At 39.8% G+C, this 143,239-nt stretch overlaps 13 protein-coding genes across 16 annotated transcripts; 7 read left to right on the top strand and 6 right to left on the bottom strand.

Moving 5' to 3' along the window:
* Positions 1-815: 815 nt before the first annotated feature.
* Positions 816-2,438, bottom strand: LOC306746404 (serine/threonine-protein kinase pim-1-like; the record flags this gene model as incomplete). The annotated part of the gene is made up of 6 exons (XM_079229318.1): positions 816-907; positions 1,024-1,185; positions 1,283-1,463; positions 1,556-1,813; positions 1,906-2,090; positions 2,282-2,438. 6 exons carry the CDS (start codon positions 2,436-2,438, stop codon positions 816-818), a joined length of 1,035 nt encoding a protein of 344 aa, XP_079085444.1.
* A 17,038-nt stretch (positions 2,439-19,476) lies between these two features.
* LOC306746395 (antimicrobial peptide NK-lysin-like) lies at positions 19,477-20,401 on the top strand (the record flags this gene model as incomplete). Its single annotated transcript, XM_079229306.1, has 4 exons — positions 19,477-19,525; positions 19,608-19,687; positions 20,073-20,150; positions 20,243-20,401. 4 exons carry the CDS (start codon positions 19,477-19,479, stop codon positions 20,399-20,401), a joined length of 366 nt encoding a protein of 121 aa, XP_079085432.1.
* Positions 20,402-23,700: 3,299 nt separating this feature from the next.
* On the top strand, positions 23,701-24,629 carry LOC306746374 (antimicrobial peptide NK-lysin-like; the record flags this gene model as incomplete). Its single annotated transcript, XM_079229284.1, has 4 exons — positions 23,701-23,749; positions 23,832-23,911; positions 24,301-24,378; positions 24,471-24,629. 4 exons carry the CDS (start codon positions 23,701-23,703, stop codon positions 24,627-24,629), a joined length of 366 nt encoding a protein of 121 aa, XP_079085410.1.
* Positions 24,630-26,549: 1,920 nt separating this feature from the next.
* tonsl (tonsoku-like, DNA repair protein) lies at positions 26,550-38,794 on the bottom strand (the record flags this gene model as incomplete). The annotated part of the gene is made up of 28 exons (XM_079224392.1): positions 26,550-26,809; positions 27,800-27,933; positions 28,227-28,300; positions 28,442-28,617; positions 29,480-29,651; positions 30,250-30,557; positions 30,642-30,720; positions 30,808-30,964; positions 31,097-31,203; positions 31,604-31,797; positions 31,894-32,374; positions 32,909-33,198; positions 33,273-33,396; positions 34,207-34,370; positions 34,474-34,546; positions 34,660-34,749; positions 34,867-34,922; positions 35,029-35,227; positions 35,438-35,563; positions 36,052-36,204; positions 36,326-36,477; positions 36,571-36,685; positions 36,805-36,976; positions 37,125-37,254; positions 37,376-37,559; positions 37,741-37,883; positions 38,580-38,675; positions 38,770-38,794. 28 exons carry the CDS (start codon positions 38,792-38,794, stop codon positions 26,610-26,612), a joined length of 4,374 nt encoding a protein of 1,457 aa, XP_079080518.1. The 3' UTR covers positions 26,550-26,609.
* A 2,705-nt stretch (positions 38,795-41,499) lies between these two features.
* Positions 41,500-53,748, top strand: LOC306735988 (gamma-aminobutyric acid receptor subunit rho-1-like; the record flags this gene model as incomplete). The annotated part of the gene is made up of 10 exons (XM_079217566.1): positions 41,500-41,606; positions 47,099-47,149; positions 47,237-47,343; positions 48,126-48,193; positions 48,817-49,040; positions 49,766-49,848; positions 50,206-50,346; positions 50,804-50,956; positions 52,023-52,219; positions 53,446-53,748. The coding sequence occupies 10 exons, from the start codon at positions 41,500-41,502 to the stop codon at positions 53,746-53,748; spliced, it is 1,434 nt and encodes a 477-aa protein (XP_079073692.1).
* A 3,690-nt stretch (positions 53,749-57,438) lies between these two features.
* On the bottom strand, positions 57,439-60,663 carry LOC306740967 (peptidase M20 domain-containing protein 2-like; the record flags this gene model as incomplete). Its single annotated transcript, XM_079223215.1, has 7 exons — positions 57,439-57,578; positions 57,792-57,899; positions 58,087-58,213; positions 58,560-58,714; positions 59,011-59,153; positions 59,251-59,399; positions 60,259-60,663. 7 exons carry the CDS (start codon positions 60,661-60,663, stop codon positions 57,439-57,441), a joined length of 1,227 nt encoding a protein of 408 aa, XP_079079341.1.
* Positions 60,664-79,664: 19,001 nt separating this feature from the next.
* LOC306741126 (cannabinoid receptor type 1B-like) lies at positions 79,665-81,095 on the top strand (the record flags this gene model as incomplete). Its single annotated transcript, XM_079223379.1, has 1 exon — positions 79,665-81,095. One exon carries the CDS (start codon positions 79,665-79,667, stop codon positions 81,093-81,095), a length of 1,431 nt encoding a protein of 476 aa, XP_079079505.1.
* Positions 81,096-82,799: 1,704 nt separating this feature from the next.
* LOC306744335 (akirin-2-like) lies at positions 82,800-84,923 on the top strand. Its single transcript, XM_079226953.1, has 6 exons — positions 82,800-82,926; positions 83,270-83,443; positions 83,580-83,723; positions 83,839-83,988; positions 84,565-84,636; positions 84,784-84,923. The coding sequence occupies exons 2-6, from the start codon at positions 83,272-83,274 to the stop codon at positions 84,792-84,794; spliced, it is 549 nt and encodes a 182-aa protein (XP_079083079.1). The 5' UTR covers positions 82,800-82,926; positions 83,270-83,271; the 3' UTR covers positions 84,795-84,923.
* An 843-nt stretch (positions 84,924-85,766) lies between these two features.
* orc3 (origin recognition complex, subunit 3) lies at positions 85,767-92,203 on the bottom strand (the record flags this gene model as incomplete). Its single annotated transcript, XM_079226942.1, has 20 exons — positions 85,767-85,901; positions 86,036-86,115; positions 86,351-86,467; positions 86,548-86,689; positions 86,794-86,891; positions 87,008-87,102; positions 87,251-87,384; positions 87,797-87,876; positions 88,009-88,125; positions 88,234-88,297; positions 88,514-88,647; positions 88,769-88,882; positions 89,841-90,000; positions 90,295-90,428; positions 90,525-90,688; positions 90,821-90,925; positions 91,030-91,168; positions 91,793-91,890; positions 91,980-92,037; positions 92,180-92,203. The coding sequence occupies 20 exons, from the start codon at positions 92,201-92,203 to the stop codon at positions 85,796-85,798; spliced, it is 2,163 nt and encodes a 720-aa protein (XP_079083068.1). The 3' UTR covers positions 85,767-85,795.
* A 1,215-nt stretch (positions 92,204-93,418) lies between these two features.
* On the bottom strand, positions 93,419-104,943 carry znf292a (zinc finger protein 292a; the record flags this gene model as incomplete). Its single annotated transcript, XM_079218884.1, has 8 exons — positions 93,419-99,818; positions 99,967-100,108; positions 100,486-100,622; positions 100,714-100,916; positions 101,019-101,154; positions 101,469-101,547; positions 102,461-102,615; positions 104,794-104,943. The coding sequence occupies 8 exons, from the start codon at positions 104,941-104,943 to the stop codon at positions 93,687-93,689; spliced, it is 7,134 nt and encodes a 2,377-aa protein (XP_079075010.1). The 3' UTR covers positions 93,419-93,686.
* Positions 104,944-106,296: 1,353 nt separating this feature from the next.
* On the bottom strand, positions 106,297-107,742 carry cga (glycoprotein hormones, alpha polypeptide; the record flags this gene model as incomplete). Its single annotated transcript, XM_079230559.1, has 3 exons — positions 107,646-107,742; positions 107,260-107,450; positions 106,297-106,371 (listed from the first exon to the last, which is right to left on the bottom strand). The coding sequence occupies exons 1-3, from the start codon at positions 107,737-107,739 to the stop codon at positions 106,297-106,299; spliced, it is 360 nt and encodes a 119-aa protein (XP_079086685.1). The 5' UTR covers positions 107,740-107,742.
* A 5,084-nt stretch (positions 107,743-112,826) lies between these two features.
* LOC306746608 (heterogeneous nuclear ribonucleoprotein Q) lies at positions 112,827-121,570 on the top strand. Of its 3 annotated transcripts, none has more exons than XM_079229540.1 (13): positions 112,827-112,932; positions 114,065-114,141; positions 114,714-114,873; positions 115,837-115,955; positions 116,229-116,336; positions 116,842-116,955; positions 117,258-117,434; positions 117,564-117,699; positions 118,230-118,435; positions 118,574-118,723; positions 118,828-118,949; positions 119,066-119,391; positions 120,055-121,570. In XM_079229540.1, exons 3-13 carry the CDS (start codon positions 114,726-114,728, stop codon positions 120,078-120,080), a joined length of 1,632 nt encoding a protein of 543 aa, XP_079085666.1. In that variant the 5' UTR covers positions 112,827-112,932; positions 114,065-114,141; positions 114,714-114,725; the 3' UTR covers positions 120,081-121,570. The 3 variants fall into 3 exon arrangements, with proteins under 3 accessions (XP_079085666.1, XP_079085664.1, XP_079085665.1); XM_079229538.1 differs by having other exon boundaries at positions 120,052-121,570; XM_079229539.1 differs by lacking the exon at positions 114,065-114,141 and having other exon boundaries at positions 112,828-112,932; positions 120,052-121,570.
* A 1,586-nt stretch (positions 121,571-123,156) lies between these two features.
* On the top strand, positions 123,157-137,244 carry LOC306748280 (sorting nexin-14-like). Of its 2 annotated transcripts, XM_079231433.1 has the most exons (29): positions 123,157-123,273; positions 123,583-123,656; positions 124,108-124,186; positions 124,289-124,332; positions 124,432-124,519; positions 124,607-124,691; positions 124,774-124,930; positions 125,123-125,198; positions 125,434-125,478; positions 125,604-125,684; positions 126,289-126,403; positions 126,779-126,934; positions 127,045-127,169; positions 127,859-127,917; positions 128,458-128,484; positions 129,348-129,494; positions 130,183-130,315; positions 131,808-131,994; positions 132,364-132,447; positions 132,722-132,822; positions 133,268-133,379; positions 133,550-133,590; positions 133,792-133,911; positions 134,743-134,866; positions 135,257-135,421; positions 135,514-135,609; positions 135,735-135,826; positions 136,272-136,328; positions 137,137-137,244. In XM_079231433.1, exons 1-29 carry the CDS (start codon positions 123,166-123,168, stop codon positions 137,176-137,178), a joined length of 2,820 nt encoding a protein of 939 aa, XP_079087559.1. In that variant the 5' UTR covers positions 123,157-123,165; the 3' UTR covers positions 137,179-137,244. The 2 variants fall into 2 exon arrangements, with proteins under 2 accessions (XP_079087559.1, XP_079087560.1); XM_079231434.1 differs by lacking the exon at positions 129,348-129,494.
* The last annotated feature ends 5,995 nt before the right edge of the window (positions 137,245-143,239 follow it).

Genomic DNA, 143,239 nt, shown 5'->3' with positions numbered 1-143,239 from the left:
ATAATCAGAAATCCAATCAATTGAAGCAGTGAAAATAAATTGTGTGTGATTCTCTGTATTCTTATCACGAGTCCACCTTGATCATTTTCTACAATAATGATATGTATGGTGTACTAATAATACTGACATATAAGTATTAGTGCTTTCAACACATCCATAAGTTTCTTAAGCGCTAAGTAAACGTTACGAACAGCACTTCCTGCAGCAGCAGATAGTCTATGCATACAGTGAGACGGTTGATGCTGCTCAGCTTGCTGTGTAGTGTACAATGTATGGCTCGAGAAGCTCTCGTAAATAAATGATTCATTGTCAGCAGAATCGATAGTGCTTGTACAGGAAGTCATGATGATGTGAGAATGGATCTTGGCGATCTGGAAGAACTCTCTCCCTATAAAACTAATATCACTAATATCGCTCCTTCATCAATATATTACATTCATAACATATATCACCTATATATCATACATAACATATATTACATATGCTACATGTAATGGAAATTAATTAACCTTATCAATCTCCTTTAGAGAAAACAAATGCGATGTGAAACACTTAAATGTCTTTAAGCATTTATTAAACAGAAACTTGGAATAATTCAATTTTCATTTAATTTTTTTTTCATTTTTATTTTTTATTATTGAAATGTCCCCCCTGCTCCTCCTCGCAGTGTCCTCCTTCCCACCAGACAAGCCTTGATGCTTGTCTGGTGGATGCTGTTTGGCTGCGTCCCTGAGAGGCAAAAGTGAGAGCACAGATGTATGTGTGTGTAGCTATGTTGAAATGTAAATTTAGACGTGTGTGTGTGTGGTGTGATACTATCTCAGCCACAGGTGATTCCTCAGCTGCTGCAGGGTGAGACGCTGCTCCGGGTCCTTGTTCAAACACGACTTTAAGAAATTGTTGCAATCTGGAGAGAAAGAAGGAGAAGAAAGAGTGAGGATGACAGCTCCAGTGATCCATCACAACGCAAACTCAAATGAACAGATTTTTGTCTACCGACATGTTTGTGTATGTTTTTCTTACTTTCTGAATACCACCATTTGGTCCTCTGTTGCAGAAAGAACATGTCTGCTCTGAATGTCGGGTTTTGGAGCATGTCAAACAGGACCGCACCGATCTGGTACACCGTGCTGGGTCCGGCTCTGTATTCCCGCTGTTTGTGCCATTCTGGGGGGATGTGAGTACCTAAAATATACAAACATAATAAAAAGACAGTGAGGAGGAGGAGCTTGGTTTAATGGGTAAAGTTAGTGAAGAGCAGGCGTAAAACTGGACATCTTACCCATGAAGATTTGATATGTGTCTTCTTTCTTTGCGAAGCAGCTCAGGCCAAAGTCGGTGACACGAACTTGTATGCCATTTGTATGGTATTCAATAAGGACATTTTCCACCTTAATGTCCTGGTGGAAAATGTGTTTTTGCTGGAGGTCAATGGCTGCATCCATCAGCTGTCTCAGTATAATCTAACAAACAAAAACAGAGAGATGAGGGATCAGAGAGGAGAATGCTTGGACATGTTTTCATGCCTGTGACTGAGTTGACTGCAGCTGCTTACCTTCGCTTCCTTTTCTTCCAAGCAGCCTCCTTTGGCTGTAATGTAGAAGAGGAGGTCTACGGCCGGCCACGGTCTCTTCAGCACCAGGATCAGCTCCTGGTCCAGATCGTACCAGTCCAGCAGGTCAATGGGTGCTGAATGCCGCTCTGATTCAGCCGCCAGTTTCAGCATGACGGCGACCTCCATGGGGATCTGCTTCCCGTTATTGTCCTTGTGCATGAGGACAACTTTGTCTCTGGGGATATGCTTGATAGCAACCTAGGAGATACAAACAAGACTTTTTGGTTACAGTTCCTGACCATAATGTGTGTGTCTGCGTGTTTGTGCAAGAACATGTGAGTAAGACTTACAGTCAGATTATCCGTTTTGCGGTAGCCAGCAAACACGGATCCGAATCCTTCTGGGCCAAGTTCCTCCTGCTGCCGGTACTTGGCTTTAAACATGGCAGGTGGGTCCAATGCCCTCTTCTTTGTCGCAACTGGTCCGTTATTGGCAAAGGCCTTCCTCTTACCGCTTTTCTGAGTGTTTCTGCTTTCTACAGATGAGAGAAAAAAAAATCACAACATGAGTTTACTGAGTCACAACACGAACGTGGACAAAAGGTCTAAAACACAAGACGGGCCGGCATTCGATATCTCTTAAATAGCTCATCATTTATGGAAGAATAATAGTTTAGGCTAGTTGTTTTTTAACTTGCTCCAATTAAAATATGGGCATAAAGCTTACCAGTGTACCCGGAGGTGGACAGCAACTCATTGTCACAGGGGATGGAGTCCAGCCGCCAGTGCTTCTCCTGTGGGTTTTCATCTTCTGTTGCTTCTACGACTTCAAAGACAACGTCCTGCTCCACAGAATTAAAGACCTTTCCAAATGTGACGCCCATGATAACTGAAGACTGCTGAAGACCTTTCTAACAACTTCTGTGTCTGTTCCTCTAAGGTTGGAGTCTATATTAGTGAACTGGCCCCTGAGTGTTCTAAAGCTGTGGCTTTAATGAGGTGTTCCATTATGAGGTTCCGGAATATGCAAATTATGGTTTAGAGTAAATTGTGTATTTGTGTGTACAGTTTATTAGTAAAGATGGAGGTTATCCAGTGAATACATTCATACAGTGCATAAAGTACTATGTGTACAAACATACAATACTTGCATCAATTTGTAGATGTTGTGTGTCTGTTTGTAGTCATTTTGAGTCTCTTTGCAGCTTTTTTGCATCTGTTTGTGGTCACTTGCTGATCTATTTTTAGTAATTTAGTGTAGCTCCGTCTGGTTCAGAAAAGCTCTCCCAGTTGATATTAATGATGATGTTTAGTCCAGTACAGCAACAGCGTTTGTAGAATCTAACAGTTTCTGAGTGGACTTCTGTTGCACACGGTCACTATCAGGTCAACACGCTGTTGGCCACCTGATGCTTGTGTCTGTTCTTTCACACAGTTTTATTACCATAATATTATTATTATTATTGTATTTCATTTGAACATTTGTGTGAATTCTAGTTTTGTTTTTACAATGCTATATATATTTTTGAATAATCATTTTCAACTATATGCTCCTGGGAACTGAGGGAAAATAGTGTCTTCCAAATTCATATTTTTTGTGATTTCCTACCTATTTAGAGTTAAGGAAAACATCTTACAATTTTGACTTTTTGAAAATTATTTTAAGTTGTAATTTTACAGTATGTCCACTGTTTACTGTAGTGTCCACAGGACACTTTTCGTGTTAAAAGACAGCCAAATATAGAAGATAAAAAAACAAATTATGGTTATAGAGTAATATTAAACCAATAATACATTCAACTTGATTATAAAACAAAATAATTCTTCATCTTTGAATGAATGCTGCTAAATCTTCAAATACGTTGTTGTCAATGTACTTGTAAAAGTATTGAATTGGACTCCAGTCTGCAGGTTGTAGAGTCATTTTGACTGTGTAGAAGCCCAGGTAGCACAGGTGTGAATCTATTAAATGAAAGCTAATAACAGGAATAATAATTAAACCTCAGACAAATCTATTTGGATAAAATGCAGTCAGGTCGTAGTGCATCATTGGGATAAAACATCGGCCTACATGCTACTCCTGGCCCATAGAGGAGGACGACGATCCTGCTCATCCCTTTCTGTCTCTGAGTCTGTCTGCTCATCTGAGCCTCCTGTTTCTTCTTCTTCTTCTTCTTCTTCTTCTTCCTCACCATGCTAAAACTCATCCTCATCTCTCTCATCATCTGAAAGCTCCAAATCTGATTCTCCCTCAACTATCTAGTACAGCATCCTTTATGATTGAGTTCTGTCAATGTTGAGTCATTAAATACATTAATTTTGTCCTGGTGTCCACTATAATTGACATTCATAAAAGGACTATTATTTAAATAAACAAATAACTGAAATGCTTCAGAACTAAATATATCATTCCTGACAACACATATAAATATCAGAGTAAAAAAGACAATAATTTAGCAATATTTGACTTACCCTTTGACTTTCCATAAAATGTGCTGGCTGATCTTGTGTCGAAAGAAAGAGGAAGTTGTCATGATCCCACCCCCACCCATGTGGTATCAATGGAAAGCCCAGGATGTGCTCTTTAGAGTACAGCAGGAGTTGATAGGGTATCTCAAATGGGGAAATGGTGAGATGCAAAACCAAAGTGTCCACCACAGAGGACACAAATTAATGGGCTGGGTCTCAGGAGGAAATGTTTTATTACTACAATTGAAGACAAAAGTCTAACATTTTACTGTCATTTCTTTTAATATATATTATTGACATTATCATGAACAAAATATTGTTATTACTGTATAAAACAACATACAAATTAAATTAAATAAAGAGCGGCCAGATTTTGGTGCATATCGCTCGTTCTTGTGTGTCAAATCTCAATTTGTTTCAATATATCCTCCAGGAACATTGTTCTGTTTATGTAAAACATGGGTATGTATCTTATATGCAAGTGCCTTAAAAGGTGAATTTAAGAACTTATGTAAAATCGAGAAATATACCTCAGAATCTGAAGGGTTAACCTGTAAACACATTGTAATACATAATAGCTACCACTGGGAGCTGAAAAAGGGGAGATCAACCACAAAGAGACACAACACGACTATGAAGAGACACAAAGCAGCTAGAAAGCCACTCAAAATTACTACAGACACAAAATATTTACAAATTGATGCAAAAAAAGCTGCAATGAGACACAAAGACCCTCACAACAACTATGGAACGGGTTCAAAACAACCATAGAAATTGACTAAAAATATACAGTAAGTGACCACAAACGGATGCAAAATAGCTGCAAAGAGACTCAAAATGACGACAAACAGACACAAAACATCTACAAATTACTGCAAGTATTGTATGCTTTTACACGTAGTACTTTATGAATGTATGAATGTATTCAGTGGATAATCTCCATTGAAATGCGAAAAGGCGTTGCGAATATTTGCGTAGTTGAATTATTTCAACTCTGGTGAAGAATTCGCCCGACGCTGAGTTGCGAAAGCCAGAGTTGAGAAGCTCCGCCCGGCATCACCGCCGTCTTGCCGTTACTGAATCAAACTGCTGCTGGTCCGCTGAAGGAGCGCTCGATGCGGCTTCATTCAGATACTCGGCCTGGAGGAGTCAGACTTGTGTGCGACTACGGATAATATTATGAACCCAGACACGGGGGCGTTTGATGTTCCAACGTTTTTGGGACTTCCTCAACAAGTATAAAGCAGAACTAGTGGTTATTTCAATGGTGAATGGCGGAAATGGAAAATGTTTTCACAGAATAAAGCCACGGAGATAAGCCCTGCCCCCTTTCTGCAGCAAAGGGTTACGAAACAGCGAATTACAGGGCTCTCAAGTGTCACGCATTGAGCGTGACTGTCACGCATTTCGGTCTTAAGTCACGCCCTCCCGCCACACATCGTATTTCTCACGCTGAAAAAAAACTCTAGGCTATTTAATGTGCCGCAGCGCGCAAACATGACCTGGTCGCGCTGCCCTCACCATGGAGGAATCAAGCACGTCTCCCCCGAATCCCCAGCCAATCAATAAAAAGAGATGGGCGACACGAATAGCCAATCAGAAAAACGTATCTGTTGTATCTGGGTGAAATGTAATCTGTTCCTCTGTTTTATTACAGATCTCAAGCTCAAACAATGACTGTACGTGTCACATGATCTTCATCATCATGTGTTCAAGGCAGCAACGGGGAAGAATACCTCCTGTCTCCAACGGTGAGACTCTCTACAAATATGAATGTCTCCTCTTGAATATCTGCCCTATATTGACGTCACACGCTGCCACGGACTCTCCGCTGCCAGTAATCTCACTCGCTGTCTCTCCAACAACGTTAGCTAACGTGTTAGCAAGCTGACTAGCTTGCCATTCAAAACTGGTGGGAGGGAAATGAAGCCGCTGTAGACATCTTAACGCTGATTGGCCAAGACTCGACACGTCAAAGATCTTCTATTGCTAAGATGATCACAACCTCAGTTTTTTCCCGTGTCCCACTCCAATCTCAGAAACGGCGGCCAGTTGACCCCCCCCTCCAGCTAAACCAAGCTAATTGTGTGATATTCGTCAGTACAAGCGGCTGATTACCTGCTGTACATCTTTAACATTTAAACACTTGACTCTCTTCTTCTTTTAGCGACTTATCGCTTAAATCCAACATTTATTTTTACTTTGTTTGTTCTGCTAACGTTAGCTACTTTACTTTGCTTAGTTGCTAGCGAGGGCTTCATTCTCTCCCTTTCCTGCTCTCTTGACCAGCGTGTCACATGTTTAGATATTCCCCTGCCTGCTTTAATGATAGCAGTACATGTAATAGTTCATTTGCTAGGTTGGAGGCAGGTCTCCGTGGGTTAGATGCACGGCTTCGCACCATCAAAGCTCAGACTTTAGTTACATTAACCAGCCCAATCCCCATAGTCGGTGTGGAGCAATTTGATTTATCTCCTGCTAGCAATAGCTGTTACCCGGCAGCCTCCAAGCAGCTGGGACAGTGGGTGAATGGCCAGAGGAAGCAGAAGTCTAAGCAACCCACTGTGCGTAACCGGTTCTCCCCACTCAGAAACACCAGCTGAGGAACCAACTTTGGTTATCGGCAGCTCCATAGTCAGAAACGTGAAGATGACGAATCCAGGGACCACAGTCAAATGTATTTCTTGGAACAGGGCGGGAGACATCGAGTCCTATTTAAAACTGTTGGCTAAGGATAAATGTAAATACAGTAAGATTGTAATTCACATCGGCGGTAATGACTCCCGAATTCACCACTCGGAGGTCACTAAAATTAGTTAAAATTTAAAATTAAAATCGAGAAACAGACACGAGACAGGAGCTGGTCAATGAGAAAATAAGCTAATAGGGAGAACAAAATTATAATACATGTAGTGTATTTGTGAAAAACAATTACATTATAATATAGATATAACTTTTAATTATAGATTTTTTAAAATGATAAAATAGCTATAACTTTGTGATTCTGTTTAGGCCAGCAGAGAAGGCTTAGCAGGCCCTGACGGCCCGCCACTGCTCTTGACACGTCAAGAGGTTACGTGATACGTTATCCCAAAAATGAAACTTAAATATAATTTTCAACTCTGCCCGTGTTCTGGATTAAAATCAAGGCAGAATATCCTGAGATCGCCAAAAAAGCTCTCAACACCCTGCCTCCTTTTCCAACATCCTATGTGTCTTTGTGAAGCGGTTTTAAGTTAAGCAGTAGACTGGAATAAAGGTTTAAATTGGGGAATAGACTGGAATAAAGGTTTAAATTACGGAGTAGACTGAACTAAAGGTTTAAATTACGTAATAGACTGGAATAAAGGTTTTTAAGTTACAGAGTAGACTGGACATAAAGAACACACGTTGTCTCCCATCACCCCAAGATGGGACTGGCTTGTAGCAGAGAAACAAGCGTAGGGTTCCCACTAATTCGCCGTAATGGTGAGTTGTATTTGTATGCTCTTTAAGCCGGTCGTATAATTTTATTACGTCATATTTATCACCGACACTGTGAAGGCCGGTCTGTGAAAATATTGTCTTACACAAAACTGGTCTGTGGCATAAAAAAGGTTGGGGACCGCTGAGATAAAGGACTTGTCTCTGTACCTGTCTTGTTGGACCTTAGTGCTGCATTCGACACCATTTACCATGACATCCTATTACAGAGACAAGACCAGTCAATTGGTATTAAAGGTACCGCACTAAACTGGTTTAAGTCCTATTTATCAGATGATCTCAGTTTGTATATGTAAACGATGAAGCATCGATGACCGCCAACGTTAGTCCTAGAGTTCCACAAGGTTCTGTGCTTGGACCAATTTTATTCACCTTATACTGTATATGCTTCCTTTAGGCAATATTATTAGAAAACACTCCATAAACTTTCATTGTTATGCTGTAATACTCAAATATATCTGTCGCTCAAGCCAGATGAAACCAACCAGGTCGCTAAACTTCAAGCATGTCTTAAAGACATAAAAACATGGATGACCTGCAACTTCCTGATGTTAAACTTAGACAAAACTGAAGTTATTCTACTTGGCCCAGAACACCTCTGAAATCAATTATCTAATGATATAGTTTCTCTTGATGGCATTGCTCTGGCATCCAGCACCACCGTAAGGAATCTCAGAGTTATCTTTGATAAGGACTTGTCCTTTGGCTCCCACGTCAAACAAATCTCAAGGACTGCCTTTTTTCACCTACGTAACATTTAAAAAAAATCTGGCACATCTAGTCTCAAAGCGATGCAGAAAAATTGATTCACGCATTTGTTACTTCAAGACTGGATTACTGTAACTCCTTATTATACGGCTGCTCTAGTAAGTCTCTTGGGTTTCTCCAGTTGATCCAGAATGCTGCAGCTTGTGAACTAACGAGGACTAGGAAGAGAGATCACGTTACTCCTGTATTAGCTGCTCTGCACTGGCTCCCTGTAAGATCAAGAATCACATTTAAAATCCTTCTCGCCTACAAAGCCTTAATTGGTGATGCACCATCATATTTTAAAGGAGATTATAGTGCCATATTACCCCACTAGAGATCTGCGCTCACTGAATACAGGGCTACTTGTGGTTCCTAGTCTTAAAAAGTAGGATGGGAGTTCAATTTTGTTTTATTTTATTTTTTAGATTCATGTTTCCCATATTGCATCGGTGAAGCAGCTCAGAGCAATCTCGGTTACGTGAACTCAGAAGCCGTTCTCGCGTTACTCAATAAGGAGATTTTCCACCTTAATGTACCGTTGGAAAATGTGTTTCTGCTGGAGGTCAATTGCTGCATCCACCAGCTGAATTTAATTGAACGTGCTAATCTGTGATTGTCCAAAATACCTGAAGCCATTAGTATTATTTTTAATCCATTTTATTGAGGTTTTTACAGCAGAGTCCACTTTTATTTTATTTTTTAGGTTCCCGCCATCTGTGCCACTCTGGCGGGGATGTAATAGTTCAATAATACAATGAATCCTCATAACATCTACTTTCATAATGATTGAGCATGTGCATTTATTTTATTACCACATATTATTTCTTATTATATTCTTACTACTGGTTTTGAGTGTGTGTGTGTGTGTGTGTGTGTGTGTGTGTGTGTGTGTGTGTGTGTGTGTGTGTGTGTGTGTGTGTGTGTGTTATACATTAGATGTATTATTATCAGCCACACTGCTCTACAGTATGATCAGAAGCCACGTGTCTGTTGTTTAGGAAGTCTTGAGGCGACTTGAAGTCCAGCGTTTCTTGATGACTCTTCAGAGACGTGGACAGCAGGACGACTCTTCATGTGAAGAGAGCTGAGTACCTAAAACATACAAACATAATAAAAAGACAGACATGTTTGTGTATGTTTTTCTTACTTTCGGAATACCACCATTTGGTCCTCTGTTGCAGAAAGAACATGTCTGCTCTGAATGTCGGGTTTTGGAGCATGTCATACAGGACCGCACCGATCTGGTACACCGTGCTGGGTCCGGGTACAAACTGGGTGCTGGGTACCTAAAATATACAAACATAATAAAAAGACAGTGAGGAAGAGGAGCTTGGTTTAATGGGTAAAGTTAGTGAAGAGCAGGCGTAAAACTGGACATCTTACCCATGAAGATTTGTAAAGCGTCTTCTTCCTCGGCGAAGCAGCTCAGGCCAAAGTCGGTGACACGAACTCGTATGGCTTTCGTGTGGTACTCAAGAAGGATATTTTCTGCCTTAATGTCCTGTGGAAAATTAGTTTCTGCTGGAGGTCAATGGCTGCATCCAGCAGCTGTCTCAGTATAATCTAACAAACAAAAACAGAGAGATGAGGGATCAGAGAGGAGAATGCTTGGACATGTTTTCATGCATGTGACTGAGTTGACTGCAGCTGCTTACCGTCGCTTCCTTTTCTTCCAGGCAGCCTCCTTTGGCTGTAATGTAGAAGAGGAGGTCTACGGCCGGCCAGTCATGGACATAAAGCTTACCAGTGTCCCCTGAGGTGGACGGCAACTCATTGTCATGGGATGGAGTCCAATCGCCTGCGTTTCTCCTGTGGGTCCAATGTCCGCTTGTTTGCCTCAACTGGGTCAGTCATCTGCGATGGCCTTCCTCTTAGCACTTCTCTGAGCCGCCTCAGCTGTGTTTATGCTTTCTACAGATGAGAGAAAAAACCTTACAACATGAGTTTACGCAGTCCCTCAAACTAAAAGACAAGACGGGCCGTCATTCAATGTCTCTTAAATAGCTCGTCATTTATAGCAGAATAATAGTTTAAGCTAGTTGTTTTTTAACTTGCTCCAATTAAAATATGGACATAAAGCTTACCAGTGTCCCCTGAGGTGGACGGCAACTCATTGTCACAGGGGATTGTTAGATCATGTATAATATAATGTGAGTCCAATTAAAACATCTATCTATCTATATACATGCCTGCTGTAGATGCTAAATAATCATGTAGTCCTTGAATCCATCCAGCACGAGTACCTCATGTCCTCCTTCCTGTCAAAGAGACGTGAACTCAAATGAACAGATTTTTGTCTGCCGACATGTTTTTGGTTGTTTTTCTTACTTTCGGAAAACCACCATTTGGTCCTCTGCTGTAGAAAGAACATGTCCGCTCCGGTTTACCGTGCTCGGTACGGCTTTGTATTCATACCTGCAAACTTGCCACCTTTTGGCGAAATTCGCCGTTTTGAAATGAAAATATGTCATCCACGTGAATTGTGTAGATCCGAAGAGTGAGACAAAAAAAAAAAAAATTAAGTTGTGCGCAAATAGAAGATCTTTGACGTGTCGAGTCTTGGCCAATCAGCGTTAAGATGTCTACAGCGGCTTCATTTCCCTCCCACCAGTTTTTTAATGGCAAGCTAGTCAGCTTGCTTACACGTTAGCTAACGTTGTTGGAGAGACAGCGAGTGAGATTACTGGCAGCGGCGAGTCCGTGGCAGCGTGTGACGTCAGACAGGATAGCGGCGAGTCAGCGGCACTGGCGGTTCTACCTACCGACACCTGACTACATATAAGTTCTACCTACCGACACCTTACTACATATAAGTTCTACCTACTGACACCTCACTACATATAAGGAGAGGATAAATGGAGATTTTATCCAACTTGTATTTTAATTAAAAAACAAATGGCTGAAATGAGTTTCCTCCGTAGGGTGGCCGGGCTCCTGTTTATATTTAAGGGTTAAGATCTACGTGTAGAAAGTATATCCTCCAGTTAATTATAATATACATAGCTATGCTTATATATATATAGTGGTGTGCATGTTCAGGTTTACCTGGTGGAAACATTATTCAGTGTTCTAGACCAGGGATTCCCAAAGTGTGGTGCTCGCAAGGGGTGCGCGAGCTGCCTCTAGGGGGTGCGCGAGAGGAAAAATGAAATGGTGGTCTAATGGTGTAATAATTAATATTAAACATAATTTAAAAAAAAATAAGTAGGATTTTTTAATTATAAAAATTCCCTTTGTACGATTTACATTTAATTACAATTAAAAACGTACAATTTAATAAATAGATGCACTTCCGGTCCGGCCGCCAGACTGTCTTTTACGTACACACTAGCTAGCCTAGCTTGTGCGCCTAACGTCATTTCATTCATTCAGCAACATCCATGAAAATATGTTAAACTGGCTGAAATCGGGGAAGCTGTCAGGTGGGACATCTGAAGCTATCAGTAATAAAAGAGGAGAGGGACAGAGAGAGAGTGAGGAACCGGAGGTGAGAGAAATGGAGAGGTGCGTTGGGGAGAGACCGGGAGAAGAAATCGACCGGGAGTCGGAGAAAGAGCGAGAGCACAGAGGCCCATCGCGGAGTCAAGGTGAAAAAAGAGGAAACGAGAGTGAGCATCAGACTGGGAAAAAAAAGAGGAAATATGATGACAATTATCTAGGTCTGGGCTTCACTTGGATTGGCAATGCAGATTGCCCGAAGCCACAGTGCGTGTTGTGCAGTGAGGTTCTGGCTAACAGCTGTCTGAAGCCTCTTCTTTGCACTGCTACCTGAACACCAAGCATGCCAGTGCAAGTCTGAAGCCCCTTACATTTTTTAGATCAAAATTAGAAGAGTTACAAAACAGCCAAAAACAATTGCAGTCTCATTCATGTGTTGGGTCTACACCAGGGATTCCCAAAGTGTGGTGCGCGCACCCCTGGAGCCTCCTTTTTTTATTTATATCTGTTTCTGAGCCTATGTGCCACTCTTTGTTCTTTACGTGTCTTACTGTGTTTAAGTAAATAAATGTGAAATGCAATCTGCCTCTGAGCCTGTGCGTGTGTCCTCGCCATCCTTATTGCTCTTTAAAAGTGACGCCTTGTGTAACTGAAATTTATACAGCGGACTAAATCTTGTAACAAACGCCACGCGCAAGCAAACAGTTCTCGCATTGGTCCGATTTTATGCGGCTAAAAATAGGCTCTGTTGCGTTTTTTTTTTAAGGTGTGGAGGATTGGGGGTGCGTGAACACGGTCGGGATGTAGAAGGGGGTGCGTGGCCTAAAAAGTTTGGGAACCGCTGTTCTAGACTAACTGACGTCTCCTCAAAGTAAAGTGGTATAACAGTATGACATAATATGGTCAAATAAAAATTAAATAAAAAGGCTGATACATTATACATATTATGGCATATAAGTGTAATATTATGAAGTGAAATGTAGTAGTAGCAAAACAATATTCTGTATAGTACAGCAGTATTGCATATTGTAAGTATTAAGTCTACAAAATACATTATATATATATATATATATATATATATATATATATATATATATATATATATATGTATATACATATATATATATACACACGCGCAACCGTTCAAAAGTTTGGGGTCACTTAAAAATGTCCTTATTTTTCAAAGAAAAGCACTGTTTTTTTTTCAATGAAGATAACATTAAATTAATCAGAAATACACTATACATTGTTAATGTGGTAAATGACTATTCTAGGTGGAAACGTCTGGTTTTTAATGAAATATCTACATAGGTGTATAGAGGCCCATTTCCAGCAACTATCACTCAGTGTTCTAATGGGACATTGTCTTTGCTCATCGCATAGAAGACTAATGGATAATTAGAAAACCCTTGTGCAATTATGTTAGCACAGCTTAAACAGTTATGCTGGTGAGAAGCTATAAAATGGCCTTCCTTTGAGCTAGTTGAGTATCTGGAGCATCACATTTGTAGGTTCCATTAAACTCTCAAAATGGCCAGAAAAAGAGAACTTTCATGTGAAACTCGCAGGTCTGTTCTTGTTCTTAGAAATGAAGAATATTCCATGCAGGAAATTGCGAAGAAACTGAAAATTTGTTTGGGTGACCTCAAACTTTTGAACGGTAGTGTGTGTGTGTGTGTATGTATATATATATATATATATATATATATATATATATATATATATATATATATATATATACACACATATATATATATATATACATATATATATATATATATATATATATACATATATATATATATATATATATATATATATATATATGTATATATATATATATATATATATAGTACACTTGGGTGCATATATATACACTATATATATACACTATACCCAAGTGTACACTTGGGTATTGCCAAAAGAAGAAATAAAAGAAAAAAAGAAGAGAGAGAGAGAGAGAGATGTCACTCTTACCTGTCTTAAAAACTTGAGAGCCCTGCTAAAATATACAAACATAATTAAAAAGACAGTTAGGAGGAGGAGCTTTGTTTAATGGGTAAAGTTAGTGAATTATTATTTGGTGAATATTTCTTCTTTGATAATACTTTGAACAATGCTTAGGATTTGAGCTGCAGATATTTGCATCACTCTGCACATTCTCCTTAGAAGTGTCCTTCACAGTACATTTATCTAACCTTTTTCTATGCCTCGTCTCAGATGAGTTACCTTTGCACAAATCAAAGCAAATCTGCTTGTCTACATGTTCGACACAAACAACTGGCTCAAAATGATTATGTTCACAATGTTTCAAGTATATACCTTGATTAGAAAACATTGTACTCGTACTGAATTTGACCCATCTTCCGTCACTGAATGTATAAATGTCCACTCCAAGAGCATTTGCTGTCGCTTGGATTTCTACATTTGTGGCACAATTTCCAACCTTCTTCATCTTGGTCTTGTTAATGTAGTCTGACATTGAAGAATATCCCGTTCCCCTGACAGAGGATGGCAGAGGAACCTCAAGAGCAGGCAGTTCACCGTCAGAACTGCCATCGTCAAGAGCAGCTGCAGCATCAACATCACACTCTGTGATGGCCTTCACAGAAATGCTAGAAATGCTATACCACTCTGCTTCTGAAGACTCCTTCAGATTGTAGATGTGAAGCATCAAGTCACCAAGGGAACTGTTGAAGACAGCCACAGGTGTGCCAATATCTGATGCCAACCCAGATGCATCACGTGTCCCACAATCAACGAGCACTACAAGTTTCCCATGATTAATGACCGCAACTACTTGATGATGGATGTTCAACAAACACATGCCATCTGTCAATAAGCGTTCTTGCAGTATGTCCGACATCTCCGGCTCCTCTCGCAGGTCACTAAAATGTCTGGCCGTTGTTGGCTTACCAATCTTTACGTTCCAGTGCCTGCCAAACACACTGTGCTGTTTCATCAACGAAGACTTGCCTATGGCAACATTGCTTTCCTCTTTGACAAATGCATTCAAGTTGATCCCTTCTAAAAGAATGTCGTCAACATCTGACTTTTGCCATGTACACACTGGTGCGATTACATGCTTGATTGCAGCCACAACACTGCATGCAGTTGATGCATCCAAATTGGCCATGTTGGTACCTCTGTAATGAGAAAATATAGTTTGTATTTCATAAATAATAAATAACTTCCCTTTGATCATTACCAAGGTAAACTCTTTAGTAATTAAAGTTGTAAAATTAAAATTAATAAAGTGTGCAAGCCATTACCTTCCTGCCCTGCCCAACATGTGACCACTTGGAGTGGTCATATTCGAAAACTCACCAAATTTGGACGCTTGTCAGGCCTGGTGAAAACAGCCATCTGATAAAGCCGTAAAAAAACAAACAAATAAATGGCTCTTAGAAGTTGGACCGGCGACGCCCCCTCACCCTGAATGTTATTGACTTGAAAAAATTCACACATGTCCATCTCCACCTGCTTTACAAAAAAGCTTCTCAGACCCATATAGTCCGCCTATGAAAATGTTCCGCCATTTTTAATTTAGGTTAAGTTCTCCTACACGCTGATGTTTCATACCAAACTTGGTGTGCATCATGAGTGGAGCTGTATCATCAAGACTGGATTCAAAGTTCTTTGATATCTCATTGCGTTTAGGAGATATCAACCAATTAACCTCTTAGGGGCGTGTCTTGTTTTTAAACACTCATAACATTACAACTATTTGGACAAACGACTCCAAACTTGGTGTATATGTGCACATTGCATCCCCTAACTTGCAACAAATCAATCGTGCGATTTAAACACTAGGGGGCGCTACAGTAATTCGGGCAATTTGGGATTTTAACCCCAAATGCTTTCAACCGGTCTGATCAGTAAATCACATGGTACCTGTTATTGCTTAAATATAAGAGATATTTATACTTATATATTCATAGTTTTATATAGATATATTATTTATATATATTTAGAGGTATTTATACTTTTATTATACCAGCTCAATCAGCTCACACACACATCACTGAACTGTGAACGGCTGCTGCTGTGACTTCATGTCACGGCCATACTTTGGATATTGTAGCAATGCATAGTGCACTTTATACATATTTTTGGTCTCAGCTTCACGGAGAGAGACGTGACACATGTTGTCAAGCGTGTCGCCTAGCGCCGCAGGGCAGATGCGGGAACCAGTAAAGTGCTTGCAAAGCGCAATTTCCCGCGTCAGGCGCTCCACGAGGGAAAAAGATCGTCCGACCGGCGGGCGAACGTTCTCGGCTGGGCGAGCCGGCAACCCGCAGGCAACCACAAACGTGGCGGAGCGAGGGCCCGCTCACAGCTGCTAGTAGCTTTAATTAAGATTAAATCTTATCTGTATCGTTCCAATTTTAGTATATGTGCTATCAATCATCTCTGTATTGTTCCAATTTTGACATATGTGCTATCGAAATAACTCAACCATCCAATGTTCTTCTCATAATCATTTGATTCATCAATACAGTCATCATGGCTCTGTTGTTCCATCCAATAACATACAGCAGTAATTGTGTTCTAACGCCTGATGGAACCATGTGGCTCCATCTTAAAGGGGTCCACTTAAACCTGCTGTGATTTGAACATATGGTGACGCAGCCCAAGGTTGTAATCATCTGATTTTTATATGAACAATCCCATCTGGAATTAACCAAAAATAATACTAATCATAAAAACGATCCAGGTAGAATTTGATGATTACAGACAGACTCATTTTCCCGGGAGATGCAACCTCAGGCCGGCCCAGGTTTTAAGTTCTGGTCTTTGAAGTTTGATTTTTCATGTCTATGGTTACATTTTTGCAGTGTTGTAATATGTTCTGAAAACCAAAAATAAAACCAAAACACAATTTGTTTTCCATTAACCCAGTGTCTCACAAAATAGCAGGCAATGATCATTTCTAAATACTTGGAAAAGGTCTTGAACTCCACTGACAGCATTTCCTTTGTTATTGTGATCATGTCTGCTGATGCAGAACAAAGGAGTAGGTAAGTGGAGGTTGTAAAAGTGAGATCAGATACACGCTTTTCAGTCTCCTAATTTGCTTTTGTTCTTCTTTTGCGTACGCACAGCAGCTTTTTATTTTATATTCAGGTTAAGTTTTTCACTTTGCATCAAATATTTTACTCACGTGCTCTCTATTAAATGCAATACCTAAAAAACAACAAATGTAAAGTGTGGTTTGCCTTTATCACTTATCTTTATCCCAGGACACTTTATCATCTCACCATCTCACAGTTCAGTGCTTCTTGCTGATTAACCTCCTGATCAGACTGTCTGCGGCCTCTAGCACCACCTGTTGGTTCATTAGAGTAACGGCAACATCCGGTTACTGTCGAGCTTGTTGGTCAAGTGCAGCAGGCTCTGAACTAGTGAGACACAAATAAGTAACACTTGTGACTTTGGAAATTCCACTTCACTGACATTTGACAATTTAACACTTTAACCACACAAGCTGAAGTTGGAGGATACTTTATGCAAACTCTGTTTATTGTATGCACAGCTGCTACAGTACATTTGAAGTTAGTCATCTTTTTAACAAGAATATAAATCTCTTTAAAAAACAAAGTTAATACTTTAGCTGAGTATTTGGTACAACATGATCACATAGTGTTTGGCCATTCTTGTGATAATATTAGTGCTAATAGATTCGTTTGAGAAGCAAAGTATTAAGAGCCATAGAGACAGCTATGATGAAACAGAAAGCAGAGCTATTCTCCTGCTCTCTACAAATAAAAGCATTGTCATTTATCCTAATTTCTCTGAATACAATCGTTCAGCGGTTGTTGAGTTGTGGAAGTCTCTAGAGGTCCAAACTGAAGATGAGGATTTTCCATGCCATCTAAAATATGATGTGAGGAAACCACAGAACAGAGGAGGTGAGAAACGGTGTCTATTTAGACATGCCGTGTCAACATGATGCCATGTGGCTGACTCATTTCATTTCAATAAAAACAAGTAATTCTCATATAGTTCGAAGTAAAACATTTTACCTAAATATTTCTTTTATCAGTTATTACAGAATGGAGATTTCCCAGGTTCCTGTTTTCCCAGAAACAGGGATAACATCCTGCCCTCCATATAATCATACAATAGAAGAAGACATGGATGAAGTGAGTGTAGAAATTCAGCGTTGGTCCTGAATATACTGAGGAGAAAAGAAAAGAAAAACAACATAAAAATGTGCATCACACTCATATAAATATGTGCCTGCTACGATTATATACTACTATTACTTCAACAACTACTACGAGAGAATTTCAAGTTTTGATGACCAAATGAATGGAGCCACCATATTGATTGAAAGACCCACAAAAACTATAATGTTTATGTAAGCATGCTATTATAACTTTTTGATATATTAAAATGTGACAATTTTTGTAACAACTATACTATGAAATACTATTGTTTTTCTTATGGAATGCTGTATTATGACATTTTTCTGAATTTTCTTTATGACATACTATATACGTTGACATTTTATGATATTTTTGGCATGTATCCTAAAAGTTAAAAAATGTCAATTTTTATGGCAGAATTTGTTTTATTACACTTGCATAGCTATAACTTTATTTATGACCTTTTATGGCATACCATTATCACATTTTTTGGATACTATAGTATGACATTTTCCAGGACAACAGTGAATACTGTGACATTTGTAAGTTATTTGTGTTGAGTCTTTTATGTCATACTATACTACGAATCATTTAATGACATTTTTATGGCCCATACATTTTTTTATGAAATGTTTTTGCAGCATATTTTTGTGTGACATTCTTTTGCACACTATATTATGAAATGTTTATGCCATGCTATTCAAACCTTTTTTTGACGTATTAAAAACGATATTATTACAGTACTTATGACATACTATCCTATGATATACTTATGTCATTTTTATTACATACTTACTATACCTTACCTCAACATTTTAAAAACTATTTTTGACAAGATTTCTTTTTAATTATATTTGTTATCACAATATACTATATTATGAGATATGTATGGCAGTATCTTGACAATATTTTGCTACTGGTGTTTCTTTACTCTGAGCATCTTCTGCATGTCTTAGATCTCGTCTCGAAGGCGGCTGAGCTGCTTCTGATGAGCCTCTCCTCACCTTGATGGCCTTATCTCCACATAAAAGCACATCTTAACATCCAACACAACTGACAAGACAATAATGCACATTTAGCATTTACACTGGAAAGTGGAGAATTACATAATGTTCATGAATAAAATTACAACAATACGCAGGATTTGGACACATTTTGACACTCTCCCGTCTTGGGGGAAACACTTTGACAACTCAGATCCTCTGAAAGCCTCAATAGCAACATTTCGAGGGGTCTCTAAAATCACAAGACAATTATATTATCACTTGCAATTGTCCCTAAAATGTATTTTGAAAGGCATTAATGCCCAGCAGTTTTCATTATTCAAACAGCGAAACATTTATTCATAAATATGCGTTTTTATTTTTTTTTATCGTAAACAGTTCTTCTTGCCAAAGAGTGAGCGTATTGAATGGAAACAGGACTCTATATGAGTGGGTAGTGGTGTGAAGAAGGTTTTGTGTGATAGTGGTTTTAATAAAACCACGGTTTGTGACGAGCTGCTAGTTGTGGTTTGAATTTCCATCCGTGAAGGCTTGCAGGCGTGTTGTTCTGCAGCCCCGCACCTCTGTTGTATATAAAAGGTGTTATCACCAGACACACAATCAGAGATCACGGCTCATTGCCAGCAATGGAAACCTCTTCAGTCCTCCTTGTGTGCATTCTGGTGACATGTTCAGGTGAGCTGATGTATTTCTGAGTGTAACATAATGTTTATCATGGGAACTGTTCTTTCACATTGTTTGTTTTGTCTCTTCACAGTTTGGACAGTGAGAAGCTTCAGGGTCAACATTGATGATGAGAAGCAGGTGGAAGTGGAAATATCTGTGAATGCCGGCAAGGTAATGTGGCTGCTTTAAACACTGATAGTCTGCATTCTATTCAAATGTGTCAAATCTGATATGATCCACAATGCGTTCCTTGCCTATTTGCTATGTCTCTGTAGACTGTGTAACTGTACATTTGACCTTGAGACTGACACCAATCAAATGTAATTAAAGTATCAAAACTAAAATGACATGTTGGTCAGAAAATGGTCCTTTTGAATCATTATACATTCCATGATAGGATTGTTAATACTGATGCATCAGGGGATGCGTCCTTAATGAAACCATTTATTAGTTTTTATATTTACTGCTTATGTAACGCTTTTCCATCACAGACTATTATTTCTAGTTAGCATCCCTTTTGCTCACTATTTAAAGTTTGTGTCACTTTCATCTGCAGCTTCCAGGTCTGTGCTGGGCATGCAAGTGGACTTTAAAAAAGGTGAAGAAAGTCATCGGACCCAATGCCACTGCCGAGGTAAAGTACAGTCTAACGGTCTGACGGCTCAGGGAGCCGGATAGTTGCTGCATTGTGTTCTGAGCAATGGAGACGATCTTCTTCTCTCACAGAACCTGACATCGAAGCTGAAGTCCATCTGCAAAGAAATTGGCCTCCTAAAACGTCTGTGCACCAAATTTGTGATGATGCACCTCACAGAATTAGTTGAAGAGCTCACGACGACTGATGATGTGAGGACGATCTGTGTCAATACTGGAGCCTGCAAGTGAGTTACCAGCCCACCATTTTATTATCAACTAACAACATCATCTAAAATAGTGTATCTTCACAAAGCCCTTTCACAATAATCATTATTCTGCTATTACTACAACTCATAAATGCACTTTCTTACAACACAAACTCCACACTGGTGGAAAGTAAATATATACACTCTTTGTACATTTATTTTTTATTTATGCTACTTTATTCTTCTTCTCCAACACATTTCAGAGGAAAACGTTGTACTTTACCAAACTACATTTGTCTTGTAGATTAGATTAGCTCCACTTCGACCAACTACATTAAGCCACTTTTATATTAATACATCCAAAAGTCATAATAATACATTCTGCATGATGAGAACTTTTGATTGGTTGGCTGCCTAGATCAGAAAACATGTGATTCAAACCATTACTATTATTTTGTATCTGATGTGCTCTCTTTAGGCCAAAGGAGTCGTTGGACCTGCTCTTTTATCCAAGGGAAGAGGAGTCATCAGTTGAAATGAATGAATATATCTGATGTTGTATTCATGAACAATAATTAAGATGCACTTAATTAGTTTGACTGATACTTAGTGCATAGAGTATATGATTAAAACTCTCTTTCAGCTTTCCTTCTTACTACTTTGCAATGTCTGTAACATCTATTCCAATTTCTGTGCACAGACGATATCAATAAATGATTGCATTTCAAATTTTCAAGAGTATTCTTTGTTGTATCTGCACCCTGAACCCTTGTTAAAATATCATACCACCAATTTTGATCATTCACTGTCACTTCCGGTAAATGATTGCATGCATCCAAATGGTTTACTGAAAAAGTACTGGGCTTTGAAACTTCATCAAGTATGTATGTCTCAGTAAGCAAGCAATAATATGAATAGTCTGACACAACAAGGTTCTTGTTCTACAATTCTAACATTTATTTTGTGGTAAAGCTTCTCAGAAACCTTCAGTTTCTATACTTGAACAATACTTGAAAAACGATAGCAATGTCTTCAGCACTCGATTTTATCAGCAAACTCAAAAAGGGGACAGGTCCATTTAAACTGCACCTCATGGCATCCAGTTTGTGTGTGTAGCTTTTGAGGATGAACAGATAGCAAAAACATCAACCATTGCCTCACCTTCCTCTGAGAGTGTGTTGTTGGGTGCTGTTAATGCCTTGGTCTCACCACAGCAGTGAAAAGGAGAAATATGTTTTATTTGGTGTGAAATAGGTTATACAGGCCGGTACACATGTTAACATGGCTCATGCAGTATACATCTGTTGTCTTCTAAGATATGTTGCATAAGTGAACTGATGTACAAACAGTGAACCAAACTTTGTTTTTTAAGTGACCTTTGAACAACAGTCCCATCAGCCAAATGTCTTGAAGACAGAACTTTGCTATCACACCTTATTAGCCACACCCATCCCACAGGTTCAGTCTGGAAACGTTGCATCGGCCATGAGATGACACACTGAGCAGGGTTGTGTTTGAGGGCACAGCGGGTTTTATGTTCAATCTGTTTTCAGTATTGTCAAAGAAATGAGTTCAATGTGTTGCTGTTCAGGATTTATATGAACCAGACATAATCCCTTAACAGTGATGAAAAATGGCCCACTGAATGACAAAAGCATCATGTGTCACTTATTTTTTTTATTTTTTATATATCAAATCATACAATCCAGTATCCAGTGTGTGCATCACGACACAAACGCACTGCTGCGAACAAAACAAACTTAAGGCTTTCACAGATAAACATAAATAACAAGTACAAAATAGAAACTTACACAACCAACACACAGAATGTCCGTGGACGTCATGTCACTAGCAGTTTGCTCCTTTTGAAGATTTAATTAAGACATATTGATTGAAAGACCCACAAAAACTATAATGTTTATGTAAGCATGCTATTATAACTTTCTGATATATTAAAATGTGACAATTTTTGTAACAACTATACTATGAAATACTATTGTTTTTCTTATGGAATGCTGTATTATGATATTTTTCTGAATTTTCTTTATGACATACTATATACGTTGACATTTTATGATATTTTTGGCACGTATCCTAAAAGTTAAAAAATGTCAATTTTTATGGCAGAATTTGTTTTATTACACTTGCATAGCTATAACTTTATTTATGACCTTTTATGGCATACCATTATCACATTTTTTAGATACTATAGTATGACATTTTCCAGGACAACAGTGAATACTGTGACATTTGTAAGTTATTTGTGTTGAGTCTTTTATGTCATACTATACTACGAATCATTTAATGACATTTTTATGGCCCATACATTTTTTTATGAAATGTTTTTTTGCAGCATATTTTTGTGTGACATTCTTTTGCACACTATATTATGAAATGTTTATGCCATGCTATTCAAACCTTTTTTTGATGTATTAAAAACGATATTATTACAGTACTTATGACATACTATCCTATGATATACTTATGTCATTTTTATTACATACTTACTATACCTTACCTCAACATTTTAAAAACTATTTTTGACAAGATTTCTTTTTAATTATATTTGTTATCACAATATACTATATTATGAGATATGTATGGCAGTATCTTGACAATATTTTGCTACTGGTGTTTCTTTACTCTGAGCATCTTCTGCATGTCTTAGATCTCGTCTCGAAGGCGGCTGAGCTGCTTCTGATGAGCCTCTCCTCACCTTGATGGCCTTATCTCCACATAAAAGCACATCTTAACATCCAACACAACTGACAAGACAATAATGCACATTTAGCATTTACACTGGAAAGTGGAGAATTACATAATGTTCATGAATAAAATTACAACAATACGCAGGATTTGGACACATTTTGACACTCTCCCGTCTTGGGGGAAACACTTTGACAACTCAGATCCTCTGAAAGCCTCAATAGCAACATTTCGAGGGGTCTCTAAAATCACAAGACAATTATATTATCACTTGCAATTGTCCCTAAAATGTATTTTGAAAGGCATTAATGCCCAGCAGTTTTCATTATTCAAACAGCGAAACATTTATTCATAAATATGCGTTTTTATTTTTTTTTATCGTAAACAGTTCTTCCTGCCAAAGAGTGAGCGTAGTGAAGGGAAACAGGACTCTATATGAGTGGGTAGTGGTGTGAAGAAGGTTTTGTGTGATAGTGGTTTTAATAAAACCACGGTTTGTGACGAGCTGCTAGTTGTGGTTTGAATTTCCATCCGTGAAGGCTTGCAGGCGTGTTGTTCTGCAGCCCCGCACCTCTGTTGTATATAAAAGGTGTTATCACCAGACACACAATCAGAGATCACGGCTCATTGCCAGCAATGGAAACCTCTTCAGTCCTCCTTGTGTGCATTCTGGTGACATGTTCAGGTGAGCTGATGTATTTCTGAGTGTAACATAATGTTTATCATGGGAACTGTTCTTTCACATTGTTTGTTTTGTCTCTTCACAGTTTGGACAGTGAGAAGCTTCAGGGTCAACATTGATGATGAGAAGCAGGTGGAAGTGGAAATATCTGTGAATGCCGGCAAGGTAATGTGGCTGCTTTAAACACTGATAGTCTGCATTCTATTCAAATATGTCAAAATCTGATATGATCCACAATGCGTTCCTTGCCTATTTGCTATGTCTCTGTAGACTGTGTAACTGTACATTTGACCTTGAGACTGACACCAATCAAATGTAATTAAAGTATCAAAACTAAAATGACATGTTGGTCAGAAAATGGTCCTTTTGAATCATTATACATTCCATGATAGGATTGTTAATACTGATGCATCAGGGGATGCGTCCTTAATGAAACCATTTATTAGTTTTTATATTTACTGCTTATGTAACGCTTTTCCATCACAGACTATTATTTCTAGTTAGCATCCCTTTTGCTCACTATTTAAAGTTTGTTGTGTCACTTTCATCTGCAGCTTCCAGGTCTGTGCTGGGCATGCAAGTGGACTTTAAAAAAGGTGAAGAAAGTCATCGGACCCAATGCCACTGCCGAGGTAAAGTACAGTCTAACGGTCTGACGGCTCAGGGAGCCGGATAGTTGCTGCATTGTGTTCTGAGCAATGGAGACGATCTTCTTCTCTCACAGAACCTGACATCGAAGCTGAAGTCCATCTGCAAAGAAATTGGCCTCCTAAAACGTCTGTGCACCAAATTTGTGACGATGCACCTCACAGAATTAGTTGAAGAGCTCACGACGACTGATGATGTGAGGACGATCTGTGTCAATACTGGAGCCTGCAAGTGAGTTACCAGCCCACCATTTTATTATCAACTAACAACATCATCTAAAATAGTGTATCTTCACAAAGCCCTTTCACAATAATCATTATTCTGCTATTACTACAACTCATAAATGCACTTTCTTACAACACAAACTCCACACTGGTGGAAAGTAAATATATACACTCTTTGTACATTTATTTTTTATTTATGCTACTTTATTCTTCTTCTCCAACACATTTCAGAGGAAAACGTTGTACTTTACCAAACTACATTTGTCTTGTAGATTAGATTAGCTCCACTTCAACCAACTACATTAAGCCACTTTTATATTAATACATCCAAAAGTCATAATAATACATTCTGCATGATGAGAACTTTTGATTGGTTGGCTGCCTAGATCAGAAAACATGTGATTCAAACCATTACAATTATTTTGTATCTGATGTGCTCTCTTTAGGCCAAAGGAGTCGTTGGACCTGCTCTTTTATCCAAGGGAAGAGGAGTCATCAGTTGAAATGAATGAATATATCTGATGTTGCATTCATGAACAATAATTAAGATGCACTTAATTAGTTTGACTGATACTTAGTGCATAGAGTATATGATTAAAACTCTCTTTCAGCTTTCCTTCTTACTACTTTGCAATGTCTGTAACATCTATTCCAATTTCTGTGCACAGACAATATCAATAAATGATTGCATTTCAAATTTTCAAGAGTATTCTTTGTTGTATCTGCACCCTGAACCCTTGTTAAAATATCATACCACCAATTTTGATCATTCACTATCACTTCCGGTAAATGATTGCATGCATCCAAATGGTTTACTGAAAAAGTACTGAGCTTTGAAACTTCATCAAGTATGTATGTTTCAGTAAGCAAGCAATACTATGAATAGTCTGACACAACAAGGTTCTTGTTCTACAATTCTAACATTTATTTTGTGGTAAAGCTTCTCAGAAACCTTCAGTTTCTATACTTGAACAATACTTGAAAAACGATAGCAATGTCTTCAGCACTCGATTTTATCAGCAAACTCAAAAAGGGGACAGGTCCATTTAAACTGCACCTCATGGCATCCAGTTTGTGTGTGTAGCTTTTGAGGATGAACAGATAGCAAAAACCATCAACCATTGCCTCACCTTCCTCTGACAGTGTGTTGTTGGGTGCTGTTAATGCCTTGGTCTCACCACAGCAGTGAAAAGGAGAAATATGTTTTATTTGGTGTGAAATAGGTTATACAGGCCGGTACACATGTTAACATGGCTCATGCAGTATACATCTGTTGTCTTCTTCTAAGATATGTTGCATAAGTGAACTGATGTACAAACAGTGAACCAAACTTTGTTTTTTAAGTGACCTTTGAACAACAGTCCCATCAGCCAAATGTCTTGAAGACAGAACTTTGCTATCACACCTTATTAGCCACACCCATCCCACAGGTTCAGTCTGGAAACGTTGCATCGGCCATGAGATGACACACTGAGCAGGGTTGTGTTTGAGGGCACAGCGGGTTTTATGTTCAATCTGTTTTCAGTATTGTCAAAGAAATGAGTTCAATGTGTTGCTGTTCAGGATTTATATGAACCAGACATAATCCCTTAACAGTGATGAAAACTGGCCCACTGAACGACAAAAGCATCATGTGTCACTTATTTTTTTTATTTTTATATATCAAATCATACAATCCAGTATCCAGTGTGTGCATCACGACACAAACGCACTGCTGCGAACAAAACAAACTTAAGGCTTTCACAGATAAACATAAATAACAAGTACAAAATAGAAACTTACACAACCAACACACAGAATGTCCGTGGACGTCATGTCACTAGCAGTTTGCTCCTTTCGAAGATTTAGTGCGCAGCCTCAAGTGATCACTGCTAACTAAACAGACCCTCAAAGGAATAGCACCCTTGTTGTACAAGTTGTGTGTTCATGTTTTCAGATGGCAGTGATTAACGATCAGCCGTCGCCTCTGACACGTGTCCGTTTCCCCTTCATCACAAGGTGGCGGCAGCAGAGAGCAGACACTTACTGTGTCGGTCAATGAAGTGTCCGCGTGACCGACTGGTTTCCCAGCTCTGCTTCAAGGCCTGCCGGTCCAGCTTGTTGAGTCCCTGAGAGCAAAGACGGAGATCCTTGACCAGCTCTGACAAACCATCCAGACCGGCACTGTCCCAGGGGCCAGACACCTCACAACCTGTGGGCCGAGCAACAAGGAGCTTATATTAGCTCACCTATGCATTCAAATAATATTTGTAATACTACACACAGCCTCACAAGTATAAGATCAAATGTAAACTAACTGAACCAATGTCAGTTAAAGTCATAATTCCTATAGTCTCAGACAGTCCAAAAATACTAGTTAACATGAACTCTCTCCCAAATCCCCAAACTAAAGTACTAAACCTCACATTTGTGGTGTCTGCTACATGGACAATCTATTGGGAGAGATGATATACTGAGCACCAAATGCAATGTTCTGAGTATGTGAGTACATTTTCTGTTTCACAACTGAGAAAAATAGAATTACACTAATTTAGTAATAAAAAATAAAACCAACATTCTGTCTCCTATTCATTGTTTATGGAGCAGCAGCAGACTTTATACTTGATGATATCACAAGTATGAGATAGATATATACATACATACATACATACTTACTTACTTAGAAGGCATTACAATCTATTCAAATTTAATTAATTAGTTATTATTCTCTTTTATGAAAGAAAATGCAAAATCTTGACCATGAACTTTACACACTGGTTGTCATAAAACATTATATAAAAAGACAATAAAAAAGTTTTACTTTAGTTTTCCACAAAATGTAATTATACATGTATTTTTCAACCTTTGAACCTTCCAGTTTAAATATGTAGTGGCCATGTTAAGTCCCACAATGTACCAGGGTAGCACATCTTACTTTTAGGCCAATTATACCAATTTACTTTTGGAATAATAATAATAATAATAATAATAATAATGTGGCACAAAAAAATTGGTGCAAAAAAATGGATGTAAACAAAGTAGGTTTTAAATCTTCCCAAAAAAAAGAAATGGCTTTGTAAATGTGTTATGAGAAAGACAACACATTTTTAGGCCTCAAGGAAACACAAGATGTGTATTGATGTGAAACAGTAAGCACCAATCCTGTAGGTTATGACCAATACACACAAATACACTTTGGTACCTTGCAGGTTTAGAAGGGTCAGAGGTCGACAAGCCTCTCGGAGTGAGACCAGGATGTTGTGAAGTGTTGCTGAGGTAACAGCTGGATTTCCTGAAAGGTTCAGACTCACCAGAGTCGGACATGAAGGCAGGCACCTAAAAGGAGAACCAAAAAGTTTAACAGAGAAACTTATGATTGCATCCAGAGGCAAACAAAGGATGGCAGATCAAACCACAGAAATCCTAAATTAAAGATTGTTCACGGTGAAAAAGAGGACATGGCTTTGTGTTAATGCACGAGGCATGAAATGAATCCAATCATAATTCTGAACACATGTTCAGAGACGTTTGGCAGCATACTTCAAAGACATGATTACAATATAATTATGATGAAAATTATGCATATTCTCACAGAAAAATGACTCAGAGGCAGCAGCACATACACTCACCTGGCCAAAGTGGCTACACTGCTGTCTGTCAACCCGTTTGCTGCCAGACTCAGGTGGGTCAGTGAACACTCATCCTAGAACAAAGACCAATGCTTTTATTTGTTTGTAATGTCCTGGAGTTACACTTAGAGCTCTCAAGTGTTCCACACATGAATGATATCTGTATATTTAATAGTTTGTGTGCACAGTTCAGAACATGATTTTGGGGTATGTACCTGTGACAGGATTTTGGTGAGGTGTTCCAGCGCCGGGTAATCTGCTGGGCCCCTGCAGACAGCAGACAGGTCCAGGTGTGTGAGACAGCGAAGAGGCAGAGTCTTTAGCACCAGCTCAAAGCCAGTGGAGCCCAGTGCATTGTGGGATAGGCACACTGATTTCAGGTGGCCGGTTCCTGAAAGATCAAATTAATCTATTTATTTATATACTCATTGTAAAAAAAATTAAAACATTTTTTATTTCAAAGTGAAGGACATTGTATGTTGGTTTCTGATACATATTGGCTTGTACATGAATAATACTATAATATCAGACTTTTGTCATTTCTAGCGAATAAAAAAACATGACACTACTTCAAAAAAAGATTAGATTAAAAGAGGGCACTCTGCAGCTTTATTGATTCTGCTTATCACACACACTACAAGCACTCATTTGAAACCTATTGAAGCAAACACAACTTTATCCATCCCATTAACTAACCTAGTGTCTAACACATCAGTGGCATTTTAGTTGAGCTGAAGAAAACTCTGCCTCTTTCACACATAGTTCCCTGTAAATTACTGGTCACCGCTGGTGATTTCCACTATTCACACCTGCGTTACAACCAGGAACTTTTCCATCTTGCGATTTTTCACACATGCCGGAATAGATGCGGCAAGAGAGAGACCAGCAGACGGTGGTAATGCAACACTTATGGATACCAATCCCCATAAAACTCAATAGAAGAAGACTAGAAGAAGTCCGGATGCATTTGTACGTAATTTTCAGGAACATGACGGGCGAGGAGCAAGAAAGCATTGGCGTAAATGCTAAACCATCAAAAAGTCGCGGATTAATATACAATGGAGTCGGACTATGGGCTTATCCTTACAATGCTTCTTCTTTCATTCCCAAAACAGCTGTACCGACATTTTCCCTGAAATGTTCCCTGAATATTGATTCCTCTGCTTCCATTCACACATGGCGCCATTCAGGACATGTTCCTAAACATTTCATTGATAGGCTGCATGTCTGAAAAATAACTTTAAGACAGTCACCTGTCAGAGCGTTGGCGAGCAGCAGTCGATGCTGCTGTAGGAAGCGAGCGGTGAGACCACAAGCCTGCAGAGACAGCTTGGCTAACAGAGGGCAGCAGGACAGCAGACAGGACAGGGTCTCAGACACACCGTCACCCAACTGGTTCATGCTGAGGTCGAGCTCCTCCAGGCACTGAGAGAAGAAACAACCACAAAGCACTGTGCATAAGAGCAATTTCTCTATTAAATTAAATGTGTGTTAAACTGGTGGCCTGTCATTCTCAGAAGTGACGGTAAAATGTGCATAGTGTTTGAGATGTGTGATGATGTTTGTTTCGACACTGTGGTGGGGTTTGACACAGGAAGGGTTGCTAAAATCTGTTAACAGCAGCAAGCAAAACACCTTTTCTCACACACCCTCGTTGTTAGAATCTGAAAAGGAAAATGTAAAACCTTCTATGTGACTGAGGCATCGACTTCTAAGATAAGAAATATAATAGAGTAGCATTTCGTTTGTAGTATTGAATCCCACCGCAGCATGTTTTTTCCATTACTTTTAATAATTCACAGATCTCACTGTGAATACGTGGGATTTTTAAAAATAAAAATGCTCTAAAACAGAAACTATCTGCATAGCGAAGAGTAAAAAGAGTGGGCAACTAAGATACATTGTGATTTGAACGTGAGTGAACGCTTTAAAGTTACTATAATATTGATTATTTAATGAAATAAACTAACTACAATGTAAATGTTCTCCTCAAACACTGAAAAACTCCAGCCTGGCTCTTTACCGGAAACGCAGGATGACTCTGCCCCTTTAAAGCATGCATCGCCTTCTCCAGCCCTTCCCCTGTAATGCCATTAGCAGAAATGTCCAACAGCCGGAGCCGAGGCATGGTGACTGCCGTGGCGACCAGCTCGGGAAGAAGGTTGTCATGGAGACGGTTGCCGGAAATATGCAGCTCGGTGAGGCTGGCCTGCAGTTTTAGGGCACGGAGGAGCGGATTGAGGGAGGAGGCCGCCAAGCTGAGGCCGCAAACCGACACGGAGGAGCTCCCATCCTGCACCTCACACAGCCGGGTGACACGCTTGTTCTCATCTGCAGGGAAACAGACAGAAGCTCCAGGGTGGGTTCTCAAAATGTGTGTGTCTGCGTTTGTGGGCATTTGTGTTTGTTGCTCACCCACTGCCAGGCTGTGACAGGCTTTCTTATAGCGCTCAGGCAGAGGAGGAAGATCCCAGGAGCAAACCTCCGCCAGAACCTACAACAGCACAACACACCTGTATAATTCTATGGAAATAAGTAAAAGTAATATTACAAAGATTCTTTTCTTAAAGCCAGTCCTTACCTCTTCATTGGTGTGGAGGACAGTCAGCAGTAGGTCCTGCGGGGAGAGCAGAGCACCTTCCTTCTGCAGTGAGAGGTGAGGCAGAAGGCCACATTTCTGGTAATAACGCTGCGCGGCCTGCTCACACAGCCACGCCACAGTGCAGGAGTCCGCTTCACTGGAACACAGGGGAGTGAGGATATGGATGACAACAGGCAAAAACACAAGCATGGTCCTTAGAGTCGAAGCCCACGAAATACTTCACTGGTGTCGTTCATTCTTATCATTCAAAAGTTACATTTACACCAACCTTTGCGGAACTGGGATGAGGAAAACATCTTCCTGAACTCTGACCCTCATTCTGATCGGTGGAGGCAGTGATCTCGGCATGGGAGCAGCAACACATTGAGCTGGATGCTGAAATAAATGGACAAATAAAAAAATAAAAAACACATACACATTAGCAAAGCAGATTGGCTTCTTTAAAAGAGGAGCTCCAACAAATCTTGAAGTCAGATCAAAATCAAGATCTGCAAATGATGAAACTGTGACTCATGTCATGCAAAAGGTATGATGTAAAATACACAGTCAGTTTAGATGAAGATGACAGTGAAGATGAAGATATCCAAGCTGCGGCAGTGTCTCTACCTTCTTGATTATCTCTCTCATTCATCACTGTCTAAAGTTAATCAAGATAAAAGACAGATTCCTGACAGATTATGTTGCACGTATGGCTCCTTGTGATAAGTAGACAGTAGAAATGACTCCATCTCTAACTCATCCGAACACAGGGTATAATACAGAGATTCTTTCTAACCTGCATGAATATTTGTGGGTACGCTGGCGTTTCAGGTCTCATGTCCTCATCGTCTGTAACTGTGGGGCTGTGTGACCTGTTGACCTCTCGTCTGCCCAACCTGACCATCCCCGGCATCTGAGTCATTTTGACCTGGTGAGGCTTCAGTGAGCTGTTCTTTTTCAGAGGGAGACTCCTGCTGGAGGACGAAGGAACTGCAGAACACGAAAGAAAAGAGCATCATAATGACGGCAAAATAAGCAAAGAGATGTGGAGAAAATTAAAACGAGACAAATAAGTCAAGTCATTACTTCTGCAAGTGTCTGAGTTTAGGAGGCTGTGTTGGCCTCTTGCTGAGGACAAGGCAGTGTCCTCCCCTCTCATCCCACTCTGATCCACTCCAAGCCTCCTCTTCTTCTTTGGCTGGATTTCCCCCAAATCATCCTCCAGCCAGTCATCAGCCACATACTCCTCCTCGGGAACCAGGGCCGATTTGTTGGTGGATGAAACAGCTGGTGTGCTGGAAAACTGAGGCTGTGACAGACCCTGGAGAAGAGTTTTGGCGCTGCCTAAGCCTCGAATGGCACTGTGGTACTCCTCTCGTGCAAAGACAGATGGCGGGGGAGCCTCCCTGAGACTTTCTCGACCGGAGTTGGGGACCGGGTTGGTTTCCCTGTTTGCAGGGACTTCCTTTTGACTCGGGGCTGCTGGGAAACTGTGTCGAGGGCGGACGGCACGGAGAGGACTCACCCGGCAGTCGGAGTCGCTGTCTTCTGAGGAGCTGCTGTTGTTCTAAGGAAGACATGCAAACAAATCACATACAGTAATTGTAGATCTAAAGGTTTCTGACGGGGCAACCAAGGTAAGTTAAGACTTTTCTTCAGACCTTTCTGACATCACATAGTATGCTATTTAATACCCGTTTCACCATCCAAAGTATGAACGTATGATGGAAAACCAGGAGTGATGGCCTAAAGGGATTTATTACTACATCACATAATTATTTTCAGTACATATCATAATTCTTAATGTAATTAAAAATAAACAGCATACAAAAATGTTGGATAGATTATCAAAGAAAAAAATATTTAAGTTTTTGCTAAAATCGACACTTGCCCATTAATAGACAATGAGCCTCCTAGTTACTGTAGCTGGCAGTGGTGACATTTGCTTCAGGATTAAACAGCGTCCTGCACCCCAATCCACTGTTGCAACTTTTAGTTTAAAATGTGTATAAAGTCTCCCGACAGCTCCTAATCAGATACAACAACATCACAGTATTAAGTATTTGTATCTTCATATAAAGAGCCATTTGGCAGACGTTACCCCGTACAGGACAGCAGCCTCTGTTCCTCTGGCTTTGTGCCGCTGTGCTGAGCCGTTGCTCTTCCACCGTTTGGGGCTGGCAGGTGCTGCCCTCACCTCTGAGCTCCTGCTGGTCCGGGGTCTGTCTTGGCTGGAGGAGCAGCCCGCGTCAGAGGACAGCAGCGGCTCTGAGATCTCAGCATCAAACAGCTGGCTGTCCTGCAGTGCATCAAAAGACTTGGCTGGGGCCGAAGCAGCGGGTACTGTGTTAGACAGAGATAAGTGTGGGGGGGAGGAGGTGGAAACGGTGTCTGAAAGGACGTTTAAAAAAAAAAAAAAAAAAGGGCAAACCGAGGCTAAACTGCTGATGATGTAAAGGCCTCACCTCCCCCTGCAAGTGCCTTCCTGAGCAGTCTCTCTGTAGCGATGCACTCCTGCTTGGCGTCCTTGTCCAACTCTCTGCTGTACGTCCTCTGCCACTGCCGCAGGGTGTCCATGGCGGTGTTACCCTAACAGAGGAAGCATGAGACAGATGCACACATTAAGTAAGACCCATCGGAATATTGGTTGGTGGGACGCCAACAGCGGTATTAACGCAACACACAGGGGCGGAAACTATTTAGCCAGAGGGATCCCAAACAGGGGCTGCATGCACGTGCGACCTACCTGGCTACCAAAATAAAAAAAGAGCGGCTCGGATTACAACACACAGTAGGAGTGACTTCAGTCTCTGCTCAGGACGTCGTAGCTCCACTATAACTTTGCATTGCAAATAGCTGCTGCAATAATGATGTTATGAATGTTATATAGTGCTGCTGTGAAACTTATAACTAGATTATGGTTTCAGAAATCATGTCAAGGCCTCCATGACTGGAAATAAATAATAGGGGACATTTTTACTGTGGAGCAAATTACATTTAAACTAAGAGGGAATTAGATGGAAGATGGAATTAATGGTTTCATTATGAAAAACAAACACATACATGAACTTAAGTCATAATAATTACATCAATTACATAAGACATGTGTGTGTATTGGACTTTTTAACTACATGAAACACATTGTATTTGAGTGTCTCTCTGACTTTTTATACATTGCTCTGTGTTTTTAAGATTCATCAACTCAGCAACAGTGTAACTGATAATATTTTGCTACATTATTGCAGAAACCAGTTCCTCACTGTAAAGGCGGTCTAAGTAGTTTGCAACTGTCTTGTGATTATACAGTTTGTATATTACAGTTAAATAATCATTGGTAAATATTACTATTACAGAACCGGCTCCTGAAATTAACCAGAGGCTTAAATGCCACACACACACCTTAGAGTTGCGTTGGCTGACAGAAGCCCCTCGTTCCACCAAGAGTCTTGCGACTTTGAAATTGCCACAAGAGAGGGCGTCATGTAGAGGCGTCACTCCTTCACACGAGGGTCCGCCAGGATCATTAATGTTAGCGCCGTGCTCCAGAAGCACAGGTACAATGTCTGCATGAGAGAAAGAGGATGCAAAAGTTGCTCTTTTTGACACAAACACAGAAAACAACAACATTTAAACAAAGTTATATTAAGTTAATATGAAATCAGTTACCATAGTGGCCGTGGTTGCAGGCCTCATGAAGAGGAGTCCAGCCACAATAATCTCTTGGGTTCACTGGGTGACCCTGGCAGACGAGCAGAGCATCATTTGGTTATTATACAATCCAGGTTGTCTTTTTTTTTTTTTTTAAACTCTCTTTTTTCTTGAAACAAAAATGATAAATCTTGTTTTCCTCACCTGTTCCACCAGATACTGGACCTGCTTCAGGTTTCCGTCGATACAAGCTCTGTGCAGAGTCGTCTCGCCCTTCTCGTTCCTCTTGTTCCACTAAAGTAGTGAACAAGGATTCAGAAAGAGCAGAGGGTGAAACACTGAAGAGGGAGGACATAGAATACAAAGATGAGGCGATTGCTGGGGGAAATTACAACGGATCTAATCACTCACCCTTCCCGTCTTCCTCCTTCCTGATACCATCTTGTCATAACCTTCCAAATCATCATCTAGAAGCCACATGAAAAGTAATATGAGACGCATGTAAACAAACAGAACCATATCATAACTTTGGGAAACATTATAATTTGTCTAGGGGCAGAATGTCAGTTCTACCGGAGTCTGAGAGAACGACATCGCTGTCATCCAGAGGTTCACTGTTGTCCATCTCCTCCTCTTCATTGTCCTCCCCATCACTCCCATCTGGACTCCAGCCCTCAGCAGCACACAGCTCCTGCAGCCTCGCCTCAGTGTCATCAATCTTTGATGAGCCGTATCGTCTCTGCACGGCCAGCCAGAGCCTCAACGCGCGTTTCTGTTGGAGAGAAGCCAGTGTTTTTACACAGCATCTGCTTTTAGAACCTTTAGAAAGTATTACTCTTTTAATATAGCATATGGATTGGCAGCTATTTTGAAGGGTAACTATGGATAAAAACACATGAAAATGAATCCGCCTTTTAAATCCAGTTTGATCTTCTCTTATCCAATTCATCTTCCCAACTATCCGCTGCTCTTTTCCGCTCACCTGTAGTCTGGTCTGGCCAGACTTCTGAGCGCAGTGGAAGGCTGAACTGTAGCTGCCGTCTATTTCCTCAAAGGCCCAGCCGCTCTCCTCCTGAGCTGTTGCGATGTTCAGCCAGGTACTGCACTCCTGGTGGAGAAACAAACAAGTGATTAAACTACCGGGAAGATTTATTGTTAGAATATTATAAATTATGTGGACCGTTTAAATGACATGACTAATCAATAACTAAGCAGGTCACCTCCCAAAATCATAAAGGTAACTTCAGCTGTGATTGTTTTATGTACTTAAACAATATACTGTATATTATATATATGATTTATACATGATTAACCTCAGTCATGAAACCCAGATATCACAATGTCATATAAAACATCTGTAATTATGAATTATTTATGTATGCAATCTATTCATTATTATTACCCTTATTTCCCCTCTTTTGTTTTCTCTTTTTTCTTGGAGTGAGCACCATTTGATGTGTGTTGTTCTTTCTGTGTTGAATATCATGCGTACCAACCAAGACATACAACTGAAAAATTGACAAAGAATGTGTATAGTAAGAATAGTATTTCAGAAAACAAAGAGCCGTTGGGCGAAGACACATATAGCTCATATACCTCTGCAGAGCTGCCCTGCCGTAAACACAGCTCCTGTCTGTAGTGCTCCACTGCCTCGCTGTACTGCCTCAGGTCTGTGTGGGTCGCAGCCAGGGACACGTGGATGACAGCCAGCTCTCTTGCAGGCTTTCCCAACGCTTCAGCGCCCTTCAACTGCAACACATAGAAAACACTACTTAACAATATTCATCATATTATGTGAATAAACTTGAACGAAAAGAGGTTCAAATGCGGTGGTATTGGGTGCTAAAGAAAACATTAAAATGTTCTTTACCTGAGCTTGATATGCAACCAGAGCTTTGCTGTAACAGCCAACCTTACAGTAAAGGTCCCCCAGCTGCTCTGCCAGCCCCACGGCCTGATGGGAGTTAAGTTTTTGGCCCTGATCCTCCCCCAACTCTTCCTCCAGTTTACAACCCTGGTCCGCTATGAAATTTAAGCAAACCACGCACACAACTCAGTTATCTTTGTGAAAAACAAACAACGAGCCTGAGAGAATAAACAAACTTGTTCTTTTACCATATTTAAAAGCTTTCTTCACTGCTCGCCTGTCGAGCGGCTGCTGGGAACCCAGAAAGACGGCTTTCTTCAGAGATCGTCTAGCTGCTACAAAATCAGCCAGAGAGAGTTGCACCTGTGGATACATGTCATGGAGATGCACTAGTTACAACATGTACAGCCACAATAACAGAAAATGGGTACTTGGTTGAATGCAATTTGACTATTTTTGCTTTCTCAAGAATGGGTTTATACCTTGCCAATACAGTGAAAGCACTCGCTCTCACTGAACTTGTCTTTGATCTTCCTTGCGCACTCTTTGGCCTGTTCAAGGCAGCGCACAGCGTTAGACTGCTGACCGTTACGGAAGTAAATGTTGCCCAGGTTAAAGTTTGCACGGTAGAGATCCTCCAGCAGATTGCACTTCCTTTACAGGATAAGAATGTAGAAAGCAGAATTACCCATACTTTATAGTAATCTTCAAACACTCATTATAAATCTCAGTTGTAGACGGCAACTGAAGAGTATGAAAAAATGAAACTTTTTATTATTATTATAGTTTAGGAGGTTCTTACTCTGCAATAAAGACACTTCGTCTGATAAACTCGCTGCAACGTTTGTGCTCCCCGAGATGATCACAGACCAGACCAAGGTTGAGGAAGAGGCGTGCCTTCATCTCTCTAATCTCACGCTCTGGCACAGACCCTGGAAGAAAGATAAATATTGTAAAAAAAAAAAACATTACAAAAACTATGGGCAGTAGATCTTTAACAGTCTCCATAAAAACCCCTGAGGATATAAACGAGTACATAAAAACAGTGCAGACCTTCAAGACGGTCATCTACAATGGCCAGGCTCTTCCTGAAGGCATCCTCCGCTTGCTCCAAACTGTTCCTCGATTGGTCCGATTCATAACGGAAGAGGTAGGTTCGACCAATAGTGGCGAGCGCCCTTTGCTCCTCAGCGTGATCTCTGACGGAGCGAGCTAAATCCAGGTGACATCGCTGGTGCTGAAGAAGACAAATACATACGACCCCTTAAATGCTTTCATAAGGCCCATGGAGCGTTTTCATACGAGCCAGCATGTTGTCCGCTACGTTTGCATCACTATGGCACTGATAATAAAAGTTTTAAGAATTGGTTTAATGGTCACAAAAAGGCGTTCTGTATGAAGCAGACCAGGCTACTCACCTTCAAAGCAGCTTCAATGTTTCCCATCTCTGCGTAGCATTCTCCTATCTTACGATTGGCCACAGCTCGTCCAATCACATCGTTTAGCACCTCGGAGAAAGACAACTCCTGCTGGTGCTCCCTAATGGCAGCCTCATAGTCACCTGATATACACAACAAATAGAAGGGTGGATGAATGAGTAGATTAAAGAACAGGACAGTAATGTCGGAGTGCATTTTACATTACTGTTTTTATGTGGTTATGTGCATAGTGACAGAAAGAGTGTGTAACATACACACAACATGTGACAGAGACAACAGAAATTAGTATAAGACAACTGAACTAATTAAACTACTTTATTTCACACAAGGAGCAGTTTAACTAGCAACGGTCAGTCCATCTGTATTCATCACATGATGACTAACTTGGTATAATCAGCATTATTCAGACATTTCACTGCTATCAAGTCTGTTTGAAAACGTCTGATCTGTGTCCTTGTATGTCTGTATTGTATCATTCTGCCCTTATACATTATATTATATATATTATGTTATACATGATAAAAGACCATCAATTGAATCATCAATAAGCCTAACACCGCTTTCACTGTATATACTTCTAATTTACTGTATACACTGTGCATTTTCTTTATTAATACATTTTCTTAAATTAATATGTTCTGCTATTTGATTGTATTGTATATATTGAGTATTTCCCATACTAAATATTGTTATGTTTACTATGTATTGCTGCTGCCACAAACAAATGTCCCCTGTGGATGAATAAAGTATGTATGTTCCTTCTATTGTAATAAAGTTATCCATTCAACAGTAAATTCAATTTTGTGAATATTACGAACCACTTCTGGACAGCAGCTCTCCGAGCTGATTGCAGATGTTCGCTTCCTCCAGCAGATTGTTGCTGCTCTGCGCTTTGCTCTTCGCTTTCTGCAGCTCTGCAGAGTAATAACACGCATCAACAATGCGAACAATCAAAACAAACGTGCTAAAACAAGCGCCAATTGTTCAACTACGTTAATCAAAACTTACGTTTAATCTCCCGTGTGGAGCTCATCCTGACTCGGCTCTGATCAGTAAACGACGTGTTAGCGAACAACGCGTTTAGCTTAGCGAGCTGGACGACACCCAGCTGGCTGAACCTACACGAACTAACCAAACAACTTATTTTACTTCACTTTCACTTATTCCTTCATTTGCATGTCAGTGAATGTCCTCTCTGTGATTCACGTATCCGATCGTGTTTAACATCTCATCAAATAGCGCGACTTGGAGACACTTCAGTGAACATCCATTTGCTCCAGCTATCAGTCCTCCGTCAACTTCGCAAAGCCCCGCCAGTATTGCGCGAGCCAATGACTGAGCTGTGTTAACTGTGCCCCGATCACGGCCTCTCAGGCACACACCCCGCCTGGCTCAATAGGATTATAAAGTCGTGTGTTCTACACTGCCCTCAACCTCGATCATCACTATCATTTAACACTTACGGCATACGATTCGTTAACGATTCTGTGGATGGTGTACTGCAGACAGCTGAGTGTGCCTGTCTGTCTGACAGACATAATTCGGGGCATAAACATACTCCTACTATGAGTACCGTTCATTGGCTGACGCCAGAGATGTAGTTCTACATGGAAACAAAGAGAAGGGTATGTTCAAGAGAAACCTTCTTGTGGTTTGGTGTTAGTCAAAAAGGTTACCATATAAACCTGATGTTTCCTTTGCTGTAGCAAGGGAGAGTTCTGTTTATAGGTAATAGTAATTAGGATCCCATTCGAAGAAGAAATATTGAATTATTTAAATTGGGAGGAAAAGAATATATTGATTGAGGATAGGAAGTCAGATCATTTTGTATCCCTTAATTATTAGAACTTGATGGATATGTTGTCATGGCCAATGCAATTGGTTTATTTGATCTTATCACAGATATATTTGTATTGGTTTATATGAGGGCTTTATTGAAGTACAAAATACATTTTCCAAGCAGAATTAGCAATTAATAAATAGCCAAATTGATGGTTATGACGTTTCACTCTCTTCTTTTATGAAACATCATGAACGCCTGCTAGATATACAAGACAAACTGAAACTTCTGCACACCGTGTCTTCGCCAATACATGTTACTTACCATTGAATAAAAAAATGCTAATATTAAGTAAATATTAGTAATACTAATACTAATGTAATAGTGTGTTTTTTGCTGCCAATTAGTGGGAACAACATTCCCCCTGTAAAGCTGTGATGCTACATTAAAGCTGATTGTGGTACAAAAGACCTGTTTCAAAGAGGCCAATGCATCTTTTTTTCTTCTTCTCTCTTTACAAAATGTATATTGAAGTTACCCTTTAAAATCCAGTATCAGTCAGGCTCTCATAATTACTAAGTTAATGACTTAGTTAATTACTTAGTAAACACACAATCATATAGTGAGTTAATGCCGCAAGTTAATAATTAAGCTGTTAGACAGAAGTCTGTTGTATGTACTTGTGAAAATATTCTGGAGAGGTTTTATTTAATTACACACATATAACACCACTGTACAATAACAACAAAAGTCAGTGTTTAAATCATACATTGTTTGTTAGTGTGTGAATTTGGTCAGCAGGACTGCTGGAAAGAGGGATCCATCAAATTTGAAAAAACAAACAAGTCCTAACGTTACTTACACCAATTTTCAGATTGGTGTCCATGGAGCTAACCCAAATTCATGATCTTATAATCCAACTGTTCAGTCTGTTAAAAAAAAGAAGGCCACATGGCCGGTGACGCACTGAGACGTCTTTTGATTAGCTTATGCAGATGGGAAGCACGCCTTGACAGACAAATAGTAGTGCAGCCTCTAGTGCGTTGCTAAACTGGAAATGCACCCGTTATTTATCTGCTTCAGCTTGTTGAAGCAGGTTGATAGCTGTGTGATGATCAGTCTGTTGTAACCAAATGCATGTAGTCATGTATTTATGTGTCAATCATCTGACAAAACAGAGGAGCAAAGCTTTGTTTAAAATGATGAAATGTGCTTTAAAGACTTAATATCACATTATATATCCTCTAAATGATGTAGATTTGTTTGAAAAATTAAGTTGTCCTTTTTTTTCTGCTGGATTTACCAACACATCAACCTGTGTAATAATAATTTCTTTTGGAGCATCCAAAAATACTCTCAAATGTGAATCCCCTGTGAAAAAACAGCGGACAGACATGAAAAAAACTCCACATTCAGAACCCCCTACATTCACAGTCAAGGCAGAGATGTATTTTGACATGCCAGACACAAGACTCCTGCATCAGGAGGATCCGAGAAGCCGTTCACATCAGACACAGCGCTCCCTCTCAGCCTCCGTGAGTCTGCATCTCTAAACCGTTGACCTTACAAATGAATGCACCGCATCATTGTAAGAATTGGTGTTTCTGGGCGGTGCAAAGTAGAGAAGAGCACATCAGAGTGCAGGATATCTGAGCAGAGCAGAGCACAGAGAGGCAGGCACATCCGCCGCTGGAGGGATCAAATCTGTACCATCTGACGCTCAAGGATTTATGGGTTTAGTCAAAATTGCTTTTCCCACTGTGGAGATTAAGCACCGTAGGATGTTTTCCACTCAGGCCGTAGAATAGCTCAGTGTGGCTGCTGCTGCTGTTTTTCCTCCCTCTTATCGGCTCCGGCGCTGGAGAAGGGAATGTCTCAGCAAGGCAGAGTGCTCCGAACCCTTGAGGGGAGTAGATTCTGACTGACAGGAGAGGTCCGTCCTCTGGGGAATGTGAACCATGCAGGTGGATGCTGTCCTTGTTCTCTTCTGTGTTTGGCTCGCAGGTGCAGCTGGGAGGATTCCCCAGTCGAGGGGTCACAAGCTGGAGACCTACAAGCAGAGCAGGTAATGTCAAAGGAGTCACTGACACTGGAATGCCTTTTTTTATTGTCTCAACAGTATGTGTGTCAGTTTTTAAATGGGTGAATGTGTTGCACACGTTCTTTTGTTAAAGCTCTGCTCTCCATAAGGGCTTCGTTATGTTCTCAGAGATGTTTTTTGAGGTTTACACGATGTTGTCCAGTGTTTCCTGTGTCACCTGTGCTGATCCCTACCCCTCTGAAAACAGACTTATTCAGACGGCAGATTGGAGAGCGGAGAGAGAGGGAGACCTAAATCCCCACTTCTATTTATGCACTACTAGTGAATGTTGTGTTCTCTTGCCCCACAAATGCTGCAGGACAGTTATTGACTGTTTTCCCCACTGGCAGCAGTTGTAGCCAATGTCATTTCCAGGTGATTATTTAGGCTAATTGCTGCCTTGTTAATGCATCCTATTTGGATTAGATGTTTTAGTCGGCGACTGAACTAGATCTGGGAATCGTTAAAGCACATCAATCAATAAAGACATTATCGATTGATAACATTGGAAGGGATTTAAATAGAACGGTTTGTAGATGTTTGTTCATGAAAAGTTGCATCGCTGTTGTTAAGTGCAGCGAGCAGTATGTGAAGGGGCCGTCTGACATATCTCTGGTGGGTTTGCACTATAAACGAGCTATTGGCATATTAGTCTTCTTTAGTCACATTAGAAATGCTGATAACTTGATGCTGGTTATTTAAAATGGTTCATTATTTTCACGATTCAGTTAAATTTGGAGCACCTAATCAAGTATGATAAAATGATATGAAATGGGTATTTTGTGTATAAATGGGTATTTGGAAAGGTGACTACATAGCACAATTGTCAAAAAGAATTACTTCGGAATTATCATAATATTCAATACTGCTGTGTACAAAGAGATGCAAGCCTGAATTATTTTCACAATCGATGAATTTGCTGATTATGTTCCCCGATTAATCTTTTGGTTTATAAAATGTACGAACAAAAACATGCCCTTCGAATGTTTCCAGCACCAAAAGTGACATCTTGCAATGCCTTGTTTAGTCCAACCAGCAGTCCCAAACCCAAAGATATTCAGTGCACTATCATGTAAGACAAAGAAAACCAGCAAATATTCACATTTAAGAGGCTAGAAACAGATAACTGAATACAAAATTATGGATTATTAAAAAAGAAAATTCTGTCAATGGACTAATTATGTTAACTCTAATAATAATACATGTTTTATCACAGCTGGTAAGTGTAGGGAGCAATATGGAGGTGCAGCTTCACATACTTGCAGCGGAAGAAATCTGACTTTCACTCTACAAAACAAAATAAAGCATCTTAGTCTGAAGTACATTAGAAATGCAAATGTCATCATTTCAGTGAGTCAGCTACATTTGGAGCACAGTTTGAAGCATAAAAAACAGCTGTGAGGTAATCAAAAGATAAATGTTTACATGCACAACAAAATTGTCACATGGAAGTTAAATAACACCCTCAGATGGCTTTGAACACCTGTCAAGTGCTGTGAGCAGAAAAATAGCTCACTGAGGCTGCAACTATGATTATTGTCATTACCGATAAATATATATATTTTTGTTGTTAATAAAATGTCAAAAAACTTTGAAAATGTCCTTCATGTTTTGATAAAGCCCAAATTGATGTCTTCAAATGGCTTGTTTTATCCGAACAACCGCCCAGTGGTATTCAAAATACTGTCACAAAAAGAAAAGCAACACATTTTGACATTTGATCAGATGGAACCTGCAAATGTTTTCTGCCGTCCAAATATTTGCTGATTCATTTTGTCAATCTACTAATTGTTTAATCGACTAATCTTCTCAGCTGTAGTATGAAGTCAGTGCTTTTAGATGGCTTTAAAATGCTTGCATTTATCTGACATAAAGTATAAGCTGAAAAATGCAAATGATCCGTTAAAAAATCCCACAAATAACCAACACAGACTGGACTCTTTTCCACCATTTATTTCTACAAACTAAAATTGTCTCTTGTAGCAAAATCAGCAAATAGCTCAACTATATCCTGAGGTTCTCCAGTGAGACGTGATAAGATTTTCCCAAGCAGGGAAAGTACAGCGCTGTACACATCATGATGCAATCTGCGTTGAATAATTTGCATCCACTTAATATACTCAGCAAACCCTGTCAAATCATAATCCCTCTGCCTTTAGATACAGTATCACTTGTCATGCTGTAACTGTTGTTATTAATAGAACAGAGTAGACGTCAAACAGCAATCTGCTATTAAGATTCTCATCCATTTGAGTGAAATAATTGGGTTCGACGTTACACACTTGCGGGTTCTTCAGAGCGCTTGACAGGGCAGATCAGATTTTATTGAATATGTGTTAAAGAGTTCAAGCTGTCTTTTTAAATCCAAACAATCCTCATTTAAAGTGATCATCTCAGCCCTAAAGTGATTCAGATGATCATTAACTATAAGAGGAGCACAATCGTAATCATCTGTGGAAAATCTTCCAAAGACAGAAAGCACAAGTGGCTCAGAGCTGCATTGTAATCTCTGAACACCAGCGTTGCCTTGTTATCAAATCAGTTCTTCCCTCCAGCCAGTTAAGAGTCCTCCCACGTTATGTCTCTCTGCTGACACACAGTCTGAGAATACAAATCAAATCTAAATCTTTCATTCCTATTCCAGCAGGAGGAAGAGAAGAACTATCATATAGTGATGCAGAAGTCAAACATGTCCTCTCCCTGTTTCTCATCACACCCCTCCTCTTCTCTCTGAGTGTGAAATTGAGAAAGCGGCTGGACGCTGCTGGCGTGTGTAGTGGGAGTTTTCACTATATTACTTACAATTTCCTTTTTTTGCTGCCTTGTGAAGGAAGTGGAGAGGGGGATAAGTGGAGGATAGTCCCACACAAGAAAACATCTGAGGAGAAAACCCCCCATGAGGTTTAAAATATCCTTTTGAATGGTGGCTTGATGATTATTGAGACAGAAAAACACATTATGATGAGAAAAAAATGGTTTTTTTTGCTCATTTCCCTCTACTTTGTTCACACCTCCACATCTAAAGCGAGGGTTTCAGTGACTGAGTGCTAATTTTCCGAAATTTAAGCTTACTACACTGAGCCTTTTTGTGAGATACCGTTTGCATGTGTTTTTCGGCCTCACTACTTTTTACTTAATTTGTCAGGAGTGACTGTTGTGCAGATAACCCATGTTCAGCGGTTCAACTTTTACGTTTGTGCTCTTTACCAGTTAACTTTTCTTGGGATTTGTTAATGGTCTTATAATGGCATTCATTTCCTTGAACACCGAAATCGTACTTGTTGATTTTTCTTTTTCTTCTCTTTTCTAAATATATATTTTTTTGTAATACATAAATATATAACAATGAGACAAATGTTATATATGTATTTATCACAGACAAAAAACAATAACTAACAGTCAACTAACTACACAGCTAACGCTAAAGCAAGTGAGCCAAAACAAGCTAGCTGGTAAGTTAGCCACGACAAGCCTTTAACCAAAGATCAATTGAGATGAAAAAAAAATCCTGGTAATTTAATTTATGATCCCTCAGGAAACAACTAAATCCAGTCATAGAGAATAAAAAACGCAAAACTATCCTACTAGTTGTAACAAGCCCAATTTAGCAGAGTTGGCTACCAGTAGCTGTCTTAGCTTTCTGCCTATATGGAATCACGATTCATATGTAATTTTACCTTAATTTAATTCAAAACTACACAACGGACATGGCTATTATTAGTACTCACAGATGTAAATCTAGCAGTTTGAGGAAGACTCCTGATGACAGCCAATGCTCAAGCAGAGTATGTGCAGGTAGACAGGCAGGTAACATGGGCAATCAGATTGGACGGTTACAGTCCTGCAGTGACTACAGATTTGTTTTTGTCAGAGCATTTAATTTATTGATTGTTGTGGGTTTTTTTTGGGGAAATTCAACAGATATAACAAAAACATTTTTGAAGAAAAATAAGCAACCCCAACTGTAAGTGCAATTGGCAATGTCACAGTGGAGTTACAAGTCTTACATTCAAAAGCTCAAGTCATCTCAAGAATCTGCAAAGTAACTATTTAGTAACTTGTTAGATAGCTAATATTGGAGTAAAAAATAGTAGCATAAAATGGAAATACTCAAATACAGCACAAGTACCTCAAAATTGTACTTAACAGTGAGTTACTTTCCACCACCATGATTGTATCGAAATAAGTTGTTTTAAATACATAAAATGAAAACATTACACCCTTTTCATCTTTTATAGCATAGCCCAGGCCACCATATACTTTATTAATTCCCTTTTTCTCAACTTCAGTTTGTTCTGCCATGCTCTCTGCATACACTAATCATGTGTCCAGAGTGATCTAGAGCAATCTGACCCATCAACCTGGTGCAGCCTCTGCAGTGATATCGGCATGCAGGTCCTATAGCTGCAGAACAGGAACAGCGAGCAGACAGGCGGTCTGCTGTGTGGCGTAGGCAGGCAGGGATTGGAGAAGCATTTCTGCCAAAAGGATTAGGAACCAGCTGCTGGATGGACACGGGCGAGTAGCACCCATTGCACATCAGAGCTCAGCAGCTAGCCAGAGAAACCCTCTTCTTACCGTTTCATTTAGTAAATGTTTTCTTCTGCATTCATGGACACCATTCATCTCTCTCTCCCCCCTCTCTCTCTCTCGCTTCCTCTGTGGTATTTCCTTAATGCATGTATAGGGATAGGCATAGGGATTTGTCCCTGTCTGTCACAGCTTGCTCTACTCTAATAATCCATTTTAGGGTTTTAGGAAATCTTTTTTTTCCTCCTTCCCTCTCTGTTCGTGAACTGAAAAGGCTGCCTAAAAGACAAATATATAGAGGCAACCCTCTTGAAAAGTGACACCAGAGAGGAGCTGGCTTCCTCTAAATCAGATGTGATGAGAAAATGCTCTTTTGACCATGTTGTGATTTGTGGATGAAATGTGTGATGTGTCTGGATGTACACCTTCTTAGGAAGTGAGAAGCATCAAAACAAAGAAAAGGCCAAATTATGGTCCACTATGGTGCCTACTCTAAAACCATCTAATTTAAAGCTGCAGGTAATGATTGTAATTATTAATGGGTCTGCATATTACTTTCTCATTTAATTGATATACTCTTTAATTAATAGTTTTAAATCTACAGGTACAAGTATCATTTCTCATAAAACAACATTTAAGTTGATTGTTTTATTCCAACCAACAGTCCAAAGCCCAAAGATATTCGGCTAAGTATCACGTACGATAAAGAAAAGCATCTCTCCTTTTACTAAAACATTAGTAAAGTTATCATTTAATTATCAAAATAGCTGCATATTTAATTAATTGTTGGAGCTCTTCATATGTTACAATTGCAAATTAAAAACGTTGGAAATAAAGTAACAAAAAAAGGACAATGTCATTTGACTGCAAGCTCAACTATTTTGTATAATATTGCTGCCATGTGACAGATGTTCTTATTTGTTTTTTTACTGTTGTGAACTTATCAGGTCGCGGAGAGAGACCAGAATGGATGGAGGTGGAGGTCAAAAATCTGAAAAGTGAGTGGTTTTGATTCTTTGGCAAATTCATTTGGACTCACCTAGAGGCTCATTGTGACCACACGTCTTTCTTTTTGTGTGTTACAGCCCAATTTACAAACGAAGTCCAGACATGACAAAAACTCTGATGACAAAATCGGAGCAACTCCTGAGAATTGAAGACCATGATTTCACCATGAGGCCAGCATTCGGAGGTCAGAAAAAGAATCCTACTTCAGTGCTTTTAAACAAATAGGTTTTATTTGTAGCTCAGAAGTGTTGAGTGCATGCTAGACGCCGCATGCTCAGGAAAAGATGTATGCGGTGGCCATTGGTTAGGGCCAAAACAATTTACATAACTTGAGGTTTAATTCACTTCTTTTTTTATCATCATCACTGTGTATTAAAAATTATTTGATGTAAAAAAGGCACACATGCTTTTGTTTTTACTAGAAGATTGTAATGAAATATACATTACAAATTATTTTGTCATTTAAAAGACATGAGAGCTGTATTTAAGTAAAAAAATAATCAGTCATGACATGCTGTTTTTATCAGACCACGACTACTTTTAATCACCCGACAATCTGCTGCTGAAAACACACCGAGTGACCCTCACAGAATCGTGTCTCAGCTGGAAGTGGAAAAGAGAGCTAGTTTTCATCCATCGCTGCATCATCTTTGATCCATTATTGTGACCTAATTGTATTTGTGTAATATTGGTGGATGATGATGCGGAGTAGAAGAGCTGAAATAGGTCAAAAGTAGAATCTGAGCCAAACCGACACAGCAGTTGCTCTACATTTGCGTGAGTCATTGTTCTTTTTCGAAATGTGATTTTCAAAACAAAAGGTTAAAACAGGCTCTGTTGGTCACCTTGACTGTTTCACCCACTGTTACATCCAAAATCAGCTCAACAAGCTTCTGTGCAGCGACAAAACACTTTCTAATTTTATTTTATGCATTTTTGACATGAGTCGACATGATTTTATTTCAGGTCCTCCAATTCCCGTTGGAGTGGATGTTCAGGTTGAAAGTCTGGACACCATCTCCGAGGTGGATATGGTAAGTATAAAATAGCCTGTTTTTTAGAATGATGTAGTACAGATTACAATACAAAACACCATACTTATATTTTACTTTCATTTGAAGGCTAGAGTTAATAAGATTTTACTTGAAAAATATATGATAATAAAACACAATGGAATGTAAAAGATAAACCGGTGGTTAATATTGGCTTCCGGTTTTGGCGGTTTTTTGTAGAAAAACATTTTCTACAATTATTTATCACATTTAAGACAATTCCACTAAATGTCTCAGATGGTTTCAAATCATTCAATAGTTCACACAAAAAATAAAGATTAGAAAAAATTCTGAAAGAGGAAGACAAATGTGTCGACAAGAATTGTGTTTGTTCTTCTTTACCCTCTCATTAATCATCTCACGACCCCGTAGATTCAGCTTAAGCCCCTGTGGAGGGGCTCGATCCATAGCTTGGGAACCTAAACAACCTAACTGGATATAAAGTAGATAAACTAGCTCCTCGTCACATCCCCTAGTTTTACTTTCATACGTAGTGTATGCTGATAGTACTGCTGACAGTACTTGTCATGGAGTATTGTATATTGTTGTGTTAGTACTTTTACTGAAGTAAAGCATTTGAGCACCAGCTTCTTTGCCTCCTATAGGACTTTACCATGACACTGTACCTGCGCCACTACTGGAAGGACGAGCGTCTGTCTTTCCCGAGCACCAACAACCAGAGCATGACCTTTGACAGTCGCCTGGTGAAGAAGATTTGGGTTCCTGACATGTTCTTCGTCCACTCCAAGCGCTCTTTTATCCACGACACCACCACCGATAACGTCATGCTGAGGGTTTACCCTGACGGCAACGTCCTCTACAGCCTCAGGTAAACACATGGACAGGAGTCCTAACTTAGCCACGGAGGACTAAGTCCATCTCTCCATGGAGATCCAGATGCTTCCACGAGCAGTTTGTATATCTACAAAAATACATTTTAAAATAAAGATATTGGTCATTCATCAATAAAATATAAAACAGTGGTGAAGGTTTATTTTCATGTACTGCAAAAAAAATAAAAATAATCACGATAGAATTTGTTTTTACAAAAATATACAACAAAAAAAGATCACATAGCAGTAATTAGAAATGCTAAAGGTCCTTGATGATATACTTTGATGATTTTCACAGCAGGTGATGCATTTTGTGGAATAATAACATTTCTGTCTCATTTGCTAATTTGCAATCAGTGTAGCAAACAAATATGTGTCAAGTTATCAAAGAAGAATGTCAAATGCTGCGTGACTTTCGTCAATTTACTGCGGGGACTTGTGAACTGGTATTTAATCAGGCCATATATATATGTGTGTGTAGATGTTATATACAAAGAAAGTGAGGATTTCATGTGATGTGTGTGTGTGTGTACACACACTGCTGAAATATAATAGCCTACCAAAAAAATTCAAAACAATATATACGATAAAAAACAAATCTTTCGTTTTGGGTCGACTAACATAGCAGCCTATATACAGACAATTCTAAATGTACCATTGCTGTTACTTAAGGAAGTTTAATTACAGTGTTTGTTTTCCTTTGGGTCTGTCTTTCCTGCAGAGTCACTGTCACCGCCATGTGCAACATGGACCTCAGCCGCTTCCCTCTGGACACTCAAACCTGCTCGCTGGAAATCGAGAGCTGTAAGTGGAAATGAGAAAAAAGTATTCATGTTGGATTCCAACATCTTTGACCTCTCCTCTAGCGCCATCGACATGACAAGGTTTCACATACTGTATCTAGGCTACTGAGCACATACACACGTTTTTCCCATTTCCATTTTGTGGATAGTATATAAGCTTTTTTCTTGTGCTCCCTTTGTGCCAAAATGTCAAGTTTGCTCACCAGATATCTCATGAAATCTCAGATATCTCATGTCATAATATGCCAATAACTATTACCATTCAGTGGTGCTTGTAGTGAAATGTAGTCACACATTTTGTTCACATTAACATACTAAATCTGACAGATTTGCTTACTCTTACTTCTTTCCCCTGCAGATGCGTACACAGACGACGACCTGATGTTGTACTGGAAGAAAGGAAACGAATCCCTGAACACGGACGACAGAATATCTCTGTCCCAGTTCCTCATTCAGAAATTTCACACCACCACCAAGCTGGCGTTCTACAGCAGCACAGGTACTGTAATCCACAACACAAGCACTTCTTATACAGTCAATTGAACTGCTTATGCAAATGTGCATCATGCGTGGAAAATCTAGATCACAATTGAATTACAACTTCATTGAATATCATTTTATTTCACAAGCCCTTTCCTACTAAAGGATCAAGTCTTCCTTGAATGTCCTTTGAACGTCACACCAAAAATAATGTACTAATGTTTAATCCTCCCATCGAAATAACTGAATCAAACTACTGCCAACCACTTGTACTCTGCTGGAAAGCCACTGTGAGCCCTGCAGCATCCTATAACCACATGACACTTTCTAGCTCCCAAGAGCACCCTGAAGCACATAAAGGATTTTGAGTCTTATCTCTCACTGCCACAATAGCTGGGAACCTCGGCTTTGAGTGTTTGTACAGTGTATCGGCAGCTAACACACGACAATGTAATGGTGATATTTCTTCTTCCCAGGCTGGTACAATCGTTTGTACATCCACTTCACCCTGCGGCGCCACATCTTCTTCTTCCTGCTGCAGACCTACTTCCCTGCTACTCTGATGGTCATGCTGTCCTGGGTGTCCTTCTGGATTGACCGCCGGGCCGTCCCAGCCAGGGTGCCACTCGGTAGGATAGTTTCCTCTACATGGCACGGCCTTAGCAAAGAAACCTAGCTTTGCAAAAATATTATTTATTATAAGGAATGACAACTTGGTTCCCAACCTCTTAGTTAACACAACATTGGGGAAAGTCTCTACACTGATTTCTTGCCTAGAGTTAAATGAGAAGATCAACACCAGTCTCAACTCTACCGTAAAGGTACAGTAGCTTAGTTTAGCACGAAGACTGGAAATAGAAGGAAACAAGTAGTCTGGGTCTCTCCAAAGGGAACAAAACCAGCCTGTCAAGTGTAGTGTTATATCTAATTTTGCTGCCAGGCAATTGGATGAGATTCCAGGAAGTTACTAGTCCCGGGCAAAGACGGGCACAAAACCCGAAAAACCGCAAACTTGAGTTTTTTTTTTTACACTTAATCAAATGAGATATACTATTATAATTAGTGAGCTTTAGAAGTGCTGCAGGGATTTCTTTCCAGGAGGAAGTTAGCTTAATTTAGCTAAATACAGAAAGTAGTGGGAAACAGCTATCCTGTCTCACATACAACTACACTTTTAACATTTTGGTTTATGTAAGAATTAAACAATATATAACATTCACTGAATGATCTTTAAAATTGCTGGTAGGCTGATTTTGTACCTTTAGACAGAGCAGGGCTAGCTGTTTGCCCTTGTTTTCAGTCATTGGGCTAAGCTAAGCTAACTAGCTGCTGGCCGAGGCTTAATATCTAATTTGCAGACGTGAGAGTGGAATCAATCTTCACATGTAACTCTCAGCAAGAAAGCAAATTACAGTATTTCCCAAAATGTGAAAGTATCTCTTAAAACCGAAGCAAGTCAACTTGCAGCAACTTGTCACAGGTTTTCTGAGCTTTGAGTAGATTAAAGTAGCTGTGAGTGATTTTCCATTCCTAGTTGTATATTTAAAAATATTCTTATTGGACTGAGGAGTTAAATACTTTGTTATTTCCAGAGAATAAAATCTGAGAAATATGTTTCTTGTTTTGTCCACAAAATTATATTTAGCATTGGGTTTTAGCTTCACTAGCATGACTAAACTGTGTTTTTCACCCCAGGCATCACCACAGTGCTGACCATGTCCACCATCATTACCGGGGTCAACGCCTCCATGCCGCGGGTCTCCTACATCAAAGCAGTGGACATTTACCTCTGGGTCAGTTTTGTCTTTGTCTTCCTGTCGGTGATCGAGTACGCGGCAGTCAACTACCTCTCCACCGTACAGGAGAGGAAAGAGAGGAAACTGAGGGAGAGAGTAAGTGTTATTTAATGTGACTTCTCTTTGTGGTTGTTCTTCGCCTGCAGTTAAAAACACAGTTAACCTCGAAAATGTTGATTTACAACATTTGAATAACAGTAAAAACGGCTTTAGTCTTACCGAGTGATTAAATCACATTTCTTTCCATACAGGATGTAAATAATACATGTGTGATCTACTTATTCTCAATAAGCAATTAAACACTGTGATGTTTTTATACATTATTAATTACGACCGTTTGACTGTGAAACAAACATTTTCTTCGCCACATAGATGTGGATCTGTGCAAAAGACATCATGACTGTTACAGTTCTAAGTGGTTTAACCCTTTAACAACCGCCCCATGGCATATGTTTAAGGTTTGAGTTCTATATATCCCGCAATGCATTGTACATTTTTCTTGGAAGCGCAGCTCATTTTCAGTTTAACTCTTCTTTTTCTTCAGGATGTTTTTATTTTTAAATGTGACTACCCTGACCAGACAATAATTCTAAATGATCAATAAAATGTGTCCCACGGGTATAAACCGGGGTGGTAAAAGGTTAGAAGTGAAATAAAATTACCTTATACTCAAAATAAAAAATCTAATTTACAATGAAGCTCATATGATTTAAATCTCCCTATGGGATGATTTAAATTTCCTTAAACTGTTAACTGATAAAACACCCTGCAATCGCTGCATATAAGATTTTCTCATTAAAAGCAAGGAAGGAGACAGCTGAAGTGAAATGAACCAGACACATTAATAGCTCTCTCTAAGTCAACACAGGACAAGGCTGACCTGATTTTACATTAAAATATTCTACACATTAATATATTTCTAAACACCTAGAAACATGAATTAATACTTAATGCGCGTTTCCAATAAACAGATAAATATTTTTCTAAATTGGCTTACTTTTAACTGCTCTCGAGCCCATGGCAAATTATTTCTGGGACTACAGCTTGTGTACTATATTGCTATTCTTCATCTGCCAAATGTTGCAGCATATGGAGCCAAATTGCCCACGTACCCCGAGGACTATTTCTAGCACAAACATCCTTCCATAAATGTTGCATGCAGAAGTTATTTGAAGGCCCTGAGTGTGCATACAAATGCTACACATTTACTAAACTAATGTATTTATAATCGTGTTTTAATGTATCACTTTACAGAAAACAGCATTGACATTAAACAGATTACAAAGTGTAAAAATGACTTTGTTTCCTTTATGCCCTTCTAGCTGCCGTGCACATGCGGCATTGGCAACCCGGACGACATGATGATCGACCCCCAGATCACTGGCTACGGTTCCATGGATGTCAACACCACAGGGAATTATGGGATGCCAGAGAACGGCGGTCGCCAGGATCGAATGTGTGCCCAGGTTTCCCTGAATGACCCGCAGATCACAGGCCAGGTTAGGCCATCCAGAGGCTACGTGAACATCTGGATAGACACCCACGCCATAGACAAGTACTCAAGGGTTTTGTTTCCTGGAGCGTACATCCTCTTTAACATCATCTATTGGTCCATCTACTCGTAACCCGGAATGAAGAAACAGACTCCAGGAGCTTGGCTCATTTGTGGAAGAGCAGAAAGAAGAAAAAAAAACATTGCATATGATGCTTTTCAGACAGAACTGCTGTTAAGATGCATGGGGACCTCTGACAGATTGGTGACCATTGCCTTCTCGACCCGGCCACTTAAAACTGAAGTTTATAAATGAGCTACTGACTAACAGGACAATCTTTGTCGTCGCTGGTTTTGTCAATGGATCAAATCGATGTGGTTTCATGTTGTAACTATAATGCTGTTGATATAAAGATGTTTAGGCTGACTGCACAGAGACATATTAACTCATGTAACTTTGTGTGTCAGAGCCATTTCAGTTCCCGATGCAGTGAATCTTTGACCACATTTCAAAACCGAAAATGTGAACTGAAAACGGATTTCTGACATTGCCAGGGCATGGACAGATTCCTTCTTTGCATATGAGCTATACTTGACAATCAATGGCAAACTAAAAATACCTTAAGAAATAGTTTGGCTTATTTGTTTTCTAGTGGAAAGTTAGATTAGACATGGGAGTGGTATCAATCCTCTTATCTGACTCTTGGCTGAGAAAACCAATTTCATTATTCTTAAAGTTTGATTTTTCTTTTGTTAGAACGACTCAGTATGTATTACATTTTCTTGTGATCTTTGTATCAATGCGATTGTTTTGCTCTCAAGCTACTTACTGCGTTGCATTTGTGATTTGATAAAGTTCAGTAAAAACGCAAAATAATGCTGTCCATTAAAAACACAAATGTAAAAATATATGTTAAGTAAATCCCAAACACTGATTATGGTATACACTTAAAAAAAAAAAAAGTCCTTTTCTTCTTTTTTGATGAACTGAAACTCATCTCTGTTTAGTGTTGTGGGGCTTTGAGGTTCATGTGACCTGTTAGTTGCTAGTTTCATTGTCTTTTTCAGTTTAAAACAACTTTATACTTTGTTTGGCAAAAGATATATTAAAATATATTTTGGTGGTTTATAAAAATCTAATGAACGAACATACACGTTAAATGAATCTCTGGAACAAATGTTATATATGGGAAAATGTTTAATAAATGTTATGTTTTTCTGAAAATGTGAACATTATTTGAGCAGAGCTTCTGTGCTGAACAACACAATACTTAACATTTTAAATCTCCATGTAACACATTTAGGATGTACAAATATAAATGGATTGAGATGCATGGCTGAATATTGCTTTTTCTGAATATTGCTTCTGCAGACATCAATTAAAATCTGCTAAAACATTTTTCTGGTACGACCTCTGAAGTCTCGCTACCAAATTGTCATCCTATTTTCATGCTCTCTTATAAAGAATATTTAAACAGTGCTGCAGAATAGGATTTTACAGTTATTATGCATTGGATTGCCACCAGCTGCAGATCGCTCTCCTTTCTATAGAACAGGTTTCCGATTACTGATGAGCTTTCAGACCAAATCATATAAACTGCATATTTTGTAATACCATTAACTGCTCACACGTGTCGTAAAGGGATATATTAGGCCAATTTTCAGATTTCTCCAAGCCAAACGTGTGGATTATGTTGCAGAATGTTTCTTCCTTTTTTTCTTTAACTGTTCTGTGTATCAAAGTAACCCAAAGAGAAAGTTAACAATTCAAACGTTGTGCCTCGTCATCCCTCAAGAAAACTTGAACTAAGGCATTCCTTCAGATGAGAGACATGAAAAGGATAAAGCATAAAAAAAGATGCCCAGAACCTGATGTGACATCTCAAGGGAAGCCAAGGTTTTGAATCAACCCGTGTGCCGGTGAAGGCATGCCTGGAAATCTAAATGAATGAAAAGTCATGAGTGGAAATTACATATAATTATAAAGCAAGGAATCTCTGTCTGTCTTTGTCTACATGTATTTGGGTTAGTCCTTCGCATATCTCAAAAACTGCTCATCCAATCTACTTCACACTTGGTGGTTATATTGCTGGGGACCCAAGGGAGTGCTCGGACAAAATGTGGCACGACACGTTCAATATAATATACAATATAATAATATAATAAACACGTGCTCTGTAAAGCAGCGGGCGCAGGTTTCAGGGCTCTGCAGACTGAGTCGAGCATGTCGTCTGCAGCTGGCCTTTGTAGATAGCAGCTCTGCAGTTCACTTTTGCTGCTGGATGCTGAATATGTGTCATGGATGCAGGATAATTAAAGTTACAGCCATACTCCTCTTCACTTCCCTGGTGTCAACATGAACAGAAAGCCAACTGAAAGCAGAATTGAATCAGTGTGCATTCACCCGGGTTTCAATATGTTGAGTAAGTCACTAATGTTACTGCTAGAAAAATACCTCTGCTAATTAAATCCACACTCTACTTTAAAACTGCGGTGGTTATGTCATAGAAAGTGATTAATTCTGCTAAAATTACCTCTGCTAAGTGTGTTTCACCAAAGTTTCTGACCGTAAGAAACAGCGATTGGGTGTGTTTATCAAAGGTGGATTTAGGGATCTGCAGCCCAGGCAAACAGCTTTACTTTTCACCCGTTCTCTAACTGGGAATGTTGATACTGGCAGTGGTAGAAGTAGACCTACTCAAACAAATTAGAATTCTGAATTAAATCTATTAGATATTAATAGTAAATCTATTAATAATGCCTAGTAAATACCCTGCATTCAAATTTTTCCTTCAAGTGAAAGTGAGACCGTCTCAATTTTCTTCACTATGTTCAAGGTGGAGTTTTCAATTCTGATATGATGCACGATAGTTTAATTAATTATAATAATAAATCTGCAACATATATTTTAACATTTCTCTTTTAGTCAAGTGCAGTGCTAATGTTTTCCTATGAAGTAGAAGTACACAGTATGTATAGCTATACAGTTGAATTGCATATTTCTAAGCACTTTGGGGTACAATAGTTTAAAGTAGTGATACAATTCAATACTTTTCATATTTATCTAAATAATAATAATACTAATAATACTACTACTACTACTAATAATAATAATAATAATAATAATAGGTGGCACTTTGCCCTAAATGCTAACACATCTTAGTTTAGCGTGCCAACATGTGTTAATCAGTACTGAATGAGAACTACAGCTGATGATTATACGAATGTGATTATATTTGCAGATATTTTCGTTATAAACCGTAATAGACAAATTACAATTTTGACAGAAATCCATCCAAACATTGTTGGGAGATAAAAAACAAAACAAAGATGTCAACTTGATGGTGGCACTGGAGGAAAGGCCAGATTTCCTTATTAGCAAGAACGTGTACACAATTATCTTCAGTCATCCAGCTGATATTATATACATGTATATAATAAATATGTCAGTCTGGACCAAAGTGGACCAACCAAACAGCGGACTTCACCATCCTGAGTCACAGCTAAAAACTAGAAAAAAGGACAATTACAAGCTAACTTGCTTACATTTCTTGGTTTCACCTAAGCCGGAATGTTACCTTCTACTTAAAATTGTGGCATTAATCATTTACTTTATTATCATTTAAAAGTGCAACCGTAACTATTTGATAGTTGAACCTTGGAAACATAATGAAGGGGCTATTTGAGATACAAAAATATTGTACAGCAGACTCAGTCGTAGTTTTACGGTTCTGTCCTTTAACCCCAAGCATAAAATGTCGGATAATTATTATTAAAGTAATTGCATTTATGGAGCCGTCAAAGCTGTATTGCTGCCTTTGTGTTATTTCTCCTGTTTCAGTTTGGCCAGGCGGAAGTCCTCCCTCACTTGCCTCAGCAGAGCAGGGCAGCACACGACATCTACAGCTGTCATAGCCAGCGCTTTGGCTGTCCTCAGGGTGAACAACTGGGCCTCTTCAGCTCCTGGCACAGGGGAAAGAGCAGAGGAGGAAAATAAAGCATCTAAGCAAATAGAAACTTAACAGACAAACCAAGTGACCTGGAAAGATGATGACGACGACGATGATGATGATGATGATGATGATGATGATGATGTCTCAAATCGTCTGATCGTAGTACAATGCAATTTCATCACAAGAAACAACATCCGCTCCCAGTAGACACGTGCTGCGGTACCTGCTGCTTCGGTGTATTCCTCGGTGTGGTTAAGCGCGTCGGTGCAGATGTAGAAGAAAGGATGGATACCGGGGACTATGAATGATACGTTGCCAAAGTCTGTAGAACCTGCCAAATAATTATAAATACTCTGTGAGGACGATTCTTTGGTGATTAAGTGAACAACAATAAAGACTATCTCTGGAAATTGCTGTTCGGCTGTCATATTTATTCACATTTATCCTGCACAGAGCAGGTAAAGAAATATATTCTCAACTGTAAATAATGTCTGTTTCAGTCATTCTTTTTCACATACCAGAGAAGTCAGCGGACTGATCTTGAAACTGAATCCCTAAAGCTCTTCCATTATTTTCATACAGGTTTGCCAGTGTGGCATTAGGCAGAATGCTACAATAGCCATGGCTTGGGTAGATTATCTCCACCTGAAGGAAACACAAGTATGCAGTCATTCATAAAACGAAGGGTACAACAACCAAGATTACTATAATACATCAAGAGAATATGGAGCCCCATGCATGCTCTGTTATCTGAGTTTAACCAGCCCGAAGCAAGTGCAGACGTAGGAGAAAAGCAGCCTGAAGAAACGGTGAATTATGTTACAGTAGAACAACACTCATAATAGCATAATAACAGGGCTAGGATAAAAAAAGGGCAATGTTATATAACAGAAGAGTCAACGCCAGCGTTGCATTGCTCAGCTATATCTACATACACGGTTTGTTCTTACAGCGCTGCTAGAGGGAAGACAACATTTTTAGGTAATCTTACTTGGCAGCCAGTGGCAACAGCAGCTGCCCTAAAGCAAGCCTCCGCTTTAGCCTTCAGGTCACAGAGATCCTTAACCTGCGGCGTGCGCAGATAAAACTCTAACTCAGTGTAGGCAGGGATAATGTTGGGCTTCTCCCCTCCATGTTTGATGATACCTGTGTGTGGAAACAATAGAGGATGAGATGGTATACATCAATAACACTGAACTATTGCACATTTTTATCTAGGTTGGACTGTGTCATTTCTGATTATTGCATAATTGCATTCATTTTGACCTCTAAAAATGCACCTGAAGCGTCACATAACAACATTTTTCATCAGCAGATGGAGTTTTCCCGGCCATTAAGGACTTCTCATCCATGTCGGTTCAAGCAATAAATGAACTTTGAGGTGAGATTGTTTTGAAGGAACTTTGAGGCTCAGTCGATCACAGTATCTGCCTGTTCCTCACCATGAAGCCTCCACTCTGGCTTGAGTTGCTGTCTGAGTGCAGAGAGATTGTTGTAGGCCAGCACAGCAGCATCCAGGGCATTCACTCCCTCCCAAGGGTATGCGGAGGCATGAGACGCCTTCCCGTGGTACTTCACTGACACCCTGTGTAACATCAACATAGCGGCTTAAGGGTGATCTGCAATACGGAGAGGTCAAAGGGCAAGTTGTGAATGCATAAATGCTGTAAACAGGAACTTACTCATCGAGTGCGACACAGGGCAGGAATGACACGTCTTGTTGAGCTGGGTGAGCCATGAAGACGAGGTCGACGTCAGCGAAGGCTCCTGCCTCGATCAAGTCAATCTTTCCTCCTATAGCTTCCTCTGCAGGAGTTCCCAGAACTGTTATCTGGCATAAAAAGTGTTGAATTCAGTCATTTGACATCATCACCCCAGTTCATGTGTGTCAGTCAGCCTCACTGGACAAATAAGTCACAAATAAGGTGGAAGTTCACTCTTGACATGGAAACTGTGGTTTTAACTCAAGGTCCACTTACTAGCTGTCTGTCAAACAGGACCACATGTCCCCACCATACCTCAGCAATCTCCAGAACTGACTGAAAAACTTTATATGCCAAGTGTATGCGCATAAACAAGGAATATGACTCTGTTAAGCTGATTTATTTTTCCTGGAGCTTTCTACTGCATCTTGCAGTCTTCCTCAGTTGAAGGATTGTTGCTCAGTCATTCATAGAGATGGCTGAGGGATGGTAAACCCACGAATAGGAAAGAAAAAAACTTAACCTTGAAAGATTTGCCAAACAATCAGTAATGTGTTTGAAATGAAGAGTAATACACTCATATATAAATCACAGCAGTTGTTAACATGTCAGTGTGATTACTGGAAGTGCAAATGATGATTGTTTGTGGACTCACAGAATGTATATAGAGGGATGTCATTGGGATGGTGAAAAATATAAAAGATTAAAGAATAAACCAACAAATATATTATAAAAATATATCTTCCTATTTGAAAACAGGTCATCAGTGTAATACATATATGTAGGTGGAATAAAAACTATATTTTCGATTATTATATGGGCAATCAAATTTGCTCGGGGTTTCTGGCTGCCAGTAAACTTGTGGAAAAGTAAATCTTCAGAGCTGTTGACTGAAGAAGTTATGGAGATTTGAAGTCATAAAACAACATTGAGCTGTGAATGACTTGTGCCAGTGTGTTGTTGATGAACCTGCACCTCCCTGGTTACCTTCACTGGTTGAGGGAGTTCAGCCTGGACCTCTAAGGCAGCTTTCAGCCCCAGAGCTGCGGCTGCTCCCACCTCCGCTATCAGGTTGTGACCGCACGCGTGCCCGATACCCGGAAGTGCGTCGTACTCGCACAGGAAGGCCACGTTGAGCACCGGCGGCTCTCCGTCCCCGCCACCGGCCACCGGGCCCCAACTGGCCCGGAAGGCGGTCGGTAGTCTGTAGTGAGTTTCGACCGTCCATGCCTCGTCCTGAGAGAAGAAGCGGACCAGCCTGTCATGCGCTTGTGTCTCGTTTCCGGCGAGTTCAGGACGGCTCCATATGTCCCGACTTAAACCGTGCAGCTCGTCCTCGTGTCCGTCGATGCACCGCTGCAGCGCGTCTTTCATCCGCTGCGGCGTCCCCATGTCCGCTGCGCGTGCAGCGAGGCGGAGTGGGCCGCTCCAAAACTCGCAACCTGGCGTCACAAGTGACTCCGCGTTGGATGAATAATTGTTTTAGTTCACTCTGCCTGACACTCTGGTGTTGTGGGTGCAAAGATCGATTGGCTAATTAATCAGTTGTACTGGAGACATTTTGCACGGTCAGACCATCGAAGAGTGGGTGGAGCCTGAAGTAGTGTTACCCAAATGTGCGTTTGAAAGCGGTGTTATGTTGCAGCAGGTAAAGATGATGAGCTAATTTAGGTAGATATAGATAGAAAGAGCTTGTTTCTTTCTAAACGGAACACAACTTTTTGTTTTATTGACACAATATAAATATTAAAAATAACAAGATCACTGGGTACCACCCTTTTGACTTTAGTTTCGAACCCAAAGGAAATGTAAATATGACACCTATTTTACTGGGTCAAAATAATAATAATAATAATACAAATAATAATAATAATAATACATGTGGGTGTGATTGGTGATCTTGTGGTTTTTATGCTCATGGGAACTGGGTAAGTTTCACCCAGTACTGGGTCAGTACTAGATTTACCCAGAACTGCATACCACGAGTGACCCAGTATTTTTTACTATACCTTTCAATGCAGCTTAGAGCAAGATAATGGGAAAAACACTATACCATTAACTGAGAATAAGTGGATACATTTTACTGCACAATTTCAGCTTTGCTGCTAAGTAGCATAATCTCTAACAGTATATCATAATATATTAGTTTATATATTGTGTTAACAATCGTAGTATACAGATTAACTAATAGATATGTCACATAAATGTAGTGGAATAAAAAGTACAATATTTACCTCCAAGTTGTAGTGGGAAATTGTAGAAGCAGCTTAGTAACATCAAATGTAAATAATTCAGGTACACCTCAAACCCGTATTTAAGAACAGTACTTGAGTAAATATATACATGTTACATTACACCACTGCCTGTAATAAATCCTCCCTTCATGATTGTGATAGTCCAGTTTTTGTTGAAACTGTTTTATTTAACATATGCTAACTGTATTTTGGAGGCTGCAGTAAGATGTGCTGTTGAGCATAACCCGAGACAAACCAAAGCACATGTATTCAATGTTAGTCAAATTAAATTAGCCTTCTATCAGGCCTATGTGCTGTGCTGTATGCAATGACAGTGATAGTAGGCTGGGATTAAACTCCTCCCATCTGTCTGTTACCACACTAGAGGGACCCAGAGTTACACACTTTGGTATAGAAGGCTCCTTCTGCACATGGTTCTGCATTTAGTTAGCAGTGAAAATTCATCTATATTCTGCTGCGTTTCACATTTTCACCTTGAACATTTGAATGAATAGAAAAAGCAAGAAAATATTCTATTACTATTCTATTAATTCATTAATTTATGGCCTGTAGAAACTCAAATGTACATAATGCTGCCTTGCTGAATAGGAACTAACGGACAGCCTTGTAAATAAGGTCAATTAGCGCTGAATGAATAAAAACAAAGCTCCACAGCTGTCACACACCCAGTGTGTGTGTGTGTGTGTCTGAGTGTGTGAGAGAAAGAGCAGGTGTACTTGTATGTGTTCTCTGTCTGTATTGGAGTTGGAGGTTAATTGGGGGCGGTTGTCAGTCATAGGAGGAGACATGTTGAACAGCGCTGAGCATCTGACATCTGACATGGCCTGCCTGTCAGCTTACTCTACACCCTGCCGGTGATGCCGAGACTCTCCATTGTGTATCAATTAAGTGACATCGAAGGGAAGCATCCATGTGTCACTCCATTGTCTTCTTCAGGGATTGGCCCCATGTGGTTAATTTCACATGATTACACTTGTTTTTGAGCAGTGCTTCCACAAAACCTGAGGTCTTTTGCGTCAATGTTAATTTTAGACTACTTTAATTAATTGCAAGAAGATAGTTGTCTCAACTAGTGCATCCCATAGATTCTGATGATAAAATAGTTGCAGGAAGAAAGCCAACTGTCCTACAGTCAAAAGTAAAAGTGATCGCATCCACTGAGTAATGCAATAAATAAAACCTCATGACACTGAGTTCATGATACATGTCTAAACAAGCATTACATTTTTCATCCAGCATAGATATTTTGGGTTGAGCCACTAGGCATCACGCTCAGCGGCAGTGATGCATGAGTGATATATGCGTCACAACAGCAGGAAGGCTGGTTTGATAGCCTTCAATGGATGTGCTCCCGATGACACTACTCAGTCTTTGAAATGGGAGAGGAAACAAACAGACTTTTCTTTGGTGTGTTTGCGTGTCTGTGGCAACATCACAGAGTGTGGTCCACATATTAATGTATTTGTGCCTCTGCTTTAGCCTCAAAGTATGGAAGCAACAAAAAAGTTTGTCATGATTAAAATAGAAATGCATGGTAAGAAATCATTTTGCCTTTTTTTAATTATAATTATTATTTTGACAAAGAGACATGGGGTGACCATTTGTACAGCAACAGTTTCAACCTATTGATAGTCTGATATTAGCCATCATGGCATAACAACCCCCAATTCAATATTGTTGTTACAAGCTCATCTTTTCCCAACAGTCGTGTTACTGATACAACATTATTTACTGTATTTAAGAATTATTTCCAGTTCATCTGAGTTCCTTTTTCATGAAATAAATGTACCAGTTCCCCAAAATTGCGCTGTGGTGTGAAACCAGATAAAGATGGAACTAAACCTGTGAGCTTTAACTTGGTAGTACATTTGAAAACAAAGCCTTTTCTCCTTGCAACTCATCACTGGTTACGTTCTTTATCCCTACATGCCAGTAATCTACAACAAAAACAGGAAAGTCTGAAAAAATATACATCATTTTCACACGAGTTTGGAACCACCAAATGGACATGTACTTGTATAGCGCTTTTCTAGACTTCCGACCACTCAAAGCACTTTAACACTACATGACATCATTCACCCATGCAAGCTACCATGCAAGGTGCCACATCAGGATTATCAACCATTCATACACCGTAGGCGCAGCTACGGGAGCAATTTAGGGTTATTGACATGGGCTAGCGGAGCCGGGGATCGAACCACCGATCCTCTGATTGAAGGACGACCCTGCTCACCACTGAGCAACAGCCGCACCAAGTCATATACTGTACATGACAGCTTCCTATTCTGCAAACCATGTAATTCAGTACGTTTTAAAACGTACTGAATTACAAACTAGACATTTTGGTACACCATGAGCATTTACATTTTTTTAATGAAACCTTGTCATCTTTGTTCTTTTACGCATAAATCGGCTACCGTATCAGCCTCAACTATATGAGTTAATTTGATTTCCAACAGACAAATATGAACCCTGACAAGCCATTGATGAGCCTGATTTTAAACATGAGGTTCCAGCTGACTGAAGGAAACTGACAGCGTGTCAGTCGTGCTTGCTCTGTCCTGTCAGTATCACTACCTAACAAAATGCACCCCTAGTGTCCCCCAGAAATCCACCCTGCAACGTTCAATATCGCACAGCAAGCTGCTTGGTCGTTGGAAAATATCACCCGAGGGCCTCAGAAATATGAGTGTGCATGTGTGGGTGCATGTGCTACTTGACAGTCTCGTTTCTGTCATTAATGTGACATCAGTGCACACAGTGTGCCTCTGCGTTCTCCGAGCTGGAATACATTAACACCTCGGTTTGTCAAGTCGTCCTGCATCTTCAGGCGGTGGAGTGGGGGTGGGATGGCACCGCACAGCATTTGTTCTTGTTTTTGTGATTGTTCATGATTGAATGAAGGTTCACCCTGGTCTCTGGATAATGTAAACTTACAGAAAACAACTATTGTTTACATTGTCAGGGCATTTGCATATAAACTATATTAAACAGTGGCTCATTGAGAGCTGTAATCCACATTGTCCATATACATTCTTGTCTTTGTTGATTGTAAACAGTTTATCACTGCTTCAGGTCATTTTCAGTAAAAGAAAAAAAGCTTTTACATTTTCTGTTCCTAACACCCTTATCAGAAAAAAACAAATCCTCTGGCACACTGATAGTGACACATTTTCTCTTCTCGGGTTGCAACAGGCAGGAAGTGATTTGTTTGTAATGGATGGAGGATGAACTTAATAGTCTGCACAGGCACTAGAAGCCGTGATTGCTGTGCAGAAAAAGAAAGGAGCACAAAATACAACGGTAGATTTGGATAAAGAGCTGTCATCGTGATATCCACACAGTGCAAAGACATCAAAGTGCGAAGTGAAAATGTCTCATTAAAATAAAAAACCTAGATTCCTGTTTGAACAGAACACTTTTTCACTGTCTTCAGTCTGAATCGTATGTTTTCTTGTCTGTCTGCACAGCTAGCATTGCCCTTTCTTTGTGCTACAACGCTGAAAAGGCTGCTGTCTGCCCCCATAACGTCAACCTTTGTGGGCAGTGGGTAAAACAGTGGGAGGAGTCCCTCCACAGAGGGGTTGCAATAAAACAACAGGGTGTGTGCAAAGTGGAGCTGAAGTACCGACTTGAACTCTTACTAAGTTGTTGTGCTGGGTGGTCTTTTATTATTACAGCACATAAACCAGTGGTAAGAAAGTAGTTGAAGAGGAGGATACTTGTTAAAAATAATTGTTACGCCCAGAGACAGTTGACATATTGATTGTGCAGAACAGACCACAGCTTAGCCTGATTTTCATGCGACCCACATGTATTGCGTTCGAAAGGTTTGATACTCTCCTTGGTCCACTGTAAGCTGAATGTCTTCAAAATTCTCTCTGTGAGTTCCTGAGGGGGCAGGATTAATTTCAGTTTTCTGCTCCAAAGGAGGGAAGAAACACCTCCTCCTCTTCAGAGGATACCCCAGCTCTGATAATTGCCACAAGCACAAACCGTTTAAATAAAACATTGGACTGGTTTGATGCCAGACAACTTTGGGGGTGGGGGAGAGAGGACTGGGGGATCAATTAGGGTTCAGTGTTTGTCTCTAAAAGGTCTGAGACAACACAAGAGAAATATCTTTTTTTTTCCAACCGTTTCAAAGGGGCATGACTTGCTGCGTCAGAATAGACTCGCCCACCGGCAGGTTTGACAGCCTTTGTGAAGAAAAACACAAGAGGAGCTGCTGTGGAGGAGATACGGCCGGATAGAGAGAAGCCTGCACGAGAAGATTAAAAGTACAATACAATTTATTATAATTTTCTATGAAACATATTAAGTCAGTGTACAACCATGACCAAGTATACAACAAAATAAATTATAATATTGGTCAGAAAGAATATTACAGTGATTGTCTGTGTTTTTTAATTCTTAAGTAACGCTAAGCTTGATTTAAGCTTGTGGCATCTGCGAGGGTCGTGAGTGACTAGTTGTCATGCACACTCATATTCGACTATTATTCCAAATGTGACAATATTCAGAATTTGATATGGCTCATCATATTCCTTTTGGGTTTTGAAAATTAAGTCTTATTCCGAAAGGAGCATTTTCAGATAAAGACGTGTGGGATTTGCATATATTATTTGGGTTTTAGGAGCATTCTTTGGACTCAAAAGGGCTTTTACGTCACTTTGCGACACACAACCTGTTTCCTTATTTAGACCAGCTCTGTATGTTGAACAGACACCAACTAGCCAATAGTTGTAGAATGTCCCAAAAAAATCCCACATTTCTGGTTGTAAGGAGAAACACACCTACTTTTAAGCATTGTGAAGGACTTGGCTCAACAATTGTTTTTTTTATGCGTAAATATCGCAATACAACCTCTCAAGATGCAAAATGGCACAAGCTGCTCCTGCAATTTCACTTTTCCATATTTTGACATGATACATGTCCGACCACTTTCAAACAGCTGAGGAAGGCGTCGACGTGGAATTCATTAGACCTGGTGATGAGGATGTGGTATGGGGTTGTTTTAAGTTAATTGGAATATGCACCACTGGATGTAAACGGGAATATTAGTGGCATCTTAATTGTTATCAGCCATGTAAATAGCATGTAAACCTAGCCAGTGTCCACATTGCCATCAGACTCGGTCGATGTGCCAAAAAGAATAACAGAGGCTTAAGAGTCTACAGCAATGCTAACAGTGTCAGCAAGCTAACATGCTCACAGTGCTTGTAATCTTTAGTTGGTAATGTGAAGAACACTTTGCACATCTCGTTAGAGTTGTCCCTGTCTCGTTAAGACAGGGACAAGAGTAGATCAAAAGTTACAAACAAACTCCCGCACACTGTCCGACTTGCAAAAACAAATATAAATGTAACGTTTCGGTGATGGACATTCATTACGCTACATCTAGCATATTAACATTGGCTAATAAGCGTAAAACACAGTGTTTGTGTTGGACTATACAGATTTTGACCTGATGATGTCGGACAACTAAAATTTATGGAAATTATAACAATTCATCCTCAGGGGTTGTTTATGCGACATTTTCAACTAATGGAAGTACTTCCAATAGTTGTGACTAAAAAACCACACATGTTAATCTCATGTTGGCGCTAAAGGAAAAATGAAGGCCCCCCCAAAGTAACAGGGATTTATCCTCTGGGCATCATGAAGGTCTATACAAAATGTAATGACAATCAATTTAATAGTTGTTGAGATACTCTTGAAGTGGAGGACGGACAGACCGACATTCCCATCCATGCTGCAAGCAGTTGAGTGAAAACACACTTAGTAATAGAAATAGAAAGAAAGGTAATCAAGCCATGAACATAGTTCTTGTTTATTTCAAAGAAAAAAAGATTCACAGTGCACACATGCTTTCTAAAGACCATTATTCTCACAGAGAACATATCTTTCACCTTTACAAATGAACGCTTTCCCTCCTTGTGTGTATGCCGGGACACTCTCTCTCTCTCTCTTTCTCTCTCTCTCTCTCTCCCTCTCTCTCTCTCTCTCTGCATGTCCTTCCATCTCTTCACAGTCTTGAGCCAGCCATCATGTCAGAGAGAAAGCTTAAGTGTTAATTGGAAGCTCTCCCACGGGAACTTGTAGGCGTCTTTCTTGTCCTCTGTGTGTTTATCGGCTAATGTGATTGCCATGGCTCTCTCGAATTCATAGCTCCTCCTGAATAATGAACATGCTTAGTATTCTTTTCAGACTCTTGTGACCTGTTGTGCGTGAATGATACTTTCGCACTGAAAAAATGAAACCCCACCTGACACAACTGGATTTATTGTTCTACAACAGACACAATGGGATGTTGTTTTTCTGATGTTGCAGGGCTAAATGAAACCAGCTTTTATGTGTACCCTATTCTGACACTACCAGTAATGTGTTAAAGAAAAGATGTCTGCACAGTATGTAGTAATATCTAGCCTTGTATTTTCCTAAATGTTCTTTTAAATGAGCTCATTCAGTAATGGCTGATCTTGATAATACTATCAGACTGGCAAGCACAGGATTAATATTTGAGACTGAACTCAGACAACAGTTCACATACTGTAGTTGGTGTTTTAACCTCAATCTCATCGATCAAGCTCCTTTGATTGACTGATTTGCATTTAAGTGTAACAGTTTAAAAAAATCCATTAATTCAGTCTACAAAGATTTTACTTAATTTATAACATATCTCTTGCTGCCTGCGGGTCCAGAGGTCATATTTCCAAAGCTGAAAAGTGAAATCTGGGCATGCATCAATTACACCAATAGCTAAAGTGAGATAATGTGCGCTCATGAAATTGCTTTTGTCTAATTTGATTTTGTAGAAGATTAGTGTCACAAGAGGCTAATCCACACAAGACTTTTTCATTTGTTTTGATATTATGTTTGATGGTGATTAAACCTGATGTGTGTGCGTGATATGGTGTATCAACGGAAAAAAATATTGTATCATTATTTTCAAACATGAATCAATTACATTTATCAACAGATGATGATTTTATGCACGCCATGATTTCTTTTACCTTAGAAGCACAATTAAAGTTTTTATGAAGTAAATTTATAAATGTTGACCCCTGTTAGAACTACAGCTATGTAATTATAGGTGGTCAGAAAATGTGTCCGTATTGTATTGGTTTTAAATGGTTTATAATGCTGTTCAAATTGCGATAGATTACCTGTAGTGTAATAAAGATGAAGACAACAATAATTAAAATATAAATTGCTACAGCTGATTTGTACACAAAGTCTCACTTAACAGCCATTTGATTACTCTCTCTGCTCGAAACAATCAGACAATCATCATGCAGGATGTGAAGAAAGGGTTACTCACCACGGGACGCCGTTCACAGACTGATTAAAATGGGAAGCAGCAGTGTCACAGATATAGAGCCTGTTGTGAAAAGAGTTTCCTGCTTTTGGGTAATCACTGATTATCCCTCCAAAAAAATAAATAGTGTAATAACAGCTTGCTTAAAAAAAATAAAAAGCACTGCCATGAAATGTGAATAGTTAAGACCCTCAGCGTTCTATCTATTGTATTCTTAACTTATTTATCTTACTTTTTAATATTCTCTATAATATTCTATTTGAATTTATATCCACTTTGTTGTAGCGATATATTTATGGAATGTTCTACTGAACATGGAAGCGTGCAAAGTCAGGAAATTGTCTGCAAATGTCTTATTGGATTAAATGTGCATTAATTTCAACAGTATTGCATGTTATTGTTTACAGTGACCCTTTAATCTTTTGCAAGCCCCACAGTGAGGTCATATTTCCCCTTGCAAAATCTTTGGTTTAAGGTACGAGAATGGGGGCATTTTGCTTGCCTCTCAACGGCTCCCAACATATTGATGGCGCGCCAGCGGCACATTGCTAACTATGCTAATGGCGCTAACAGCGCAAACTACAGGGATCCGGAGGCTGGGGCTGCGTTTCCGCAGCGACGCTGCTGGTTGGGACGCCGTCATCAGCTTTAATGCTCGCTCGAATGCACTAACATGCACTGGAAGTATGTGCGGACGATCAACGGATGAAACATTTACAATACTGACATTCTGCATTCTATTGCCATCCTCTGTAACGTCGGCCTTGCATCGCCCACTAAATAACAGATCATTTACAGAGCACACTCATGCTCCAGAGGAGACGAATCCTTTAGATTTGAATGATCCCACAGCAGCAGATAAACGTCTCAATCTGAGTGTGTCTTGGCTTGAATAGAAAAAACGTGTTCTTTGTATTCTGGTGTGGAATGAGCATTCTTGTGTGGCTTTTTATTTTTTTCAGATAATTGCATTTTGCATTTCTTTGAGGCTGTCCTTTATTTCTTGTTTGCTTTCAGCTTCAAGGTAAAACAACTTAGAAAACGAAATAGAGACAAACAGAACATAACGCTGAAGCTTTCGAACTACCTTGCATTAAACCACTACATCCAACCTACTGCCACTCTACTTTCAACTCCCCTGTATTCATCTCGTTTCATTACCATGAGGCTATTTTTCAGGAGAGAGATAGGTGTCCTCTTTTTGGATGTAATACTGTTGGCATATCTGTTAGTTTGCATATTACCAACACACAATAAAACTCTTTGGGAGGAATAAAATGTACAGAAAGCTTTTAAAGCTTTTTTGTAGATGTCTCTGATATTTTATGAAAATGAAAGACATAATTTAGCCTTTAATATGTAAACAGTGTTAATGGTAGCTTTTTTTGAACAGAACCAGATGGCTGTTCGGACAGTAATGACACCTCAAAGACAAGATGAAAAACAAATCTCTACTAATACGTTTACTTCTTCAAATGATTATAGCCAAAACCTTTCGGCTTTAACAATGTAATATCAGGCTGTCTGTCCCAAGCTCCCAGAGCTCATACATCAAAGAAATAATGTAGACACCTCCTCTGACACCACAGACCACTCTCTTTCTCTCTCTCTCCCTCTCTCTCTCTCTCTCTCTCTCTCTCTCTCTCTCTCTGACACACACACACACACACACACACACACACACACACACAGACTTGGCAAAGCATGCTGTGAAATGCACAGAAAGTCTCACATTCAGTGAATCTGACTTTGGGGATCATTAGAACATAAAATTGATAAAATGCTAAATTCTTTGTAGGAACAGGTGTTGTTGCGTGACACGTCATCAATCAATCAAAATTTAACAATGAACTTCTGACTTTGGTGGTCATGACCTTTGACCTCATCCACAAACATGTATTTGGGAAAGACTGATGAGGGTTGAACCTGCGTGAACCCAAAGCTGAGCCGCTGAGCCAGAACTGATATAACACGTTTGCTAATGTTACGCATATTCTGAAAAGAGGTGCAAGAAACCTGCAAATACAAACCGTGTATTTATCTTTGAGAAACATGTTTTGCGTTGTGACTTATAACACAAATGAAAGGATAAGTGTGTTACAATTTTCTTAACAAGTGCCATGAAAAGACCAACTGAACCAATAATGACTCGATCACGAACAAGTATACAGCCAAAACCTGATTTGTTCTTCTGTGCCACAGAGCTCCATTGTTAGAAACACAACAATGAACCACAATGTTGCACTGTGGGACATTTCTTTTAATACGATAAACCTGGGGACTGTTAGTTGGATTTAATTCCACATGATGCAATAAATATTCACTCGAGCACCAAATATGTTGCTGAAAATAATCTCAAACAAACAAACTCCTGTTGGCAAATGTTTCTTTAAACCAGATGTGTCTTTTTGGCCGCTTGGGGCCATATTTGAAGTTTTGCTCACTTGGTGAATGTAAGTTCTTTCCCTTTCTCTAACATTCACCCTCCATTTTACCTCTGATTTCGTCGCATTCTGACTCTTCTTTAGCTGCTAAATGTTCTGCTATGTTAACCAGCTGGTCTCTATCTGTGTCTGTCTGCTGCTTGGTGCTGAGCAGGTTTTTAGAAATGTTCTTACTGAAATAAAGATATTATTAGAGCTGAGAGAGTGAACCAAACAGTGAAGTTGTGGGCAGGAAATGAAAACAATGATCTGAAAGATACTAAAAAAGGTGCTGAGGTGAACTGCAGAGTTGTATGATAGTTCTCTGTGGGTTTATCACTAGGTATGTTCACATTACACTAATCATCCTTTTAAGATAAGATTTTTTGAAGATAACCGTTTTCCTAAGAAGTTCACACTGAGATGTTGTACATTTCTGTGAGAGCACGATTTTAAAGCAGTGAGTCACCGTGAACCCGAGTAGTGACCCTTCGATGAAACCACACAGACTGATACAATGAACAACATGACAATTTGATCTGTCACTCTCATGTACCCCTAAAAAAAGGTGTAAACACACGGCATCAATCAGGAAAGAAAAAGCAGTCCAGCCTGAAGGATCACACCAAGCCTGACGTGTTGATGGACCCAAATAACAACAGAACACGAACACGACACGTTCATCATGCACTGCTTTTCAAATACGCGAACATCAAACCAACTTTGGATTACTTTTGCGTCGTCTTGAAGTCCCTGCAGAGTTAAACACACAGAAGCACACACACACACACACGCACACGCACACACACACACACACACACACACACACACACACACTCACGCATGCACGCTGGTGTAAGCCATGCGACCTTGTGCAGTCCTAGCGCAGCAGTGTCTCCATGGTGATGCACCTCAAACGCTTACAAAGACACAGTACAGTTTATATAATCCTCTCAGCTTGTAAATCAGAAAGATTGATAATTGTTCTTGTCTAGACGCAGAAGAATCATTTTCTGCAGGTCTTCGCTGTTATTACTTGAGGGATGGATGAGAATAAATACAAATATCGATGCATTAAACAAACAAATCAGTGAAAGCAAAGAAAAAAATTTAAAACAGCCTGAAAAATATTCATTCGCAGACAAATTACATTTTAGAAGCAGGGGAGGATAGGAGGAAAAGGTAAAGGCTCCTAAAACTTCCACAGGAGTTTCTGTACTTTATTTTCATTGCTGATACTTGTTCTGGTGCATTACATCCACAGATGACTCAAGGTTTAGCCACATACGTGTAAGTCTGAAGTCAATTAGGCCACAAGCTGTGAAGTGATAAGAAGTAGGGAGGTTATCTAGGTATGAAGCGAAGGAAGCGTCTCTGCTCGCCAAGTTCAGCATGATGGCTGATGGCTAGCTGCCAGCAGGGTTGTTTATGCTCTGTAGCCATCAATCTATTTTCCAGCCCAGATGGCTGTGATTGCTGTAGGAGGGGGAGAGATGAGCTCTACCTGACGGGGATTTTTATCAAATCTGTCTTTAAGCGCTATTACGTTGTCAAATCTGTATTTTGGTGATAATCAGCTCATAATCAACTGTTGACCCTGCAATATACCAATACATGGATAAACGTGTATACACAAACAATCTTACAATAAGCAATCTTTTTAGTCCTGTATGTATTAGCTGTATCCACGACACTGCTAATGACACAACAAATCAATCAGAACCTGTGTTTGAAATTATTCCTCCAAAAATGTGTCAAACCTAGAGCCTCCCTCAACGCTCACAACTATAAAATTGAATAAAAATTCCTGATGATTTCTAAATACTTTCCTTGAAAGTTTACAGGAAAGAACTACATGGATGTAACTTGTAACTATGTGTAAATGTTGGGATGCACAGGCAGGTATGACCCAATGCAGACTCAAGGGCTAATTCTAGGAAAATACTTGTATTAAATTATTTAATGAAGCAAAAAACATGCAAACCAAGAGTCCGAGACTAAATACACAAGGAAAGGAGTAAGAAAACAAGGGGCAGATGAAGTCATAAGGGCGTGGCAGACAATCACAAAGGCGGGACACAAACAAAGCCAGTAGGTCAAAAAAGACCCGAGAGGAGAATTACTTTTAGAATAAAATAGGAAACAAACTACAAATTGGTACACCAAAGAGTTTATGCCAATGAAATGCTAATGGCCACAAAGGGCACATAATGTACACTCTGCTGACATTAATATTTCCTGCAGTGGTGTTGTTCTGTGGTGGACCAGATACTTTCCTGACCGGATTTGGATGTGTTTGACTTGTAAAATACAACGTAGAGTATCTTGTTACAGCAATTGAATGTCATTGGGAGTTAAAATGCCATCTGTCACTAATGTTCATCTTTGACCCAAGCCTTTTATCAAGAAGGTCTTGGCATACAGTATGTGATAGTGCCATCATGACCCTGAGACTTTATTCAACCTCCTGTGGATATGCTGCATTGCCCAAAATACTGTTTGATAAAACAGTATTAGATCAGAGGGTTTTCTCATGATTGAGTGCACAATAAATCTAAATTTGTCTATTTGCCAAACACGCTTTTAGGTATAAAAGTGGGAACATAGTTATAGAAAGTTTAAGGGAGAATGACAAATATAAAAAGGAGTGAAGAGACACTTTCATCAGCATCAGATGGAGCCTTTTTTTCCCTTTATTAGTCAATTTCAGTTTTGTTCTCTCAATGCTGATGAGTTCACACACAACCCACATCTTACCAACAGTCAACACAACACTAATGTTGCTGAGCACTTGACCAACAAGTTGAACTGCTCTTTACTGCTTACCACAAATGCATTTCGACTGATGTACAATGTCCACTAGACTTGACATATTTAGATTTTCCTGCAAAATGCAAGCAAATGCATGCTTGTACCAGAAGAGAAGTATATTTTGTGTATATTTATATGATAAACCTTTATGCTAAATTCCTCTGACTGCAGTGAAACCAGTGAGCAAAATTTTAATAAATGCAATAACTGGATGGTAGAACTCCATTAAATGAGAAACACAAGAAAACTAATCTCAAACCAATTTTAAACTCTTTGTTCTTGAATGTCAGTTTATTTGTGTTGCAATCTCTTCATCTTGTGATGAAGCTAAGAGCTGATACACAAAGTAACTCTGCGATGAAAGAACTTCCTCTGGGATGTGAGGCCACTCTGAAATCGTGTGCTGGATGCATTTGCCAGTAATGGGTGAATAACCATGATGGAGTGAGCAGAATGAGAATGGATGAGCACTGTGCTGAACCGTTTTCATGCATATGCTAGGTATGAATCAAGCTCAAACTGTGATACTTGAATATGATGCAACATATGAGTGTTAGCTTGACCACTGTGCTGCAATCTAAATATCATCCAATAGGCTTGTTTATAAACATATCTGTAATGCATTTTCTATTTTAATACAATACATATCTATCTGTAAATAATTTGATTGTTTTTTCAATGCTAGATAAGTAATGGCTAGTGATTTCCAATGTCCCTTTAATCCCTCATTTAGTATTTTGTGAATAAATTAAGGTGGTGGAGACCAAATCAGAGCTAAAAGAAGACTACATATTGGACTTAAATTCATCTAGTGGCCAGAGACATGACTCAAAATGAAAGCTTTGAAATTGTGTCTCTCCTTATCTGTTGGATGTAAAATAGGCAATTGACAAACAAGCCATATCAACCCAGACTTAATAAAATCTTGTATTCACAGCTTGTTTCCAAAGCCCTCAAGTGGCCAAAAGGACCAGTTATTGCAAGTTTAAATACTTATTAAATGGCTTATGTCAAAGTATTTAAAAAACAAAATGTTGGGATCAATTAGGATGTGTATAAAAGGAATTAGGAAGGGAACAGCTAAAAATACATTTAATTTCACAACTCTTCTTCCTCATGTGATTACAGGTGACTGTTGGTCTCATGGCAGTCAGGTCCATTCGGGGTTCTCGTCAGTCTCTGCAGCTGGACGAAGGCCAAATACATAATTCTCTGGCTCTGAATCAGCCAATGACACTGCAAGGTCCAGATCATGCTCTTGCTGTTTGGGGTTTGTTCCTCTGAAGCCACGGGGCTACTACTGTAGCTACCAAATCACTCGTCCTCCCGAAAACCATGAACAACTGGGAAAGACAGTTCAACTGGGCTGTGATTTGGAGCTCTGCTGCCGGAGTAATTCATCTACGCCTGTAGCATACATTTGCATAGTGTTTGCGCAAGTGAGCACTCACTGAACCACCTGCTAAATCTTTGTGATTACCACTGTGTTCTACTGAGATAGCCTAAAAAAGGTCTTTATATGATTAAATGGTGCATGAAGGGGATTCTACCCACTGACCATTACGTTTTTAGTCTGTCTATTCTAAGGAAGTCCACCACTACTGCAACAGGAAGTCCTGCATTTCAGCTGATCGACAAGCTTAAATTGTTTATCGGAAATAAAAGAAGTGCATTTAACTTTGATAATTTATATATATTCAGTTTGTTTTGTGTTATACTGTTTGGTGTTTTGATACAGACAGTAAAAAATTCAGTCACAGGAGGTATTAAGTAAAAACTTGTTCATCCTCTTTGCTGTGCTTTGATCTGTCCTGATAATCTGATGCAGGATAGAAACATTAGGGGAGTTATTTACTTAACATAATGTTTATTTCTCTGATGTTGTTTCCTGGGTGGGGAGTTGTTTGTTCAATTAAAAGTGTTGTGCAAAATCAACATACACCTATGATTTGCCTTATGAAGCCAGGTTGATACATAAATAAATTATTTGATGAAGTGGTTAATGAGGACGAGAAGGCTGATTGATGACTTACAGGAGAAAGGAAATGATGCACATAAGAAACATGTAAAACGATATTGAATACATTTTATTAAACATCACATTTGAGTCTCTTTCTTTTTGCTGAAATAAACTGAATTGAGAGTGGCTACAGTATGAAGTGTCTCCAGCTGGGGAGGAACAGAATATAGAAGTGGCAGATTAGGCAACTGTCAATTTCAACCACGACCTCCTCCCCTTCCCTTCTCGCCCTCCCTCCGCCTCTCTCTCTCTCCCCACTCTCTCCCATCTCCCAACCCTTCGACAGAAACACGTCAGAGACAGCCTGCTTTAGAGTCTTGTCTTGTAACAAGCTGCGTGTGTAAAATACTACTTGCTTCCTCAGGAAGTAAAGAACGGTCTTGTGCAATAGCTTAAAGAAAATCGAATAAAAATATACTTTAATTCACATGTTTTTGCATGCAAGTATATTGCTTGAATATGTCTATTTTGGAGGAATCGAGCCTGTGTGGACTCAAAGTAATGATTTTATAATGAAGGCAGCCACTCAAATAACAACTGACTGTAAATGGAGAAGGATCAATACTAAATGAGATGCATTATGATGCTTTTCTTAAGGAATCCCGCTGAAAATCAATCACTCTAAATCACTTATTAAAACAATATTCAGCACCAAGACAGATGAAACAATAGCAGAAGCCTCCCATAACTGCAGGGCCCACATGGTGGACGAGAATTTAGACAAATTGAACTTCTACAAATTGCTGTAACGGTCGTGTTGGGGCCTTTTGTCATTGCAGACAGCTTTGTCTTTGAAATCTCTCCCTCGCTCACTGATGCCTTGGTGAGAATGACACTGAAATATTGATGATAATTATTATGATGGATGCGGATTGCAATACCCTCCCCCTGCTTCGAAAGATAATAGATGCAGCTTTCAAGCCAAAGCCACGTTAAAACTTCATCCTGATGACAAGAAAGATGCCAATGAGCAATGGAACAGAAGTTGCTTTACATATATCTAAATGAAATGAAACAGTCATTTAAAATACATTTCACTTGCTTTGTCTGGGTAAACTAGCTTCATGTTAGATGTTCTGCCACAAGTAATCAAAAGCTGCTTGAAGCTGCCTCAAACGCAGCATAACAAGTGTTCAGTAATTAGTTGGATGACTCCTCAGCCTCTTCTGTTCTGCCAAAACTGGATGCACTGGCATCATGTGCGCAGCCTTTCATTGTTTTCTCATGATGTTGCATCGCCAAATGTCATGTATTTTCCACAACAAGATACATGTAATTTGGGAGATAGCTCTGCTGGGAGTGCATAGTGGAAATAATTGCCCAGCTGCGCAGGACAGGAAAAGGGCTCTTAATAGTGTGCATGTGACCCTCATCTGTAGTAAAAAAAAAAATAGATTAATGGTGGATGAAATTCAATGAGGACTTTTAATAGCACTGTGGCTTTATAATTGCACTGAAATGATGCTGTATGGTGTCTTTGTTTTCTACTATCATGAGATTACTTCAACATTCATATTACAAAAGCGGTAAGTTAATTCAAATTAGCTCAAGTTATTATGTTACAAGTTAGAGTATCAGCAACATGACTGTTTTCTGAGTGATATTATGATATGTTTCATATTAACATGTGAAGAGCATGTTAATGTTGTCACGTTACAACTATATTTGTAATGCCTAAAAACCTTTAAAAGTACTAGAAAGTCTTCATATTGATATTCAATGATTTTTTTTCAGATTTACAAGAATGAATAATGCGTTATTAATATTTGCTGTAAAACATTATTAAATCCATTTGATTTTCAAATGCTCTATATCTGTGATTGATTTTGACAGTCTTTTCCCCCAAATCCCCAAAACAAGTGTATTTGTATTTCTGTTATTGGATATCTAGAATAGTTTGTTCTTAACAAATCAAACATGGAGTTAAACTGTATTTCTTGGTTTGTCACTTCAGTGGTTTTTAGAACATCTCACCAGCATTTGAGAATGAACCAGCTGGCTAACACTGGCACATTTACAGAAACGTTGATTCACTTGTGATGTTCTTACAAAATAAATAAAAGAGATAAAACTGACATCTAGCTATCCCAAAACATTAATAATGTGACTGTGTGGGATTACTGTACATTTATTTGACTATGGATGACAAAATAAGTATGCATTCATGCATAGCCCATACATCATAGACCATAAAATGTGTCCTGTTTGATCTAAAAGAAAAAAATATATGACTTAAATAGAAGGGTATTCAACATTAGGTTAATGTTGAATAACCTTAGGTTTGGCATTTCTACAAATTGGGTTTTAGTCAGGTCAGAAGACAAGCAAAAAGGCATTAAAAGAGTAATGCAATATTGCAGGTATTATTATGGATATAAATATTATAATTTCGACACTAAACTATAAAACGAATGCATTGGCTTTCATGTCTTGCTTGCAGCAGCTGGCTAGCTCTTGTATAAATAGGTGTGGGTGATGCTCAGGGATGCACTTTCGACTGCGCTCAAACACCCTCAAACCACGTGACCAGCAGGCGCACAAAAAGGAGCCTTAACACCGCCCGCTTCCACAAACACACACACTCTCTCCACCCGCTGCCTGCCCGACTTTACTGTATTTGGCATTGTCAGCAAACGATAATTCCCCCGGCAAATCAGAAAAACAACAATAATTGTAATTCCTCACTCTAGCTTCCGGTTATTTGTGGAGTTGCTGCAACTGTTGGTGAAGAGAGTGGAGACAACAGACTGGTTCACTCCCAGTTTAATTAATTCTTTTTTTCGTCATGGATCGTGGAAATATGTTTTTTCTTTCGAAATCAAGGTACGTTTTTTTGCGCTAATTTATCGTTTCTGTTTTAATTTCTTTGGAGGTGCTTAATTTGAAATTTGCATTATTGGCAAATATATTCGCAAAGCTTTGTTCCAAACTGTTTTTTGACACAACATTAAATATCATTAAATAGTGTGCAATTGTTAGCCAACACTGTCTGCTCTTTTGTTCTATGTCTTACTCATGCAAACGTAACTGTTGATAATTGATATCATAATTACTGGCATCAAGATGTAAAAGGATCATTGGAGATATATATACTCTTTATCTTGTTTCTCCCTTGATGCCTAATTAATCTAGCGAGTATTAAGAGAAAACAGCTCAATTCTGATTGACCTGCTTTAATTAATAAGAAAGCCTGTCTGTCCTACATACTTAATGCATGATTTCCCCCGAGGATGCACAGATTTGTCATCAACTGTTCAGTTTCCCACTATTGTCTGGGATGCATCTGTTCTGGAGTCAGCTGGCTGATAGACATATTCTCCCAATATCTCCCAGCAACTAGTATATTTTCCAGTATAATAATCACTGATATCACTTCATGTATTTGAATATTTTAATATTCATCTATAAATTAAATGTTATAACATGTATTAAGTCATTTTTACATTAAAGTATTGTATTCCTTATAGAAATAAATCTCATGTTTTCTTCATAGATGTCCTTTTGCATGGATCTAATGCTGTTACACCACACTCCTCTCCACTGAGCATCTCTTCAAACCAACCATGAAGCTGGCTTTGCACCGGATAGCAGGCACCACGATGAGTGCATTAACAACAGGTGTCCAGTATCTCGGCTCCAACGACGCCAGCTATGACGACACCTCCATTGACTCGACTCTAATCAAGAACCGATTCCACTTTGAGAAGCCTCACTCTGTCTCGATTACTAACTCCTTCACCGGACTCGCCCCTGTAAATAAGGAGGTCATTTACAGCGGCCTCCCTCCCATTTTCCCCACCAATGTATCAGACTTTCTCTTAAACAATAGCACCTCTGTAGGAAGTGGAGGGGCGACACAGTGTGGGGAGGACTTTGTGGACAACATGGAGTGTTTTATGATTCTGACTCCCAGTCAGCAGCTTGCAGTCGCCATCTTGGCGCTCACCCTGGGAACATTTACGGTGCTGGAGAACCTCATGGTGCTGTGTGTGATCCTCCACTCCCAGACGCTTCGAGCTCGGCCGTCCTACCACTTCATAGGCAGCCTGGCTGTGGCTGATCTGATAGGCAGCATCATTTTTGTCTACAGCTTCCTGGATTTCCATGTCCTCCACAGGAAGGACAGCCCCAATATTTTCCTCTTCAAGCTGGCCGGGGTCATTGCCTCCTTCACCGCCTCTGTAGGCAGTCTGTTTCTCACTGCGATCGACCGCTTCATCTCCATCCACAGGCCAATGTCGTACAAACGCATAGTCACAAAGACGAAAGCAGTCATTGCCTTCAGTGTGATGTGGGCCATCTCTATCGTCTTCTCTCTGCTGCCGCTGCTGGGATGGAACTGCAAGCGTCTCAACTCTGTCTGCTCCGACATTTTTCCTCTAATCGACCAGAAGTACCTGATGTTCTGGATCGGAATGACAAGTATATTGGTCCTTTTCATCATCTACGCCTACATGTTCATCCTCTGGAAATCCCACCACCATGCTGTGCGTATGCTGAGCCGCAGCTCCCAAAGAAGTGTGATTGTCTACACTGCCGAGGGGACTAAAGTGCAGACGATGAGGCCCGAGCAGGCCCGGATGGACCTCCGCCTGGCTAAAACCCTGGTTCTGATCCTGGTGGCCCTTATCATCTGCTGGGGCCCACTTCTAGCCATCATGGTTTATGACCTCTTTGGGAAGGTGAATGACTTCATCAAGACTGTGTTTGCTTTTTGCAGCATGCTCACCCTGCTCAACTCCACCGTGAACCCTGTGATCTACGCCATGAGGAGCAAGGACCTGCGCAGGGCCTTCCTCAACATCTGCCATGTGTGCCAGGGAGCGACTCAGCCTCTAGACAACAGCGCTGAGAGTGACTGGAACAGCAGGAGTGCGAGAGGCACAGCAGGCGGGGCGGGGAAAGATAGAGGCGGCTGTGGAAAGCCTCGAGTAAAAGTAGCCCAAGTTACCGTTTCTGGAATGACTGAGACTTCTACTGCAGAGCCGGTCTAAAAGAGAAGCTGCCTTGCTCTGAAACAACTGTGAAGTTATTGTAGAATAGCCCCAATCCATAGTGCACTGCTCTGTAACTGTGAAATATGCCAAAAAAATACTTATCTACAGAATTGGATATCAAGTTACTGTTGCTTTCAAGCTGAAATCTGTAATATATTATTATATCTGTATGGTGGAGTGCAATGATAATCTGAAAACTGTGCATTATCTCTTTACTCTGTGATTGAAAAATGGTTTGTTACGTTACACAAGTCTGATGATGATGATGCCAATCGGATAAAATAAATGTCAGTAAACAATATAGTGGTATTCACAAGAACCAGTTTTTTTCTGCATCAACAGTTATACTCGCAACACTCTCTGTCACCTTTGCTGTAGTTTGAATATGCATTACGTTACAGATTTCAGCTTTAAGGTAGACAAATATGGCATCCATTTTGTTCTTTCTTTTTTCACATTACATCATAGTGGCATTAATGCGAGATGAAACTGTGTCTACCTTAATGCAACATGTCAGTTTTGATTGACAGTACACTGCTTGTAAGTACAATTAGCATCCCATTAGTGATTTGAAATCAGCTATTGATGAAGACCATAATATTGTGACATTGTATTGTATTGTTATTTTGTTTTATTTATTGCATTTTTTTAACTATTACTTTGCAAAGCAAAATGGTGAGTCATACTTTAAAATAAGAACAGTTTTTTGATCAAATCAAAACTAGTCTGTCGTGATTTGAGAATGTAACATACTTGCTTATAACACATGTGCTTGTGAAACACTTACAGCATTTTGTGAGGAGCTACACTTTGGTATTTCTGTGAAGCATCCATTGTGCCATTGTGTCTCATAACAGTGTGTATAAGCAGAGACATGAGTTCAATAAATATATAAAATTCGTCTATTTTTATCATAATTGTGTCAACATATCAGGTGCCTTTTTTTTTTCCCAATAAAACAATAAATTCTCATCAAAACGTCACATCCTAACCTGCATCTATATTACGAGGATGTGTGTTTGTAGCTGTAGGCCAGTCCTTTTTAGCTTGATTGATTTGGTTTGATTCAATTAGATTCAACTTTATTGATTAGATTAGAGTACTGAGACAGTGATATGTGGTTTAGCGTCAACCAGAAGTGCAAAAAGCAGTAAAGTGTGGTAATATATAAAATATTGAGCAGGCTAAGGACTATATATGAACACGCTAAGATAGATACAGTATGAACATGTGCAGCAGTTACAGTAGGCAAAATATATAGTGCAGGAATAAGTACAGGTGCGGACAATTACTTCTGATCCCGTAAGAAATGACTATTGTTTACCTCGTCACAGGCCATGGTCATAATATGGAAGGAATTAAATTTGTTTTATGTAACACTGCCCTCCTGTGGAGATAAAAGAGACACCATCCATCCATTGTCTGTATTATTTCCCATGTACTGATCATACTGATGAATGGTGTTTCAGCAAAACGAGGCTAAAATATACAAAATTAAATAAAACACATGTATTTTGCATGATGTAGGAAGACTGCGTCAAGTGGGCTGTAATGAGGAAGACGTTCACGTTTCATTTCGCGGTATGCACTGTTTCACTACATTACCCAGAATGCCTTGTGGCGCATTTCGCACGTGACGTTACGAGCAAGAAGCCGACAGCCCCATATCAAAAACAAGCAGCTAAGTTGCGTCGGCTAGCTCCGCCGTGTAACAGCAGACAGTTGGCCCGTAGCCGGCGGATCGTCACCTCAACTTTTGAGAAGCAACTTTTAGAACAACACGAGTTGTTGACCGCAGTTTTGACGGACTAACTTCCACCCTAAAAAGGTAAGAAACTGTTTTATTAAAAATGTACACCGGGGCGCTCTGCTCCACCAGCGGCGGCCAAAGCTAACGTTAGCTTTGTTTTCTTTTTGATTATTTGCTAGCAAGCGCAGCTAGCGTTAGCTTGCTAGCAAATATTTAAAAAGCCTCAGCTGCGCGGTGTGGTTAGCTTGTACTGCTCGGAGAAGGAATCTGGTGTTGGCAGAACTAGTCACACTGTAACGAGCCGGGCGTGTTCAATAATAGGTATGGGGAGCAGTTATCTGAACTAACAGATGTGATCGCTTCATTAATGTTCTGTTTCGTTGTTTGACACCCTCCCATCTCTCCTTTTAAAACCCTAAAGTCATGGCGTGTGGAGCCACCCTGAAGAGGAGCATGGATTTCGATCCTCTGATGAGTCCTACATCCCCTAAAAGACGAAGATGTATCCCCGTGTCCCAGTCGTCCTCTTCCCCTAGGAAGTATCTTAGCATGGAGCCCTCACCATTTGGGGAGTCGTCGTCGAGGCTTAGTGCAGGTAATGTTACTGATGTTGGCCTTCTTGGTGACCAGCCAGTAAACAGATAATGTTAAAGTTTAGTTGTCGTCTCCTAACATGTCAGCTGTTTTTGTCCTCGCTGATCTGTCTTTTGTACCTTCTTTTGTCCCACTAGAACAAATCCTCAACAGCATCAAGCAGGAGTACAAACGCATTCAGAAGAGGAAGCATCTAGATGCCGGCTACCAACAGTCAGAGTGCTGCTATTCTCCAGGGTCCCCATCCCAGTCGTCTACTATGAATGTGTCCAGCATGCCAGGTTGGTTGAGTAACGCACTGCCTACAGAGGAGGCCCCTCCAGAATCACACATGTACTCGGGCAACTAGAAATACATACATGCCATGATTCTTAGGTTTTTGTTTGATTTGCACAGGTACGTCCTCTGGAGGCGTTTCTCCTACTAGAAAAGAACAGCCATTATTTACCCTCAGACAAGTTGGAATGATCTGTGAACGCCTGCTGAAAGAAAAGGAAGAGAAGGTGCGGGAGGAGTATGAGGAGACCATGACTTCCAAATTGGCAGGTTGGTGCACATTGAGCAAGTTGTTGCGACGCAGTTCCACTATAAATGCAAAACCTAAATGTCTCCAATTTCAAACAATTACACTTAAAGCCGGAACAAGCAAATGTTTGCCGTTGCTGGGAATAGTTGGTAAGCAAAATTGGTGGTCAATTTTCTTTTAATCGATTATGCACCTTTTCTTCTTTGCATCACATTGTTTATTTTATTAAAGGATCAGGATATTTAACTAATCATTTAATCTATAAAAAATGTAATTGTCGATGTTACAAGAACCCGTAGTCATGACTTGAAGTGCTTTACTGGTCTGACCAGCTGTTGGAAAAAAAACTAAAGTTATGACATTGTTGTATGAAGTAAACAAATCCTCAAAATTGTGACATAACATGCAAGTGTTTTTTGTTTTTCCACTTCACAAAGCCAGAATTTGAATTGATTCCTGACTTCAATGTTGGACCCGTACTATAGTTATTACAAGTCAATAGGGAAATTATGACTTAAAAGACTAATTCCAATAATGTACGCAAGTGTTCACGCTTCGCTGCATCATATTAATTACCATTGCCATGTATATTTCAGAACAATATGACACCTTTGTGAAGTTCACACATGATCAGTTGATGCGACGATTCGGGGAGCAACCTGCAAGCTGTGAGTTATTTAATTTCATCATTTTCACATTCCTGTCTCGCAGGCAATACTTTGTGAGAGTCTTGGATCTTGGTTTGAGCGCCGCCTTTTGAAGTTTAAAGTAACAAGTCTGTTTTTTGGATTTCGTTTCATCTCCCTCTTCACCAGATGTTTCCTGAGTGTGGCCCAGAAATCTTTTGCAAGACGTCCTTCTCTTGCTGCAAGCTATCATGTGATATCTCAAGAAAGAAAAAAAAGCTCATCATTGTAAGAGATTCAGTTTAGCTAGTTTAAATGAAACATTTCTTACTGTGCCATATTTCTGTCTTTGGGCAAAGGTTTATATGAAGCTGTTGTCAGTTGTTACCACTCTGTTGTTAGCAACTAGGTGCTTCCTTCTGTAAATTAATGGACCCTATCTCTACCAGTGGCCTATGTTCCTCCTGCTGTACGTGTATCTACAGTTATCTCACTTTTGTAATGATTCCCAGCATTCCAGGCTTTGTCACTTGTTTTCTGTTTGTTACATGTAAATATGATAAAGCAGTGCAAGAGTTTTAATTAAGGTTTGCTGGTCAATCTGAGAGGAAGGGGAAGAAACAGCAGAACAGAGTGAATGTGTTTGCAGTTTGTCCTCAGTTCATTGCTTTTTAAAATTGAGCATAAAGTGATTAGACTTTTGTTTGTTCTCCCTACCAGTGTTTTATTTATTTTGACTTTTGTTTTGCTGGTATCACTTTGAAACCAATGTACGTATTGGAAAAAATAAAAATAAATCTTAAGAGTTGAATTGTTTTGATGCATGTTAAGACATTTCTATGGTACTGATGTTTTGGTTAACTGATCTTGTCTTTTGTAAGAATATTGGTTCAAGTTCAGTCAATTTCACCAACAATTTGTCTGTCAAGTAACTTATACTATGCATCTGTATTTGAGCTGTGCCTTCAGTATAGGAAAGTTTGCGCATCCTTTTCAAGACTCACTGCTGGTATTACTATAAACATCTTGTGGAAACTGAAATGATCTGTACTATATCATAGATGTTTTGCTTAATACACAGCTATGAGTAAAAATAAACATGGCACCATGATTATCAGTCACTACTCGCATATATTTTTATTTAAGGGATAAATCCAAGTTAAATTTAAGAGCTTAAATTAAGGGAGTCTGATCTTCTTGGTCAGCAGCCTCCCCAGGTGAGTCGAGCCACGTGGTCAGTCTTCTGTTTTGTGGACTTTATGAAGCCCAGAAATTCTAGTTCAGACACGGCTCGGATGAAACGGGCGCTGGAGAACATGCTAAGGAACACAAGTGCTCAGTTCTCATTGTATAACATCCCTAGTGCACACAATTACAATGGTTTTTTTTGTCAAATTCTGCACAGTAATAAAATGGTGGCGAATAACATGTTGAAGGATACTGTTTGACATCATCCACTTTCCCAAAGTTGTCAGAGCCTGGTTCTATACCCTCAGCAGCAGAAACCACAGTGGAATAGGCCTGAAAAAAATAAACAGGTTTCTTTCATGTCAGTGTCTGGTCATTCTGGACTGATAATTTTCAGATCAATAACGTGAAACATTGATCCTTGAGATCCAAACACCTCAAGAGAAAAACAAAACTTTCAACCATCACAGTTTGTTCATCTCTTGTTTGTCATTAAATATGTTGGTTGGTGTAGTTTAAATCACCTTATTAGACACAAATGTCGTCATCATTCTGTATGCAAACTAACCTCCAGCCAGTCGTAGAGGTTTATCAGCCTGCCGCACTCCAGATGGAGTTTAAACACGATGCAGATATCAGGAGCAGCATTAGAGACCATCCCATCCTCGGTCTTTAGGCGGTCATTCTGGAAGAGGTTCCAATGAGTACTTCTATTGCTCGTGTTAAGATAGCTGCACACTTGATAAGATGAAGAGGCACGGGTACCTGGAGATAATAGTAGGGACTATTGAGCGCAGCCTGAATGGAGGTGCGAGGTGTTGCGTTAAGGTGGCGTCTCACAGTGGCAGAGGAAGAGTAGTAGCAAATTTCATTCAGCGTCTGAGACTCCGGGGGAGACAAGTGACTCCTGGGTTGGAGGGAGAGATGATGGATGGCTATCATAGTTATGTAATTAATAATTGTATAAACATTGTTACACTTTCAGCAGAGAAAGAAGGTAATAGGTCTCACTTCACTAAACTGTCGATAAACGCAAGAGCCTCAATTCGCAGAGCCTCGAACGGACTCAGTTTCTTGGATCTCCGAGATTCGTTCATCTCCAGCAGCGTCTAGAATACGTGAGAATTACCAGTCAGTCAATTTATGAATCAAAAACATCAACAAGTTGGTAAATCTGTTCACAGAAAGGCTGTGAAGATAACATTATTCATGAAACCAAACAAACCTTCTGCAGCTGGAACAGATCCGTTTTCTTTTGAAGATTTTTCGCCGGAGAGGTGATGCTGTCTTCCACACTGGGGGCAGGTTCAGCAGCTACTGCTATTAACACAGGAAAATAATTTCAAAAGCGTGTTGCTAATTCATTAACTAAAGTAATAATTATTTGAGATGCAAAATGAGGGAGTGGAAGAATCTCTCGACAGAGAACAACGTCATATGGGTGCTGCGCTTAATATTTACAACTTACTGTCCAACTGCTTAAATTTGGCGAGCATGTCTTCCAGCTGGACAAGAGCCGTCTTTATCTTCTTCGACTTGGCAGCCTGCAGAATCTCCCCACACCTCTGTAGCAGAGCAATCAGCTGATCTTTAGCCAGCATCCTGCAGGGAAAAGCATAGGGAAGTTTAGAAATGAGTGGCCTGGTGGTACCGCAAGGGGCTAACTTCAGAATGGGTTGTTTATGGACCAACATCTGGTTTGTTCACAATAAAAGCCAGTGTGAAAAAGTACAGTTCTGTAATACTATATATTAATGGCTATTTGGGCCACCAGGAGGAGCAACACCAATCTAAATATCCTTGAATACCTTGCCATCCAGTAGTAAAATGTGAAAATTAAGTTGGCTAAGGAACTGTACTGTATATTACTCTGAATGAGACGTGGTTACGATAACACGACTGGAGGACTTTAGGAGTGCTGAATCTCCAAACAGTGGGCACAGATCAAAAGGACCTGCAGCGAAGAAGGATTATCTTCATTTGTTGGTCCTACAGATTAAATATCCAGACTTACTTCAGAAGCTTCATGGCGGACTGGTAGTCCTCATTCTCCCATATGTTCTTTTCCAGACAAATTAAATGCAGCTCTCTGATCTGGAACACACAGATAATCATGTGACACATCAAGCTAGTTTGGAAAAACAACAACAACCTGACACAATTACATCAACGAAAAAAACTGTTTCAAACTTTTGTCCTGTACACTCTAAAGCAGTCATTTCTTGCCTGTTTTCCGAGGGGATACCGAGGTAATGACGAGGTCAGAGTATGGAGGCATCTCAGGATGGGATAGTAGTTCTTGTGATATTTGCGAAGGTCCTTTATCAGGACCTGACACACTTCCTTAAAAAAACAAAAACAGAAAAAAGCCTTAAGTATTAGATTCTGCAGAGGTATGTGCACTCCTTAAGGGCTAATCAGTCAGGTGCAGAGATAAACCAAAGAATGTACCTTTAAATGAGTGTCATCCGTTAACAGATCAACTTGTTCCTGAGGTTCCTGCTTCTCTACATACCTGGGGAAACACAGGTTGGACTTGATTTAAAGGTTTAGTTTTACATTTGAAAAGATAAACCAAACAAGCTACCAACCCACAAGAAAAACTTAGTTACATGTGCTTTCACTGCTTGCCTCCAAACTAAGTCGTATAATCACACAGTTCAATGTTTTGTCTGACAAGTCCACTTGGCGTAAATGCACATGTGAAAACCAATCGTGCGTATGTGTGCACCTCTTGAACGACTGCAGCTGCCTGATCCTCTCCAAGTCTTGGTCACCAAGCTGCGTCACATTCAGCAGAGCAGTTTTCTTTTTACAGCACAGTACACTGAGAGGCTGAGAGTGAAAGTGCTCCAGCAGGGCCAGCTGCACCACGACAGAGCAGAACGTTTGTTTAGCACATGTGCAGATCTGAATTAGATCTACAGACAGAGGATGCAACGATGAGACACATATTGGAGGACGTGGTTAAAAAGCGTCTCTGTACCTGAATGCCCTTGATGAAGTTTCTCACTGAGAAATCGTGGTAGAGGAAGATGCTGATCAGCACCTGCATCACTTTACCGTTGAGCTTAAAAGGGAACTGAGGCGTCAGGATCAACTGGAAATATAGACAAGACAAATTAAATTAACTTCTGGGGATTTCACTTAAAAAAGGCAACACGATGGCCGAGTAAAGACATTGATTGAACAATCTTTTTTGTGCAGTGGATTGTAATTACTATTCTGTCAATATATCGGAGAAGCCAAATCCAGATGACATACTGTTAAGCACAGTTACCAGCATAATATATGTTGGAGCTATTTCATTAATATTTTGCTCATCAACCTAAACCACAAATTGTGACTACACATAGCACTCCTTACCTGAGTGAAATGGTCATCAGTGGCCTTTTGAACAAAGTTTTGTTTTTGAGATGTGTAAAATATATATATATATATATATATATATATATATATATATAGAGTTTTGTTTCTTCTTTGACAAATAGTCAATCCAATTTGACACATTCTTTAAAGCCTCTGACCAACCAACATGAGGTGTTTTCAGTTATTCTGGCAGATTAGGCCTCTGCTCAGGTTAAAGGTGGGACAAAGCTTTCAATCCATGATCCACGAAGATTTGTAACACAATAAAAAAGGTTTACCAAACTCAACAGGAGACTCAGGAAAATGTCACTCAATTAGTCTATACACAGTCCTGAGCAGAAGTCTAACCCGTTTAACACTATAAAAATCCTCTTGATCAAATCTTTATCAAAAAGAACAGCAGAAAGGATGTAGATTATGTGCTTCACAAAGCAAAACAGTAATATACCTGCACAAAAAAAAACACATTTTAAAAATAGAGGAAAAACAATAGTTTTACTTGTTTTATTGTCAGGATTAGAAGTTGTTCAATACCCAGTATTTCACAATGCAGTTCCTGCATTAGTACCTCAACTACAACAGATTTTAACACCTTAACAGTACAAAATTGGATGGAAGACACGATTTTGCTTTCTACCATGTTTCCTGAATGTATATATTCAGTACCGTCTGTGAGAGTGAAAAACTACCTTGTCTATGACGGTGGCCAGGTGCTGTGTACAAGAGAGGGACTGGAAGAGCTCTATGCACAGCAGGGAGGACACGGAGTGGGGCAGCATGTGTTGGATGGTGCTGGGTGATGTGGCGATACCGAAGATGAACATCAGGGGAAGACGTTCAATGTACCGGCTGTGGAATGGAGAGCATGTTGATGAAAATAATGTTTTTACATTTTAAGTTACAAAGCGGAATCCAAACTGGATCCATTAAAGACACATTGTTCTTAACAAGGTGAGGGATGAACAGTTTCTCAGTGGGTCACTTTAGTTCCAGTGTATGAGAAGGTGGAAATTAAAGTAGTTTGCCAAATATTTTATTGTGATTCTGTAAAAAAAAAAAAAAAAAAGAAAAAAAAAAAAAAAAAAAAAAAAAAGGAACAATTGCAACAACAGTGAAATTGATGAGCTCAAAGTTTTGATTTACCTGCAGATGAGTATGAAGTCTTGAAGAACTCTTGGGTTGAACGCCTCCAAATCTTTGAAAATAATCACCAGGGGCTGCGGATCATCTCTGACAGGAGAACTACGCTTTTTTCCTGGAGTGCCAGTGTTGAATTTCTGAAATAAAAATGTGCCGTCAGTTGATCAAACACTTTTTATGCCCCCAATTGCAAATCCTAACTCATGCACACTAGTTATGCTGTCCGGCCCCACCTTTGTTTTTGCATTGTACCAAGCACAGAGTGTACTGAGGGAGCAGTGCACCCTTTTGTTGAGCTGAGCACTAGTCTGCTCAGCCTCTTCCTCTTCCTCATCATCCACAGTCACAGCAGTGTCCATTAACCTCTCCAGGACCCTCTTCATCAAGTGCTTCAATGCTGAAATGATAAACAACATAAACCGTAATGATTGTACATGACAAAATAACTATTAAGCCACTACCATTCCTATTTAAAAGATGCATTTCTTCAAAATAACTTAAACGGAAAAAAAGTCAAAGCGATCCTTACCCCCACACTCTTTGGCCTGTACAGAGGCCACATGGGGAGTGACAGACTGCTGGAGCAGGTCAGACAGACTCTGGAAGGTCATGTCGTGGTCCGGGACATTCACTCCTACAGACAATATCAACGGACGATGGCAGACAAAATGTATAATTCAATGTAAGATTAGTATTAATCCCTCAAAAAGGCAAATATCACATGCAATTGCAACATACCGAGCACAAGAGCCGCTGTGGGAATCTCACTGGCCCTCATCTGTGAAGCCCAGTCACTGTGTTGGCGAGTGGAAGAGCACTTCCTCGTGAAGTCCAGCAAGCTGTCCAAGACGTTCCTGTTGAGTTCATCCTGTAACGTCTTACATACAGGACAACATATAAATATGGATTTGTTGAAAGTCTACTTTTCTCTACCAAATTCAAACTCCTAAATTGTTTAGGAGACACTGTTTAGGGCCAACATTTTCAGGCTTTCCACACGTAAAATCACATGGAAAGCCTAGAGGGTTTTGTTCAAAAGAATATACTGTTGAGTTTTGTTGAGACATTTGTTATGCCATGTCATAGCAGGGTGAACACAGGTGTAACCGATAAAATTAATTATGCTCCCATTCTAATCGAGTGTGTCGTTCCAGTGAGCCAGCATCACAACACCAGGTCCCTGGCCCCCCAAAATGCAATGGGGCCTTAATTAATGTTAACATTTACACCTGTGTTTAACCTGCAATGACATGTCAAACTGGCTGCAGTGAAAAGGGCCTACTGGGGTTGTATCTCACATCTGGTTGTTTTGGAGACACTGCTTTGGTTGTGTATAATGTCGAGACACCACCAACAGTCAGTGTAATGCTTATAATGTATGAAAAAGTACCAAATAATGACAGCACCATATTTGAGACGAAAGATAATTTCTGAATGAATCCACCTCTATTTACATTTAGTTGTACGTTGGATGACCAAAATGTTGAATATGTGTTCTTACCTCTGTGTCAGTTTTAATTTTGTCCCACAGATCATGAAACAGTTTGAATCGTAGCTCACTGTTCTCAGCACCTTCACAGCCATGGATGAAGTGATCCTCTGTGGAGAAAAGTTAAAAACAAACGTGAGTGCGACGTCAGGACCTCGCAAGTCAGGATGCTTGCACTTGAAACATGAACATAACGCACCCAAACTGAGCGTGGTCTTCTTCTTCTTCTTCGCACTTGGCTTGAACACAAAGCAGCCCTGAAATATCGACGGCCATAAGTTAAAAACAGAGACACTAAAGTGTGATATTGGCCATGTTGTGTCACGACTGCCACGCGAGTTTCGTGAGCTTTCTGAAGCTCCAAGTTATCTGCAACATGACGTCAAAATAGTACGTTACCTTCGACACAGATGAAGTAGACATATTTATTTGTGGGATGGCGCTGCCGTCCGGATAAAAGAGAAATACGTGTAATGGAAATCTGCGTGTGCTACATTTAAACAAACTCGCGAGTACCTCCCGCCAATGTGACGTTTACGGAAAGCGTTGCGTTCAATTCACAAACGGTCACGTGCGTGTGTTCGCAGCTAAACTCGGTCAAGTTTTAAGTTATCCGGCATGATTAACGCTGTCATGAATACATTTAAATGACCAATGCCACTCTAAAGGTTTCCGCTTCATTTTGGTTTACTTACATTATTCCTCACCTTAGTTTTAATTGCGGTGGATGTTTTTTAAACATTGCTGCTCTTGAACACCCCCGACTCTTTACAGGATCCCTGGTTTCCCAGTTGAGGCCTCTGCCTGCAGGTCGGCAAGTCCAAATGTGTCCTGTTGCAGTGTTTAATATTCATATTTAGAATTTAAAGATGACAAGCATGTAAAAGGTATTCTCCTTTACACTACTAATGACGTAAGGATATACACAATAGTAGTACTATAAGGAATAATATTCATTTTAAACATTTATATCAGGATGCAGTTTATTTTGCATGTTTTTAATTATCTCATAAAAACAGGGACCTTGCCAGGGCTTTATTCTGTCCTTATTAATATTAACTATCTTTAGTTAACAGCATGCGTATTATATACTGTTGGGTGTCTATTACTCTATACTTGTCTTTCTGTAATAAATCATGTTTTTACTTTGATTTGCAGTGTTTTGAATAGTTCTGAATGCTCTGGTAAAAGAATGTCAATGTATACATTTCTGGTGGTTCTATGCAGATGACAAAATAAAAAAAACGAAATAGTAGAAAAAAGGCATTTATTTGTATGCAAATTAAGTCCATTAAATGTGTAATTTGTGTTAGGAAACTCAGCAGACAACAAGATTATTTTAAATGATCTTGCTCTAACGTTTTGTCTAAAACTCAACAATGATCAAGCTTATTATGACATGAAGAACTGTGCATTAAATCCAGAAAGAATATGTGTGTATATATGAACTGCAACACAAAAAGGTCTGCAGGCAATATTTTACAAAAAGAAACAGTAACATTTTATTGAACACTTTGTGGAAGACATGTAAATATTACAGATAGGTCTACTAGTGTTGAAAAAGGATGAAATAAATACAAACATAACTTGAAATCCCATAGGGATATATAAAAACATAGTTTTTCTTTAAAAGTCTCCATTTAGCAAAAGAAAAAAAACATCTTCAGTACTAAGCATAAATACAAACATGTTTCTAAAATCTATGCCCTATAGATTACCTGGTTATTATAACTAACATACATACTTAAAATCATCCAAGACATTTTTTCGTTAAGTACAAAATAGGCCATTTAATCATTAACTGCGACCATTACTGTTACCAGTTGGAAATCTGATGCATTAACAAACCATTCTGCAGCATAACTTCTCAAATCCTGAGTGAGATCGAGTTGAAAACAAAACATCGCTATGATCCGCTATAAAGCCACTTTTTTATTATGACTATGGGCTTCATGTCTTGAAGCTGTTTTAGCAAAAGATCAGCACCGTCTGAAAATGTTTTATCGACAACAATCTTGACATTGCTCACTGATTTGAGATTAAGTGGATTTCTGAAGTCTACAAGATTTTCACAGCCCGTTATTTTACTTTTCATTGCAGATTTCTGTTTGTGAGTTTGTTGTCTTTTGGATGGCAGTTCAGCACTAGATTTGTCAATTAATTTGCGTTTGGAAGAGTGGGTTGACTCTGAGGTCTCCAAGAACTTAAGGAAAGAGTCCTCAAGTCCTAAAGGCTTGAAAGACCCCGGCATAACCCCGTCGTCACGTTGTTCTTGGGCTGTAGGCGTACCAGGATTTGAGTTCTCTCTTGAACTGTTAACAGTCGAACGAGTCCTAAGGGTCTGCATCCTCTCCGGACAAGCAGGTGTAGGATGAGCAGGCTTTTTGGGACGGCCTCTTTTGGTTCCTCCTTCTGTCCCAGTGGAAGCATGCGATTCTGCACTGTCATCGTTGGACAGCTTGCTGTCATCTTGGCCTATTCGATCCTCGAGCTCATCTGATTTCTGCTCACTGGCCTTTTCGGCGTCATCTGGCTCCGTCTCCTCAGAAGATGAGCTTGATGCGCCCTCAGATTTGCTTGGATCTTTGAATCTGGAGCGCGAGTACTTTTTGCAGAAAATGAACTGGCTCCTGTGGTCTTCAATGTATCTCTCTGTGAGACCATGGGTTGTGTAATGTTTAAATATACTTCTTTCAGCCCGCTCCACTGCATCGCAGCCTATTATCATGCATGGGTACTGCAGTGCAGACTTCTTGGTGCACATGGCTGAGGCCTCATCATGTGACTTTAATGTAGGCTTTCCAAAACAAGTCCAGTGTTCAATGGACTTCCCATCCTTCTTTTTAGTGTTTTTCTTCTTCATTTTGAATTTGTTTTCAACATTCTCTTTCCCATTACCCCCCGGGAAGAGCCCCATTGATTTAGTCCGTCTTCCGTCACTTGTTTTGGGATCATAAACATATTCATGCTTTTTTATTAGGTGACGTAGGAGGTTGGATTTTGTAGTGTAAACACGGTCGCATGTCTCAAACTGACACTTGAAAGTTTGATCAACTGAGCCGCTTTCAGAGATGGCGATTTCCTTGTGGTAATTCTTAATGTGCTCAATGTACTTTTCCACAGAGTTGAAGGGGAGAGCGCACTCTGGCTGGTCACAGTTGAAAGTCCCGATGGTCATGCTGGCCATCATGGCGGTAGCTTTGTCACGACTGAACTTGTGGAGTAAGAGGTAGTGCTGCACTAACCTTGTGATTCCCATGAACACCCTTGAGCAGTTTTTTACCTGACACCTGACTTCATCTTCGTTGTCTATGCTCTGATGGCTCTCCTCTCCATTCTCAACACTTGTCATTTCAGTGTCGGGTTCAGCTTTGCTCGTGGGCAGCGATGCCTGATGCATGGCCTTGTAATGTAGAATCAAATTTTGCTGGATGGTGAATGCAGCAGTGCATCCTTCATGAACACAGCGATATGGTCTATATGGACTGTAGGCGTCTGTTTCACACATTTTGAGGCTCAACCTTTTCAGAGCTTTCTCTTTCCTCTGGGCTTCATCCTTCGTCGGTGTGTTTTTGGAGCTGCTGGGTTTCTCTGGGGAGGATGAAGCAGATGCAGTCGAAGGGCTGGACATTGACTCCACTTTGCTAAAGGATGCGTCCGATCGTCCGTGCTGCTTCTTTGTTTTGCCAACCGGACTGAGTTTCTCTTGTCCACTGGATTTCTGCTTCACATCTGGACTCTTGTTTACAACAGCCACGTTAGCTTGCTCTGGGGCTCTTTCGTGAGCTGATGGTTCCACTTCACAGAACGACCTCTCAGTCATATAGTTTTGAGGTGGTGGTAGTTGTGCAACAGTTGATACTTCAGGCATGAAGCCCTCTTTAACGGCATCTCCAGGTGAAGTCATTTGAGAAACTTGTGGATCGTTCTCATTGTCTGTTTGAGGCGCAATTGCAAAGTCAAGCGGTTCTTGTTTGATAGCTGGTAATACAACTGCAGACTGTGGTGTGTGACTGGCATTGGCATCAGTGGTCACACGGCTAATAAACACGTCGTCTTTGTTCAGTCTAAATGCACGCCTGTTTCGAGCACTGATCTTTAGCTTCTGTATGTCTGCCTTTGACAATCGGTGAACTTTTTCATAGTGAATTCTCAAACCTGTCGTTCTCGTAAAGGTTTTGGGGCAAATCTGACAAGGATATGGAGAGAGTTTGGATGGGGTTTTTTTCAGATCTTCTATCATTTCATGAGTATAATCGTGCATTTTAGTTAAGTGTTTGAATAACGCCTCCTTTGTCATGAATGAGTACTCACACTCTTCCTGGTCACATTTAAAAGGTTTGGGGATCTTTTCATGGGGCTTGTCGTCGCTTTTACTCGGTGTCTTACTTTTTTCAATGCCATGGGCTGCATCACAATGACTGACATTTTGCTCCAACAACAGAGCACTCCGCATCTTCACTTGTGCAGCCTCAATCAAATCCAGCCTTTGAAAGGCATGTGAAATCTCCATCAAGTGATCCTCTTGATGATGTACAGGGAGGGCCGGATTAGCCAACTCTCCAGCCTTCTGTTGCTGGTTTTCAGGGGAAACACATATGGAGTTTGAACAGTCCATTATATTTGTGTTTTGGGGCTCCTGTTTCAACACCATGGGTGACATCAAAGTGGTCAGGCTACAAGATTCCTGTGAGAAATCCCCATTTGACATGTTGAATATTGCTGAGTTAGCATCAGGCACAGCGGGGTCATTGAGAAAATCAAGAAAAGATGATGGCAGATCCGCGGTTAGGTCAATTTCCTCTACAGGTCTGCACTGGGATCGTTTAGACAAGTGACCTCCGAGAGACTTGGTGCTCGTGAACTCTCTGAAGCATCTCCTGCAGATGACTTTGCCGTCCTTAATGATGGCTGGCCATTTGGTTCTCTTGCTTAATCTGCCGCGTTTTCCTTTCTGAATGTCAGGATCACCGACCTTCTCATCTGCCGGGGTAGCCTCACAGTCAGCACTGGGACAGTCCTCTTCGTAAGGGAAATCTGTGTGAATGACACTGTTTGGACTGAGCATGCCATCTACAGAGTTGTCCATCTGTTCATAACAAGGAGTGGCCACGTTCTCTGTTTTGATGATTTCATGTGTAGCTTTTAATGCTACTTGGGCCTCTGGGCTCAGACATTTCATGGGAATATCAACTGACGAGTCTTGAGTAAGACAAGAGTTTTCACTCTGGGCATATGAAGTCTGGTAACTTCCTTCAGGGAGGCTATCAAATGTTGAGATACTGTTTCCATTATCTAACTGGCTCGTCATACTTGCACTGCTTCTCCCCACGTCCTCGCTGTCTCCACTGCCCTCTGGATGCATTAATCCATACTGATTCCCTCCATTATGTATTTGCGCTCCATTGTCAAGCATCAGAGAACTGGACACATACTGAGACATCAAACTTGAAACTGAAGGAGCTTGTGACACAGAGGGCCCATGTATAGCTGCCATTGAATTATCTCTATCAGACGGGAGAGATGCTGTGGTTGGACAAGAGTCTGCCTGCCATTGAGGATAGCTCCGAGGGGGGTACTCACTCATGTTGAAGGCATCTGGATAGCAGTTATTCATCTGAGGTGAAGACCATGACTGTGACGTGTCTGACTGCATCATTTCCGAGGAATTGTTTGGGTTTCCCCATGATGGGTACAGTGTGGGGTTCACCATTGGAGTGATAGGCACAGGCTCCATTGATCCAGGATAACACTGGGCAGGTGAGGTTGAAGATCCCATTGAGTAATCCATTTGCTGCATCCCAGGTTTGTTGCATAGTATTCCTGGCTGATTTGACGGCCTGTTACCCTGGTTCTGAGACTGACTAGGCGAAGTGGGCCCACTCTGTGCCTTTTTTGCTGTAATTTTGGCTACTTTGTTATACTTCTTTGCCAATTTCCAATCTTCAAATATTTCAGGGTGTTGCTTCTTCACATGCCTGGACAGACTTTTGTTTGTACTGTATGCCCGTGTACAGTCATTGTATGGGCAGCAATGCAGGTTCTCGTCATTGCCAGCAGCTACAGCAGGCGAGCTGGAAGGATATCCTTGCAGTGAAGAAGGAATTTCTGTCTTGATTTGACTTGGAGAAATTATTTGTGGAATCGCTTTTGTGAGTTCATTGCCTTGTACATTATTAAGCCCCTCTCCCTGTTGACTTGCCACAGGGTTTGTTGCACTTGGTACAAGATTTACTGGAGGGGTCTCACCATGCTCAGCCACCGCATGAGGAGCCTCCGGTGTGGGTTTCACATCAGAAGGTGCTGGAGTGGGGTTGGTTAGCGGAGTGTAGCATTTCTCTGGTTCTGTCATTTCAGCATTTCCCACAGAATTCAGCATGCTTTCAATCGAGTGTTTCACTCTCACAGGAACAAGTTCTTTAGCAAGATCAGGTAATCTGCCTGGTGATGAGTTTGAACTTGATGCCTCCATCATGTATTCGCTTGTATTCATCCTTTCGATGCAGACAACTGCAGAACAGCTGTTTTCATTGCTCTGGGTGCCCTCGGGTGGTGGTTCTACTTTTGCAGTATCAGGATGGTTTTGATTTGTGCTGGGAAAACTGTGAACTGCATTGTTTGTACTGTGATTCTCTTGGTGAGACAGAAATTGAGCCTGTGAGTAGAATATTTTGCCACAGTTTTCTGTTTGGCAGGTGTAAGTAAGGTAATGCTGAGCCTCGTGATCATACAACAGGTAGGCCTCGCTGAAAACTTGGCCACAGTTAGGGAACATGCACTGGGCCTTAAATTCAGGATGCGTTTTTCTATGCATTAGAAGCTCAGAATTGGAGTTAAAGTTGGCCTTGCAATCCAACTGTATGCAGATGTATGGCTTGCTGCCACAGTGCATCTGCAAATGGTCATTAAGATGTCTGACATTTACAAATTGCCGTCTGCAATACTGGCACACCACTTTCTGTTTTTGTATCTCTAAAAACCTCATGGCCTCTTCGTCGTCCTTGTGAGATCTGACGTGAGCCATGAGGTTGCGGAAAAACTTGAAAGCCTTGGAACAGTTTTTGACAGGACAGAAACAGTCTTGACTTATATGTGTGTCAGATGTAGTTTGTTCAATCTTAACAGGAGACACCATTTGGTCACCAATATGAGATTCAATTTTAACAGGACTAATGCTCACCTTAGCAGCAACCTTTGACATGTTTGATGGACTTTTGGGGGACTGGGGTGGTTTGGTTACCTTCCGAGCAGCTTTCATTGCAGCTAGTCTCTCTTTGCAAGATTGCTTTACATGTGATGCTACATGTGGCTCTAAAATCTCCCTAGTTTCAAAACTGTCAGCGCAAATTGGACAAAGATACACTCCATCTTTGAAGTGCTTCTGCGCATGGCGAACAATTCTGTGACCCAAGAACTCCTTGTCACACAAGACACAATACTGCATGTAGGCTCGCCAATTTCTGAACCGAGCAGACACAAAACCCTGCTCCCGAAGTTTTTTAGCTTCTCTGTTTTTCTCTCTTTCATCCGTGATTTCGTTGAGTTCATTTGTAGTGGTTAGCAGAAAATCCTCCAAGTCTCTGTATTCAGGAAGTTTGCCAAGTGCACTTTCCACCTCCTGGTCATCTGTGTCATTGAGCGTGTCAATAGATGACACAATAGCGGCCTCCTCTCCCATCAATGCCAAGCAGTTGCGTTTCAGCGTTTTCCAGTCCCAGAACTCTGGATCAAAAGGCCACTGTGTCTTGAAGGCCAGCAATAACTCGCAACGTAATGAATTGGGCACTGGTAGACTCTTGTCCTCCTCAGGCTTTTGGTCGGGTTCGTTGTACAGTGACTCCACAGCATAATACGAGTCAACGGTAGGCTGGAGGAGGAACTCTGTCAACTGGCATGCACGCTTAACCTCTAGATCAGTTGGCAAGAGGCAGGAAATAGTCTTGCACATGGTGGACTTGCTATCTTTATGGTCGCTGGATGTCATTTTCAGAGCTTGAATGCACATTTCTACGCACACTGGAAGCCCCACCTCTCCAACCTACGGAAATAAAAAGAAACATAAAAGCCAAGGGTTTTATTTTCAGGCCCATTCAACAGATCTAGTATCATATAATTCATTGTTGGCGTGAATGGTTACGTGTGATGGTTTTGCTATCAGCTACAAATGTGTAGACTATTTCTCTTACCTCGTTTTGGATTACTTTGATTAGGAACAGAATATGACAGACGCTTCTGCAGAGATCAGCCATCGCTTTGCCGTGTCCAAGAAATGCATCAGATGACGACTCTAGACGCATAAGTAGCTTACTCCAGAAAAGTGTGAGTTCCCTGCGAAACATCACAAACACAACTGTTAGAAACAACTAACGATGATTTTCAATACTGATACGTCTTTCAATTATTTTTCAGATTGCTCTATTTAAAATAAAAAATACATCAATTTAGATTACAGATGACCACAAATCCAAAAGTGTACTGCATAGTTTTACCTTCAACTGTTGCTGTATTAAAGAGATTAAAGAGTGTGAGACATTCATTCACAGTTGACCTATCTTTCCTCAAGAGACATGAACCGTCAAAGCCTGCCTCAGCAATATGCTCAACAGTGAGGGTATCTTTGTGCATATGGTTGTGAGATATTGCTTCAGGTTGGATCACAGTAAGTGCTCCAAGACTACTACTTTGAAACAAACAGGAAGTCTCACCAGGCACAATAAACATCTCCTTGAAGTAGCTGTCGCTTGAGAAAGGCAGAACATAAGCAAAGAGCTCCTTTCTCTTCGCCCTCTGACTCCAAGTTGCAGATCATTTCAAGAGCATCTTTACAGTCTATTGATGCAATCTGTTCGGAATAAAGAGAAGAAAAGAAAAAAGATGTGAACGTAATGACTTTGTGTGTACGAGTAACTGTGTTACACTGTGTCGTTTCTTACCTCTTCCATCAGCTGCTCCTGACTTTTTGTCATGCAGATGCAAAGCAAGTAGGTTTGCTTGAAGTTTCCTTTTCCTTCATATCCCGGATACTCTGAGCACATTTTTGCGAGCACAGCAGCTTTATCAACACTCTCCATTTTGATTAGATGCTTTATCCTCATGTTCAGAAGCGTGGCACCTTCCAACTCAAGATACTCATGAACTATGAAACAAAAAGTTGAAAAAGACAAGAGACAAAAGGTAAGAAACTGCTCACAAGTATAATACACAGCGCAGAACATCCTAAAACCTAATCAGAACTGACCTTGCTCAGTTTGAGGGATTTGATTGGACAGGATGCTGCTCAGTGTGTTGTTAGACCAGACGCCATCCTGTTGCGCCATAACTGAGAGCACGCAAAGCTGTGTGCTCCCACTTTCTTGTAAGAGGCTGTGTGCCAACTGCAACAGAAGATGAATAAAGATGTACAACTGAATTACTAAAGCTTCAGTGAGTCGTAATTACCGTTAGACATGTTACTGTGGTGAATGTGTCACCATTCAACAGTTTACATTTCTTGAAAAGCAGCAGTGAACAGAACATTTCATGAAATGTCGTTTGTGTAAAGAGATTCTCACAGATCCAAACATTACGCTCATATGTTTTTACTACTTTTCAATTATGAGCTAAACCAAATGCATTCTAATAACTAAACAACTTTCATTGCTTATCACTGCAAAGATAAGCCTCAGAAAAAGTCCCTGGGAATACTGACCTTCATGGAGGACTGAAACTCCTCCCATAAGGCACCAGGGATATGCTGGGGCATCAAGAGCAGCAGCTCCGCACAGCTCCTGTGGATCCAACACAGTCATTTGGTAAAGCCACATTTAGGTCAAGGCTGTGCACACACACTCCAAAAATTAAGGGGAGATGTACAAGAATAACTATTCATAAAGTGTTAGGTTGTGAAGTCAGTGTGGCATTTTGGAAATATCATAAAGAGGACAAACAGGTGTAAATTAACAGCAGTGAAACACTTTAGTTGCATGGATCAATATAGGTGTAGGTGTTATGAAATAGTCCCTGTGGTTTTTCATATGGTTGTAATGAAAAACAGCTCAGAGTGATCGGATCAGTAATCGTGATCAATAATTTTACCAAGAAAAGTAATCTTGACATTATTAATTGTTGCCTCTGTGTTTGTGTGTGCATCTCCATGTGCAAAGTATAGTCTGTAGCTCATCCCAAATATGCCAAAGCTCCCAAAAAGCTAGCCTACATTTCTATTTCAATTACAGCCTCAAGGACTTTGCTTCGAGAGCACATTGTGTAAAAAGCGCTCTAGTTCCTGTATACTGTTTGAATAGTATTTCAAAACTTTTCATATCTAAATTTACTTTGGGATTTGGGTGTGTTATATTTTATTGCATCTTTCGTGGAAGATCACAGTCTTTCTTGCATTCACCATTGAGGAGCCAGCCAAAGACAAAACTACACCAGTGGAACTGCAGAGCAAATGTTAGGCCTAATGTCAAGTGCACATGCACAACCAGTAACCCATTCTTTGCCACATCAACTTTAAGATACTACAGGAAAGACTTAATGCAGATGATTTAACATATATACAATGTAAGCATTATGTGTCATTAATGTGTAACACATATCAGGTTCATAAGGAAAATGTTATTAGGAAGAATAACATTATAATACAGGATTATGGGAAATCTCATTTCCAGTGACACCCATGGCAGAGTTCATACTCACAGTGCTAACTTTTCAAGTAGGAGTGGCACGTTTTCACATTCGGAGGAGAGACAGGAAGCAGCCTTAGCAAAGCTGAGGATGGCCACAGTGTAGACCTCCAGTAAAGGCAGTGGATCCTCATCAGTTTTCCAACGGCCAGCATTTTCCACAAGGACCTGGAAAACCGAAAAATACTATAATTACAATAACGCCACTGATAGAGTGATTGTTTTTTATAAGGCATCCTAGTATATTATAGCAGGGTAAAATAATATTTGGATAACAAAAAAAGAAAAGTCATGTTTGTAAAATCCAACAATGTGTATTTTATATCGCTAATATATTGTTTGACTGCTAAAACAATTAGTCCTTCATCAAGCATCAAGCAAAATATGCAGAACATCCTCTGACTAGTTTTTCAAATGTGAGGCTTGTGTACAAATGTACTTCCCTCGATTTCATAAACATTTTTTTTTTGTGGCAACTGTTGAGGGGAAAAACCTTTCACACTGGAACAAAATTATAGAAACTATTCACTATTGTCTTACATTTAGTAAATAATCAATTATTCATTAAACTGGCAGATTAATCAATAATGAAAAATATTATTTAAGATTCAAGATATTTGTATTGTCATATTGCCTCCTTCCACACAGAACTACAATAAACTTAAGGTAAAAATTAGCATTAAAATTAAGAATTAAGACGACAAAAAAACATTGCGAGAAATGCTAATAATATAAGAAAAATATATAAAATAAGTCTTTCAAGCCTGTATTACTTTTTTTTTCTTTCTGTTTTTGTCCTTGTTTGTGTTTATAGTTTCTAAACTCAGCAGTTGTGTAATTACATGTAGACAAATAATGCTTCGCGATACTCCTTTATCAATAAGAGCCAACTTTGGCCTTGGTAGCAAGGGCAAGATGTATACTTCCTAATCATGACAGTATAAAAATCAAACATGTTTAGTGAGAAAAGAATGATCTAATTCTTCTGTTCTAGGACTAAATACACAGATGTGATTGCAGTTATAATTCGATGTAAAAAGCCACAACTAACTTATAGATAAGAAGAAAAACCATCACAAACTATCAAGGACGGGAACAAAATGATGTTATTATATACGGATCACATAATACAGCCAAGATGTAGACACCTAAAACAACAAAGCACCAAAGTTCTGCGTGGCTTTGCAAACTTTTGTATCCTCCCCTTTTCTTCCTTATGACCCAGCTCAAGTAACGCCTCACCTTCATCAATGAAAACTCCCTCCATTTCTTCCACACACACACACATTCACAGACACCCATTAATGCCTCCATCCTTCCTCCCTACAGTCAGACTCTTGCGAGATAAATCTCCATTAAGACTTGAACTGATCCAAACTACCACTTGCAGCCTGAGGCTCGTCCCCTTTTGCTCAAATACCCTTTAAGTTGAATGAATTCCTCACCGCCGGTCAATGCGATATAGAAACCAAAAACTAATTTGGTGCAATGATAGCCATCCTCGCTTGTATCAGTAGGATAGCAGCTAAATGGAGACCTCGCATGATATTTTCGTGGCCAGGGCAAATTAATGAGGAGGATGTGTAATGGAGTCAGTGACCACTGCCACACTTTCCCTTTTAAATCACTGTGTTAGTCAGCTGCAGGCGGATCGGCTGCTATAACATTGACATCAACCCCGCATCTTTCGCTGGTGCCGGCTATATGGCTGTAATAAACATCCCGCTGGTGTGGTTAGCTGGATTAATTAGTGCAAAAGGCCTGGGCTAGCACCTTGGAAAAAAAGCATTGATCTTTCCGTACAATAAAACAGCTTTCCCAAAGTACCCCCCTTTCATACACCTAGCGGAATACTAAACCAGCGAGGAGATGCAGCGTTATAAAGTTTTAATAATATTTTCAACGGGGAACACAGACATATAATTCAGTGCATATCAATGCAATCGCCTCGGAAAATCTCGCTAACGTAGCTACCCATTTTTTGCACAGCATGACCACTGCACAGGACAGGGGGACCCTGCATACCAGCTAGCAACATTCATCTGCCATTAGCTATCTGGCCTGGAAAATACGAGTAATACGTGCACGGCGCGCACACATTAGTGTGACTCGGCGCCGCGTGGATAGTGAGACTTTGCAAATAAGTTCATGCCACGGACAAACATCCTTGCAATAATGGCGGAAAATCACGGAGGAGTTTTTTTCCCCATCTCGAAATGCCAGGAAGCTAGCCAGGCAGCTAGCGCCTTAGCTACATTGTTGTAGCAAACGTAGACGCGCATCCTCGGCCAGGAAGCCAGAGGGGCTGCAGGCTGCCCGGGATGAGCAGCAGGAGAACGGGCTAACCTGGCAAAACTCCTGGCAGAAATGCAGAGAGGCTTCCAGCGGAGACTGCGAGCTCTCTTTCAAAGCTGTGGTCAGACCCTGGAACCGCTCTCGGAGCTCCTCGAGAGCTTTCCGTGTGTCATATTCCTTCTCTGTCTCCCCCTCCGCCATCTTCACAACAATCACGACCGCGTACGCACAGATGTTACGCTGCCAGACTTGCACACGCACGCGCACGCAGAGGGGGAAGGGAGAGCACACAGTGTGCTCCACATACACACATACCCCTGATGTCAACAAAGCATCCATGGCCTTACCGTGATCACACTCTGCACACAGACTGGACGTGAAATGTTTACTTAACAGCTCGTCTAAGAACGATTGGACTGCTGGATTCCCCTGACTCCGTGCTATTACCATCCATGCAAAGACACTGCAGGTCAGATATGACCTCCAGGCACAGCATCCTTCGACAAACAAGCTCAAACATGAAGCAAGCTTTATTATATTTTCACAAACGTTTTATTCAACCTTCAATATCGCCAAAGGCACGATATTCTTGTCTTCGAGTGCACGCACAAGGGTCAGCTTCCACAACATCCCCGGTGTGCAGTGTGACTTTGTCAGGGATACTTTATCAGGGCACGTGTCTTTTAATAAGCGTCAGTGAGTGGAAAAACTCCTTGTTAGTCACCCGGCCTAAAAGGCAACATGTAATTTAGCATGTTTGAATAATGTTTAAATTATAGGGACTATAAAATAAACTTTTAAAGAGTGATGCCGAAATACCCTTGGTTATTGTATAGTACCTACAACTTCTTGAAGTTGAATTTACCCTACAAATGTGGCTAAAATGATTTCCACAAAATAAACTGATTGGTTTGCCTACTTATCTACACACTATACATTAAGAATGTAGTTTTAAAAGGATTTGAAATCTGAAGCACAGCACTACGTTTTTTGTCATATCACACAATCTCCAGTAAATTGGATTTTCGCAGTTGTCATGGAATTGTCAAGTTTAAAATCACCATAGGTTTTGCTTTTTTTAGGCTTTTCAATGACTTCTCTGTGATGTTGGCTTAAATTTCAGTTCTGGTCAGCTACTTGATATATATTTTGGCTTCCACTTCTGATTGCACAATCCTGTTATCAACTTCAAAGTCAAATACCCTTTCAAACAGTGTTATTATTCCTCACATTTAATTGCTTCAGCCGACCCAGGTGTCCATGGTAACTTAGCGATTTGTAACACACACATCACAATCCCATGCATTTCACTGTAAGAGACATTCATGAAAATGCAACATATTGGTTGTACATTTTAATTGCTTTTCAATCTACAATGAATCATATACATATATCAATGCAAATATAGGCTAATTACACAAACACACAATTGCTACAAAAATATTATCAGGGGACATCTGAACAGACATTTACAACATAAATGAGCGAGTACAAATGAAAAGAAACACAATTCATTGCCAAGCGGAGCGCTGCAGAATGGTCTCCAGATCCCATTCATATCTTGTGAAAATAGCAGGTGCTGCAGTGGCACTCTGTGTGGTTTCTCACAGGTATGCGGTCCACCTTTGTCTGAAAGAGGCACAGATGAGGAGAAACAAGAGTGATTATTAACAAACTCAATCAACAGCAGCATTTGTGTAAGATCAAAATGCTCTTTTAGCAGTCGAAATGTTCACCTTTGAACACAGAACCCAGAATTAAACTACAAACCAAGTCAAAACCAAACATCTATAAAATTAATAGAAGTTATCAGGTTCTTTGAATGTAAAACAATATGTAAATACATGTACAATTATTGCATTTAAAGTTCTACTTAAGATAAAGTGTATTAATCAATTATTAAGTATTATTAGCAAAATGTTCATTGTAATCACAAAGGGGTCCTAAATGTGACCCTATCCTAATGCATCAAAACGTTGCCCCTGTGACTGACCATATATTGCAAGATGGTTCCCAGTCTAGGGACTGGTGCCCCCATGCGATGATTAAAAGAGAAAAGAAAACTTTTAAGTACACTATATTTTAAAGGGAAAGGATGGGGACCTACTTTTTTTTGTTAGTGTGTTTTTTTCTATTTAGAAGAGTAGAAGTATAAAACATACAATTGAATGATTTAACATATACCTCAAAATTTTACTCAATTAAATGTACTTACTTGTATATTATTTCCACTACATGACCAAATCCACAAAAATATCCCAAAACTGATCTAAACAAAAATCTAAAAACTATAGATCTATAAAATAGAATTTAGACTTTAAAGTTTAACAATAATATTCTTGACTATTTCCAATATGGAGCCTTTTGTTTCAAAGTACTTCATTTGCAGATTTGGGGAAATATTTAGTCATAAGTCGTTATTTAGTCAAAAGTAGTTTCCCACTTACACTAATTTCCCCTCTACCATGTTTAGGAATAAGCACAGCATTTAAAGAAAAGTTTTGTCTGTTCCTGTACTTGTACATTGTTGCTGTACTTTGCGACACAGCATGTTGCCTCCGAGGTGATGTTCTTTGGGTTCGTCATTGTCTTCATGGTCTTGAGAGGTGTTGGGAACGCTCTGGAGAAGCAGCAGCCGCTGCACTGGTAGATCGGATTTTCTCTGGAGAAAAGGCCGTTCCTCTTCAGTGCGCACTCCTCACAGCCCGCTGGAGAAAGACGAGACTATTGATCATCGACAGCTCGTTATACAGAGACATTTGAGATCTGAGATTAAAAGCACAGTGTTTTTGTGACAAGAGATGAATTAGATCAAATAGTGCTAATCTATTGAAGTAAATCCTTGGTTTGTGTATAGATTTCAGAGGAGAATACTTAGGACTTGAAATAAAATGTCATCTTACGGTTTGATAAATCATGGTTGGGGTTAGAATCTGCTATGTAAATAAGAAAAGACAACAGAAGCAGAGACAGTCCAGCTGATTTCACCGAGCCCATCTTGGTTACCTAAAGAGACAAAAGAAAATGGTCAATCAATGGTCTTTTCAATCGAAGCATGAGTAACTCAGAGACAGAGTATTACCGTCTTGAAAGAAAGTTTCTTCTTCATTGTGCATCTGTGCAGGACGGATCTTTATTGAGGACTTCTGCTTCCCTTCAATGTCGTTTTATACCGTGTCACTCAGACTGTGGCCACTTCCTGGATTAGATGAACCCTACCAACCTTATCAACGATCTCACTCACTGGCCACTTCGCTACCTTTCTCATAATCCTTTTAAAGGACAAAATGATAAGAACAAATCGTGGAAAGTCAAAACATACTTCCATCAACCTTCCACCCTGACTATGGATGCAACATTTAATCCCTGGGTTTTTGTTAACTGGGGGATGTTATCATTTGTCACAGCAAAGGAAGGGTCATTAGTTGAGTTTCGGTTTAATGCAGAAAGACCAACTGTTGGCTGTAAGTGGTCTAAAAGTGTTTTTATTAAAAATAATGTAAAAGTGTGATTCTGAAATATCCTTTTTTCAGCAATGTCCTCGCTGCATCTTCACTCAGTTGTTGGATCCATTTGTCTCTTCAGTGTTCATAATGGCATAGTTTCCTATATTGTCAAAAATATTTCCCATGACAATGACAAGGCCTGTATTTCTCTGCCATTTTCAAACAGAAATTGCCTCAATTTATTAATTGATGAATCGATAACTCAATACTCAAAACAATTGAGATAATTGATAAATTGTCACATTTTTTTGTGTGCCAAAAAAAAGGTGAAACCTGTCAAATATCCTGTGGTTCCAACTTCTGAAATGTGATGATTTGCAGATTGTCTTTGTTTTGTATGAATGTAAATTGAATATGGTTGAGTTTTGGACTTTTGGTCAGATAAAACAAGATATTTGATGATGTTTGTGGTTTTTTAATTGACTAAACAATTAATCACTCAATTGCAAATTGTACTCTTTTTTGTGCACAATAACCATAATGAAAGCTATTATTCAATGTATGTTATGCATGCCCTACATGGAGTCTGACGTTGGATACTGTACATATATTATGTAATACACATTAGTTCCCTGTTATATATATGATCACTACGGTTTTAAAATGGAATGCTGCCTTGCATCTTATTTCTTAACAAATTTCATTAAAACAAATATTAATAATAAATCTAACTAAACTTCAATAAAACATCACAGCAATCATATATTTTGGGTGTATTCTTTTCATCCATATAGTTTTATATTGAGGCAAAACTCGTTTGGATGGAAAAAGTGATGAATAAATGGAGAGATATCTGATAGTTGTTTAGGAGTCTCCATCTGTCCGCCTCCCACATCCGAAATGTCAAGGATGAATATGAATTTACTTTGTATTTCGTCTGTCTGTTTACTTAAGTATCCATGTCCTGTGTCCTTGGTTGTGCTGGTGATAAATCCGTGGCCTAAGACTCGTAATTCAATAAGCGTTGAAGATGAGATGTTTCAAATCACAAAGATGTTTAAAGCAGTTTTTTGGGCTTCTATCACAGCATTTGTAACAAATGTTCTGTACATACTAATGTAATAACTAGAAATATATCTAATTCATAACAACCAATATTGTGTGCTGTGCATACACAAGTAAGTTTATTGACAACAATCAAATATACAGTAGTACAAGTATTTGAGTACATTGGCCTATTTTCTACTGAAAATCACATATGCCACGATCTAACACATTTTTATCAAATACAAACCACACAAGGCTATTTGCAGAAGTGTCTAACATAATCATGGAGCTGACTAATTAATTAATTGAGCTGTGTAAGATGTTTAAGATACACGAAAGATGAGATCTTATGAGAAATAGAAGAGAGTGCTGCTGTACATTAAAGCCCAACAGCAGTTCACTGACAAAAAAAAGGCAACTATGTGAGAATAAAAGCACAGAGGATTAGTTTGAGGACATGAGCAACTTCCCTTTCTAGAATTCTGGCATTAACATGCTTCATGGCCTCCTGATTTATGAAATAAGAAGTGGTGCTGAGTTTCTTATGTTCTGCATGTGGCTCAGACTCTCTGTGTAAGCTAAAGTGATCTGGCTGGATGAGGATGAGAATCACAGAGATGTGGAAAGCCCCAGGTGTGGAGTACATTCTGCAGCCTACACAGTCACGCTTGGTGAAATACTAGTCAGATATATTCTCAGGGGCTCCGGTGTCGACGCTGTCACTGTTGCTGCAGAGGAGAGAGCATGGGAGACACAGGGAGGTTAGCAGGTCATGTCTTAGACAGGATCAGTTCAAAGCCACTGTGCTCTCGGTGATATTAATAAGTCAGGGACAGCAGACAACAACTGAAGAAACTAGCTGTGACCTGTAGTTTTGACACAAATGAGAATATTTGGTGTAGCAGTAAAGAGAATGGTGATTGAAATCAAGTCCAAGCATATTAACGACTTAAAATATTAATTAAATTAAAGGATTGTAAAGCGGTCACAGCAGGCTGGCTGGCGTTGGTATATTTAAAGTATATTTGGTCTGTTGAACTAACCAGAAGATACCCATTTGCTTGCCTTTGCACATTTTTAAATGTTGCACTCTGAACCAGAAAAATAAAGTCATCTTATTTGCTGCATTTATACAAAATAAATGTATTCTGAAAATATAAAATGTTTTTCCTCAAAGCAAAGCACCATTTTGATATAACTAACAATGTATCTGAGTAAGTAAGTAGCGTGCATGTGGGCATACCCATTGATCCTCTTTTATAGACACGAGAGCCAGGATGGTGCAGCGCTAAAAGGAATACAAAGACTGAAAGAGATGAACTGAGGTTTTGCTAAGTAATTCAGGGGTAAGATCATTTTGTTTGCAACAGTCTCTCCACACGGTGGCATGAGAGATCTGCAACAGGCCTGTAGTTATGGGCCATTTATCTTATTCAAGAGCCATAAAATAGTGGCTCTGCTGCATCAGAGGCTCTCATACCAGGGTAACAGAAACAATGCAGCCATTGCCAGGGACAGAACAATAATGCTTCATCCTTATTATAGTCAATGGTTCTCATAGCATGCTTTAAGATGGTCATATTAATGGAATAAAAATACACAAAAACCTACCACTACATCAGCTTGTTATGGAATAGCCTGGCGTTAAACAGGAAACATTAATGTAAATTGTTAATATTGTTATTGTGATATGTTAGAAGTCAACTTTATGATTTTAATCTAAAGTATACCCTGGAGCTCTTTTTACATTATTATCTTCGTAATACCGAATATTAGCTGACTTCAGAAACTGGATCTTCATTTGACTTTTTATGGCAAAAAAAGTTTTACTATATAGCGGTTCAATTTGGGCTAATCCCTGAAAATGTATACAGAAGACCTCTTCCACAGTCTCAGCCCCTGCTGCATATTGTTTTAAAGCTGAATACAAAACTGTCTGAACCAACTTTTTGGTACTCAAATATCTGTCTGAGCTTTGTTTGTTCTTTGAGGAGTTTTCACAGGGCATGAGCAATAAACATATTGTAGACCCATACAAACTCCATTTGTAGGCTTTTTCTTGTGTAACTATGGATAAGGCAAGGAAGACAAAGCCTATGTTTCGGGATGTATTGATTAGTTTTGATAAGAGTGACCTTTGTTATGCTTTGTCATTGTTCTTTTTTTATCTGTCTTAACTTGTGTCATTCAAAATGTTTTTGTTAAGTAATTTGCATTTCTTTGTAAAACATTGTTTCTGATTGGAAATATGCACCAGGAAATAATTATGTTGCTCGGTTCCTCAACAGCTGCATAAGCTGTTATACCTCAAAATATTCGAGCCATCCTCCTCCAGCTGTTAATGCCTTACCTGTGGGAGTCGTTGGAGTCAGTTACCTGCTAAAGTTTTATTATTTCAGCCATGAGCCATTAAATCCATGATTCACTCTAGCTGTGATGAAAATAGCAGATAGACAAATCCCAAATTCATACTGTGCATTATAGTGTCACTGCAATGTATTTGTATTTTAAAAAATTGTCAAGGATCAACACTGACAAGTACTTTTCATTACTCGTAGTAAGGCATGTATCAACCTTGGACGGTCCAAATATGTGAGCCCAGAAATTGCAATTTAAAAAGATAACCCCAAATGGAATTTTACATTTTTTTTTTTACTTTTGCCATTGATTCTCACTTTCAACCCCACAAATAACATTGTTTAAGAACTAGATTTTCTGCAAAAAACAAAGACGTAAGTAACAACTTTTAAATCGGATTGAAATACACACACGATGCTAAGTACAACTTTTCTTCTCTGCCATAATGTTGCAGAGAATCTTTTACTAAACCAATAAAAACGGCTACGTAGTTTTGGCATAACATAAATAAATAACTCTTCAGTAGTGCAAACCATTGCACCTGATTTGGTCTCTGATGTATCAAATAAATATCATATAGGTCTCTATGCACATACTCTGACCTATTCTTTTGTTCATGGAGGAGATGAGTGTTTAATCAATGAGAAGAGTGACACAGTGTGGTGGAAAGTGGGATCTCCCTCCCTACTTCCAGTCAAGCACTCTGCTGAAATAGTCAGACCTGAAGCCCACGAGTTGGTCTGTTAATGTCACACATCTTGTTTTAGATTTAAATATGAGGACTAGCATTTCATGCAGTTTTACCCGAAAATACTGATCATCTCTAAAATATGTTGTTATTGTTATTATTAGTGTTAGTAGAAACAGTGGCAAATTATTAGTAAATTATTAATGATAGGCTAATTTATTTCATTGTTACACTTCCTTGTTTTATTTCATGAGTGTTGACTTGTATATTTAAGTTAAATGTTTGATTTCTGTCCCAAATCTTTTCACTGTTCTTTTCGTCAGCACTATTAACTAACCCCTCAAATAAATAGTACTACTGTTGTCGTGAAATTACTCGTCGTTAGCCATCGTTAGTAGTTATGATGGATGCTTTGAATGACCTGCTGCTCTTCTGTAAAATGCATACAAGGCAAGCCCGTGCAGGGCTGTCCAAGAAACCCCTTCGACTAGACAAAACTCGAGGCGTGAACGTGGCAGCCATTTTACATCATCAAGAGTGAATGACTGAAGCCGGATCAGTGCCGGGAGTTTTACACTTTTTCTGTCTTTTAAATATCACATTTATCTTCCTAAATAATCAACACCATACACGTTGGTGATCCAGCGGCAGGTAGGGCGAATGCTACTATTTGGTCACGTTATTGTTGCTTAATTTATTGCTAAAAAGGTCTGAATCGTGCGGTGCTGTTTCAAACAATGTGGGAACTGGTGTTGGTTGGGAACGACTTCTCCAGACCGGCTTTTTGAAAATGGACTCTTCCTATATGGCGGCACGTTGACAAACCACGCGTCTAGCAGTCTAAACCTCTAGGCCTCGGTGAATCGAATTACTTCTAAAAGCTATACTTTAATCAACTGGTGAAGTCCTTAGCGACAACTGCCGTTGTAACAATGGCCTCGCCGGAATCCCGTTCGAGTTAGCATGCTAGCTTAAGGTAGCCTATTTTGACAGATCATGGAATTGACACGCTCATTGTCATCGTGTGCTAACGGCAGCTAGCTGGTGAAAGCCTGCCAATAAATTGCTTTCCCGCGTAACTACCGTACAAGCTGATGTACCCTTTGCCTCTTGTTTTACGATAATCAACGCAGATGCACTCATAGAAGATGCATATTAGCGCGTCTTGTTATTGTCCTGCTGAAGGTTCATAGTTAGCTCGATAGCTGTAGCGTTAGCTGTGCAAACTAGCCCGCTAGCCAGCCTCAACGTGTGCGAGCCAGTCTCCTCCCCGCTAACGTTAAATCTAACGTTATCATACACACCTTTTTGAAACGCATTTATTCTTAGTCCCCTCCCCCCCTTTCAAACTCCAAACCCGAGATTGATTGGCACGATATGTTCATGTTATAGTTACTTTTAACGTTGCAGAAATATTTCTAACCACAGAAAGCACGTGCTTAACTAGCCAATAAGATTGATTTAACAGACACCGCTATACATGATGTATTATATCTGTACGCCCATATTGGCTTAGTGTAACGTTGGCTAAGTTAATGTGAGGCCGAAGCGGAAGATTGCTGTCCACGTTTTGCTCAGTCCAGCGTTGGCGGATATAGTAATGTGAGGTAGGTTGCTGTTTGCAACGGTTAATTGCTCGGTATTTGTCGATTCAAACTAAACAAAAATGGCTGGATTGATCATTAATGTGACAATAGAAGTATTTGCCATTGTGACACAATAGGTGCTGCCAAAGTGTTAAGAAACATAGATGCTAAAAGGTGCATACTTGCTCTTTGGTCAGCTACCGGAAACTGGGTCTCACTCTGATGGAACACGTGTATCAGCTATCTAGCCTGTGCTGAAGTCAGCAGTGAGAAGGTAAGTTAACATGTAATTTAGAGACGAAAGCAGACAAGGAGTCTACACCAGCAGTGACCAAGAGGCCTGTGATACAGGCGTTAACAAGTTAACTTGGAACCGTTTGCAAAAACTTCTTAAACCAGAATGGAAAAAAAAAACTGCCACATGTGCACAAACTCAGTAGTTAAACGTTTTTTACAAGATGTCTACAATAGGTTTTTTGGGGGGGTTTGGTATGTGGATTGTCTGTGTTGCTTGCAATGTTCAAACATCTGTCAACTGCCTATATACAGGTTTCTGGGCTTCTACCTCATGCAAGCTGAAAGCTGCAAGCCTTATGTCAGGATAGTGCGAAGTCTACAGCCTGTACAGGACCACACAACCATAATCACTTGTTTTGTACACAGCAACACTCCTGTTTATTGATCATTTGTGCTTATTAATAATAAAAAAAATCACTCTGTATCAAAGATTTAAAAAAATCTGAAAACAATTTTTTTCCTGACAAGTTTGAGACTTTGCACTCTTCTGAACACGTCCCAAGTCTTGCCCTTGACCCAGGATTAATTTGGCTCATTGCATTTACACAGATTTCTGGAGACATGGCCACAGAACATATTAATGGAAATGGTCCAGAAGAACCAATGGACAACTCTGCTGCAGTTACCCATTCTGAGCACTTCCAGACTTTATTAGAAGCTGGTTTACCACAGAAAGTTGCTGAAAAACTAGATGAAATTTACATAGCAGGTAAGGCACAAAGAATATACTTGCATATTCAAATATGCAATTTTTTAATGTTTATTAATTTCTTGCATGTACTGTCATTTTATCACCTTTTTGAATGGGGGAATTGGGATCATGAAGCAACTTTTTGTGGTTTCCTACCAAAATGGGTACTGCAGTGCTACAAAATATGTAATTACACATTACCAATGTGAAAATGTGTAAATGATTGCAGCATTTGCATTCCCAACATGGTTGCATGATCACTGGTGTCAGGGCAAGTTAATTGACCTCTCCCTGGGGGAGTGTCCTGGTAAGCCTGTCCAGTCTCCATTCATTTTAATGACATTTCTCCGCATCCCATAACATATTTGCAGATGGATAAACTTGTCTAATTATGTCATTCACAGCTTTGATATCTGTTGCTTTGGTCAGATCTTTACCCGTTTGTATGGGGTGAGCTGCAGAGCAGGACATAGTTTGGTCGGTCAGATCTAGAAAATTATTGGTCTGGCCTTTTCAGCCAGATGGAACCGAGACAGAAACAATGGCGGCAGCTGCCTGGTGTGTGGCTGCCTTGGACAGGTGACGGGCCCTCCATAGAGAAGAATGCAGACCAGATCATTAGAAACTCCCAGCTACAGTATAGAGGGGCACTGGCATATCAAGTTGCATTGTCACATCTGTTGTGATTAGTTCTGCAAAAACTTGCTGGTTGGAGAGTAAAGTGCAGCCTCACTACTGAATTCAGCGCTCGTAGATTTGCCGGTTCCTGCTCCTCCATTCTAATTGTAGTGATCATTAGTAATCCATTACACAATTTAAGACATTTGTTATGCACAAATACTCAAATGAAAATATTTCTTTAATCCTTTCAGTTGTACTTAAATTTCGTACTTGAATGACAAGGTAGTAATTAAGTAACAACTTTCTCAGCCTGGTTAGTAGCTCATTTTTTCTCTTCTGTCTTGTCCCCCCCTCCTCTAGGTTTGGTGTCACATAGTGACTTAGATGATCGAGCGATTGAGGCTCTGAAAGAATTCAACGAGGAAGGTGCTCTGCAAGTCCTTTTGCAATTTAAGGACAGCGACCTCTCACATGTTCAGGTATGTGTTTGGGTTGTTTAGATAACCTTTACATTTTGGATGTTTTCATACAGTGGATGATTGTTCTCTGTGCATTGTGCATGTAGTTAAATTGTGGTTACAAATTAGCCCTTAGCTGTCATTATCTACAAGACCTGTCTTTTTTTCTGTCTTGTGTAACAGCTTATTCATTTTGTGTGTAACTAAGAATCAGAAGTTGTCCTAATGATCATGACATGTTTTATTTAAATAATTATAGTTTGACAGTATATAGTATTTTTCTTCTTCTTTCAGAACAAAAGTGCCTTTCTTTGTGGCGTGATGAAGACGTACAGACAGAGGGAGAAACAAGGGACCAAAGTGTCAGACACCAATAAAGGACCAGATGAAGCCAAAATCAAAGTGAGAATTAATCCTGAATTCAAATCGTATCCAATTTAATGCTTGGGGAAAAAATGTGAACGCTGATGCAATGCTTTCTAGTGTGAAAATATAGTTAATCTCATAACCAGGATGCTGTTTGAATAAAGGACACATTTTTAAATAAGAATGTTTTTCATGCCTTTTTTAAGTTGCTTGAACCCAGGAGTCTACTGTTGAACTTTGTTTTTTATTTTGTCTATGACATTTGCTGTTTATGTCCAAATGATGAACTTATTATTACTATGCTGGAGTGACTCACGTTACTATGATGGTTTACCGCTAAGATCTGACTGGACACTAAACAGACAATTTTCAATAAAAAAAATTCTGCATTTATGGTTGCATATCTAATGAGTTATCAAAACTACTATCAATATAATGAAACTATTTCATAATTTGTTCTTCAATTGTAGAAAACTTTATTTGTATTTTATCTGATTCTCAAACAGTATCTTCTTTCGTTTCCATGTTTTCTTATGATCAGGCTTTGCTGGAGAGGACTAGCTACACGCTTGATGTAACAACAGGCCAAAGGAAGTATGGAGGGCCCCCACCAGAGTCTGCTCACTCAGGGGCGCAGCCCACCATCGGTACAGAGGTACAGAACATGTCTCTTATTTTAAGTTGTACCATTAATAAAAGATGAATTTTGCACTTTTATTTACTTACTCCGTTGAGTTGGTTGTTTTTAAGTTGTGAAACAAGAGCATTCAGGTTTCATATGGTGTCTAAATGATGAAACTTTTTTGTAATTATCTGTAGTAACCATGGTTACAATGATAGTTTACCGCTAAGACCTGAATGGACACCGTTTTATCTAAATGCCATCTGTTTTAACCTCGCATGACAAGTCAGAGTTGCTCTTATGCATCATATTTTCCTTTCCTCTCAACCTGACAGATATTTGTAGGCAAAATCCCCAGAGACCTCTTTGAGGATGAGCTGGTTCCGCTGTTTGAGAAAGCTGGCCCCATCTGGGATTTGCGCCTGATGATGGATCCTCTCAGTGGCCTGAACAGAGGCTACGCCTTTGTCACTTTCTGCACTAAAGAAGCTGCACAGCAGGCGGTCAAATTGGTATGTTTACTCTACTGAAAATATAACTAGAAAGAGTGAGGGTGATGGAGTTGTTAGTTAAATTGCAGACGGTTGTTTTGGTCAATCAAGTAAGCAACGTTTCTTACAATTTCTTCCGTACTTCCGCAGTGCAACAACAATGAAATTCGACCGGGTAAACACATTGGCGTGTGCATCTCTGTGGCCAATAATAGACTGTTTGTTGGCTCTATCCCCAAGAGTAAAACAAAAGAGCAGATTGTTGAAGAATTTGCAAAAGTCACAGGTGAGTCCGCACCATCCCTTGATTTCTTTATCTGAATAATATTCTGTGAAATATTAATTCAACAGCTTCATTCCTTAATTTTTATATTATGTACTTTTTGCCTGTTTGATGATTTTTGATTAGATTTGCTCTACATTTAAGATCTGTAAGGAAAGAAGCTTTGACAATTTAGTTATAAACATTTGCCGTTTATGTCCAAATGATGAACTTATTATTACTATGCTGGAGTGACTCACGTTACCATGATGGTTTACCGCTAAGATCTGACTGGACACTAAACAGACAATTTTCTAAAAAAGAAACACTGCACTTAGGGTTGCATATCCAATGAGTTACCAAAACTATTATCAATATCATGAAACCTTTTCTTTTATAATTTGTTCTTCAATCGTAAACATTTGAAATTGTAGGTTTTCTTTTCTTAAGGTTGGTTGGTAGGCCATTTATTGAACTGTGATTTCAGTTGAATAAAGCCTATTAACCCGTGCTGGCTTTTCTCCACGTCTCTTCCCTGTTTCTCTTCTCAACAGAGGGTCTAAATGATGTCATATTGTACCACCAGCCAGACGACAAGAAGAAGAATCGGGGCTTTTGCTTCCTCGAGTATGAAGACCACAAAACGGCCGCTCAGGCCCGCCGCCGACTGATGAGCGGAAAGGTGAAGGTGTGGGGAAATGTGGTCACCGTGGAGTGGGCTGACCCCATCGAGGACCCAGACCCAGAGGTCATGGCCAAGGTAAGGCACAGGGCCAGCGGTTGTTGGTAGCATACTATTAATGTGTGACCAAAATGTGTTTACTTTCTGTCTTCTGCGGTTGTTTGTTCCTCCTTTTTTGTTGCAAAAATATACAGAAGCGTTGTTTTCCGTTACCAGGTCAAGGTGCTGTTTGTGAGGAACTTGGCGAGCACAGTTACAGAAGAGATACTTGAAAAGTCCTTCAGTCAGTTTGGCAAGCTGGAGCGGGTGAAAAAATTGAAAGACTATGCCTTCATCCACTTCGAGGAAAGAGATGGTGCTGTGAAGGTATGGAAGAAAAAAACCGTTGTCACTGGACTGACATGGATCAACTTAATCTTAAATTTGTTGTTTTTGCAGTGAAAACATACTTTCATTGATAAATTTCACAGGCTTTGGCTGATCTCAATGGCAAAGACCTCGAGGGAGAGCACATTGAAATAGTCTTCGCCAAGCCCCCTGACCAGAAGAGGAAAGAGCGCAAAGCCCAGAGGCAAGCTGCTAAAACACACATGTAAGAAGGAACAATGCATCTCAGACCTGTGATCTTTAGAGATGCAGTTAGCAAAAACATTTGTTTTAATCTAAAGCAGAATACAATGTTTACGTTAAGTCTGTATCATCTTTCAGGTATGATGAATACTATTATTACGGGCCTCCCCACATGCCCCCACCCACGAGAGGCAGAGGCCGAGGTGGGAGGGGAGGTTATTCTTACCCCCCTGACTATTATGGCTATGAAGACTATTACGATTACTATGGATACGACTACCACAACTACCGGGGCGGTTACGATGACCCGTACTACGGGTATGACGACTTCCAGGGGTCTGGGAGAGTACGAGGAACTAGGGGAGGAGTCCGTGGTGGTGCCAGTCAGACCAGGGGCCGCGGTGGCGTCGCGCCGAGGGGCCGAGTGGGCTTCTCCCAGCGAGGAGGCCCTGGAACAAGCAGAGGTACTTTACATTTTTCAGTTTGACACCGTTAGGTTCAAAGTGGGTAAAATCAAAGAAGTCACAAAGATAATTACTGCTCACTTATGGAAAATGTCACGTGTCTTGGTTTATTTTGAGATGGGGCTTTTGAATATCACAGCAAAAACTACTGAGCTGATGTCTGCATAGTCTCTGTGGGTATAGTAGATTAGCAGCTGTAGAAGGAAGAGGCTGAGGATGACCTACAGCACAAGTATTGATTGTCTCAAAAGGATGTTGGTAGTAATTATAAGATGGCACTTGATGAAAGAATCTTTGACAATTTAGTTTTAAGCATTTGCTGTTTATGTCCAAATGATGAACTTATTTTGTACTATCCCGGAGTGACTTGCGTTACTGTGATGGCTTACCGCTAAGATCTGACTGGACACTTAACAGACAGTTTTCAATCAAATTTTATCTGCACTTACGGTTGCATATCCAATGAGTTACCAAAACTATTCTCAATATATATTTCATAGTTTTTTTCTTTAATTGTAGAAATTTTTAATTGTAGGTTTAACGGCAAAGCTGTCTTCAGTCTACAATTTGATCGATCAGCGTGCCAATTGATGGGGAATGTGTGCAACATGGATTTTCTTTTTAAAAGTCTGTACTAATTTGATCTTCTCATTGGACCAGCAGGGAAACGAGGCAGAGGGCGGTCCTGACCTGTCACATTGGATACTGACTTGATGTGTGGGTTTACACCGTTAGCTGCAATGGATGTTGAAACAAAAAAGAGCACGAAAAAAAGGTCCAATGATATTCCAGCCTTACAGAAGAAGCATCTCCCCTCCCCCATGTTTTTTTATTTTCATTTGTTTCTAAAACTGCCACCTTAAAAAGATGACTGGAGGATTCTAAATACTCTCCACAGCCTCTTTGCCCCAAGCCCCTGTACCCAGCCCTGGTTTACAGGGAACTATGTATTGCCCTTACAATCTACCCCTTCCCTGTCCCTGAACATGCCATTTTTAAATAATTATTGAAGAAATTGCACTTTTTTAAGTTCTTGGGTTTGAAGTGGCTCAAAGGAGCTTGATGCTATTGTATATTTTTGTGCTAATCGCAATTTTTATTGTCGGAATATCCATGTTCTTAATCGTTTGATCTGGATGTTTGACAGAGAACATTTGCAGGTTTTTAGGGTGTACCCACCTGGCATGGATAAGTCAGGCATTCCAGGAAAGTGGTTCTTTTCAGAACTTGTCTTTAAAGGGTTGGTTGACTACCTCAGTACAGAGGACTAAACTACCCGGCCTGTACTGTAAATAGGGAAACTATATTGATGAAAGCAGGGCTTGTTTTCATACAAAATATGCACAAGAGCTGCAGTGCGAAAAACAATGTACTTAATGTAATATAGTCATTTTAGCGGCAGCTCTGACACTGCGAACAGTCAAACTGGGCATGCAAAACAATCTCATATGATGAGTCTGAACAAGCCCTGCTTTTATCCTATTTTGAACTGAATTAGCTGCCTTGCTTCTTCAGAGTATGTAGTTACTGGTTGTATAGTTTTTCGGAATAAAATGTTACTTTTGTAAAGGCTTCAACATCACAGGCATCCAACTGCCTTTGATTAAAAAAAAATTAAACAAAAATAAAGCCCTGCAGTGTCCCTTTTGTGCCACTGTATTATTCCAGTGGGTTTGTTTTTATATTGATAGCAATGGATTTTCAAACATCGTCAGAATCATGTAAAACAACCTGATCCAAATCCGTCATCATATAAGATCATGTTAATCTTGAATGATCCCATCCCAGCTCCCAAGAAGGCAACTTTGTAAAAGATATTTCGAGTTAATCTTGATGGATGACTGAATTGCCATATTGCCCAGCCAGTGAGCATGTGTGCCTAACATTAGCTGTTCTGATTGGTGAGGGGTCATAGTCCCATAGTGGTAGAAGGGATACTGCAGTGAAGGATTTCTACTTCCCGGGTATAGCAAAAAGGAAACTGCTCTTCAATCCCAGTTTTCTACAGTTAACTCCCTCAATAAAATCATAACAACCACCTTTTGAAAAAAAGATGTTAGCAGTTTTAAACTATTGTTGGTGGCCAACAACGTTTTTTGCATTCCTGCAAATAAATTGTTTTATACTGTAAAATGGAGGTGAGTGTAACTTATTTTTGTAATAAAGTTTTTGATTTCTATCTGTGTCTTAGTCTTTGGATAAAATCTTCATGAAATGCAAATGCTTGGTGAAAGCTGTCCTATTTTTGTATTATGACTGATAAAGGCAAAATATCACTGATCAATTTAGACCAAATAATACATATATAGCACGCATTATGTCGGGCATTTAGCTAATAAACAGACCAGTATTTTGTATTTATTAAATGAAACTGTAGATTTGTGATCACAGATTTCTATATCTCAGGTCCACTTAGTGTGTTCCAGAAAGCCATGCATCATCATCATCATCATGCACAATACTGGGGCTCTGAACCTGTCAAAACTATATTGAGTATAAAATAAGATAATCCTTTATTAGTCTCGCAGTGGGGAAATGTACAGGATTACAGCAGCAAAAGGGGTAAAGTGAACACGAGACAAAGTAAAAAACGGTAAAGAATCTACAACAACTGAATTATTATATATACAGACAAAATAAATATAACTATTTCAGTGTATTTATACTGCACAGGTTGTATTGCTGCTGACTTTTCCTGTCATGACATTGCCAGACCAGGATTTTTTTTAAACGTTTTTCTTAATTTCAACACGTTTCTAGTCTTAGTTAACATCTCGTTTTAAAACTACAACAACGTAAACGTGTATAATTTTCCGTGTGTAGTTTTTTTATAGTAAGTTATTACATTAATATACATGGTTGAGGAAAAAGCCTCTTCCTCCTGTGCCTTGGCTCTTAAAGTGGGACCTCAACGTGTACGCAGGCTCACGTACGCGCGGCGTGTTTGTCTGTGGGCAGCCAGTACGCTGCGAGCAGCGGAGGTGACATCACGCGTCTCCAGCGCTGACGACCAGGCAGCAGCCGTGGAAATGACAGCGAGAGCACAGCAGCCATGAGCGCGGCATCGCAGCTTTAGGACCGTCTGTACACAGATGTTGCTGCGTAATTACCTGTAATCCAGCTGCGGCGTGCAGCTGTGTACGGCACGATCGCCTCTCCAACGTTGATCCTGTAAACAGCTGCTACCTGCGCGTTCATTCTGCAAATTCATGATGGTGTCGCTGCAGGACTACAATGAAAACTGGCCCTTAACATGCACCGTACATTTACAGTAAGTGCTGCGCTCTATAAATAAAAACACTTCAACGAGCTTGATTTGTAAACGGAATAAACTGCGTTAAAATTGCACGATTTTGAACTGTGACGCTGTAATGTATCGCTGCTGCGCGCCGTTATTTATTAATAGAAACTCGCCACATGATGTCTTCTTTATTTTGCAGTAATATGCAATAGGCTACACGTGAACAGGCTCCCCAAAGCGACGAAGATGGGGGGATGCATCAGGGCTTGTCTGCAGAGAATAAGACGCACAGTGAAGCTGGACCGGTTCAGAGAGCTGGGTCGACAGTACCCGGTCTTCTGCTTCCTGCTGCTGGTCCTGCTGCTGTCCACTGTGCTCTTAAACAGGCGAGGAGGCTTAAACAGTAGTTATTACTCCCACCAATGTTGCTTCATATAGGGCATCCCTGACATCTATTCCCTTGATATCCAAAAATGTTTTTACTCATTCACTGGCCGTATTTTGTCTTCTACTTTGACAGATATATACACATTATGATGGTGTTTTGGTCCTTTCTGGCCGGAGTCGTCACTTTCTACTGCTCTTTGGGGCCCGAGTCGCTGCTGCCCAATGTCTTGGTCTCTATGAAACCAAAAAACAAGGTACCCCTGAAAGCACGGATTTCTGAATAGAGTAATCTGACAAAATGTAACAGCAGCCATCATAACAATTTGAAAACATCCTTGTTGTGCCTTTTACTGCTTTTTGTATTTTACATCTAAGGTTTATGGTGATTTCTGAAGACATTTTGGATATGAATTGCCATTTAATTGATTGGACACAAAATTCCCTATGATTAAGGCACTTCTGCTGCTGCAGTGAATGTTGGGAAATATTAGTATTATTCTTGTATAATAATACTTGTATAGGATGCCTCTGTAAGTCCACAGTATGTTAATTTTCTCTTGCAGTTATACCAACAGGAGCTGTTTCCACTGGGCCACAGCTGTGCTGTTTGTGGAAAAATCAAATGCAAAAGGCATAGGTGAGATATCAGGTTCTGTTGATTTTCAGTGGTAGCCGAGGTCGTGGCTGCAAGGTGTTTATGACCTTATCATTTGTGTCAACATGCTGAGAAGGTAAACTCTTTAATGCCTACAAACACAAAAGGGCACTAAGACTTCACTCAATAGACCTGTGACTTTACACGTTATGCGACTGCATATCTTGTTCCAGTAAGGGAGAAGATAACAATCAAGTCATTAATTTGGAAGCAGTAAAGTAAACTGTAGAAAAGAGTCTTCTGGAATGTTATTATAAAGAGAGAGAATTATATAATTCAGAATTTATTGGATTGGATTTGCGAACATGCATTCAATGTGCTCAATAATACACTGTTGTTTTTCATCAAGTTATGGAAGATGTTACACTGCCCTCTAGTGGTCAAAACATATACTAATAATTTTCTCTGTATAATACTGTACTATTTCTGATAGACCGACTTTATTACTGGAAAACTATCAACCATGGCTCGACCTGAAAGTTCCTTCTAAGGTGGATGCTTCTCTTTCAGAGGTAATGCATGCATGGATTAAACATATTTTTGTATATCTTTACTATTTGATAAATATCGAACCAAATCATCTCATAGTCCAGTTCTGTTTGATTACTTTCAAGATTCTGGAGCTGGTACTGGAAAATTTTGTGTATCCTTGGTATAGGTAAGCCATTTTCTGTATTTGTATCATGTTAGAAACCAAAGTGAGTTGGTATAATGTGTTATTTAGTGATAGATGTGACGGTACAGTGTTTCTTTTCAGAGACATCACGGATGATGAAGCATTTGTTGACGAGCTCAGAGAGACTTTGCGCTTCTTTGCAGCTGTCTTGGTCCGCCGAACCCAGAAGGTGACCAATTTGACTGCATGGAGTTCAAATCTTGGGATGCTGATTGACTGAACATTCATTATTTTGAATCAAATCTTTCCCGCTCAGGTCGAAGTGGCATCCCTCATCACACAAAAGCTTCTTAAAGTTTCCATGAAGCACATTGAAATAATAGGCAAAGCCAGACAGAAAGGTATTGCTCATACACATCACCCATTGAGTCTTTTCTTTGTGTCCACCATAACAAGAAAACAACAAACCTCCCCTCTCTCTAGTAAAGAATGCAGAGTATCTTCAACAAGCTGCCCTGGAGGAATACGGCCCTGACCTCCATGTCGCCCTTCGCAGTCGCAGAGATGAGCTCCTCTACCTCAGGAAGCTGACTGAGATGCTCTTCCCCTACATTCTGCCACCCAAGGCTACAGACTGCAGGTAATTCAGTGCTGTGGCAATAAAAGCAGTGCCTCCATGTATTTGTCAAAGTGCAGCACAACACATCACAGCATTGATGTACATAATTGACCCCCAAAGAGAGTCTGACACACTACACAAAAGTAAATACAGGTCAGTCTTTATTCTCTCATTTTCTTATTTCCTGCGACCTTATCTCTTCGCTTCTCTCAGATCTCTTACTCTCCTGATAAGAGAAGTATTGGCTGGTTCTGTCTTCCTTCCTTCAATGGACTACTTGGCTGATCCTGTGAGTGTAGACGCATTAAGGGAAGATTTTCTGTTGTGACTTGAAACCCTCTGCGGATGCAGTTTGTCAGTCGACAACTACATTTGATTTGTGTTCAGTAAGCATGTGAGCTCACATTATTTACCAAGAGCACACAAATGGTGAACAAAGATGATCTTTTTCAGAACATCAAAAATACTTACAGTGTTCTACATTTTGTAAACTTATTGGCTGCTTTTTCTTTTTTATATTTCAGGACACAGTGAATCATTTACTTTTGATATTCATCGACAACTCCCCTGTAAGTACATGTTGAATTGTGACCTCATGTTTACAGGCAGTGCCATTTACATTCTGTGTATTAAAACATATTGCGGCAGAGTGTGTACGTAAAAAAAGTTTTCAATATATTTTTTGTCCCCCTAGCCCGAAGAAGCCACAGAGCCCACTTCAACGTTGGTTCCTTTCCTGCAAAAGTACTCTGATATTCGCAGCAAAAAGCCCTCTGTGAGTGTTTCCTCAAATCAAAACATATAAGTACAACCTTCTCAACAAGCCACTAGATGCTGTGTGCTATGATGCGGTACTCCATCCATTATCAGCCGCTTATCCGGGGCCACCCTACGGAGGAAGCTCGTTTCGGCCGCTTGTATGCGAGACCTCGTTCTTTTGGTCACGACCCAGAGTTCGTGACCATAGGTGAGGGTTGGAACGTAGACCGACCAGTAAATGGAGAGCTTTGCCTTCCGGCTCAGCTCCCTCTTCACCAGGACGGCCCGGTGCAGCGCCTGTTTTACTGCTGCAGCCGCACCGATCCGCCTGTCGATCTCCAGCAATCCGCCGGTTTCCGGCAGAGCACCATGGCCTCAGATTTGGAGGTGCTAACTCTCCACCCTGCTGCTTCACACTCGGCTGCAAAATGCCCCAGTGAATGCTGGAGGTCACGGTCCGAGGAGGCAAATGATGTGATGTGACATGATGTGGTCCTGTCATCCCATATGCAGCCTTTGGGCGAGCTTAACAAAAAGTTGGACGGTTTATAAGAGCACTGCCTTTTTTAACTGTGATTTCTGCTCTCTCTCTCTCTCTCTCTCTCTCTCTCTCTCACCAGGTGCTGAAGTTGGAGTTGAAGGAAATCAGAGAACAGCAAGACCTTCTCTTCCGTTTTATGAACTTCCTGAAGCAAGAAGGGGCTGTTCACGTGCTCCAGTTCTGTCTTGCAGTCGGTAAGCGTGTCCCGAACCTTTCAGATGGCTTCATGAGATACATTTGCTGCTCTTACATGCATGGAGTACACCTAGCTACCAGGCAGTCAAGCCACCACCACAGGAACAAACATCACCTGAAATCCAGCTTTTAAAGTCTAAATGCTCTTTAAATATGCATAATTGATATAACTTAGTGCCCTGTTTTTCCTTTTTTGGTTTAATTACCTGTAATGTGTACTAGTTGTAATGTCAACCATTGCCTCTATAGCAGAGAAGTCAAAAAGAAGCATCCTTCTCTAACCCCTCTCTCACCTCTCAGTCAGTCTGAAAGCATCAGCAAAACTCCAAAGGTCCTTATGGCGGCTGAGATGTTTGACTGTTTTAACTTCTCAGAGGAATTCAACGACAGGATACTGTGCCCAGAGCTGTCTGACACAGAGAAGATGATGCTTCATGAGGAGGTGAAGAAGATCTATGAGACGTACTGTTTGGACGAGAGCGTTGACAAGATCCGCTTCGACCCCTTCATCGTGGAGGAAATCCGAAACAGTATGTCAACTACGGAAATTACAATTTCTCAAAGACGAGCATATAATTACCGACGTGAAGAAGTGTGTACGCAATAAACATGAAATGCGTTTTTTGGTTGAACTCCCCAGTTGCAGAGGGCCCATATGCAGAGGTGGTGAAACTGCAGACCATGAGGTGTCTGTTCGAAGCCTATGAGCACGTCCTGTCCCTCCTGGAGAATGTTTTCACTCCCATGTTCTGCCACAGTGATGAGGTTAGCGTCTACACCGCCCAAATAAATCACTCAACTCACTGTCACCCGGCTTGACAACCCATGCCTGAGGCTCAACCCGATTAATAAATCCCCTCTTTCATATCTGTGTTGCATCCGTCTGTCATGCTTCTGATTTCTAATTACAGTCCTTTCAAAATCTGCTCGTGTTAGCGCAGACTGAACTTTAATATCTTCGACCACTTGAATTTGGTTTGCGTCATATTTATGAGAAAAGGGTCTGCCAATTGCTGGAAATAAGAGTAGATTTGGAATTTGCTGATTCTTATGCGCGATCCTCTTTCGATCTCTCAGCCACCAACCCCTATCGTCCGTGTCATCAATACCAGACGCGCGACTGGCCAATGAGCTCGACGCTGGCATCGTGCCAAGCTGCCAAGCCCAATTTCACCCCTCAGAGCTGTTTCATTGAATACAGCTGGGTGGACCATTGTCCACAGCAGGCCACTGCCTTGCATGAATAGTGTGTCTGGAAAATAATAATATCATTTGATATTTTGTTGCCCCTCCTGTTCCTGCTCCAAAAATAAACCGTGCAGTCATGATTATTGTTATTATGGCATAATGAAGTCACTTGATTCATAGATCAGTATTTTCCTTTGACATTGTTTATGCTATGTTTGATTGACCTGGAACTGATATACTTTTATTGGCTCTTTGCATGTCTCCAGTACTTCCGCCAGCTTCTGAGAGGGGCAGAGTCCCCTGCCAGGAATTCCAGGATGAGCAGGTAGGTTTCACTTTACCAATATTTGTCTTTTTGTGTCACAATATAAGATGAACTATAATGTTTACCAGTATTTGTATTCATCAGTTAGTATTTGACACACGGTACACACGTCTTTTGATTATCTAGTTAAAACACAGAGTGCCTCACTGGTAGTTTATATTTTGAGCTAGAACATAGATTTGCTTGTATCGTCACCCACATTCAACCCAAGTTCCTTTAATCTGCCTGGATTTCACTGATATTTTATCAAACTTTTTTTAATGTTCACAACTCTCTGTATCCCAATAGCCGTTGCAGTGTGAAGGCAGAATATAGTCTGTCAGCTGCATCAAATAAAAATCGTAATTTGTCTTAAAACAGCCTAAAAAAAGCTGCAAATCCGCAATAAAAATACGAGTGTTTTACTGTACTGTAGAATGAATACTTAGAAGAAGTGAAGTGACCTGAGCCCAGGGATCGACTGTCATGTTTCTATCACGGGGTGCGGTGTGTATGTGGCCATGAGGCCCTGCCACTAACTCCTTGTGCATATTGTTCCAGAAATAGCCTCAGTTTGGATGACATTCGGTGAGTATAAGGCATCGGTGTGCTGATCAAAACACAGTGGCTGGCTGAGCAGTGCTGCTGCACGCAAGATTCAAACCTTCATTCTGGCCTGACTGGTCGACAGAGAAACATGCTACCTTTTCTACAAATTAACTGTGCTCTGGGCCCACTGCAACCAGGGCTTCAGTTGAGCAGTAGACCATAATATGAGAATGATATATCATTTTATTGCTAATTAGACCCATAAATACGTGTTTTATTTGGTGCCTGTGCTGTAAGTGCAAATGAGAGAAGATTGAGAAAAGTGACCTTAATCTCCTCATCACATTAATCATAGCATGAGTCGTCATTTATCATATATTAATTAAGCTAATCAAGAGTGTTGCTGCTAAACACTTGCAATATAAAATCTTAGTTTTGCAAGGTTGAGGCTTCATTTTGTAATTATTTTCTTGCTACTTTTTTTTTCGATTTCCGAAATGAAAAAAGTAAACATCTGAGGACCTTCATGAGGGATGTTGATTGATTTTTATGTTTCAGTTTTTCACATAGTTAAGAAAGCAATCTTTTTATGAAGGCAGTTTTCAAAGCAGCATGAATTATGCCACCAAAAGAAGACAGATGAGATAAGAGATAATGGCTCTCACTGGCACTCACATTCATATAAGAGCCTGGACTCCTTCCATGTCTGCAATTCAGTAACCCCCTTCCACTCTGCCCGTCTTACCGCCTGTTTCTCTCCATGTATGTATTGCTACCACCATGCTGTGTCTGTGACTGTGTGTCCAATCTGATTCTGTAACCACCATACTGCCTGCCCCGGTATGCTCCACGGTCCTCTCCCTCCAATTGCCTGTGGGGACGTGACCTTGTTCTGCTTATAGTTCCTGGGACTGGAGCCCTGAGTCCCCGTCCTCACTGTTCACCGCCTCTGGCAGCTCTTCACCTGCATCCTTTAACTCTCTCCATGCCCAGCCCACGTTCACAACTTTCCCATACGGCTCGTTATCCCACCGCCACTCATCACCCAAGTAAGTCGGGGTCCATCCGTGTGCCCCCAGGTCGCTCAGTGTGATGTCATGCTGTCCACCTTCCCCTACGTGACCCCTTGTCCCAGCCGGACGCCTGCATGCTGGGATTGATGCATGGAATCCTGTTTTTATTTGCCATGTGTCCTTCCTCCAACTGTGTTGTGTTGTTTAGGCTGAAGACTCGTCTGTTGTCTTTCACAATGCAGTGACTTTTCAATGTTCAGTTTCTCGTGCATCGGGTACATCGCCCTGTGTCATATGTTTTATTTAACTTAATCTAACAGGCATTCACACACAGCACCTGTGGCGTTGTGATTGTCTGGTTGACTAGCAGCTGATCACACAACATATTTTGAAATCAGTCCAATTTGTGATCCCCCGTCAAACTAGACATCTGTTCATGAAATCACTGCGGTGTGCTGTGTTTGCTTTTGGCCCCGCAGCACTTTTACAACAGACCAGGCATTTCATTATGAGATGGCTGTGAAGTGACCTTTTTGGCTGCTACCGTTGCTTTTTCTCCCCGTTGTACAGTCGTGAGACCGATGCAGTACGTTGCTCCGTGCTTCGTCCACTGTCCGTCACGGTTCCTTCCATGTCACTTCTCTCAAGCTGCATGCGCTTTACTGAAGCCATGCACATCTTCTCCTCTACACATTATTTAATGACCTCCCTGTTTGTCCTGTAGGAGCACATCAAAGAGGGGCGAGTCCTTTGGGATCAGCCGCATTGGCAGTAAGATCAAAGGAGTTTTCAAGAGCACAACAATGGAGGGAGCCATGCTGCCATCCTATGGGCTGGTGGAGGGAGAGGATGATATGGTGAGGCTGGTCTAAAAAGATTCTTTCATTTCATTTAGATGATGTAATGTGTTTGTTGTAGTATGAACACAATGGTTGTTTAGATTAAAACACAAATCATATTTTCCTGTGTGTGTTAATTCTTTCAGATGTCTCTGATCCATGTAAACAGTATAGCAAACAACAAGTAATTACAAAAAGTAAGGGGAAAAAAGCACTCCTCTACAACAGGGATTCTCAGTCGTTTGTAACTTAAGGCCCACGTCTGTTAAACTAGTTCCGAGGACCACCTTCCCAAATAAATGAGGAAAAACTAATAAATCATGACAAAGACTAAAAACAACAACTGTACTTTACATATGTGTAAAGCCACTGTCACCCGTAATGAGCTAAATAAATATTCTGCTTCCCCTCACTCATCCCTGCCTGCCTTAATGAATCCAACTGTAATGTATTCAGGGTCACATTTCTTCATCACATGAACATGGTTCTCCAACATCATGGTGATATTCAAACTTAATTGTTCGTTAAAATTACGCTTTGTTTGAATTAATCTGTATTTTTATTTATGTAAATTCTTGAGGACATTTATATATAAAAAATAACTAGTTTTGTAAATTGTCAAATGGATTCAAGCCCTTTAGCAGTATCTCCGTGGCCCACTAGATGGCACTCTGAGGCCCAGTAATGAGCCAGTGGTGGAGATGAGCTGCTCTACACCATCACTGGGGAGTGCAGAAATGAGCCAAGCGGCTCACCAAATATGCCTCCCATGTGTGAACTCTAGAGTTTTCTGTTTTGATGATCAGAGGTGTTAGTTTTGGATCACTGCTGTCTGGATTCCCAAGACATTTGCATGCTTTCAGAATGTGATTGCACACAGTCAAATACCTGAAGTACACAGTATCTTGTTATCTGAAGCTCCGCTGGAGCTTTTTCAATATATTCAGTTGCTTGTCTGCACAGCGTGAGTTTGCATGTTCAATTTACAAAAGGCTGTGTGGATTTCAAGGAGCAAGTATTTCCCCATGAAAACACACGGAACTCATGATACTCGCTAAACATCTGCTATGGTTGAGAGTATTTTGTTATCACAGTTCTGACCTAATGACTTCTTCTTCTTTTTCTCTGTAGAAAGTGCCTCACTGTTTTATAGGAAAATCAGCACATGCACTTATATAATTACCTGTCTTTCATAGCCTGTGCAGCTTCTTGCTCTTCATGAGCAGGTCTCGGCTGACCCTTCATAGTAAAATTGATTGGTGTAAACTGAATCTTAAATGAATTACAAAGGTTAAACTGATAAACACACTTTAGTTGTAATTCAGAACAAAGTGAACAAAAAACAAAAACTAATTAAACAAATTAAAAAGTGAGCCCTCCAGCCAGTACAGCTCTTAAGATTGTTCACAGTATTTTGCACCTTAACAGTAACAGTTTTTACCATGACTTATTTCTTCTGAAGACGCTTACTCTACCTGACCTTAATCGCTCTCACTCACTCCCATTAAAGGTGGAGGAAGCCACGATGGTGCTGGAGGATGACGCCCCCATGGAGGCAGCCTCCACCCCGAGCACTCCCCGAAACCTCTCAGCCTGGAACATCACCATCCCGTACATTGATTTCTATGACGACGATGTGAAGAGGGAGAGGATTCCTGTGTTCTGCATCGATGTAGAACGCAACGACCGGAAGGCCGGTGAGGCTGGACAGACTCAGTGTCACCTGAGGGCGGTTTTAGAAGAGGCTGGTGTCCTTTTCTGTCGGATATAGTATAAAGCTATTATTTGATTAATAAACTGTGATAGTACTGTCAGTTCTTGTTCAAAGAAATGATCAAAGACGCTGAAACATTTATCTGTAAATAATGAGTAAAGCAAACTTTAAAAAAAAAATAAAAAAATAATTAAACAAATGGCGTGTTAATCAGTGATCTTTAAGGATGGCCGGTAAGATTTAGTTTTATTTGGACAGAACTTGTTCACTTGTTGCTCAAACTAATTGACAAAAATCAAAACACAAGAGTAGTAATCATACTGTTTGTTATCCCTGTTTGTGTTTTCTGCAGTGGGACATGAGACTGAGCACTGGTCCGTGTACAGAAGATATCTGGAGTTCTATGTCTTTGAATCAAAGCTCACTGAGTTTCACGGTAAGGTTTCTGTTTGCATTAGAGGGCCTGTGCACTAATCTTTTTTTCATTTTTTGTCATATGGAAAGATTTTCCCACCCAAATGTACTCACAGATTCCAGAGGATTCACACAACATTACCTTCATGTGAACCTTAGCTTTAGGGGTCAAGTATATTTAATGGCCCTGCATCATTTAGGAACTCCTTTTGGAAACCACACAACTGTTATTTTCCCCATCAAAGCAAAAGGAAGCTTGTTCTATCAGTTCTTTCATTTATTTCATATTTTTTTAGGCTCATTTCCAGATGCGCAGTTGCCTTCGAAGAGAATCATCGGTCCCAAGAATTACGAGTTCCTTACATCGAAGCGGGAAGAGTTTCAGGAGTACCTTCAGGTAGATACATTAATGGACAGAAGAGGAAATTGGGGAATTGTTTTTTTTTTAAATATGTTTGGGAAAATGTTCGTAAGTAATACAAACTATGTTAATAGGCTACAACAAATACACAATCACATGTAAGGTCCAGTGAGGGTGCAGTGGCTAGCACTGTCACCTCACAGCAAGAGGGGCCGGAGTTCGATCCCTGATCCTCGGGGCTGGTCCTTCTGTTTGGGGTTTGCACATGCTCACTGTGGCAGCGTGGGTTCCCTTTGTAATTTGTAAAACGTCTGTGATTGAACGTGTCCACATGGCAACATGAGCAATATACTGTCCCTGCTTTGACTCAACTTTTCTTCTTCATATATTTAAAAGCCACAGCACTGATTTAAGATCCTCTGTTGTTCCTCTTTAGAACACAAATAACAACAGAATATATTTGCATGTGTTTTCCTTGCAGAAACTTCTGCAGCACCCAGAGCTGAGTAACAGTCAGCTCCTCGCCGACTTCCTGTCCCCTTATAGTATGGAGTCTCAGTTCCTGGACAAGATGTTACCGGATGTGAACCTGGGTACAGTATGACCGCGACAAAGACCAGTGAGATGGATTATGTTTGGACAGCAGAACATGTCAAACAGACAGCCGGACATTTGGTTGCAGTGAAAAGATATTTGAGTTTCAGACAGAGGCAAAATGTGACAGAACCATGCATCACTGAGATAAAGTATTTATGTTTCACAGGGAAAATCATTAAGTCAGTTCCCAGCAAACTCATAAAAGAGGTAAGAAATGCATGTGTGTGGCCAGATTTATTTATCTCTATCTCATCTTTCTACAATACAAATGTCTCCCATCACGACAAATTTAAACAGTCACTTGTGTGTTTGAAAAAGAAAATCCTTAGCATGCATTAAAAAACGGGCATTACAATTTTGTATATAATAAATACATAAGAGAAACTGTCATTGTGCTTTCTCTGTCAGAAAGGGCAGCATCTGGAGCCTTTCATCCAGTCCTTCTTCAACTCCTGTGAATCTCCCAAACCCAAACCGAGCCGCCCTGAGCTCACTATCCTGAGCCCCACCTCGGAAAATGATAAAAAGGTTGGGAATTAAAATGTTCTTCCTTCCTTTAACTTTATACTAAACTTTCTGGTCATCCAATCGAGTTGTACAGTTCCATGTTTTAGAGAGTTTTCAGAACACACTTATGGTTTCCATCTGCCACTGTACTGTTTTTTTCTTTGTGTTGTCATTGATAATAATAAGTTTTCAATTGTTTTGAAATGTAGTTCATTCGCCCAGCTGTCCTCAAATAAAAGACTAAAACCGGACTTTAAAGTAGTAAAGATAGAAATTTAACTTCACCGCCAGTGTGGTTGTTTTAGTTTGAGACATCTTGCCACTGGAGCTTTATGCACATGGCATTCTATCATATTCACACTGTGGGAAAAAATCATGTCATTGCATGCAGTTTCTATTGAAATTGTTCACAAAATTGTTATTTGCTCTGGCATCTCTGCATCCCACTTATTTGGGCCAAGAAAGGCTGTGAGCATTCAATATAAAAACTTGCCGGAGGCTGAATTTATCGGATCGTAAAAGGCTTCATAAGTTTTGACCTGCTTAAACGCAATTCAGCCCATTTATGTCCGATTTAATATAAATGTCCACTTAACTAAAGCGCCAGAACAAATTTGTCATCGTCTCAAAATGCAGGGCCAAACCTGCTGTCATTCAGTTTAAAAATGAAGAATAGTTGCAATATTTTTATTGTTCGGATGTTGTTTAAAAATCTTAACAGAAATTGCACAGTTACCTCAAAAGTTGTGTCAGTCATTCAGAATAAAAAAGGTTGTTGAAATAGGAAGTCAGGATTGTGATCATATGGTTTTAAATTGGCTTCGGTCTGATGTAAATCCTAAAATTCCCTAGCTCTTCAACGACCTCTTCAAAAACAACGCTAACCGATCAGAGATGACGGAGAAGAGACACAATCAGAACTATTTCCTGGAAATGATCACTGTTGAAGGGCTGTATGACTACTTAATATTTTTAGGTAAGTGACTTCACCTGGAGGTTTTATGAATAGTTTGAACATATTTAGTATATCACCACCATTACAGCAAAAAACATAAGCAGATGTCACATCGACACAATTTTATAACAGCAGCCATATGGCACACTGATGGGACATTTTATTGTACAAGTACGAGGGCAACGGAAGGCAATTTTCTTATGACAATTGTTTTGTTTGTCAGGTGCTGTTGCATTGTAATAATGGAGAATTTTTTTTTTGTGTATTAGAACATTATTTAGACATGTTCAATCTAGTAATAATACCTATATTCATATATAACTGTTCAAAAACAAAATAAAACATGACCCCTGATACTCACTCACACTCTCTTTCTTCTTCTCTCTTATCCTTTTTCTCTACGGTTGTCAGGCCGAGTCGTCTTCCACGTTCCCGACTGGCTGCACCACCTGCTGATGGCGGGCAGGATCCTGTTTAAGAACACACTGGAAGCATACACAGATTACTACCTTCAGCTCAAACTAAACCTGGTGGTGCAGGAGCACCGGCTAGTCTCGCTCATCACCCTGCTAAGAGGTCAATTGTGGAGGGAAAAATGTAATATGTGCATTTTCCAAACATGCTAATTTAATGAGGTGAAATTATTTACATAATCTTTGCCTTTTTAGACACGGTGTTCTGTGAGAGCAGTGTAACCCGCTCGACTCAAGACAAGCAGAGGAGGGCCAAGAAGACATTTGAGGAGATGAAGACCTACATTCCAGGTATGCGTTCAGTTCTTCAAAGCAGTGTTTAGTAATTTGTAGGCCAACTTACTGTGGATATTTCAATTTACAAAACAAATGTCCGGCTTTGAGAACATGTGGACTCACAAGCCGCTAATTTTTAGACATTCTGGGGAAATGTATTGGAGAAGAAGCCAAGTATGAAGGGGTGCGCCTTCTCTTTGATGGACTGCAACAGCCAGTTCTCAACAAACAGGTACACAAGGGCACACACACACACACAATATGTAAAACACATTTTTCCAGCATGTTTGTACTTCATTTTTTTATTTTCTTGCATGCCGTGCAGTGTAGGTCGAATCCAAAAACACAAAAAAAGATGAATTGAAGTAAAGTAAAGTGCCCAGTACTTCCCAAATACATGCATCTTTGCCAAAACCTGTTTCTGTGGAAGTGTTATAAATTGTGTTCGGGAACTTGGACTGCACAAGTTTGTCAAAGAATATTTTGAGATAGTTCTGCTGTTGTTAAATCTGGCCCCAATTTACTTCAACTCATCAAGAATTGTCTCCATATTTGGATGGAGGCATGTGAGAAAATCTATTTTCTTCAACAATTAAAGGTAACACAGGTTGAGTAATTGATTTACAAATGGTAATGTTGTAGGTGAAGTATTCCTTTAATGCTTTGTATCTCCCCAGCTGACATATGTGCTGTTGGACATCGCCATTCAAGAACTTTTCCCTGAGCTGAACAAGGTAAACAGATGTTAGCCTTGGTTTCTACAGAAAGATATAGTCTGAATTAACCTGTGCAGGGTTGCAGGGGGAATGTTTTTGGACAAAAAAATCTTATTTATTAATTGTATTATATCTGTAAAGGTCATCATTCACACCTGGAATTAATTAACAAGCAAACTCTATGTATGATGATGTCTGACTAATGACAAATACTTTTAGAGATTATTGTTGTTTATCACTGTATTTTCTTTTGCATAGTATTGCTATAATAAAAAGTATGCTTGGTAATGATAATTAAATTCTTTATAACTCAGTTATAATTGACTGCAGTTCACTTCTATTATACACTTTAAAGTTATTCAATAGTTCCATTTTTTTTTTTTTACCAGAATAGTTATATGGAGTTATGGAGTTCTGTTTTTCATCCAGACAAGAGTTATTTATTTAATGTGTCTTACTATAAATCAGGAGCAAATGGCGACGGAAATAATTTGTGATTCAAAAGATTAAAATCTTCTTTCATATTTTATTTGTGTCAGTGCATATGCGATACTTCAGTTATACATTTTGAGGTTACTCATTAAGATACCAAATTAAAAATGTATGTACATTGTTTGGATGTATTTTTGGCTGTTGAAATGTAACACTTTTTGATGTACAGTGTTAATGTTTAAATTAATGAGATATTAATTCCACATAATCATTGCGTACTTAATGATAGCAGAATAATATTAACATGCAAAAAGTCATACTTATATAATGGAACACCTGTTTGATATCAAAGACCGTCTATTTGAGTGCTTACGCCGTGTCTGTGTTTCCCCAGCAGGTACAGAAGGAGGCCTCTGTGATGGCTCCGTGGATGTAAAATGGACTTCAATGGACATGAGCTGACGTGCTTTCTAGGAATAAAACTAAGCATGAAACGCCTGAAGAGACTTGTGTTGGTTTGGTTGCTTGAAACAAACATATAGATCACATGTGCAGTAACTGACTTGGATACATGCCACAGCAAGAACACAAGGCTTCTCCTGCTGTATGTATCATTTATTTTGCGAGAATAAATTATAGAAATAAACGACACAACAGTGTAATGTCTTAACTATCAAAGCCAACAGTGTAAAAGTGTGCATCTGTTTGACAGAGTACACTTTAAATTAGTTACTTGCTTCTACTATTTCACACTGTGGTATTGAAACACTTTCCGTCATACCATGACCTCTCTTACAAAACACTTTGGGAAAGACTACTGGACACCAACTCAGAAGGGGCTGATCTATAATATATATATATATATATATACGTATATATATACGTATATATATATATATATATATATATATATATATATATATATATATACGTATATATATACGTATATATATATATATATATATATATATATATATATATATATATATATATATACGTATATATATATATATATATATATATATATATATACGTATATTTATACATATATACGTATATATATACGTATATACGTATATATATATAATATATATATATATATATATATATATATATATATATATATATATATATATATATATTATATACAAAAAGAAGATACACCCTACTTTTCTCACAAGCCAATCGGAGCAGATGGAGCTTGTTGGGAAGGCGGAGCTTAAATAGACGGGCACTAAAACGTAGCATTACAGACAAAAGGGAATTCAGGTACATTCAGACAGACATTGAGCAAAACAATGTGTTTTCTGAACATTAAAGCATGTAATCAGGTTCTAGCAAAAATCCAAAATACAAGTATGAATCTAAAAATGACCATAACCCTTTACATTAATAATGGAAAGAATCATTACAGCAGAACTATAATCCTAATTTATTATAACTGATTTGATTAGTTGTTTCCACAATGACATTTAATTAATAAAAGTGTAAGAAACAATGTCTTTGTGAGCATCACCCAGCAGCAGCCCTTAGTGGAGAGACTGGGACTAAAACACTAAAAGGTACATCTGGTTACTCAAAGAGAAGCATTATGACTTACAAATTTGTTATCCTCATGAATTAAATATTCAAAGTCTCTGTTTAAAAAAAGGTGTTTGGTGTATAACCAACTGCTAAAGGTTGCATCTGGTGCAGTATGACACAGGAGTTGGCACAGTTATGCAGATGGCCACACTGTTGCACTGAATGACATGTCCCTTCATTACAATAATCACAGGCTCTGATACAGTAGAAGTGGTTCCATATGTCAGGTTCTTTAAAGCATTTAATCTGCTGAATACATCTTTTATTTTTTTATCTAAATATTCAGAAAACATGGAGGAAAAATGCATTCTTTTGGGAAATGTTCTTTTCTTGTGATCTCTTCATGGGAAGTGAGGCAAGAAGTGTACCCAATAAATTAATAAATCATCTGTTCTTGCACTGCTTAATTCTTTAAACCCTTAATTTTTAATGTATGCATTTACGTGTACTTACATATCCATATATAATGTTTCTCAGGGATTATCCACAGCCTTGATTTTTCCCATATTGCTGACAGGGGGATGCAGACACACACACACACACACACACACACACACACACACACACACACACACACACACACACACACACACACACACACACACACACACACACTCACTCAGAATCAGACAACTTCCACCTCAGGAGCAGTAAATCAATCTCATGCTCACATAATCAAGTCCTATTCTGCTCATATCACAAAGGATCATATCAATTACAATGTTTGCAATCTATACCGGCGGGTAATCTTCCTTTGATTGTTAAAATGAGGCCATCTGTGATACTGTAGCAGCATGCTGTGAATATTTAGAGAGTGAATGATATGCATTATGCAACAAAACCTCAGTGACTGACACAATGGAATCACTGCAGCAACATCGCCACGGCTTAATAAATCAATTCTACGCTTCGCCTTTTCCTCCTTAAAGCGTGGACCAGTTCCAGCTCTTAAAAATGCTGATAAAACTCATAACTGCCTGCAGTCAGTCTCCCATCTGACCATGCAGTCTCCAAATGGACTCGGCCACTTCCACTCAAGCCAAAAGGAGTCTGGCCGCAGTAAAAACAGGCCTGCTTTCAATCATCACCACTTAATTCATTCATTTCCCGTCACATGATTTCTTTCAGGGAACATAATTCTGCCCTATATAGTGCATTTAAGTATACTCTTTTCCCCTCCACTTCCCGGTAGCTGTGTGCTGAAATGTGTGAGCAGCCCTGTGACCCACACAACACTCACAGGAAAGTGTCTCCCAGAAATGGGGCACAAGCCCTCCAAACAGTGGCACAGTCCCTTCCTTATATGGTGTCACCAGCTCCTTTATATGATCATCACATTTTGGAAAGTTGGAACCCCAAAATGCCTCCAGTTGTAAATAGAAGCGCATGTCTCTCCCGATTCATTTTTAGCAGCGGGCCTTGGAGGGCTGATTGGCAGAGCAGGAGGCACCATATGCCACCAGACCAGGCTGCAGTGGGACGGTTATTCAACTCAAGATGTGTCCTATATTTGATTATTTCATTGTTACGCAGCCTTCAGATGGCATTAAAATGCCACTAAATAGTACATAAGTGTTAACTGCAAAATGTATCTAAGTATAGAAAGTAAAAGTGATTGTACTTTATACTTTTTCACTTTACTTTCTGAAATCGTTGTCTTATTTATTCTTCTTCCTTTTCAAAACCAGGTGCTTTCGTTACCCACAATGCAATTTGACTTTATAGAGGCAACAGAGGTCTGGTAAACTCACTGCTTTCTAAATTTTGACCACCAGAATATTTTCATTTTCCCTATCCTTCACCCTTATAATTTAACTTTCTAGGAAAAATCTCTAGCATCTTAACTGTAATACATAAAATGAAAAAAAATGATTGTTTAAGAATATTGTAGTGTGTTTAACTTTTTATTTTATTGTAAATGGCCTCAAACTATACATATAGAACTAACCTAGAACCAAAAGTGTTTTAATATGCAGCCTCCAGATGCAAGTCAACTCGTAATGTGTCAAACAAGAAATAGATGCAATGCTTTTTAAATGCAGACTTCCTGCAGACACAGCTGTACACATGAGACACTTTTAGGATCCAGGTTCCAAGTGTGGCTGATCTGCTCCGCTTGGTCATTTCTCCCGTGTCTCATCACGTAAACACTCGGATAAGAAGGAGCCGTTCCCTACAGCGATGGATTTGGGTTGGTGGAGAGCGACGGTTGAATCTCTTAACAAGGGATCTGCCCTGATTTTGGGTTTGCCCTATTTTGTCTAGAAATAGATGACCACAATAACTAAAAGGTCACTGATTCATGTGGTGCAGATTAAACTTCAGTCAGAGGGTTTAATAGTGGAATTAAGTGAAGTGTTTTCAAAAACTCAGTCTTATCTTAATTTCTTGCTCATGTAACATAATGTGAAATACTGTATTTCACACCTGACTGCAGTTCCTCTCAGCTTTTTGTTTTTGTTTTAACATCTTTCAACTCATTGTTGCACGGTTCTCTGGGAAACAATTATCTTTGCTAATCGTAGACAATGCAGACCTACCACAGTTTATATTAAATGCCAACTATTCTCCTGTGGAAGCTTCTTGGCAAGAACTTGATCCATTTATTAACCAACCGAACACATTTTTTATTTAAATAACACAGTCAGGTTTTAATTATAACTACATATTAGTTCTAATTTGAATCAAATCAAGAGGGTGAACTGAAATACAAGTGATCTTATTAAAGCTCAAATTAAATTTTTTTTAATTTATATCAAGTTACACACATTTTTGGTTTCATTGTAACAAAAATATATTTTTTATAACACTATCTGGAGAATTCTTTGGGTATGACAAACAAATAATTAGTTTGTACACCGCAGGGCTCCAACTTGTTTATTACATCTACAGCTAATTATATATATTTTTCATAATCTGCTAACTCTCGGCTGAGCACCTGCTCTCTTTAGTTTGGATGTGCATGCATTCTCCTACTTGAAAGCTTTGAGTACCTATTTGTTTTAATATTCATGTAACATTCATCACATACAAAACAAAACTGGATTGAAAACATTCACATCGTCCTGTGCTTGTGTGTGGTGTAATGTATTGCCTTTAATGCTTGCTGGATACCTTATTACCTGAGTAAAAATAGGACGTTCTGGGTGAGTGTGAGATTGGATGTGGCCCGCTACTGTGCTGCGCTGCAGTGTGTTGTGTGATGAGGGGAGATAACAGAAACACAGTCACAGAAATTGCCTCCCATGCTGCTGCTGCCACTGAACTGGGTCACTCACACTGCAACCTTTTCACACAGGAAACCACAACTAGGAAACAAAACATAGTATCACATTAGGATGGCAGAAAAGAGCGTGTGTTTTTGTGTAAGCGGTGGTAATGGGGGCTGTGTTGTGCCCGATTTTCATGCATTAGCGGGGCCAGGCGGTCACGGTCAGTCAAGGGACACTCGTGACCTCACAGGGTCCGTTTCACTGAGTACGGCCTCTCTATACTCTCTGCTGAGCTCGGATGCAAAGAAATGTCTGTTTGTCACTGTCACTCGAATCCAAGCGCAAAACATAGAATAACTTTACTAACGTTTTTGCTGACTCGGCAGTTTGGGATGGTCAATGTGACCAAAATATACAATATAGTCAAGTTGAAATGCAAAGTTGATGGCAGCCGTTTCACCTCAAAAGCAATGAGAGCATAACAGAGAGAAAGCTCATTGCTTATGTGACTTTCAAAGGTATTCAGGTTACGTATGGGTCAATACAAGAGTCTGTAATGTGTTTCCGTGTGCATGAGTGCAGGTGTACACTGCTTATAAAGTAAAAATTAAATGCAGGAAAACTGAATTGCATATGAAAGCACTGTTACAGACATCAGTCAAAGGCGTGCATCTATTCCCTCGAAAAGCCCTTGCTACTGTTATTCCAGGGTGACATTACTAGATCCGTCCAGCAGCACATGTTGTTTAGAGATTTTAATGGTCTGCTACCTTTTCGTGTTATAGATTGTTCGTTTAAACTCCAACCGGTGCAGATGAATGCGTCGTTAATTTGCACCTCAGTGAGATACCTTCAAGCTACATCAAACTCTAAATGATGCTTAACTGTTCGATACAAGTGCTCTTGCCAGTTTTTTTTAAAGTGCTGTCTGAAGTTCACAACAAAGGTTAATGTAACTGCTGATGCTTGGTGGGTACCTATGGGCTCTTATTTCAGATTTTTTTATTTACGTTTTTTTTAAATGTACTCTTTGGATTTAAATTTGATTACTTTTCAGTCTTTCTCCCAACATAATTATGTAAAAGGCTTTAAAGTATATTCTGGTCAATGAACCAAATAAATGATATAGTAAAAACTAAATAATTTTTGGTGTCTGGCCAAAGTTTTGCTCTGGTGTGAATGCACAGTGAATTTTGTGCATTCAACGTGCTGCTGGGTTTGTTGGCTGTCTCTATGTGTTTTTAACTTGGACTCCATCATACAGGAATGTTTGTATGTATGTCTGTATGCATGTCTGTATGTATGTATGTATGTATGTATGTATGTATGTATGTATGTATGTATGTATGTATGTATGTATGTATGTAGGTATGTATGTGTCTATGTATGCATGCATGCATGTATGCATGTATGTATGTATGTATGTATGTATGTATGTATGTATGTATGTATGTATGTATGTGTGTATGTATGCATGCATGCATGTATGCATGTATGTATGTATGTATGTATGTATGCATGTATAATAAATACAGTATAGTGGCACCACTTCCTGATAAAGCACTCATTATAAAGGGTTTTAAGTTGTAATTTAAGCATTATGCTTTATCATGTTCTAAATTCTGACTTTCTTTTATGGAAAACTGACGCATACAACTGTACCAACTGCTTCAGTAAAGATATATATTTATTTAGCATTAA

This window comes from Taurulus bubalis (genome assembly GCF_910589615.1).
Source record: "Taurulus bubalis genome assembly, chromosome: 1".
NCBI lineage: Eukaryota > Metazoa > Chordata > Actinopteri > Perciformes > Cottidae > Taurulus > Taurulus bubalis.
The sequence above is the reverse complement of the archived record's forward strand: the minus strand, read 5'-3'. Positions and strand labels throughout refer to the sequence as shown.

Bases quoted from the DNA above. Each gene is read 5' to 3' on its own strand.
- LOC306746608 (XM_079229538.1), top strand. From the start codon at position 114,726: ATGGCCACAGAACATATTAATGGAAATGGTCCAGAAGAACCAATGGAC. The intron at 116,337-116,841 runs GTGAGAATTAAT...TCTTATGATCAG, and splicing joins CAGATGAAGCCAAAATCAAA to GCTTTGCTGGAGAGGACTAG. The intron at 118,950-119,065 runs GTAAGAAGGAAC...ATCATCTTTCAG, and splicing joins CAAGCTGCTAAAACACACAT to GTATGATGAATACTATTATT.
- LOC306744335 (XM_079226953.1), top strand. From the start codon at position 83,272: ATGGCGTGTGGAGCCACCCTGAAGAGGAGCATGGATTTCGATCCTCTG. The intron at 83,444-83,579 runs GTAATGTTACTG...TTGTCCCACTAG, and splicing joins GTCGTCGAGGCTTAGTGCAG to AACAAATCCTCAACAGCATC. The intron at 83,989-84,564 runs GTTGGTGCACAT...TGTATATTTCAG, and splicing joins CATGACTTCCAAATTGGCAG to AACAATATGACACCTTTGTG.
- LOC306748280 (XM_079231433.1), top strand. From the start codon at position 123,166: ATGATGGTGTTTTGGTCCTTTCTGGCCGGAGTCGTCACTTTCTACTGC. The intron at 124,692-124,773 runs GTATTGCTCATA...CCCTCTCTCTAG, and splicing joins AGGCAAAGCCAGACAGAAAG to TAAAGAATGCAGAGTATCTT. The intron at 132,448-132,721 runs GTAAGGTTTCTG...ATATTTTTTTAG, and splicing joins AAAGCTCACTGAGTTTCACG to GCTCATTTCCAGATGCGCAG.